The sequence below is a fragment of the Apteryx rowi genome, unplaced genomic scaffold (assembly GCF_003343035.1).
Source record: "Apteryx rowi isolate R43461 unplaced genomic scaffold, aptRow1 scaffold_43, whole genome shotgun sequence".
In the NCBI taxonomy this organism is placed as follows: domain Eukaryota; kingdom Metazoa; phylum Chordata; class Aves; order Apterygiformes; family Apterygidae; genus Apteryx; species Apteryx rowi.
Genome location: NW_020450683.1, coordinates 2,052,435 through 2,196,613, shown reverse-complemented (window position 1 = coordinate 2,196,613; position 144,179 = coordinate 2,052,435).

Below are 144,179 nucleotides of genomic sequence, written 5' to 3'. Positions count from 1 at the left end.
GTTTGGATTGTTGGAAGAAAAGCAAGCTCTGAGGGACGAGGTTGAGAAGAGATCATTAGCCTGAAAGCTTGCTTTTCTCCAGCTGGTAAACCCGCACATCACCTCCCAGAGGCCAAATCAGGAGAAAGGGAGAGCCGAGCACCTCTCGGGTTTCTTTTCACCACCCCTTGTGCAATCCACGTAAAGGTGAATTGCCCGTACATGCCCTTCGGCGTACGCAGTCTAAGACGGCAGCAAGCACTGGGATGTGGCAGCAAAGCCAGGCACAGAGGGACGGCACGGAGAGGGGAAATCAGATATGCAGTGCCTGGGACAACGAGGGAAAACAGCAGCCAGAAACCAAGGAATTTATTGCCCCAGATTGCTTCCCCCAAGTCGGGAAGTAAACATCTATCACAGGCAAATTATATGGCATTAAAATGCCCAAGACCTCTGTGTCCCAGCAGGAATTCAGAGCTTGCTAGTAAGAACCAGCCTCTGCTGCTCGGCACAGTCTGAGCAGCATGAAGCGCCCAGGACGGACACAGAGAACCTGGTCCTACATGTCCATCTATATATTATGATATGGCTCGCCGTGTATCTGCTGTATGAGTGCTGCCATACCCCTGCAAGGCTTCATCCCTCCACTGCACGGAGCCAGGAGGGCAGGAGGGCTTGGGCCAGACTCTCATCACCAAGAAAAGCTCGAGATCGGAGGCAAGAAGCACACGTTGGGGCCACCATTTCTCAGGGCTGTCCCATCATGGCTGCAAGGCATCACCGCTGTACGAGAAGGTGCTGCGGGGCTTCTAGGTCCTGGCAAGCACCCACCTAGAGACCCGGGCAGCGTGGTTGGGCTCTGCCCACGGTGTCACCACCTCGGGCCATTGCTTCCCTTTGGAAGGACACTCTTCTCCTTACGCCACATGGGACCAAGCCACACGTGACCTCGGAGAGCAGTAAAATGTTAACACACACCAGATCATGGGGTGGTGTGACAGAAACCATCAGCAGTTCATTTCCCATCATCCCCCGGATTTGCAGCGGCATAAAGCTGATTACTCCATGATTCCCTTCTTAAAGCCCAGTTTTGACAAAGAGCCTAGATACCGGACAACCGTTTGGTGCGAAAAGATTGATCCCATTTTCCTTCTGCATGGATTTTACTTGGGTTAACTCTAGCACAAAGTGGGGATTGTGAAACCCCAGGAATACGCTGAGCTTGTTGGCAGCCAGTTTTGTTGGCCGGCTCATTCCTCCAGTTTTTCTTAAAAAGCTCAAAAGCAGAACAGCTGAAGCTCAGAAACGCAGCGATTCACCAGGTCCCATGAACTGCTACAAAAACACCCTGCATAGCTGTAAGACTTGACACCATTTTTTTCGCTCTGCTAAATGCCATAAGAACAGTCCTGTGACCTTAGATGCCGCAAGTGCTCGCCGAAGTGCCTTGGCTGACCTGTTGCTTATCCGAGTAGTTGTCTAATCTCAGGGATGCAGGATTTGCCAACGGACCTTTTAGTTCAGCCATCTCCCAGGGTTGCAGGTGCCAACGCTTCAAAGGCAGGTACAAATAGGGGCATAACAGGCACAAAAGGGGAAAAAAAATGCTTCCTCGCTAGCGAGGCAGTGGTTGACTTATGCGGACATGTGAGACTACTTCTCAAGTAGTCCTGTTTCTTTATACCTCTCGCAGAACAGATCTATGCATAATTTTATTATTAATAGATGTGTCTGTCTCTTCTTTAAATGTTATTAAGATGCTCAAAGATTTTCCTCGGCAATGAATTCCAGGGCTTCATTGTGCACTGTCTTAACAGGCTTAGTGTTTTTAAATGTAATAATCTCGTTAGAGGCCACTTGCTCTTGTGTTTTCAGAGCAGGTTAAATAGCATGACCCGAGTATCTTACTGTCTTTTTAGTATGCTTATTGTAATTGATTGAATTTATGTGAAAATGCAGCGTGTGTTGGAAATATGACTGCTATACCTACTTCAAAGTGAGCCACTCTTTCTAAACGTTGCGCTGACTTTATAGAAATCCTTCATGTCCATCTCGATTAATACAAACAAAACTGAAAACTTCTGTTCTTCCATACTCATCTCCGTAATGTTCCCTGCATACTTTGGGGAAAAATATGAGTTTATACACTGAGATGCTTCTCCTTAGCTGTCGTGCTATCACAACAAGCAGAGTACGAAATGCTAATGCTTCCAGATTACTACTGTACAAACTGTACCATCATATGAGGACTTCACATCCAGAACAGGCTGCAGACAAGTCTTCCTCTTGAAGTCACGCTGGGTTAATACCCAGGCGGTTGGTTTTATACTGGCCGTCCCCRTGGCACGACGACAGCAGTACACAGCGAGAGGTTTCACGTCGGCCTCTCCCATGCTATAACACCCCCTGTTCCTGCTAACTCCCCCAATACAACGTGAGGACTATAGGTAAGTGTCCACTTCTGAGATGTYCCTGCTACCCTTATGCTGGCAGAGAGCACCAATACACTGACAGTGCATATAACCCATATGAGTAACTGGTTTCATATACCCATTCTTTTCATGGTAACCAAAAGACTAAAACCAACTGGTTTCACACCAGATCTCATATTGATCAGGATTATACATGCACATAGGTTTCAGATTAGCTCTTCCAAATGCTACTCATGGACTTTATTTGTACCTAACAGCTCCACAGAAGCCTCCCGTTTTTAATATTCACATTCTGGATACTGTATTTTTTTTTTTCTGAACTATGCTCACATACAAGAATAAACAAGGAAAAAAAGGGGGGGGCATTTTGTTTATCCATGTCAACACGAAACTGAGCTGCTAAACATCACTCTTCAAACACAAATATCTTTCTGAGCTTTCAAGTYATTTCATCTTGCAGTCTTTAAATGCATAACTGCACTCACATGTGATTAAAGCAAATCCAAAACAATGTTAACTATCTCCTTGTTTGTGAGAACATATATTGCTTGCTTATGCTTATTTCTTAGGTCGTTTATATGGAAAAATTATTATAATTGCTTATATGACTGCAGAATAGAGCATATGTTTAAAATGTAACCTCAGATGACAATGCATGGTTGAGAAGTATCTTGTTAAAAGTAATGTAAGAGTCTTCAACGGCCAAGAGCTCCCACGTTACAAACGTCAACAGCAGAATATCAGTTTCTGCTCTTGGCTTTTGTCTGCATAATACCCTTGTTATCCTAACGCACRTATTTGAAGCATTGTAAGTAAGCAAGTGCATCAACCGTGCACTTCTCTTAACGGTAAAATTGTTCGCATTGAGTGAAGATGACCCATTACTCACAGATCATTCTAAAAGCCGTGGTGTTTCATTTCATCAAGAGGCTTAAATATTGAAATGCATTAAAAATGTGTGTGCCAGACCTGGGCCTTCGCTAGGCCAAAATGTCCTAGTCCCCCAATCTCAATTCTCTTTGAGAGCCTTTATGTTACCCTTACATTATGTATACGTAGGGATAGCTTTCCTCCCGAGTCCCACAGTGCACAGACATTCCTCTACATATTTTTAGTTATCCCATCTCTAAAATTTTCAAAGAATAATGGGGCCATAGAGCAAGCACAAATATAAAAGCTGTGTATAGATGGAGAATTGTCTTGTTAAAATGCACATGGAAACATTTTGCAGAACRTCTTTAGAAAAAATCCAACAAAGTAACCATATATCACTAAATACATTGTCTTCATAAGCATACAGCTATGAGTAAAGTGCAACTGTTGTCCTGTTGTTATTTTTTCAAATACATGAGAGTGTTTTATGGCCGAAAGACAATAAAGTATGAAGAACGGCATTTGAAAAAGAACCTCACCTTTCTGTATTTTCACGGTTTGTGGCTCCTTGGAATAGGGCTGCTTTTGTTCTTTTTGAATATTTATCTTATAGAGCATAACAAAATATTCCTAAAAAATAAGCATTTCAACCTGAATTTTCTAAACACCTTCTATTTGAAAACTGGAACCTATAAATACCCCAGTGTTAGTCTAGTGAAATTTGAGGCACTTTAAGAAGATCAAGATATGGTAAAAGACTCACTATAAAAATCACACAGAAGTGTGTAACTGGACATGTAGATTTGTCCTCTTCTGTGATCAATCATCTTCCCAGGAAAATATATAGCTGATCTTCGCTAGATGAGACTCAGAGGCTTTTTACTGGCTGAAGGCCAGATATACTGCGATTAAAAATGCTAAAATAGACTTTGGGATTACGCTGTTTCTCTCTTAAAATGAATTGCCATTATAATATTAATAGTGTAGCACTGTGGTCAGGATCTGGCCAAATAAAAGAAAAACCTTCCTGCCCCCTGACCAGTTCGAGTTCCTAAGCGCGGGACTTAGAGATTTCACAGATACCCAACACGTAACCTGAGCAGCACGCGCAGCCAGCAAGATCTCAGACAGAATCAGATAAATTCAGGAGAATGTAATCCTTTGGAATGCTTTCTGAATTAATATACATTTTAACCTGAAAACCCCTGGGACAACTCTGTGCACCAACTTCCCAAGCAACTCAGTGTACTCTAGAAGGACATCTTGGAAAGGTGCTAAAAATAGGCCCTCCAGTTACCACAGCAAAGTACCCAAATATGCACGGAGATATTTTAGTGCTGGCAGAATCTGGATTTCACTTTTTCTCTACCCCATTTCCCAAGTCCGTGTCCTGCCACTGAATGGCACAGATCCGTGTAATTAAAAAATTTACATCTTTTCTCTACACTGAGCTCCATCCTGCTCTTCCTATCCACCTTCGAACCTCATCTGCTCACAGCTCTCCGGTGCTTCAGTTCAGTCAAACAGGCCTTTTCATAATCCTGAATGTACATGTGTCACCAACTTTCTAATTTTGGATCCATGATCAGACCTCTGAGCCTAGGCTGTGCCCAGAAGACCAAGACAAGTGACRGTAATAGCTGCACCCTGCTTCTTACAGACCTAAGCGCTGGGATCTCAGGCTTTACAAACACTAAATAAGCGTCTAGATTTCCCCAGCCAGTATTATTCTATTATCAGAACAAGATTAGTTGCCAGCGAGTGACTTCTGAAGGGTGGCAGAAGAACGATGTGTGGCTGGACCAGGCTTTGAAATCCCAAATACCGGCAAGAGAATTTCAGCATYGGTGCTCACTGTAAAGCTATCACTGGTATCCCAACAACAAAAGGCATGCAAGCTTTTTAAAGATTTGCACTTTTCCAAGGATGAACAGTGCCTTCTCTGAAGGACAGCTCTCAGCCATACTGGAGAGCTGCAGCTTTTGCACCTTGACCAAGACTTCGCAGTACTGGCGAATAAGCAGCAGTAATGACCCAAACGCCATAAGCCGTGGCACGAWAGCACACATGCTTGTTTTGGAGAGGCTATCGTCTTCAGCACGTAGAAGTAAAAGCCACTGAAATCAAGATGATTCCAGATGACCAGGGAATTAGCTCTTGCAGCTCCTTGAGCTAACAGGATAATCGGCAAGGCTGAAGATAGGAGGCACAGCCGCCTTCAGGCAGAGCCCATTTAGAGGTGCAAATCAGAGCTACAAATGCTCGCCTGATTGAGATCCCCGATATCACTACCCACCTCACTGCTGCAAGATGCTATTTACTCACCTACTTATTTTTGCTTCTGCAGTACACTAACACTTACCCTGTAAGAACTGAAGTATGATCACTAATGCTAATGTCTTACAGACTCAAAGCGGTGGGAGCTGCCAACCTCCTCTTAAAACTGTGTGCTCTGGGCAGAACCGTGTTGAAAGGTGCACGGAGCGAGGAATTTCACCAGGATTAATCTCAAAACAACACTCCAAAAGCTACAAAATTTAACCCCAGCAACTGCTGCAGCAGAAATTTCAGTGCTTACTTACTTAGCCTTCATACCAAATTAAAGGCAGTCCAGTAAAAACACAGCCTTATCCTGGTAAGAAATCATCCACACGTTTTAATGTGCCACCTGCATATACTGCTCAAATCTACAAGGCCCTAAATATAAACAGACAGCCCTTTCCTGGCTGTTAAAATGAACACTACCTCAGCTTGTTCTCAGAGCAAGCCAAAATTATAGCTGTTTGGAGATCAGAAACATTTTAGGGCGGGACTTTTTTTTTTTCCCCCTTCTCTTCTTTTTACAGTGTTTGTAGTTTTATGAATAAGGCATTCATTGTGCCCAAACCCCAAAGATATCCACCTTGGAGGGAGAGCTAAAATTAGCCTTAAGTACATTCTTGAAACTGTCGGAAGAAAAGACGGCTCGCGTGGGATGTTATAGATTTGGTAGGCAAAACAACATCACTGAAACGGCTGGGTCATTTGCTGCACCTCTTGTTAGAGAGCTGATGGTTTTGCATAAACACCACAGACCCAGTTGTTTACCTGTCTGCAGAATTATTATCCCTGCAAAGTTCGGCACTGTCAAGTTGTGCCAGCACATACGTGCCTGACCACACAGCTTCTGGGAGCTAAGAAAGTTTCAAGATGCAACTGTGTGAACAACAACTGTCTTGCATTTGTGTTCCAGAAGACCCCCAAATCATTTTACAGACAGTAAATATGGAGCTCACATGCCTTACTATGAAATAATAGGCATGCGTGGATGGAGCACAACACATTTAACAGCACCAGATCAGGGGAAAGCCAAGAGAAAGCTCTTCTTTGCTTCCAGATGCCATTAGGGACCACAAGACACAAGGTGCTCTCCTTACAATCCGCTACAGGAGAGCAAGATAGGCCCGTCAGCTTCCACGTACAAATCTAGAGCAGTTAGATGAGGAAAGCAGAGCCCCAATCCTTGGAGCCAGGAGAAGCAGGATGGAGCCTGGAGATAACAATGTCCCATGCATGCAAAGGGCAGCACAAGGGGAAGAAAGGCCTCAAGACCAGCAGGACTGGGCTGAAGTGTGATGCTCAAGGAGAGCCATCCTGGTCATCCTGGCTGGAGTGAAACTCTCCGGAGCAGGGCTGCCCACCTGCATGGACTGCGGCAGTGCAGTCCGTGCCCAGCCACGACAGCAGCAGGGCTGGCAGGCAGCTGTCGCACAAACCCCTCCTTTCCCTTCCCAACCTTTGCTTACATTTCATCTAGTCTACTCTGATTCCAAGGTTTAATAAAATTTAATCCCAGCATGTCTTGAATTAATTAATTAGATCTCATTCCAAGCTACTGTGCCAATTTCTGCAATTACACTGTTACTCACAGTAGAGTTCAGACACTGGCTGCATCCATCCCCCAAGCTGGAGCAGCTACAGACAGGGTTTTGTAAGGTGAGTCACTACACAGAAAATGGGTTGATTTTAAAGCATGCCAATTTTTTTCCTCCTTAATTTCCCCGGTCCACTTCCACTAGAAAAACTTCTGCAGATATAAATGGTTGGGCACTGTGTGTATCACGAGGTCAACCTCACTGTGAAGTCTGCTTCATTCCTCTAAGTCCCAGGAGCACAGCCCTCAGCAAAGGAGCAGAAGTCCTGTACTTGCACATTTAGTCTTTCTGCTTCAAAATTAGCAAGTCCGGACTAATGGGTTATCTGGTAGCATCTGATCACAAGGCTTCAACTACAGCTTCTTTGTCCCCCCCCTCCATGCTTCTGAGGTTGCTCTACTCTTTGAATCCTCCTCAATAAAGGTTCTTTTTATTCCAGGATATATAAAAAAAAAACAACCCACAAAGCTATTTTTTTCACCAGCAACAAGCTGTGGAAATTTGGGGGAAACGGGGATTTTTTGACAAGACAGCAAGATTATTCTCTGTTTTGATCTTCCCTGACACATGATTTCCAACAAGCGTGTCATCCCACTGGACGCTCAGGCAGTGGGACAACCATCAAAGCACAACAGTCGACACAGTCCTCCCAGTGCTGTCCTTGCTCATCTTCTTCAGTGCCACAGCTAAGAGAAGAGCAATCTAAGGTGCTCAGTGGCCACAGCGACGAGCACAGTACAACATGAACGGACGCAGACAGACAACACTTCTGCAAAACAGGAGATATTTCCCACTACATCGCTGTCTGCTTTACACCATTTTGTGCAGCGTAATTAATTCTGATGTCAGAAGAGTCCCATCAGTTTTGTCTGCTGCCAGCGTGCTGGACAGGGACTCTGATGAAGTGCAGTTGTTTACAAACACGTTAAAGCATATTTAAAACCTATTGTTTCTCTCTCCAGCTGCCAAGGACTTCCTACTCAGCTCCTGGACCAGTACCAAAAGTAAAAATGACAGATTGCCAAAAAGGACGGAGATGGAGGGGTGGATGGATGGCGGGAGGGATGCACGGCTGAGAAGTGGCTAGACAGAACAAACGAGTATATTATCCTGGCACCTCGGGGAAAGGAGTACGCAACCCCGACCAGGCTGAAGAAACGCATCCGTCGCAGCCACTCGTGAAATCAAAGGTCAGGGAGATAACGCGCGATGAGCTGCAGCGGCACAAGGACTGTTTGCTGCTGGAGCCTGCGCTGAGCTTTCACTGGAGCGCGGGTACCTGCTGCTCCCAGGGTGCAAAATCTGTCCCCTTCAATTAACGCTCGCTGACGAGACAAAAGGCCGGATTACGCCTCCGCCACGGCAGCAGCACAGCGGGAGGCTGCTGCTCTGCTCTGGAAAGCAGCGCTCTCGTTCCGACCGCTGTCACGTTACTTCCAGGCCAACAGCTTCTCTCCAGGAAAGGCTGTGGGCGGCCGTTTCCCCCCTACCCGTCTCAGCCTCCCGAGTGGCTTTCCTGCTTATTTGCTCAAGCGGGAAATGCTACTTTGCCGCCCATCCCGTGCCACCTCATTTTAACTCCGAAAATAATCTACGGCTGAGGATCTGCAAAATACCCCCGGCACCGTGAACCTGCCGCCTGGCTGTGAAGACACCAGCAAGTGGCCAAGGGACGTGCGTCTCTACAGATAAAGCCCGACGCRCTAAAGCGGCGAGCAGTCAAAAGCGTTTCTCGCGTGAGGACTGTGCAAATCGGTCGCGCGTCAGACAAGTGACCCGCAGTCATTAAAATCCTTCCCAACGCAACCGCCGGGCCCCAGGTTGTGCCACCACAACCATGCTGGTGGCCAGCGTTCATGCTTGGCAGCAGAGCACCTGGAGGGTTCGGTAAGAGCCCTGTGGATGCTATTTTATTTCCACCATCTTCCACAAAGTTAGGCCAGCAGCAGCCCTAAGGAGAGTAAAACCGAGACGTCGGTAAGCAAAGTGACTTACTGAAGGTTGCAAGGAGAAAAGCAGCAGCTGTGAGGTCCCAGCACGCTCTGCCACCTTGCCTTTATGCAAGGAGCTGCCAAGTTCTCTGGGTAAAATTCAGAGCTCGTCGTCTCACTGCCATCGTACATAATAATCAGGCTCTTGGCCGAAGAAGGGAATTCAGAGCGCTTACAGCCCTCGCGCAGCTCACGCTGAGCACACCTCCAGAGGACGGTGTCACTCCGACGCGTTGAGCCAGGAGACGCCCAGCCCCAGGCTGTAGGAAATGCAGATGGCGAGGGTCTATTTGAACTCCCGGCCTTCGCAGGAGTGTAGACGTTTAACCTAGGGGTGACCACAGTGAAGCACCACCTTAACCTAGGGGTGACCACAGTGAAGCACCACCTTAACTTTAGGAGTGACCACAGTGAAGCACCACCTCTCTTCTGAGCACGGGGCTCCTCAAATTGTCACCATAAGCTGGTGCCTGGTAGCTGAGCGGCGTCAGCGCTCATCTGAAAGCGAGGGACCTTGGAGGATGGACTCTGCCTGGGGAAAAGCCCTGATCGCCGGACCGCAGCATGGACCTCTGGCCACCCGCTGGCACTGGGAGCCGTGCGGCCAGCGCTGCAAGGCTCAAAAGAGAGCAGGCAAGGGCAGGCAGCGTTCAGCTGCCTGCTGGTCCCGTCGCTCAGCTGCAAGAGGAAAGACCTAACAGCAACCTCTGTTTCCAAGAGTTTTGTGTATTTTATGTTAGACAGCTACTGGATAAAGAGCAAGGGAAAAAAAAAGAGAAAATCGTGGCAGCAGGGAGCAGGAGAGGCCACAATCCATCCTAACGCGGCAATTTTCATCTACCACATTCAGAAAATTGCACTGAGCACCTGTAGGGAAGCAAAGTCTGGCTAGGTATCTACAAACAAAAATAGTGGCACACTGTAAAAAATTAAAAAAAACAACCCAAAACACAAGACTGGAAGCCAGGTCCAATCACCGCCACTCGAAACATCTTTTTAAATGACCAGTCACCTCACCTCTCCTCTCACCACCGCAAACCTCCACGACCTCATCGCTTCGGTGGAGGCAGAGCTATAGCAAACAGCAGCGGATGCCCAGAGCCTCCCGTCAAGACGCTTGGCAGCAGGGACGCACGGGTGACCTCGAGCGCGGGCCCAAACCCCTGCGCCCCGCGTGCAAGAGCCCTGCGGTGTCAGCCCCCACCCGAAGGCCTTGCAGTCCCCGCGCGTCTTCGAGGTCACCAGAGCAGGCACCAAAATGATGGCTGAGCCTCTTACCTGTAGGTAGGTGGCTACTGATTCATCTCTCTGAAGCTTCAAGGAGACTCAGGTGTTCATATGGTGGCCTAGGAAAGGGAGCCTGGAGAGAAGAACAAGACAGCTAAATGTAACGAGGCTGGATCAGAAAGTAATCTAAGTTTTCTACTCGTTCCCATCAAGGAATTAGGGCTTTTCCTACTTGCCCTTCTACTCCTTGTCCAGAATCCCTTCTGCCCCCACTGTTTTTGTTCTAATTCCTTTTCCCCCCCTAATTTGTTGCAGGATTTTTCTCTGTGCTGTCCCCTGCGCCCTCCCCAGGCAGGTCCTGAACACGAGAACATTTCGGGGAGAGCCAGATTTCAGATCCTGCCTCGCTCCCAGGAGCGCCAAATTCCACCAAGCAAGTCCACCAGCTCCGCGCTTGTTCATCGTCGCCCTTCATGTTCTGCTATCGTAGGGTTGCAGTTTGCACAGTTGGCTTCATAAATATTTGATTCGAAATAATTTTTAAAGAGTACTGTTGCAGAGATCCAGGGTTTGCATTTAAATGTGCCATGACTCATTTCCATTGGAAAAAGGGAAGGAGCAGGAGGGCTGGCTGGTTGCCGGCTTTCTGGCTCACCTAAAGCGGAAGGTCTCGGAGGAGGACGAGACACTGTCCCGACTACTTCAGGGACGGAAACCAAGTGTGAACAGTCCCCCGTGGAGACACCTAACGCACCCGACTTTCACCGTGTCGCAGCCCACAGCAGGACTGTGAGTTGCTCTCGGCATATTCATGAACTTCCAACCAAGCAAACACTTAGGACTATTGGGGCTAAGCCTTAATAGAAAACTAAAAATTGCAACTGGTTATGGAAAGGTACCCAGGAAGACGGTTTTCAAAAAGCTGCTGAGAAATTGGCTTAAAATGGAGCTAAACCACAAAATTAGCCGTAACGCACACGGTCCCGGCTCGGGCTGTGCTGCTGTGGCAGGTCGACCCTGCCGGGCAGCAGGACGCCGTCGGGTTCACGCACCGCCGCAGCCGCCCGGGCGCTCGAACCAGGCTCTGGCATCTCCGGGATGACCCGGAGCATCCTGACAGCAGCCGGGAGCACGAGCCGCGCGAGGCTGAAAAAAATAAATAAATAAAAGCCGCAGCCCAGCTTTGCCCTGGAATGACTCCCTTTAACCGGAGATTTCCAAGCACTTTACAGCCGCCCATTAATTCTCACAAGCTCAGACAAGCAAGCGCGTGATTATCCCTATTTTACTGATGTGAAAACTGAGGCATGGAGCGCTGCAGCTTCTCAGCTGGGATCAGACAAGACCACGCCGGGGCCAGCACAGTCCCTGTACGGTTCCCGCGCTTCTTCCTAGGTCCCCACAGAAATACACGTCCACGTTCACTCTTATGATCTGTTTAAATCCATTTTTCTCATTGCACAGGAGGAAAAAAATGCAGGAAGTTCTTACGCTGAGGATTTAATGACGCTAACGCTATTAGGGCATCCAGCAATCCCTCGTAACGTTTTTCCCCCTCATCCATTCTACTGCCAAAAATTAGTTGGAAATCTTTATCCTTATCAGTGGCTTCTCCCGAAAATGTGTTGCGCACACACGCAGACGCAGAGCTATTACGAAGTTACAGAAAACTCCGTACAATGTTATTGCAAAAGCGCACAACAGACACACGACTGCAACGGCATTACAGGGCTGGATGTGAACACGGAGAAAACTTTAAACCATTGTGAACAAAAAGCTACAGCACCGGTGAAGAAAAAAATACTACTCAAAATAATGCTGAACAAAGGGGGAAAAAAACATTGCTATATTAATCTTGCAACCGTCTTGCAAGAAAAAGCTGTTTGAATTTAGCAAGGGCGAAAGACCAAAAAGCGCTACAAAGCCAGTTAAACAACCCATAGAACTCATGAATAAAAGTTGCTTTTTTAACTTTATAGACACTTAACTTTAGACACACAACTTTTTTTCACAGTACCACGGACACGACTCCATTAAATCCCGTGCCGTGTCCTCTAAACAAACATCAGATTTTCTTCTAAGTTCTGCTTAGGGGCTTTGTTGTCCCTTTCACTACCACCAATTCACCTAACGTTTGGTAGAGATCTACAAAGTCCCAAATCAGATCTCTGCGGTGTTTCACACCTGCCAACACTCTGTTCTTAGAGAACCAGCAGCGTTCATAAAGCACCAGAAAATACTCATTGCTCTCTCGTTGGACGTATGTACGGCTCCACGCTAGTAAATACAAAGACCAGTGATACGGACGCAGTCCCGTATATCTGTCAGAAGAGGAACAAGGAAACACGATGCCCATCTGCCCCCGCTGCCACCCAGCACCGCTGCCTTGCATGTGCCGGCGAAAATCAGCCAAGCTCCTACTCCGTCACGGCCTGAAAATATCCAATGCTGCATTACTTCTCCGCGTCCCTTTGGGCACCGGGGAAGGGGATTCGGGCGGGCTGCCCTCCATCTCTTGTCCCCCTCGGCTGGTGTCACCCCAGAAAAGTGTGGGAGTTACGTGGTGGAGCTGCCAAATTTGTGGAGTTAGGGAGGATCTGGAGCTCCCAGCGGGAGAGAGGGAGAGGCTGGGGGTGTCCCGGGAAAGGGGGGGCCCCTCCTGCAGCGTGTCTTCACCTGGGAGGTGAAACCCTGCAGGGACGAGGTGCTGCTAGGGAGTGGGATTCGCTGGATGAAGGTGCTGGAGACCAGCCAAGCAGCAGCAAGGGTGACACTCAAAGTCCTACGCAACCTTCCCTGGCCCCAAAGGCTTTCTGATATCGCCGTATGCAGCGATACCGTGATATTTCCTTGACGCCAGCATCATGAAACAGAAGTTAACCCACTATAGGGCTCAGCAATCTGGGCAGAGATGCACCAGTTAGCTCCGTATCCGCTCGCTCCCGAATCGAAAGCAGCGGGGCCGCGTTAATGCGGCACTATCAAGGCAAATCTGCCGTACTCGGAAGCAGGACTGTGTAGACCGGGCAAAGGAACAGGCTAATATCGCTCTAATTGCTTCCAGTACTCTAACGAGCCAGTTCAGCTATTGCTCCACGTCACTGTGCTGCACCACGTCCTTTGCGTGACGGTTTTGCAGCCTGCGCAACCGAGATAACGATCCCGACTCTTCCCCCTCCGAAGGTGATCCGAGATCTCGGGGCTGAAAGTGCTGCAGTTGGTGCTACGCGTTATTCTCCTCCACCACTTCCTTCTCCCTCTTGGCTTGCTTTTTCCCTCGTCCTATTTTTGGTGACCGAGCTGTTGGCTTGCGCATCGGCGTGGCTTCATTCAGGGGGCAGAAGCCTGCCGCAGCGTAAAAAAAAAGGCTTTTCTCCCAAGTTTGCCCATGGGCCACTTCCCAACGGGGCTAAGCCACATTGCTGCGGGGAGCCCTCCGCCTGGGCACCGTGCTGAGGCAGAACGTCTGTACTGAGAGTTTGCAGTTTTAGCACTTTCCATTTACAGGTAAAAAAAAAAATCTCAAGGTAGGCAAAAGCTGTGTCGCTACCTTGGGTTAATTTTTTTTCCGTGTTTTTCATTTATCAGGTGCCTCCGTTTATTTTTCTGTCTCGCGCTCCCTCTTTCTTCCAGGGATTTTCAGCGGCTGGAATTGCTGCCTCTCTTCCCGTCTCTCCTCTGCTTCATACTCACCCAGCACAATCCTCCCGGCTCGCTCAGCGGCACCGCTCCTCCTGCGGACCCGGGGCTCGCCGAATGGCCGACCGCGGGCTGGCAGAGGAGCCCGCTGCGACCCTGCCTGCGGCGGCAGCATGAAGGCAGAGCGCGGCGCGGCGTAACCGGCCCCCGGCCAGGCAGCAGCTGAGCCGAGACTCCAGCCGAGGACATCCCTGTCTCCCTGCACCATCCTTCCGGTAACCGATGCATTTAATTATGTGTCGGTGAGCGCGCATGCAAGCTTCTGCAGGCACTGTTTAGGGAACGCATGGAAAATCTGGCTCCAAGTACAGTGTTGTTCTATTTTACCTTCTTTACTGCTGGAAAAACATTTGGCCGTGACTGAAGAGAGCCAGGCTAGACGCATACATTACAGCGTGCTCCCGAAATAGCGCATGCTGGCTTGCACAATTTTGCAGCTAAAAAGCTTCCTTTTGAGCTCAGCAGCCTGCTCCTCGCTGTGGAGCAGTTCTGCAGAAGGCAAACCGTGGCTCCGGAGCCTGTGGCTCAGGGTGAATCATTTCGGGAAGATTTCATGACTTTGAACGCAGGTGAACAAAGCGTGAGTGGGTTTGATTTCCTCTCCCCGGCTGCCAGCTTCTGTGTATCGTATGCAAAGTGTTTAACGAGCTAATTTGTACATTGGAGAATAGCTTGCACGTCACCATAAAGCCGAGCTCAGAAAGCTAAGGTATATGAATTTAATGCCAGTCCGGGCAAACTGAGCTTGCTAGCTGCCAACCGGGACAAACTTCCCGTAACGGCTGCCGCGGCAGTATATCACACAGCCTGTCTTGAAGGTAGCTCGGTCTGCAAAGCCAGCTCAGTTCAAGGCTCTTCCTTGGAATCCACCACTTGGGGCAAAATATGATGGTTTCTGATGATACGGGCCTTGCACCATCCACAAGGTAGGAATAATTTACAATTTCAGTTGCATTCAAACTGGTATTCTCTGGATAAAAAGCTTTTTTATTTTCTCAGTTAGGTTCTGAGGTCTCCTGTCAGCCATGAGAGGTAAATGGTACACGTTTGAATAAAGCCAACTTTTGGAACAAGGTATGTTTACATCAAATTCTGACCTTTTTGGAACCTCCTCGCTGAATACAGGGAAAAGACCCCTCACAGCTGTTCAGACACTGTTCAGTAAATGGTGTAATTAAATATTCCATCTCAAGTGCTAACAGGAGACCACCACCATGTACAAAAAACCACCAGTGGAATGACCACTACCATCCCAGTCCACTTCTGCAGGCAACATAAACCTACCATAAGCACTAACATCATTTAAGAGCCCTCACGCAAATTTAAAAGCGTGTCCTACCAGAGGAGGTATAAACAAAATCAAAAGAAATACAAATTGTGCTAAAATAAGGCTAATGCTGCAAGACAACGGTGTCCAATGTTCAGCACTCTGATTTCTAACTAACGGATTTCTGCTTTCTTCCTAAAGGAGTCAGGTCAGGAATGTTAGAATTAAGGTTGCTTGTGCAATTTTAACCCAGCCTCTTGGTTTGAACAGGACACAAACAGGTGCATTTATGCCCCATGCAAGAAATGCAACATAACGCCATAGGTGTGTTTGTCTCACAGCACTGCCACAAGGGATCCAGCACCATCCGGACACATCCAGCTTACCCCATGCTCTCAGATTGCAATTGAGATTGAAGCTCAATACTGCCCATACATCTATTTGCCTGGGATTTCTAGACCCTCAGCAATCCAGCTGCAACATTTTTCCTCTTTCCCTCAACACAGTTTCTGTGTGGGGAAAAAAAGTCGACGGAAACCTAGACATTGATGTTTGCACTAGGGTAATCACAGAATCACAAAGTATCTTCTTCCCTTATATAATGGGCTTGAACTTGGAATATGAAGATCCAACGCAAACTTTGTCGTGTAAATCTATGCATGGGGCACGGTGTCACTTTTAGGCGTGACAGGACACACATTTTACCAGCAAGGTTCAAAACTATTGATGAAACAGCACGGAATGACTCATTTCTGAATGCCGATGATCCTAGGCAGCTCCAAGGACCCAACATGGACTAGCGGATGGTTGCACAGAGGCTGAGCTGTGATCAAGATGACACCAAAAGGTGTCATATTAGGTCCTGGGCTCTATTCTGAGCTCTGCCCCAAATGACTGTCTACAACCTCTACATTATCTTATTCATGGTAAAACGGAGAGGAGTGACACCCATCGCCTGCCTGGCAGGATGCGGCCCCAGCAGCAGGCTGGGTCATGAACTGCGCCGGAAGACCAAGCACTGCCTGCAAGGGGAAAGCAGAACGCCCTCCTCGCGTCAGGGCTCGTTTTTACAGGCAAGGCTCGCTTTCAAGTGCGTTCAAGACCAAGACCAGCACACAAGGACTATCGAACACGTGCATATCCTGCAAAACATATGCCGTCTGGAAGACGTGCCTCTCTTGCTTTCACTGCTCCCTGCAAGAAAAACCTTTCCTTGGAAGACAGCAATGCCACCGTCCCTCAGACAAAAGGCAGAAGATACAGGTTATTGGTGTCCAACCTCCTACAGCAGACACGTGTTGCTGACTAGCTACCATAGGTACCTTAACCAAGGCCTGCAGCTGTAGGCAAGGGCTTCCTACTGCTAAGATGGGGATCTTTGTGGTTCACATCCACCTGCTTTCACCAGCAGCAGATCGTTGTCTTGCAGGCTACAGCATTCGATCTTTAAGTGCCCCGTTTTCCTAAGGGAGCTTGGATCACTTTGGGTTAGAGGCCGCAGGTCAAAATCTTCACCTGTGATTAGCAATTTACTCCAGCTCGGTGATACTAGTGACTTCACTGGCGGTGTCATTTAATTATGGGGTTCTGGAGGCCGAGATGGGGACAACAAAGCAGCGTTTCTATTTCAGCCTTTACTGTCGTGCCGTGCCAGAAATGGCTGGATCATTTCAAACGCCAAAACAACAGACAGCCCTACGGGCTTCTCTTTTCCTAGCAAGGAATTAAAGATTCTTCTCACCCAGACATTTCGCCTAGAATACTTCATTTAGAGCTTTTTTGAAAAAAGAAAAAGAAAAAAGAGCAAAAGGGAAAGGGAAAGGGAAAAGGAAAGGGAAAGGGAAAAGGAAAAGGAAAGGGAAGGGGAAAGGGAAAGGGAAAGGGAAAGGGAAAAGGAAAGAGAAAGAGAAAGGGAAAGGGAAAGGGAAAGGAAAAGGAAAAGGAAAAGGAAAAGATTGAAAGCAGCTGTCTGCAACCTGGACTGCAGCAAAACTTAGGTGCTTTGCAACCCGGAAAACCGAGTCCAACATTTTTTAAAAAGTACTAGGTGGTTGTTATAGCAACACACGCCATCTATATGTGCGTGCCTGCATGTGTGTGTGTGTGCGGAATAGACTCAGACCCAGGTTGTCACGGGCAACAGGAGTCAGCTTCGAAGCCGAACAAAACTTGCCGCCTTGCCTGGTGTCATCCGAACGCGGCAGCCAGCGCCAACGGGGATGGGAGCCCAGGAAATATCCTGATATCTCCCTGCTGGTGCCAGTTGCTGGCTGAGAGCTCAGCGTAGTCTCGCGGCTGATTCAGCTCCTTAAGAAGAGAGTAATTTTCTTTATCCTGTTTGCTTCCTCCTCCCTTGCAGGCTGCCACAGCACCTTAACCCAGCTGGGTAAGACAAGCTCATGGCTCCCTCCCAAACAGATGGCTGCATGGAAGGTCCAAAAATAATCTAACCCATTTGCCTGTGAGTTTTGAGTCTGTTTTGCTGATTGGCAGACCCTCCAGAGACTACCAGAAGAAGCAGATGGTCAAGACATGAGATCAGAGCTGGGGACGGAGATGTCAATCAATAGGTTGGAGTGCCAGGCTCAGGGACTTGGTGTGGTGGAAGCGGCTCTGCCAGTGCTAATCAGGCAAGAGCGTACTGTCCCAGGAGGACAGGTATGTGAGTAATGAGGCTGACCGCATAGTCTGCTTTTCACTTTTCTTTTCTTTTCTTTTTTTTTAAAAAAAGCATTTCACAGCCTTGTCATGTTACAAGGCTCAGCCCTTTCCTTGTTCCACCCCTGGAAGGTGGCTGATGTGCTGGGCCTCTGTTGATCCCCCCATCAAACCCCCAAGCAGAAGCAGGGAAAAGAAAAGAAAAGAAAAGAAAAGAAAAGAAAAGAAAAGAAAAGAAAAGAAAAGAAAAGAAAAGAAAAGAAAAGAGAAAAAAGAAAAGAAAGAAAAGAAAAGAGAAAAGAAAAAGAAGTGAAAGAACAATTGTACAGCCATTGCAAATATAACAGAGGGGCAAGATCACCGGAAATCACAGTAATTACAATGCCTCTGCTGGTAGGTTCTGTAATGAAATTTCTGGATGAAACAGAGTTCACTAGATCTTTCTGGCTCTCAGGGTAACACTAGGCTACCCTGGTACCCAAGGATCAGGACATCAAAACCGAGGGAGCAGCAAAATTATCTCCTTCGTCCCTTTACACAGGCTTTCGGCTAAATCTCTCAGGGTGATGCTGTTCCACACCATCCCCTGCACAGGGCTGTAGCATGGAATCTCCAGTCTGGTCCAGCACCCCATCTGGGATGAGGGATGCACGCTGAAAAATACGGTCTAACTACAGGGCGTTCAGGAATCAGCAACCCAGTGACTGGAGTCGGGAAGCACTGATCCCCTCGGAGAGGTAGAAGAACCCAAATCTATGTGTTTGGGTAAGTCAAAAAAAAAAAAAAAGGAGGGAATAAAGGTCTGCAAATAATTCATGGGTGTAAACACCAGATTGTAAAGAAGTTATCTAGGGAGTGTATTTGACTAATGGATAAATTACAGAACGGAGAATTTCGGCTGAGTACTACAAAAACATCCTACAAGAGAGAAGAGAGTGGTGGTAGATCCACTAACACATTTAACACTAAATTGGGCAAAACCCTCAAAAATACCCGGTAAGGCTCCGCCGAGCACTGGCTCCTGGGATGAGGAGTAAATTGGATCCAACACGCCTCTTCTCTCTCTAATTTCTGGAACTCGAGCAGCGCCTTTCCACAACGTACGCCTTTCCACCAGGCTGATTTTTTTCCTCCTTGTTTGCGTCTGCAGCGGGTCTTTCCAAACCTCGTTTACTCGGATGCGTCAGCATCCCAGCGACAGCAGCAGCTCCCGGCTGCGCACGTGCGAGCGGCAGTATCCGGCTGCTTTGCATCTCGAGACAGCTTGCTCAACGCTAGCGGCACCCAAGTCATGGTTTGCTCTAGAGAGCACCTAACCTGCAGCATCCAAGATAGAGCAAAGCAAACCCGAAGGCAGTATGGTTCATATCCCTTATCTCAATTTTTCAGGTTTGTCTCCCCTTTTTCTAACGGAATCAGGGACACAGCTCACATCTGTTACCACCCATGAACTTTGCTGCTATACCATAAGGTCAGAGACTTTCCTACCGTAGACAGCTGTAGTCAACCAAAGGCAACAGAGCGAAGTATTTTAATTCCCTTTTGTGCCTTCCTCGATGCATTTACTGTTGATGAAAAATGCTGTGTTAACGAACTTGGAAACAGAAAACCTCGTTTTACTGTAAAACTCCTCTTTATGTAAAGCAAAAGGATCAGAAAAATCCCCTGCACCACCTAGATCCTCTTACCAAATGCTCAGCACAAAACAGTATTTCAGCATTATTTAAAAGGTAGGTGGGCTTTGCACGGACCTCTTTGCAAGACAAGACGGAGGTCCGCGTCCATAAGGAAGGTACGGGCATCGCGCTGGGCTCCGATTCCGATCTGGAGCATTTACAGAAGGGTTTGAAAAGCTGTCTGAAAAGACTTCCGCACATGTACGGTGACTGCTCGCTGCTTCGGGGCAGTCCACGCGGCCTGACAGCTGCTCCAGATGTTGCTTCACCGACGAGCTGCTCTTTGCCGCTCGGAGGTGGGGGAGCTGGTGGTTGGGAGGGATTAGCAGAGGGTAAATGAGGGACTAGGACTCTACACATCTGTCAACACCCGTTTACAGGTGGTAATTTGTGGCACACAGCTGGGCTGTTTAGCTCTTTGCTTTTCCTCCGGCTGATGTAATGGTCAAGAGGCAGGAAACGGTGCCAGGTCAGGGAGGGCAGCAGCAGCAGCCCGGCTTAACGTTAGATTTACAACATGGTTTAGGCCCGGCTATTTTGGGATGCACCGTGGGTGACAGGAGAAGCAAAACAACGGCGGCTTTTATTTTTGTCCGGCACTTACTGCTTTAAAGGCTTACGCTCGCCCTCCCATAAAAACAAAACGGACAAATACGACACGCATCGGGCAGCCCCCGGAGAAGTTTGGCCCCTACCTCCTATAAAACAGCCTCCCAACACACGCTTTTCATTAGGAGCCAGACTGCTATTGCACACAGCTGACCGCGTAATTTTAGCTACCTGAAGAGCGCCAGAAGATGACAGCATCTCTGAAGGACTGTTTGGAGAGACGTCTGCACAAATGCATGGAGGGTGCCAGGTGCCACCCTTGTAACCGGACAGCGCGGGCGTTGCAATGGCATCGCCGTGCACCCCTAAACCACGATTCCTCCAGCCACGTGGAGTACTTGGAAAGACTCTTTACAAATAAAACTGTCGTGAATGCAGACATTTGCTGCCCCGCAGCTTTGTTTTTTAACCCACGGTGCAAAGCTGCTGTAAGAAACTGAATACTTGAGCATTGAGTATGTGTTACAGTGTTGCCTTATACAGCAGCAAAGCGATTAATTAAAATTTACAWGAGTAATCCAAATGCCTAAACATGTTTCTTGGCGGCAGCTCCTGTAACCAATGCCAATAACATCTTAAACTAACGACAACCTCAAAGATAACCTTTGGGAGCCATGAAGAGTGTCTCTCAACCAAGCCATTCGGTAACTAGAGAAGAATGAAGAGACATGCAGTTCTTCAGGAAAATCAAAGCACGTGAATACAGTAACGTCTGGGATGTTTGGCTCGCACTGGGAATAGCCCTCTCCTAAGTCACAAATACTGGCCAAAGGCCAGTTTTGTTAACTATTATGCTGCGGTATGGAAAACGCTGCAGAGAGGAGCGAAACAGCCAAGTTCACATCCAAATACGTGATCCACGAGACGTCGAGCACTTCCAGCTAACACTGAGCCGTGCCAAACTCTTTGCAAAATTAGAGGCTAAATTACTCCTTGGGAATATTTCTTCATGAAACTCCGGAGGACACAGATATTGATCATGCTTCTCTCCCTCCAAATCCGTTTGCAGAATATAATCCAATAACCTGATACTTTGGTCGACGTTTGAAAACCTAACATGGAAATTTCCCCGGGGGCAATACTCAGGACTAAATTAGAGCCAAGGGGGAAAAACTGGAATTAAAGCTGTTGATTTAAATAAAAAAAGACTCGGGAAAATTTCACAGTCGAGTATGGCAGCTTTACAGAGGTGTAACCCATCAGAGTCTGGCCGTTCACTGGAAACTGGTTGCAGAAATCAAACAAATTAGAGGGGAGAGAGTCTTTAAAGGCTGATCTTGCTGTGCAATTCTCTTAACAACAGGTTCTTTTTGCAGTTTGTAAATAAATTCAAAAGTCTTAGTGTGAAGAATTAATCTATACCAGCTATTAGAGCGACTCCTTATATTTAATTATCATCACTAAACGATTTCAGTGTTTTCAAAGTACCCTAGTTGCTTACTGGTAACGATTTCACTGCCATGAACTAAACCTTGCAACTATGAATGGGAATCTTACTCATGGAAACACAGCTCATTTATTACTTTATTTTAGGCACTTAAATTAGTAAGGATCAACTAAGTCCTACTGGAATAATAATTTTAGCAGCAGTGTCAAAAAGCAAATGAAAAATAAAATGCCTTACCCCAAGTAAAAGTAACTGTGCTGTCCAACCACTTCTCTAAAGAGCACTCTCAGTTCTCCACCCTGGAACTGGAAATTTGTCATGGCAGAAATCCTGGATTTGGGCAGGAGACCTTTACAGCTCCCATGAAAATTCACTTCATTTCGCCAAGTTACACACACCTGAAAATCGTCGTCTGCTCTTACTTTGGGCTAAAATCTCCAGCCCTTCCTTTTCTCTGGCATTTCACCGCAAGGAATCTCTTGCTGGACCCCACTTACCCTCCCACCGGGGAGGCGCAGGACTATGTCCTGGTTACAAAAAAAAGCAGCAGCTCTTTAAGGAAGGCACGCTGGACTATATGAGCGCACTATTTCATGTGCTCCAGTCTCAGCTCTTCTAGCGACCCACGATAATGCTATGATTTTCATTGGCTATAATATTGAGCAACGTTTCATATTGATCTTAAGAGGCACACAAATATAATTCAAAACTTGCACAAATAAGATAGCAGAGGAGTTGCGTAAGATCAGTTCTGGCACAGCTGGGAACAGAATCCAGGACTCTAATTTAAGCTGGCAGATCGCATCCAGTTAGAGCCATCCCGCTTATCACGATAAACATATTTGGTTGCGCCGTCTCACACAGCTACACCACCTCCCCATAAGGAGTTCTGGTTTTTACCATTGCTGTGCTGCCTAGTAAATCACTGTTTAAGCTAATTAGCAGACTTGAGTTGCATTCCCCCAGGAACTCCTCCCAGAAAGACTGGCGCACACAGCGGGTAAAAAAACTCCCTGGTGCAACCAGCTACACACGCAGTAGCAGTGACGAAGTGAGCAGAGAGGGGTATGTTCCTGGTCCCGCAGCCAAGAGAATGCTGCTCTGTTTGCTTTTTTTTTTAAATCATCGGAAGTGAGAGACAAGCTTTAATTAAAGAATGTTTATTTGCAAAGTTAAGAAACGCCAAAATTACAGCCGGCTCCACAACCTTAATTTGTTCCGTTGTGTGGATGCGCTGCATTTTATTTACACGAAGAGCTACCTTTTTTTCTTGTTATATAGGTTTTTTTAGGACCTCTGCCTAGTTCAGTTCCTGGATGGCCAACGAGCAGGGCGGAGCGAGCCAAGAAACAAAAGCTCGTACACAACTGCTATGTGATAGCAGACAAGACTGACATATTATCTAGGATATCTTAATGTTCTTTTAATGCTGTTTTTATGCAATTGCACTTAAATCGACAGCTAATCTAATTCAAATGGGAATATTTCTCCTCCTAAGCAACAGTTCATTGTCCTTAAAAGCACCAAACACGGGGTCTGCTCCGCGGAGCGGAATGCCGATGATTGACAGCAGGGCTGCTAAATGGTCCTCAGGCAAACACAGGCTTCTTCCCCAGGGCTTTTAACTCTTTAATTGCTCAGCATGGACTGACCCTTGTATTAAAAACTAGTATTCTTACTAATTTAGCAGAGTCATCAACCGCCCGGAGTTCCGATTTTGTCCCTAGCCTCCATATATCTCCAAGCAGCCTGCCTACACGAGGACAGGCGCTGCTGCGTTACTAAGTGCACTGCATCAACCAAACCACTTGGGTGTAAACATTTCCAAAATTTCTCTGTCTATAGCTTCTAAGTCATCTGTGATGATACTCAGCATCTGTATGTCTAGACTTATTGTGGTTTTCGGTGTGTTTTTGCAGGAAAAACCAGTTCCCTTCAGTTTCTCTGCAGGGAGGAAAAGGGGGATGAGAACAAAAAAAAGGAAACAAAAGCCAGTGTGTTAATATTAGTCTTTAAAAAGTGGAGGCTAAGTAGGTTGGGAGCACGAGGAAGCACGTTGCCTAAGCTCACAGGTAGGCAGAGGCAGGAGCGAGCAGAGGCTGTGATGCCAAGGAGCTGGGTTCGGGTATTTCTTGTTTTGCCCTGATCTTGTGATACGAGTGATTTAGATATCCTCTTGCAAAGTTCACCTTTTTCATTTGCCTCAGTTTTATCACCAGAGGCCTAAACAAGAAACCCAAGCATCCAAGCGAATGGATCTCCAGGAACGACATACTTTAATTTCTGGGATGGCCTTTGGGTGGTCGGTCCTGCTCTTGCAGCCTGAACCCACAGGAGCCAAGGTGAATTCAGCGACCAGTTTTTTCCCACTCTTTACCCAGCGAGGGAGCTCAGAGGCAAAGTCAGACTTGGGGAGAGCTTAATTACAACATGAATTGTAATAATTTCAACTGTTCAGATGCAGTAGCCTGGTGGGTACTTGGGAGAAGAAAGCCTGATGATGGCAAAGAACCGCAGGAGCTCAAAAAGCCAGTTGCATTAATCTCTGACCAGTTTAATAAGCAGTATTTATCCCATGCTAATATTGAGGGATGCCAACGAGGTTAATAAATGCTCACTTATAAAACTGACTTTCTCCCTGAGGATCCTGGAGTGTTTTACATGCTTATACTAAGGCACCCTCCATCCATCGGGCCCTATGTTGAATCCGATCTTCCTGTGCTCATTTACTGGCCTTTTAGCACCACGTTCTCAACACGCCCCTTCTAGCTTGCCACTTCGGTATTTAGAATAAGATCGGTCTTCCCACATCCTTCAGAAGCCTCAATTTCCTTCCCGTTGCCCCTCAACTCCCACTGAAAGACATCTCTCCTCTGAACTGAGCACACCAAGGTTGTTCCAGGTGGGAATTAAAACTGGTCCCTCCATCAGGGCAGCTGCTGGATTTCGCCTGCCCCCTCCTGACTGCACTTACAGGTAGGAGGGGTATTGATGGTATTTATCACTCTGTTACTGTTACAAGGGCATCGTGTCAGGAGACCCATTTAAGCTCTATTATAACTCCTTTTGACTGACAGGCAGAGAGTAATGAGTGTCATTGCCTGAGGAAGGCCAGACGCAAAGGAAGCTCTAAATAGACCTGTCAGAAAGATGCTAAAGAGACTAATACATCAACCAAATCAGTGCCCCATACATAAAAATCTTTTAATCTACCAGTCTTTCAACTTTAAATGTTTACCAAGGCCCAGCATCTATAATGCTGCAGAGGTAATATGCTTTTTCTTTATAAATAATTACAACGACCCTTCTAAGTATACGCCTGGATTTCTTTTCACGAAAAACAAGAAAAAGAGGAGGAGAAAAGAAGCGGCAGGCTGCCAGGGATCCGAATGCTTCAGTAGCTGACAAAAGACAAGAGAATTTGGGCTGATTCTCTTTTTTTTTTTTAAAAAAAGCAGCTTTGGAATGATGAATTCACAAGTTGTTATGGGAACTAGCAGCACAGATGATGCCCCAAAGGAGCACTGAAGAATGTCTATAGGATCTGGAGGGATAATAATGTAACACAGACGTCTGTAATATGCATGGATTTCACCAAAATTGTATGACAATTTGTAACCTAATACTCGCAGCGCGCGGTCTGTGTGCCAGCACGGACCTGTAGCCCCGTGCAACACATCAGACCGAAACTATGTGGCTGCGATCCCTGACGGGCGGCTCTGGCCCTCTCTCGCAGCCCTCCCAGGCCATCCACGGAGTATTCCTCCTTGTGTGTTCATTTACTTTGACAACGCATGAATTTTGCTTCCCGCTGCCTCACATTTTCCAGGCTCCCTGTGCTTGCAAACCACTGTATTCAAAGCACATCGGTATGCCAGGGGAGGGATGAGCAGGGAGGAGACGGGACATCTGCGCTAGATGCAGTTGGGGATTCTGGCAGTGGGGAAGATACGAGAGTCAGGTTTTATTTCTTTGGAAGGCAGCTGAGGCCTTCGGCTACGCAAAGGCAACGCGTGCAGCTCTCCTGCTCAGCCTCCCTTCGGATGCTAGTAGAGAAGGTTCAGTCTGGAGGAGAAGGATGAAGAGCCTCTGCTCCCAACCCCAGCAAACCCAAGAGCGATCGCTGCCCTGCTGTGTCCCACCCCCAGCATCTGCTGCGATGCCCGCGAGGGGCTCTCAGCTGGTGTTTCCAACTTTGTGATGGACAAGGCCTTGTGCAGCTCCTGTCCTAGGCTCTCAACACTGAGACAGCTAAAGGCCTCTGGGTTGTTTTTCTTTTTAAATCAGAAGACTTAATTTATGAACATCTTTGCGCATGTTTTTGTTTTGAAAGGACAGTTACAGAACAGGCAGTAAGGAAGAGCAGCTCCCATCTTGTACCAGATCAGTCATATCTAAACCTAGGGCCTATGTATAGGTAATAAATATTGGATCTGTGGGTCACAGATAAACATAGACATGACTTGAATTACAGCAACCGTACAGTGGTGTCAATCTCGGTGTATGTAGAACATATAGCAGCATATACTACTGACAAGATCAAGAATATTCTCCAGTGATCCATATTGTCCAAATGGCTTGGTCAAAGCACTACAGTGATGCAATGTGCTTGGGACAATCTGGTGCAGGAGCAGACCACAGACAGGCCACAGTAACTAGGGGCTTCCACTCCAAAAGTGACATAAGCATGGCTTAGAAAGAGCTCAGGGTGCAAAACATTGTCACGGAAGATGCAGGATCCCAGAGGCAGTGCTCTGATGTTACTGAGATCTGTGAAAATCACCCTAAGAAACACTACCAGTGCTTAGACCCACATGCCAACCTGGCCCCACAAAAGCTAATGATGTGAACAGGACTCTGGAGACCATGAACTCCTTGGACAGATGTCCTCTCCATCACTAAGATCTCTTTCTCTGCTTTTGCCATACAGTCGTCCCCATGCTTCATGACTAGCAGTGGCTAAAAGTTATTAAATATCCTGCAGCCGTGGGAAAATACTAGGATTTCAAAAGAAGAGTAGGGCAAAGTCCCACATTGCTGCAGCCTATGATTTCTTCAGTATTTGTGCCTACGAGCTGGCTAAAACTTGGAAACGCAGGCTGGAAAGGCCTGCCTTCTTCCTGATTTAATCTGTGGGGTACTTCCCTTGAGGAAGAGGGGAAGGAAATCACAAAAATGTGGAAATAACTGGGTGATCAATGGTTGTGCCCCTTCACAGAGCAAAATAAAGCAGAAACACAGATTTTTAACACAAGATGCCATCAGAAGGGAATCAGCTCAAGGACCGGGCTGAGTTTAGAGGCCTCTGTGGGGACTGTGGTCTGGAGATAAGAGCAAACCTTGCCATGACTCCTCCAAAGCTGCCACTCGTGTTTGGAAGGAGGTCCTTCAAAGGTACCTCTCAATCTGCCTTCCAAAACCTCCTTCAAAATCTACTTTTTGCTGCTACACAAATTCTTATGGCAGCTGGCTTGATGGCGCGTGAGTCCGCTGTCACCCACGCAAAATGGCATTCTCTTACCCCCTTGTACTTTCCCTGCACTCTTACGCAGGGGCAGCCCCGAGGCAAGCCGCAAGACCAACACAATTTCCATAATGCACACCTGCAAGTGCAGCCTCAGGTCTACCTAAAATATGCTCTCTAGATTTATACCTGGCGTATATTTATATACAGGCTATAAATAAAAAGTGCAGCTTGCCATTCAGTCCTACTTCAGCATTCATGACTTCCTTTCGTCTGCCCATTGGAGTCCAGAGCCCCCGTCGTTTTCCAGCTGTCCTTTCGGTCTGTACCAGGAGAGGGATCTTGGTCTCCTACTCTGTAACCTTCAGCATGCCAAAAGTTATACGGCTGCATCAAATGAGCACAAAAGGCAACATTCCCCGCAAGAAAAGCTTGCAGAAACCACATTAGGCAGCCCCTTCACTTGTGCAGAGGATAGGAGCAGAATCTCATTAGTGATTTTTTTTTTTTCTGTCCAAAAAGCCTTCCCTGGAGCTTGGGATAACCGGAGAAGTACTGAAGGTTTTTAATACAATACCTGCAGTTTGCATTTACCTAGTGATTTTCTGGAACCTCTTGCCAAGTCTCTGCCTGTGTACTCTTCCAGAAGGTAATAAAAAGCCTGCACCACGCTTTCTCTGCAGAAATACTTAATGGGGTTAGGAGGTTTGTTCTCAATTTCATATTAACTCCAAGTAAGAAGGATACATATTCCGAGTCTTTGCTGGTCTTTCCTTCCTTATCCAAGCCACCAAGCTCCACTCTGCCCTCCACCAGCAGACCCACTTCTCCCCTAGGGCCTCCGCTGTACCTTCTGCAGTCACATGCATTTTGTGCTTTCCTCCTCTCCAGCTCCCTCCTCCTTCCCTTCTGAAGCTGGGTCTTCCAGACAGCCAGCTCAGCCAAAATGCCCCAGCCTGACCTCTCCATCCCACTGACACAATTTGTACAGCTCATCACTCCACTGCCCTTCCCATACATGCTCTCTACTCCAGTCCCTAAAAATAAATAAATAAATAAATAAATAAATAAATAAATAAATAAAATCGCCCATTCCAGATGGGGTTCACAGATGTCATAAATTGTCCACATCCCTCCCACCTTTGCAAAAAGCTTGAGGAAACTTGGCAGAGCCCACATATCATCACCTATAAACTATGGTCTGTGGACTAAGAACAATCCCAGCATGGGAGACTTCCTCACGTCATGTAAAGTCATCATGTATACACTCATCCACCCAACCTGGAGTACTCCAGCGACAGTTCAGTGGGTCACACGCAGCCTCTCTGCTGGTGTGAACAGACCGGCCAGCTCTTCCCTGTTCACTGGTAGTTTTCTGACTTCTTGATACATGTGAGTCAGAAAAGAAGGAGTCACTGTGAAACAGGACAACCATCATTGCTCAGGTTAACACTGGATTAGAAACAGTAACAACAACTGCTTTGGAGACATTTCTCTGGGCCCACTCACCAAGCCAGGTTCCCAACAGACCTATTCTCCTCACGCAGGAAAACAAGCTCTTTCCATGATTTCCGCCTTTTACTCCGGGCTGAACTGCAGAGCTCCAGACAAGACTCGGCAACGATAAACATTATCTCCTGCTCTCTCTGCAGCCCGTCAGCATCACTTCCACAGCACCAAGGGGACATGCTCCCTGCACCAGCATTTCTCAGGACCTGCATCAACTCCACCCATAGACCTCAGACCTCTGAATCTCAAGGGAAAGGGCAAGCTGAAAAATAAATGCAATGCTTGCTGTTTCTTGGAAATCTGATGTTCGGGCATCCTCTTCATCAAAATTTGTTCTGTGTACGCATGGGATCCCCACACTAGTCTGTTATTGCAACGTTGCCTTTGGACATGTCAGATCTAAAAGGAAGCGAGGAAGATCTACCCCAAGAGAAGGGAGTGATGGAGGCCATTTCCACCCATACAGTCTCAGTGTTACCTAGACACTGCTTCATCTTCAGACGTGAGGCTTTACCCAAGCACATCAGTTCATTTTAAAAGTGCAGCTTACTGCTAGAGGTGGTCATTAATGAAAGTTTATTAAACTGTGTATAAAGGAAAAGACAACTGTCTTCTTTAGAAAGCAACCTAGCCCTTGAGAGTAAAGACACTAATACGGGATTTAAATGCTTCCCCTTGAACACAGTTCATGCTGCTATAAATAGGCACAGTAATGTGTCACTTTGGGCACTGACCCTCTCTTAATCATACCTGCTGCGTGATACAGGTAAGAAAGTTAAAGGGATGGAGACACAGCTAATTAATAAATTACTTTCCTTATTATCACAGGTACCACACATGAAAGGTACTGAGAGAAAATTAGAGACTTGAGCTCCTGTGTCCAATATATAATCTGCACTGATCAACACGCCGCTAAATCTGGAGTGAAACTTGGGCTTTCCCTTGGTAACACCCACCAAGCAGACATTGCCAGCACACGTTCCCTGCCCTCTGACTTATCCCAGTCTGAGTGAAGAGTCAAACAAGCCACTCGGTAATACAGCAGCGCCCCTTCTACGTGCAAATCAGGTTTATTTTTCTTCCAAAAAAATAAACACAAAGAAAGGCAGACAGGCTTCCATCTGACTTTTTGTCAAAGCTTGGATGAAGGAAGACTTTCAACATTGCCTTCCAAGCAGCCCTTTGTAAAGATGGGAGGATGGGTAAAAATAACTTGTAATTAGAGTCTAATGAATCAGCACCAGTTGTCTAGTCAACAGTGCATCAGCTCCCATGTGCTACTTAATCGCTTGATGTTTTCATCATGCAAGAGCAGCACACTGGAGAATTCATGCTCACTGCCCCCACAAATGTTTTTCCTTACACTTGCAGTGCAGGTTCAAACTCCATTTCACCCTCAAGAGAAACAGGACATGACTTTACCAGACAAGAAGCCCAAGAAACCAACAGACTTGCATAGCTTTCAGGGTTGATGCACCTGGAAGTACATTAAAGCAGCTGCAGCTCACCCTGTTTTACCCATTTGTGGAGTTTTGTTGCGGCCAAGAATCAAGCTTCCTCAGCAAGGCCAAGCATTTTCTGTGGCACAGTGGGAATAAATTCAAACCACCCCAAAATTCCTTGGCAACAAGCCCTTGTATTTCACATCAGTTTTAATTCAGCGCATTTCCATGAAATGCTTCTCATTCCCGCCCCTCCTTCAAATGTACACACAGAACTTAGTCCCATTGTGCTACGGGACGTTGTTCCGCAGTAAAGGAAAATGCCATGGCATGCTCCGCAGTGGTGGAAATAATGAAACACACGGGCTCCGCTTTTGAAGCTTCCATCAGCTCCGAATAGCATTTCAAGTTGGCAATGTGTCTGCTAGCTCCAGCGGCAAGGACTGTCACTGGTGTTCAGTAGGAGTGACGTGCAGATGAGTTGCTTCTTCTGATAGATAAAATAATGAGCGTTCCATGATAGGGGAATAAAATCCCTTTGCTGATGACTGCAGATCAAATTTGCGAAGTTTGCAAGGAAAAAGATTTTTTTTTTTTTGTTCTAACTGCATATTCCTCCTGAGATATGAAAATTAAACCGGATTTTTCTCTTCTTGCATCTTAATAAAATTCTTTTAAAGATGATTTCTAAATCTTTAGTTTAACGTGTGGTTTCAACTAGGCCAGAGGTAAAAACTGATTTTCAGCTTAGTGCACCAAAACAAAACAAAACAAAACAAAAAAAACAGGTTCAACTAAGAAAGAAAAAGAAGGGCTGTCAAAAACGTTCAACACCAAAGAAGACTTTTCTATTAAACCTTTTTATGGTCTTTTCAACTAAACTGTTATTAACAAAACACAAACGAAATGTATTGAGTTTTCAGCAAAGTGAGCAAAAGTTTTGTCTTTTTAATTTATTCATTTTCTTCTTTCTTGTCTTCTGCCTTTGTCCCCTCTTGACAGGGGAAAATAGGGCAAATAATTCCTGCAACGCCCCGTAACAATATGCAATATGAAAACCGCAAGCGCGTGCCTGCACGCTAATTTTTCAGATATAAAAGGCAGCCCTGCCAGGGCCACAGCCCAACCTTGCTGCTCCTGAGTCATGGTCTTACTTGATTTCAAACCCATCTTCTCAAGCTGGGCACAGGGAAGGACAACTCTGCCAGCAACATGCCTTTAGTTCAACCTGTGATAACGTGAACAAGCCCAGGGAGCCGAGATCCCCAGCGATCCTACGGAGGCTACTGAAAACCCCGGCACCAGCGATGCCTCCTGCTTCACGCCGTCACACGGGACAGAAGGCTGCGGCCACAGTGCCAGGGGCTCCCTGTGACCCCACTGGTGGTGGCAAAGGTCTGGGGCTTTGGTGGTTTTAATTTCCACTATCAGAGCTTGAACGAGAATCAGGCTAATGAATTTCCGTCATTGTGCTTACTACTCCTGAGCTCCAGCATCATTTTCTAAACACATTATCTACTATATCGGATAAACATCTGAGATAACAGCTGTCTACTACAGCATATTACTCAGTGCCCTTTGACTGGGCACACAACATCTACAGCAACTTTATGCTTGCTTGTTTTGGGGCTTTTTGGTTTAAGTACACAAAAAAGGACAGGTTTATATACTTATTAGCCATTAATTATACTGTCACAAAGCACCGGGTCAAAAGAAGGAATCCTCAAATAAGCATTCAGGTTGGCTTCCCATCTTCAGGCTTGTTAATTCTGGCTAAAATCGCCACCTCGTTTTTCTTCTCCCTTCTCTCTGTTTCGATCCTCCCTCATTCTGCAGCAAGAAGGCCAGGAGTTATTTCCACGGCGAAGAAAAAGAAAGTGGATTCCATATAGTGCTTCCTTTTATTCTGCAGACAACAGCCCTGATGGCAGGTAAGGGAAAAAGAAGTTTCAGGAGCTGCTGTAGAAAGCACAAGAGCAAAGCCAACTATTGTCATGGGAGACTGGACTCAGAGCTCTTCTGCAACACCCAGAGAGAGAGATGGCAAGCCCTAGCTTAAAGGAGCCAGACAAGACATGGAAGAAATTTCAAGTTTTGTTGGGTTTTAAGCCAAATTTAAAATATTCCACGCACTCCCTCCCAGTAAAACTTGACCTTTTGGCACAAGCAACATGTCTGATGGGCTCTGTTGTCTTTTAAATTGCATGTGCTTTGAAAACATAGCACCCAGGGTGCATCTGAGCACTTGCAATTTTGCAGAGCAGCACAGTCAGGGTCTAAGCCAATGTCAGATACGAACGTCTGCACGACTGATCAAGCCCTTGACTCTATCCGGGAGAGCAGCGGGCTAAAAGCCAGACTTGGGATTCCACGTACAGATCCTAACGCCAACTAAAAGCAGCTGCTGGGAAATCTCGAGAAAAACAGAAAATGTGAGCGTGCAGTGGTGAGGCCAGTTCAAGGCCAAGTTGTGACATCACGTCTCACAGGTTTCCTCATGGAATGAGTTGTTCCTTCACTGGACTCATAATGCGCCGTTGTAGCCCCAAACGGAGAAGTAATAATGCGGGAAAATACTTGCAAGGCCTTTTATGACCCTTACACATGGCATGCCCRTATCACCCCGTCCATGGGGGCTCTGAGCCTGCCTGAATGCACCCCTGTGTGTCAATGGACACAGTAACGGGGCTCTTACAGCACCAAACAGCAAAGGTAAATCAGCACAGAGAAGGCAGGCAGCATTCGGCCTCAAAAGGAGATAAGATAACAAGGGGTGGCTTGCTCTCAGGTTCTTCCCCAAACACAGGAGACATGGCAGGGCACCCATGCCAGCGAGAAGGAGGGTGATGGTTCAACCAAAGCAGCTGGGAGGCTGGGCAGAAACGCAAGAAAAGCAGGGCGACTTGATGGACATGGAGAGAAGGGGCYGGGATGATCGCAAGCCAAGCGAGGAGGATGGATGTGTTAACCTCTGTGTCGCCGGCGGTGCGTCCCAAGCGCTCTGCACCTTTGAGGGACGAGTTGGTCCGTCTTCATTTGAAAGCCACGTTCCCCAGTGTCTGTCCCAGGCTCCTGGCAGGGTCCAGCCCCGCTTGCATGTGCCAAATCCATCCCAGGCGGCCCCGGGAAGCTGTAACGCTGCTAGCAGTGTGCGAGCAGAGAGGCGGAGAAATGCCACCCTGTATGCCGTGAGAGTTTGGCAGCTGGCAGGGACCACCTGGAAAAGCCCAGGGAGAGTTTTCAGGTGCAGCTACACCAGTGATCATGAGAGGACTGGTGTGATTCGCTAATCCATCGCAAATTTTATCGTTTCCAGTGGTTCCCCACAAATCCAGGATCTTTCCTATGTTCACAGGCATGAGAGAGAGCAAAATGGGAGAGAAGTATATGACGATCGTAATAGTAGCAACTTTCTCTATGCATTTAATAAAGTAACCTAAGGCCAAGGTCCTGCTTCCTTCAAGAGTTTTGACAGTGCCTTACTCGCCATTAAGATATTGATGCAGCATTATTTTCTCTCTAAGTCCCCTAATTTGCTCTCAATTCATTGTTCATGGGATTAAACCCTTTTTTTTTTTTTTAATGAAAACACAAGAAAAGCTCAGTGACAGGAGGATGAAGGAAGTCTGTGCTATTCACCAGCCACCCAGCCACCCACATGCTATCTTAATTCATCAGCAGACAAAGCCAGCTCTTTGTCTTTGCAGCTCCCTCTATGCCATTCATTCACGGTGAGATATCGCTCCCAGTAATCAGAGCCTGCCTATACAGGGGGAAAAAAAAGAGACAAAACCCATCTAATCAGGCCTTAGACTTAGCCCCATTGTCACAAAGACAGCTCCTTTTTTAAAATAAAACAATGTATATATAGCAATAGATCTCTATTAAGCACCCTTTCCATACAAAGTTAGACGGGAGCCTATGTAACAGGAGGGTGACATGAATATTTTCTTCATTTACAAGATTTTTTTGCCACTAAGAGCAAATTATCCAAGCATTGGGAAGAATAACAGTAACTTCCTAAGAATCATGAAGARAGGATTCCCCAGAGTCGAAGGTTGCTTTAACCTTTGTATCTTCAAATGCTTTGCTCTTCTGCACTTAATGAACTACATATGTGATTTGCAACAGTTAAGGGGTTAATCTCTAACCATTGTTTTAATTGGATCAACAATTGGCCTTCCACCACTTCCTTTGGAAGATTATTCCGCGATCTAATAGAAATCAGTGCCAGAATGTATTTTCCTGAGACTACGTGCCAGAGGAAACACTATGGGAATAGATAACTACCCAAGTTTCACAAGAATCAAATATTATAATATTATTATCAACCAGAGTCACGACAGCTACGACTTCATGTGGTCACACTTCCAAAACTGCAATATTTTGGAAATAAGAAGTTAATGGAAAAATTTACTAAAAAAACCTGCAGACTGTACAACTGAGGAAAAAGGAAAAATAAAAAGCATTACTTAATTCTAAATTGTGCCATATTGCTTAGCGGAGGTACATGCAAAGGCAAAATCCAGATCCCAGCTGCTTATGTATTTTCTTAGCAAACAAGATTAAAAATGTCCGAGCRGCTGAAACATCCCTTTCGCCTTTCCTCCAAAAGTGGCCATTATAGTTCACATTACTCCCTGTGAATCAACCCAAACCAATACAAAAAGCATGTTTAATTTCCATGTTTGGCTTTTTGCTAGCGTTTTTTAAACAGAAAAAAAAAAATCCTATCGGAATAAAATATCTTGTGTGACTTTAACTGTAACAGAAATGTCACTCCTTTACATCAAGGAAACCAAGTTTTCATATGCCTGCAGGCATAGCCCCAGCACCACGCACTCRTGCAGCTTACCCGGTGCCTCCGTATGGCTGAACACGTGCTGCATTTCAGACAGCTCTCGTGTGCCGGTGGCAGTAACTTTTCTCAGAAAAAAATACATTCTTTTGCACTAAATTTTCTTGACCGTAAGTTTAGCCTTTTTTTTTTTTTTAGCCAAGTTTTGGGCGGAGGGAGAGGAGGGTGTCACAAGCTCTAATAGTTTTATGACACCTGTTAAATGTCGGATGACTCAAAATCTTCATCTTTGATGGGAGGAGAGAGCTTAAGCTTTGCTATCAGCCATGAAAATGCCTCTGCAACATTATATATTTTGCAGGAATTTTTTAAAACACATCATTTAAGGGACATTTGAGGGACATCATTATCTATATTCTGAGTGATAACTTATATAATGGTCTTCCAGTTGTCATCTTTGTAAACTGAACTTAGCAATGCACCGATACATGCATAAATAATATGATACACATATACAAGTGGACAGTTTCTGGCACTATGCACATGGCTTCATTAGATTTAATACTTGCCCTTTGAGGCAGTGAGAAAGGAGGAACCTTTTAAAACATCTTTATAAGACTGGTATCATTAACACACAACCTCCAAAAGAACTCAAGGAACTGAGGCCAACCAGTTTTAAGTTTTAAGATCACAGAAAGAGAAGTCAGGGAAACCACGACTTCCAAGGCAATTTCTGAGAAGGTCCCTTACGTGTGTTTTTGCCACAGCACAGAAACAGTGCTCTCCCTCCCCCTGCTCTAGCCTTCTTGCCGTGGACCTAGCAAGACCAAGGCCATGCTCAGGGCCCCTTGAGCAAGAGCACGGTGGGTCAGTACCACACATCTGAAGAAGGTAGCAAGAGGCTGAGCAAGAGGAACGGCCAAACCCTTATCCAGTGCTGAAGCTGATCCACAACAAGACATAAAAGGGATTCTTTCCTTGCATGACCCATTGGATAGCTTTTGACAAACACTATATCCCCATTCCCAGTAGCTCTTTGGGCAACTCTGGACACATCTTTCTCCCTCCCTCTAAGCCCTGGCTGACTGCCATCTGGCCTGTTTGCCTTGAGTTACTTCTACATCCCTCTCTAGCCAAGTGGTTTTGCACAAGTCTCAGACCCTTGGGTAATCCCCTGTGGAACTACAATCGTCTTCTGCAGATGGAAATTCAATCCAGGACTTTAGGGACAGGTCACTCACACAGGTTTCGAGCCAGAGAAACAGACTGATGAGACTAGGTCTGWTGAAGAATGCCCTTAATTAGCTCCTCAGACCTTGGTTTGTTTATCTTACCGCTTCACCAAGGGCTGAAACTCTCTGTTGGCACTTTTGAGACACTCTCATCTACAGTCAGAAGGGCTAATTATTAATTAAAGGATATCAGTGCTAAGTGATGCCTGTGTATTTCCTTCTGTCATACAGCTGCTCTTATTTTCTGTATCCTGTGTTTATAATTAATAACGTCCCAGCGCTCTGCTCCTCACGTTGGTAGAACAGAGGTGCCAGGGATGTAACTAAGCTCTCCACTTTATCAGTTATGTAATGGTACCTTTAGATCCCCTTCCCAGAAGGATCTGTTTGAAGCTCAGCAACAGCAGAAAGGCCTTCAGCCACCCCAGCAATGAAAAGATGACAAGCTTGAATACGCTTACATATGTTTGTCTCGGAGTATAACCAAATAGTGAAATTTTCTCTGCTAAGAGCAGCTGCCAGGATCCACATTACTGGATCATGGTATCCAGTGATAACAGTGTCTATCATGTGTGTCTGCCACCTTAAACTCAGTCCTCCCAGTGTGCTTTAAAATGTTCCTGACATGCCTCATCAGTTCCTGGTAAAGGAAACGTCCCTGTGCCCATTTTACAGGCAGGAAAATGGAAATACAAAGCAGATGAGTGGCTTCTTTAAGACCAAACTACATCAGGATGGATATAACCAAACCCCAAACCTGGTCTGTTTTTTAACTAATAGAAAAAAAAATGCATAACTATCTCTCTTTATTTTCCAGTCCCTGTGAAATACTGAAGGTACCAGACACATGAATTATATTTCTAGCTAGCATGGTCAGTGCTCACACGTTTAGCTGTGGAGGTCTTGGGTTCCTTTCCTGGGGACCACTGCATAATTATTCAGTGACTGCTGCTATCCAGAGTGGTTGACATCTCCTTCTCATGTGCAGTTTCTTCAAAAGGCCAATGACAAAACCAGCTCTGATGGTAGCAAAAGAGTCTTTGCAGCAGACCAGAAGAATTGGGAAGAGTTGGGTCCAGTTTTTTTCTCCAGCATGGTGCTGCTAATCACCAGAAAGTGCTGTGTGGATTCAAAGCACCTCTAACATTTCTGTAAGGGGAGAAAACATCTTTGTGGGAAAAAATCAGGCAGATCATCCTGAAAATCAGTAGGAACAAGTCCAGAAGAGACTTTATGCTGGTAGGAGGGGCTGGAGTAACAGAAGTGGGGCTGGAAACGGCTTGGGGGTGGCCGGGAGAAGAGGAGAGCCTCTGTAACTCCGTTATTTCAGAAGGACGATGGGGAGAGGAATAGAGGGACCATTGGACTATGAAAAAAAGAGGGTTGTCAAACTGGGGACAAGACCTATACTGTATATTAATGCCGGTGGGACTGTAAAGGAAATAGCTCCCTGGCTTTTCCAGCTGGTGGAAAGCTCTTGCTACAGCAGCTATAATACTTGCAAAGGCACAGTGGAAAACTCGCTGCACCTGGGCAGCTCTCGGTGTCTGAGCCTCCCTCTGCTGCCGCGTAGCCAGGAGACCGAGAGCTTCGTCGCGACGCAGAGCTGCTGCCAAAAACTAACTGCGCTGAGAAGTGGAGGTAGAGCTGCCAGACAGAGTGGGTTAAAAGCAGAGGGAGAAAAGAAAGGCAAAGAGGAACTGAGCGAAGGTGGTGAGCAACATGTCACAACAGCAGGGAGACGCAGGCGTCGGAGTTTGCACAGCTACAAACCACAGAGGCCTTCTTTCTGGAAAGAGCAGGATGGTCAGTGCCTTCCGCAAACTGCAGGAACAAAGGCCTCTTTAAAACTCATTTTGGGGCAGCTGCGTGGTCAAGGTATGCAAAGCCTTTCAGCTCTGAGTTGCTAGCTCCCAGCATCAGGTTCAGCTGAGAAGCAATGCACTCGTGGTGGCATGGCAGATGGAGGACTGCTTTACTACTGTGTTCCTGTGAAATATTTTGTTCTCACCGATTGCAAAGAGACTTCCACTAGTGACCATGGATTTGCTAGAACAATTTCCAAGTAACTGTCTGGTTATGTTGCATTTCAGATTGACTCTCACAAATGGCGGGTACTGTACTGGTAACGTGGCTTTCTCCTTGTTTCTCTCCAGGATCTTGGTCCTATTGGTCATTCACACTGCCTGGCTGCAAGTTTGCTCCCCAGCTCTCTTCTGGAGCCAGCTAACCAGTCCCTTCCAAGAGGAAACCCCAGGCAGAGCTGACAGCATCCTCTGATCCAGGCTCTGCTTCAGACAGACAGTAGAGATCCACCATGACATATTTGGGTGCCTTCACCTATCTCAGCAGGTCCTGCACCCTCTAATGCCCTTACATGGTCTCATGCCATGTCACAGATTCACACACAGAAATAGTCTATAAAAAAGCACTTTGCGAGCATTGCAACACTCTCACAGAATCACAGAATCACAGAATCACTGAGGTTGGAAGGGACCTCTGGAGATCATCTAGTCCAACCCCCCTGCTCAAGCAGGGTCACCTAGAGCACATTGCACAGGATTGCATCCAGGCGCGTTTTCAATATCTCCAGAGAAGGAGACTCCACAACCTCTCTGGGCAACCTGTTCCAGTGCTCTCCTCTCATTTGAGCCAACCCCCCCACCACCACCACCAGCAATAAACAATAATAATGTCTCATGGCCACARGAGTGTCATCAAGGCCCGGGAAAGGTGAAAATTTTTCCAGACTGGATGCAGCCAGCCCACCCTGAGCAGTACAGACACAGGCCAATCTGCACTGAAGGCTGGGATGACCAAGGTTCCTTCTCCAGTGCAGTCCACAAAGATGGACCAAAGTCAGAGGTCTGAGTTACTCTCCTTTGAAGTTATGCTGCCCTGATATCCAGTAAAGCCTCACTAGCTTGGGGCCCATATGCATACATACATATTTAATTAGATTTATTCACTGAATGAGAAAATCACAGCATAGCAGAAAGTAAAAGAAGGGAAAATTTACACAGCTCACTTGCGCATTTATGGGTAGTTAGTATGTAATCAGTCAGTTCTTCCCCAAAATAAGATTTCAAAAATGGCAAATCCAAATGTGGGGATCTGAAAGTCACAGTAGGCTACAGCGAAAGCTCTCAGCATCTCCTAATCAACCCAGCTTTCCTTAAAGTCTGCATGTATCCCTCCATATACCCTGTACCTATCCCCTCTGCGCGACCTGAAAGGAATCAGGTAGCATGGACCCAGGTGAGGCAGCCAAGAGAGAACTGCAACTCGGTCTTCCCGAACTGACTCAAAGTCTAACGGCAATGGCTAACACCCCGTCCATAAGCAGAAGAAGACAGGAAGGCTTGTTTCCTACAGGTTTGAATCTTATGCTCCCTCCCTCCTTTCTCAGTTCTTCCAAATACTTTTCTTGCTTTGCTGACGAAGCAGTAGCACAGGAGTGTGCTACTCCTGCACAGCTTCACGTGTGCTGGCTGGGCTACCACGACCTTGTGGCCACAAAGCCATTGCCTGCTGGAGTGATGAAGAAGCTGAGCTACAACTGTCCTTTCATCAGTGGCAGCATTCGTTTGGGTCCCTCTGCTCTATCCTGGTGCCAATTTCGACAGAACTTGCAAGAACTGCTTATCTTCGAGATTATCTCTCTGCCAAAAAGAAGCTGAAACTGGCCAATAGATGCAAAAGATATTAGGGGAAGACTGACAGACGGTGCGACTGCCAAAGCCTCCTTAGGAAACGAAGCTAAAACGTGTAAAAATGTCTCTCTGGTGCTTAGGTGGATGTGTGAGAGGTTGGGTAGGCACAAGAAACAGGTTTGTTGCATAAGCGAGGAACATTTTAATATAGTCAATTCACCAAGTAGAACTGCACTTTAGAATACATTTCCCAAATTTTCTCCAATCTGCTATTCAAATTACTTCCCTAAGGAGCCTCTTCAGCACTAACAGGACTCACAGTCAGGGCTCAAGTCTGACAGCTGGACTGAAATGCACCTTCCTCTGAGTCTTGCTATTTGTTGCTCCCCAGTCGATTCCTTTCCTTCATTCCTCCCACCACCAAGACGGAGCGAAAATGGAAATGATCCACCGGGTAAGTATGTCCCCCAGCCTGGCCCYGGAGCTTCAAACGACGGCAGCGTCTCGCAGACCCCAGCCCGCACGCTGATGTTGTGCGTTCCGCGCATTTCTGAACGCGGATCCCTTTCGGGGATTGCATCACTGAACACTGGCATCCGGGAGAGGGGAGGAGAAGGAAAGGGGGAGAAGCCGGAGATAAGGGAAATATTTTACAATTTGAAAAAAATGAAACCACTGTTGCACAAGGAGGGCTGGTTTACTGCTACATTGGAGAAAACTTTTATAAACCTGAAACGGAGGAGAATTTTCAGCCGAGGACACCTAATGCACTGGGCCAAATCTACGGCCATGGTGCAAATGCATAACTTAAATGGAACTACRGCTGGGATCAGGCGTATTATTAATTCATATTCCATTTAGATTACTTTATTGTTTAAAAATATTGTCTTAGCGCAAGCATTACTAGATGCTGTTCATTTGTTTCTCTCTGAGAGCCACAAGAATAAAGAGATTAGGTAATTGCAATGCAAGCATGAAATACAATCAGTGATTTTATGAAATCTAGCCTGTCCCAAGCCACAGTTTTGATATTGTTCATAAACACCATCTGCAGACTTGCTTTATAAACAAACATTATGTTTATATTTTGTAAAAATACAGTTTCCTAATGAAAAAGATTTTCTTTTGTTTCAAAAGCTGACAAAACCAGAGACGTTCTGATTCTCCCACTCTGCAGTGCATGGGTTCTGCRTAAAATTATTGAGGGACAAATTTAATCAAGTACTTATGGGGCAAGAGAAGCCACTAGTGGGAGACATTTCAAACTGAGAGGTTCACAAAATCATAGACATTACATAAATTATATATAAAATATTATAAATATATGCAAAATGTAAACAATATATAAAATAAAAATATGTAAAATATGTTTAAAATAATATGTAAAAGTATATTACAAAATCAGAGCTATTACGTAAATACTTAATACTAAATACTTAATTCCCTTAAAAATGTAAAAGTATATTACAAAATCAGAGCTATTACATAAATACTTGGAGAAGGGTATATAAAAAGTGGCTGTCCCTGATAATAGCGAGAAAAGGTTTCTTCAAAGGATGTAATGACCCATTCTCTACTATTACGCTTGGAGGAAGATACTTTCAAGCATTTGGTGTTTAGGTTATCTTCATAAGCATAAATGTCAATACTCCCACAGCATTTTAATATTAACTAACATTTAGCTAATCTTAGCTAAAGTATTATGAACACAGTCCACTAAAATCTCATGCCTGTGTCGCTGAGCAGATGTTCAGCAAAATAGCGTTCTGCTAGTTACTGGCTTTAAAATTCTCTTTTCAATCTCAAAGGCTGCGTCTTTGTTCTTGTTTTGCAAAAAGACCTCAATAGGAACTTTGGTTGCCTTTTCCCTTACCGCTTGTTACTTAATATATCTTACCAAATAATCTTTGCTGTTTCCCCTTTTGCTAAAATACTTTTAATCTTTCTTCAGAAGTAAATCTGTCTCTTTTACATCTTAGCCCTCCCATCTCCCATTGGCAGAGACACTTTGAGATGGTGTTCACGACAGTAAGCCCAAGGAGGACATAGGTAAACTTCTCAAATACTGAAATAATACCCATTATTATTTTCTATCCTATTTTTTGTGCACTCATTACTTTGCTTGTTTTCTTCAGGGATGTGCAGAACTTTCTACCGAGTTGTCCAAATGATGCTCAAGTCTCCCACCAAAGGTTTGAGCCAGCACGAACCCTACCAACATGCAGCAGTAATTAAATTTGCACCACATGTCTTATACTTTCCCAAAGAGAATTTCAGCTACTGCTATGTCATTTAATTGTAGGCCTTTAGAAATCATTTGTGTCCATAACTAAATTTCACTAAGAGCTACATTCTGAGAGTCCTCATAAAAGATTTTTTGGAAGCTAATATAAATTCTAGCCTGCTGGCTCGCCGTCTGTACAGTATATTGATTCCCTTAAAAAATTAAAAAAGGCAGAAAAACAGCATGAGTCCTGCAGTGAAAAACCTTTGGTCTTTTTGTAGCTTTTTCATCCAATTTGCTGGATGTTACTCTTGTGCTGCTCTCTAATGCTGTATCATCACCTTGAAAGTCTGGCAGAGAGTTACCACGTGGGCCACCTTCCACTTCTCTGGGGGGAGAGGTAGATTTTAATAGGTTCGTATGTTTTTGTTAGCAGCCTAGCACCCACTTTCCTTGCCTGCAGGATTCTTGAATGATTATCGCTCCGTCCCGCTGACTAATTTCGACTGAAGTTATTTTGCTTAAACACTTCCTCTTCTGATAGTTCGCTGACTAAGAGTGCCTCCTCTTTACTATTGACAAAGAGAAACCTGGAGGAGTAAGCATGCCTCTGCAGGGAAGAATAAAGCTTAGTGTTGGCAAAATTCAGAGGGGCTTTCCTGCAAATCTTGTGATTCAGTGCACGYTCATTTTGACCTATGGCATTTCATATCAATGTTTGGCTTCGGTGATTCATTAAACAGCAGAAGATCGAATATAAGATTATAGATGAAGAATTTTATGGTGAGTTTGTTCCCTCATAAGGCTTCAAAAGAGCAATACTGTTGATATACCTCAGTGCCAGATATACAATAAGGAATAATTCCTCTATCATTATCACTAAAAATTACTGGTATATCTGCAGCAAGCTTAGCTCCCAGCAATGAACTCTTTTATTTACAGAGTGCTGCGATCATTACAATACATACACGGGACAGATCACTGCTTCCTTCACTAATACACACCCTGGGCATTTCAGTGGTGGAACCTGAAAGTAGTTTATGAGACAAAGCTGATTCAGACACCAGCAGAGGAAGGCCTGGATGACTTCATCTTGGATCAGTTGTAGCGTGCCTCACAAAACACGGGACCGCTCTAAGTCGCGCGCTGCACCCCCTCACCAGCACGGCTTCGTGGTGCTGAGTAGAAGACTTCCCAACAYTAAGCACTCACAAGACACGCATCAACAACTAGTGACTGCAAATGCCAGAGTCAAGGGGCTAATTTCGCGGTAGGGCTGCCTCCCAAAGAAGCAGACTTTTCGCACCTCTGTAGGAGAGCAGTAGCACTGTACAGTGTCATAATCACGCAGTCCACGCACATTTTCTGCAAATGAGGTCATTTCCATCGCAGAAAGGCACATGAGACAGTTGTTCCCAGAAAATATATCACGCTACACTAGGGACAAAGAAAGAGAAAAGATCATTCTAACTCCGACTTTATGACATCAGATTTGGAGGGGGCGAGAGAAATCTCACAATCCTTTCTGCAARAGAGTATCCCTTGTTTTCAGACAGAAAACATGAATAACCGTTACRCTGAATAATCTTGCTAGCCTACCTCTAGTTGACAGGAGAGGCTTTCAACTACAAAGCCTAGAAAGCAAAACTGTAAAGCACAGTAATACTTATTTCTCTGGATTTACAGAGCCCACCCAAATGTTACCATAAGAAAGGGGAAGGTATCCATATTTTTGCATCCATATCCACATACGTGATTGCATTAAAACTGTCGAATTACASACCAAGCCAGTCATGAGTCTGTTATCAACAGCTATACCCACAAGAACACTTCACATCCATCCTCCTACTCATTCCGGAGAAAACGGGTGACTCTGCCCTAAAGCACAGGCTCCATCAACCAAGGAACAAGCTGAAGCCCCTGCCTGTGTTTCCTGGAAGGAGAATTGGGCTTCTGCTGTGGCTACGATGCTCTTCCAAGACATTAAACCGCTTCAAGGAATTCAGCTSCTTCCTTCCTTCCTTCCCTGCCTTCTCCAATAGCCCTTGCTGCAAACACTTTCTGCAAGTGCCAGTACTCCAAAACAGCCCCCTTTGGGGACCTCAGGACAGCAGCTCCAGGATGCTTCAGCAATTGCATCTCAGAAGCTGCTCTCCACCTGGCTCCAGCCTTTAAAGATCTGCCTGTTTCCATGGAATCACATTCCCAAAACGGCAGGGAAGCAGCACCCAAAATAATGTTACAAGGAGGACTGTCAGGTCAGGACTTGACAACAAACAGTGACTGGTTTTAGGCTTTTTTTTTGTTATTGTTATTATTATCATCCCAGGGAATCAAAATAATTCCACGTACTTCCTGAAACACTTTGAGAAGAACGCATCCATAGCGAGTGAGAAGCATAAAGAAACAATATTCATTTCTAAAACATACATCTGATCCATTATTGTACTAACAGAGAAAGGTGGCTCAACCACCTATGCTATGAGGAAGAATACACAGTGTAATGCTAGTTCTGGCTTCTTCTGTGCTAAACCACCTTGTTAACTGGCTTTTCCCATGACCAACCTCAGGAGCGATTTGCTCAGCACTTCCACAGTCACCTCTCCACTGGTCCTTATGTCCACATACTGACTGACTTAGTTTATAGTGAAGGATTGAGGAGAAGACTTAGGCACACAAAGAAACACTAYTGGATAACTGCCTTTCTAATCCTCTTCCAGCTGGCACTGAAACCATGGGGCAGATCTCTGCTCTCTCKTGCATGCCCTGCTGTGTATCCTCAGGGGGCTGAACTCCAAACAACCTCACCAGGCCGTATTTTTTGGAGTTTTTCCCACCAGTAATGCCTCTTGTGAATCACCTTCCCCACATGGTAGTAAAGTGATGTAAAAAAATAAATAAATAAAAAAATCACAGGATTGTGACTTCACAACACTTCTTGGTGGAAGAGGAGAACATGGATGAGTGAAGAATTCTATCCTGAGAAGGCCAGAGCCGTAAAAGAGAACTTCAGAAACTATCCCAAGACCTGACCAATGTCCCCCTGCCTGTCACTCAGCAGGGGCTCCATTACATCACCCCTTTTCCAGTAAAAAAAAGTTGCCACCAAAAGGCTCCTGTAATTTCAGACTCACTCCCAATGGCCACACTCTGCTTGTAGAGAACATCTCTGTCCTTGCTACCACCCTTCCTTCCTCCTTTCCTCATGGTAAATGACACTTGTAACCTCCAGTCTCTGCTCTCTACTGACAACACTGGGCAGATAATTAGAATAAAAGGCTGAGCTGCAATAAAAAGCATTTTAAACGCTTAAAAAAAAGCAGCTAAAGGTTCTGTGAGCGATATATCACCACTCATCTGCAATATCAGTATGTCAGCGTCTGTCTGCCACAAACATTAGTCCATAAAAACAAAGGAATAAATCAATGGACCTGTACACCCGGGCATATTATCTCAGAGAACACTGCAGGGATACGAAGCACCCTCTTTATTTGCTCAGCCAGAACCATTCACTCTGCTTACAAGGCAATGCTACAGGATGAATTATCTTGCAAGTGCCTCAGTATATCACCAAATAATCTTGTACACGCTATGACAGCCGTTATCAAATAACTTGGCATCTGAGCAGTTTGCTGCCCTGGTTATAGGCAATTTTCACATTCATTTGTTTTAAAATGCCCAGTCTTTCTTACTTTTGCACCCCAAAACCCTAGCAGCTTTCCCCAGCATATCTGCATACCTCCCACTGCGGTGTCCACTTTGGCTTCTGTCAAGGGCATCATGACACTGCAGCTTTTCAAGCCATAACAGTTAAGAGGTCACTGACTCATGTTCACATACTGCTCGAGTGCACGCATGTTGGGTGGGATGGTAGGAGCAGACCTTCCACCAAAACTGTCTTCTTTAGCGCTCCCTGCAGTCAAAACTTCTGTCTTAGGGCACCAAGTAAACAACAAGCCTGACCCTACACATCCGATTTTGCTAAGGTCTTCGGCAGGAAAAAAAAAACAGGCTCCCATACCATATAGAATGGATAAAGCCTTGCTGTGTGCCTCACCGTAACCTCATTCCCCTCCACGTCAGAAGTCAAACAAGCTTCGGGTGCTCCTTCAGGACACAGGGAAAATGCATTAGGATCCTTATTTGACACACTCTCTCAGCTCCTTCTTTAAAAAAAAAAACAAAAAACTGTGAGTGGGTGAACTACAATTGTCGTGTATTTAAAACAGAGAATTAAATGTGAGATTAAAGTTTAGTGATTAACCTTCAGTTTCTCACAGTGCTATTTATCTTCTTTATATTCTTGACCTCAAGTCTACAGAAGTCAAATTGCCTGTATTTAACCAATTTCTAAAGAGCTTACTCAAAATATTACAGAAAATAACTTCAGCGTTCACCTTTCCCACTCTGGAGTTGCCCAAGACAAAACAAAACAAAGACTCTTTGTGATCTGATTTACACTGGTGCAGTTCCTATCAGGCAACATGGAGCTTTGTCCAGAATTTCGACACTTATTTCTAATCTATGTACAAACATCCACTAAGGGCCTATTTCAGGAAAGACAACCGAGAAGAATGAGTTTTACATAATGACGTGTGAGGGGAGAAAAAAGGAAGCTGGCCCTGCTAAAATTAGAAAGTGCTTACGCCCCCAAAGGCGGCTGCTTCAGCCCACGCATTTCATCACGAGTAGGTGCTCGGCTATATTTACCTTCTGTAAGAAATGTTTAACTTGAGATGGGACACAGAAAACCCCACCAGGATGTGGTAAGAGAGAAGGGAAGTTCACAAGATGTGATCTCTAACTGACATCATTTGAGGCACATCTGAAACTCAGATGCTTTTTGGGTTTTTTATGTGCAAGTTCCTCAAAAAAAAAAAAAAAGCACGAGAAAAAAAAGAAAGAGAGAAAAGAAAGCCATTCTTAAAAATAAAAAAAAWTAAAAAAAAGATCTGCATCAATAGAGCAACGGTAACTTTGGGGCAGCTCTGATGTTTATTTAGCTACCAAGCTCTTCAGGACCAAACCCCACACGTTGCGCTGCTGTCTCAGTGTGCAGGATCTCCCGGCAGGGTGAAGGGAGCTACACCCATGCCCCCACCACAAAGAGGTGCTGCTGGAAGACCAACTGTGACGGAAACCTCAGCGTTGAAGATGGCCTGTCTCACATGAGCTGCCCAGGTCCACCCATCAACCTGCACAGCAGAGCTAGCACGACCCAAGAGTCACTAATCTGTGCACTCTGCACCTCATCAACGGTGGCTACAGTCAGATTGGGAAATACCATCTGAGTTCCTCAAGATACTGGCGCAACCAGCAATATCGGGAGAGCTCCCAGTACAGACAACTCCCATTAAAAAGCTCTGGGGGCAACAGGACCAGTGGTCTGGATGGGAAAAGGGACATATCTCACACCATCTTTTTCTCCTACTTTTCTCTCTCTCCTCCTTCCCTCATTAATCCTCTGCTTTCCGGCTAATTTCCTTATTTTGTGAAATCAGCGGTACCAAGGACCAACCTCCTGCTCAGAGCAAAGTGGTATCACAAAACCTGCATGGCAGCCACGTGCCTCTGAACCCACACAGACACGGCTGCCCGGGCTAGTTCCTCTGCTCATTTTATCAGAAAACATGAACCTAGAGTGGTCCTGAGTAGGAGCTGAGCCCGAGTAACAATTTTCAGAGGTCTTTCCATTTAGAGAAAAAAGGCTCACATGGGATCCCATAGCCATTTGAGTGATACATAAACTACCTAAAAATGACATAAGAAGGAGCAAAGAGTCCCAGGAGCTGCGGAATGGGGAGGCCACTGGCCAATTTCCAATTTTCAGAATTCTTCAGCATATGGACCAGTGACTCCAGAGGGAAGAGCAATGTGCTTTTCACCCTTTAATGGCTGAAGTAGGGATTAACAAGTGAGGTGGGTCCAAAAGCTGGGCAGGGRAAGTACTAATAAAAAGAAAGTACTTGTTCATATTAGTAACTTCTGGAATAAATTTAAAACACTTTCTAGTACAACCTTCTCTATTTTCTGGATGAGAATGGAGCCAACAGGGCTGTGAAGCTATTGGCCTTCAGCCACCCAGCCTGGCCGCAGCAGAACCAGGCAGAGTACCCACAAGTTCCCTGACACACCCCAAAAACTAGCTGAGCTGATTCGAGCACAGTCATCACAAGGACATATGATGCACCACAGAGCTTCCCCTTCACCAGAACAGGCCTTGCAACCATCTCCTGCTGCTTTCAGTGAAAATGCAAAAGCCCATCCATGCCATGTGATAGAGGGCAATGTGACTTCCATAGCACCAGCACTGATGCTACATTCTGCCAAGGAGAGACCATCTCATCCAGAAYGAGCTTGGAGGTCTCTATCTTGGATCTGTGCCGTGCAGTGTTGAGTTGCTCTGCTTGTGCATGGGTGACAACCATTCTATTTGAGCTTTAAAGTCTAGGTATCCGGTTCTGAGCCAGTAACCCAGGGTCCCATTTATACTCAGTACTTAGTTTAGGARGAGCTAAAGCTTCTCTAGATGCCTATTTTTCCCAGCTTTCTATTGAGAGAGCCTAAAATGACTAGCTCAGATTTAAACATTTAACTTTCAGATATTTACAATTTGGTGACAAATCCCACCTCAACTGTTTGTGCCTGTGTACACCTAGAAAGTACAATTTAACATGAAAGACCTACAGCTAATCTACCACAACCAACAGACCTTAACTGTAATTTCAGACACACAGAAACTAACAAAAATGAATAAAAAGCCACAGCCTAGAAGTTACAGTGCCTTACCTTCATTCATAATTTGATTAAAACAAACGAGATGATAGTTCTGCACACATATCTCTCAAGGTACCAGGGAGGAAGGCAGGTCATAGACACAATAAGTCTCTCCAACCTGGATACTAAAAATCTCTCCTTATAGCATCGCCAGTCCTCCCTACCTCACACACTCGTCATGTGCTTTCATGTCCCCACTCTGTTTAATCTCCATAAATACCACCACAGCCCAATCTGAGACCTATAATGTTCACATCAACATTGACTCACAGATTTCTTTAAGTCCCTATATTCAACTACAGCTAAATCTTGTTCATTTTCTCCGCTTAACTCACCTAAGATGCAGCCTCTCCTACACATTCACACAGTGAAAAGTCTCATCAACTTGATTCTCACAGTCACAGTATGTTCTTGCCCTTGAGAAATGCAATCTTGTCATCCAATATTCTGCTGCTGGCCCGTCACTTTGAGCAGCTCACCTTCCACTAGCTCTCTCYTCTCTACAACATCAAACACAAACTGCTTGTCTTCATTTTCAAGGTCCTTCATAGCATCTCCCAGCCCAACCTGTCACCCCCTTGCTGTTGCAAGGTTAAGTTCTGTTTCATGGATTGATCTGAGGAAATCTGAGGAAATCTCCATTGCTACTTATTCACTCTACAAGGAAAAAAAAAAAATCCTTCTGCTTCTTCCAATCTGCTCCTTCAAAGGGAAGACAATCTGTGTGACATGACTTAAAAACACAAGTTAAAAAAGCCTTTAAGAGCAGGCAGGCAACCTTGTTAGTTAATAATATCACTCTGGTGTAGCTAGCCTTCAACAGCTAAATGTTATCTCTTGATCAAGATCCTATATAAAAAATATCTACCACCTTTCTGGAGAGATTTAGGGGTGGAGGCTATGGAGCGCAACATAAGACTTACAATGGAAAGTTCTATGCTTCAAACTACAAAGAATCATGAGCCTCTTTATTGCCTTTTTAGAGAGGAAACCAAAGGCTCAGCCACAGATTGGTTCAAGAGATCTTTCTTTAAATTTCACTCATAGCTAAAAAAAATACATTCTGCTATTTGCCAGAGCTATGGGTTTTACCCATGATGTCCCAATGAAAGACAGAGCCTCACAAATATTTCCACAGCTGCTCAGGATGTTTGCTGGATTATAAGGTCACATACAGGACACGTTCACTTCATTCTTAGCATAGAGTCTATATGCTAAAAACTAAGAGATCCTGCTGAAAATGTTTTTGGCATCTAGGGTCCTCAGTTTCACTGATATCCCTCGAACAGCACCAACGTCCAGGGTTATTTAACTTTTCTCAGCCCCCTTTTTAATGGTGTGAATTCTCCTTCCAGAAGTGGAGCACTCTCTCTCCATCCCATCCTCACTATGAGCAGTACCAGAACTTTGTCTGAACTGACTAGAGCTTTGTCCTGGGATCATTTCGACATGGATCATTTAAGCACCCAAGAAAACCAAAGCAAACCAAAAACAAAACAACCCTCTCTCCAAAAAAATAATAATAATAAAAAAGCCCTCAAAAAATGCTAGGTTCTGCTGACGAAGTCACGTTCTCCTTTCTGTCCCCTGGCACAGATCTGCATGACTGGATCAGTGAGCACACTCTGCATAGCTAGGGCTATCCACCAGCCCAGCAATGGGAAACCTCCAGAACTCCTTACATTCCAAACCAAAACAAAGAAGAGCCAACAATGCTTGGGGCTCAGGCAGGTCTCCAGCTAGAAAACATCACAAGGCTCACCAAAGGTAGATTTCATCTCCRGACCCCAAAAGTTCCCCCTCTGGAGCAGGAACTGTCCCAGATCCATTGACTTGGCAGTGAACACAGGTTTTGTAAAGTGAAGGTGCCTCCAGGACAGCTGGATTCACCTCGTTTAAGTGTGGAGCAGGACGCCAAAGAGGTCACGGGAGCAGTGGGCCAGGCAGACCAGCCCAGAGCCATGCGGGGAAATGTTCCTGCTAGTGAAGCCTCTCTCCATGGCAAATGGCTGCATCATCAACCAGATCAGCTACCCTGTGCTCAAAGGTTCAAATCAGGTATACGACTTGGGGAGTACCAAAAAATGGATTATTCTTTATTAGCCACTTCCCCTCATTTCAGGGTTTGGTTTGGGATTTTTGTGCTTTGTTTTTCCAACTGAGATACTTTCAGCCTTTAGGAATCTGCCATGCCATATTTGGCCACTCTTCGCAAAGATGGGGGAATACATGAGCTTCCTTCCTCCCATTCCAAGCTCACCACCATTCTGCTTTGCTTGGAGGAAACGTTGCACTAGGCTAAATAATTCAATACCAAAAATTTGAGGCCAAGCCAGATGCCAGTCAGTGATAGGTAGTTTGTATGAAGTCATCTGGGGGTTTTACTATTTATCTGGATGTGGCCAGGACCATCACGTTTTAATTATTACCACTTTATAAGCTTCACCTCAAGYTACCTGAAAAACAAGTAATAGAGATGCACAAACATTTGCTGATGAGCAGCGATGAATGCAGGGAGGGGCAGAAATACAGATAAATCAAAGTATGTTCACAAAGTTTAGGCTGACAGTGCTATCTCCTTGCTACATAGATTTAATTTTTGGCATGCGTCAAAAGTCTACAGTCACGGAGCCAAAAATGCTCTGAGGCTATATTGCTTTTGTCACACCAAAGAAATCAGCACACARGTGGAAAGAAGTATTTCAAGACTCTCATTAGAGTATCTATTTCATAGATAAGCATCAAGTCTTGCCTAATCCTAACTCCTTTCCAATTTCCTGTAGTACAAAATGTTGTCAGGCAAGACAAAGTCTTTGCCCATTCAAACATCAATTTTCTCCTTTAAAATTACCAAGGACGACCCTTCCCATTTAGAAAGTAAGAAACTGAAATTGAGCATCTCATTTAAAGATTTTGATATTTTTATGCCCGTGAAGAATATGATCAATTGATCAGACTTTTGCAAGATAAAGGATTCCCTGCAATAGTTCACGGACAAAGAAACCCAGAAACTTCAGCTTCCAGCTCCCTGAAGGAAGATTATACAGTCACAGTTCCAAGAAAGAATGTATTGTGAAGGCTTAAAATGCTCTGCCTCCTAAAAAAAAAAAAAAAAGGGGACATTTTGTTTTATTTACTCTTATTTTATGCTAAATGCAATACTACAAAAGTATACTGCTTGTCAGTGGGATAGTGAATTCACCATTATTTAATACAACCTGGTTAATGCAATAGGGAAAGCTAGTATCAGAGGCATGTCCCAAACATCTAACCATGCTGCCACTCTAGAATGCGAAGATCTTTAAAAATCCAGAAGTCAGAATATCTGGAAATTTAACATAAAGAATGGATTTCTCAAACAAATAACTGATTCACACTTAATGGCATCAGTAACCTCAATTCTTTCCATCTGTAACTGAAAACATTATTTTCTCAGAATTTTTACTTAGTGCAAAAGTTACAGCTACATGATAGATTTTAAATGAAAGATTCCTTTAAAAATAATGCCTTAGTTTTGCTGAGTTAGCAACACGCTCTGGTTAGAGCTTGGAATGGGTTACGTAAGAATTCTTAATTTTTCTGCTTCAATTCTTAATGGTCCAGCACCTCTTCTCTGATGCAATATAAGGATGGAAAGCTATTTTAGGATAGTCTAGGAAAAGTTAAATTGCACCAGAATGTACTGCAGTATAAGCTTATTACGCACCTACTCCCCCGCCTCCCCCCATCTACAGCCACATTGCCATCGATCATTTGCACTTGTTGAGGACCACTTTGCACTACGGTATGGATCTGAGAGAGACCAGCAAACCAGCAAAACAGGGCCATTTTGCAGGGTCAGCAGAGAAAGTGGTTTTGGACAGGAAAGAAATCAAGGAAGCCTCATCCCCTTTACTGCAAGTCTTAAGAGATTTACAAGCAAAGAGATCCTTGGTGAACTTCAAGGAAGATATATCCCCTCTTCACAGTTCTTTTTTCTTTTCTTTTTTTTTTTTTAGCCTTTTGGTGTTAAACCATCTATTTTCCACCAAAAATCTTCTTCAAGAATTGAGATTCCTCTCCGTGGGGTAAGAACTGGAGGCTTATGGTAAAAATCTGAGCAAAAACAAATCAATGGAAAAACTCCTAGAAGTCTCAGTATGGCTCAATTATACTTTCTTTTTTTTTTTCTTTAAATGAAAGCTTAGTCCTTCAATACTAGCTTGCGAATTCTCTAGAATCCATGTTACATAGCAAAATCAAGTGCAGAAAAGTTAATAACCTTCTGATGTCCAGGCCACTTACAAAAAGCTGGTATGGGAAGGCAGGCAGGAGGTGAGGGAGCAGCTTGGGGAGGGATGATCTGTTACTGTTCCCAGTCAGCAGGAAAGCTGCACAAACTAGTCCAGCCATCACACGCAGCTCACTCTCCTCTTGGACCAGAAATGGCAAGTGGGCTGCAGCCAAGAAATACAGCAAGTCAGCATGCATCCGCTTCCCAATTCCCCAACCAAGAGGGAGAAGCAAAGCAGGAAAGGAGGAGGACAGCTAAACTCACAGATGCACACTGCTTTTCTGTGCACCTGCACATCACAGGATGAACTAGCAGGAACACATCATTATAGATGGCACACATTCATGCTTAGTTTGAGATGCTGTGATTTAATCTGTGGCTGTATCTTATCTTTAAAGGTCTTTGACGCTTCACAAAACAGACAATATATCATTCAAAGTGAATGTGTATGAATCAGATTTTCTTTCTTTTCCACTTTTTGGTATTAATAGGAACATTTGTACGAGATAAGAATCCTCTGGTCTGCCTCCATCAGAAACTTGAATCCTCTCTTTGAGGCATCAAATTCGGTAACTGCAGAAATGAATGTGACATCATGGAAAATGTTGTGTCCCAGGTAACGCGAATATGCAAGTGCAGCTCTACATTGAGAAGTTACTTACAACAGCTCTGAACATGGAGGATCTCAGCAAGCCCAGATCACATTTAATCCCCATGTCAGTAAAAGAGAGAAGCGTTATTCTTTCCTGTCACTCCACCACAAACAATGAAGCTAGACCAGATTCCTCGTAACAGTGGCATAAAGAATCTGTGAGCCAAAATCTGCCCTTCTGCAACCCAACAGTATTCAGAAAGATTGTGAGCATGCCACTGAGGACAAAAACTGTCCAGCAATAAGGACACTTATTTCAGAGGTCAATGAGCATGCTGCTTCCTTTGATTTTACCAAGACTTGAAGGTGCTTGGCAGCTCTGAATAGTAGGAACAATGGTGCTGATGAACCACAACCCAGTATTTCATCTCCTGGGGCCTTAGTGGTTCCACGGTGCTGGTGGGAGTGAAAAATCAATAAAACTTATTTTAGGTGCTGAAGCCAGCAAATCAGATACTATTGGATGGTTCCAGGATCTGATGAGTATAAATGCACCCTTGTCATAAAGTCACCTTTTAAAGCAGATGCACCTGTTAAATAGACAGGATCTAACTCCTTTCTAAGCATATCTATCATGCATAGGAGGATGACATGGAGGAAAAAATCAGAGGATGGGTGAAAATGCAGAACTGTTTCTGAACATAATTGTTGTCATCGTCTCCTAGACATTAGACAATCTCTGAGCTCATATAAAATACTTCATACTATAAATAAAGTAACTGCAACAGTACCAGCATAGACAAAGACAGATTTGAAAGTCAATGCAGGTAGAACACAATTCACACATCACTGGCAACATCTACACAAAATACATCACGTAAAAACGCACAGTACTCTGGTGGCAGAAGAGTGTGCACAAAAAGCAACTAAAATTTGCTTCAGTTTGCCTGTTGCCTGCTTAAACGGAACAGTAGAATATTGCTAAAAGACACTTGGGTGTTCTGCAAGTCAACAGTCACCTATGAAACTGTAAGCATCCATTTAGGCTTCTTCAGCTTTAGAATTTTGGTACAATTTTGGCCCGGCTTTAAAGTAAAGGCTTTCAACCTGTGGTTCAGAGAGCTCTGAGGGACCATGGATTATTTTAAGGGCTCTGAGCAAGAAAAGCAAATTTATGCCATGGGCCTTACATACACTTTAGAAACTCCACACCTCCACTGGAAGATTCATCAGGGGTCTTCAAACCAAAAATGATCAAAAAACAGTGCTTTAAAGAAAGAAGTCAGCAGGAACACTCTCTTGGAGTTCAGCTAGGAGGAGAAACGCCATGAAAAGGTTTGTGCTATAATTTGCCAAACTCTCTATTAAGTAAGATGCAATGAAAAATCCATACATAGATCAAGTACAACACTGAATTAAAATTCTAGTTAAAAACAGACTGACATGACTTGGAAGGGCCTTATTAAGCTGTGGCTACTTACTAGCCAGGCCCAGCCCAACATCCATGTTGACCTGGGGTATCAAATTATTTCATCGATAATCCTCCTGAAGAAGCTAGGCCTCTCACACAGAAAGGCATCAGCTGACGTACACGAGCCTTCATACCATCTGGAGACCTCTGCGTGAATATTTTTCGTCTGACTCTCTTCCCGGGTCTTTGCGCTCTCAGCGAGTCCCAGCAAATTGAAGCGTAAACCCCAGGCACGGATTCCCTCCCTCGTTCAGACTCAAAGCGCCCCAGATCCATGCCAGCGAGCCTGCTGGTCCCTGCCCGCTACAGTGAAAAGCAACAACAAGGACAGAAGCGCGTATTACAGTGGCCTTTTCATCTCCCAAGTTTACCGTGGCTGCTGCTACCTGTAGGGAGGCTTGGCTTACTTGCTGTTAATACGACCGTGAACTGGCCCGACGTAGGCAGTTTGCCACTCTGCGTGAAGAATACTCAACAAAGATGCCCTTGTGTCAATACAGGGTATTTACTTATCCCCATTCTATTTATAATATTTGCTATGAATGAAAGAGCCAGTTTGCATCCTCCAGGGGATGCTTTGGTGGTTATACAAGATATTTTGGGATGAGAATTTAGACTTGCAGGGATAGCACAGCCCCTCAGGGCTTTGTTTCAGCTAACTTTTGCCCTTCAGGAGTTAGGGGCCTCGTCCAGCCTAAGCATCTCGGCTCTCTTGACAGTTAATGGAGAGAAGCAGCACCCCAAGGAACGTTTCGTGTCTAGGAGAACCATTTAAGCTGAATAAATTGTCCTCCAGAGGTGCCACCCTCCCACCAGTGGCAATGAGGGGGGTCAGGGTGATCAGCTGAGACAGCAGCTTTACCTTATGCCTTAATTTAGGGGAATGAACCAAAGCATCCAAAGATGCTGTTCCTTTCACTTCTCAGACAAGAAGTTTCCCAGAGATGCAGATGACATTCGTTTAAAAAAAAAAAAAAGCCTAAAATTTCCCCTCTGCCATGCTCAGAGCCATCATCAGTTCCAGATCCCATTTACATCAGTGGTATAGAGCTGTGCCCCAAATGAAAAGCCATCACATTTTGTTTTATTTTAATCAAGGCACAAAGTACCTTCATCTGTCCTGTCTGGCGCTGCACTGTTATATCTTCTCATTCTCTCTGAATCATAATTTTGGCTTTGAAACTCAGGACAAAACAGAGGCTGTTGCTTCACCAAGTTGGTGRGTTAATGCCATTGACGCTGAGCGTTCCCAGCGACGGCCAGCGAAAGTCACGGCTGCTGGTCTGTAACCAGCACAGCGTCCTTAGGGTTCACGTGGCTGCCAAGAGGCTTATTTTTAGCACAGGAAAGTTTCTCTTACCTGTTGATATAAGTTTGAAGTGCTAAGTGCTGCAGTCTCTCAAACAGCGCTGTTATGCTCATCATATCTGAGCAACCATTTTCTCTCACCCATGTATCTCTTGACTAAAACAGATTAGCACGAAGGAGCTAAGAGTTAGATCCGATAAAGGAATTAAGATGAGATCCAAAATAGTACACAATTACCTAAAGTGCAGCGTAGGAGGGTTTTAGGGCTAAATTCAGGAAAACAATACAAAATCCACCTCATTTATATGCTTTAGACAAAATAGTTCTATGAGTTTTCCAGCAAAAATATCCGTAGGCACCCGAAGTCACAGCGCTGGCTCCATTAAGGCAGTGGGTAAGGCCAATGCAGAGCTGTCAGTCACCAAAACCCACTACGTGAGACCCAGGGGGGGCATTCAAAACGAGGAAGAGATTGGTTTGAGATAGAGAAAGGACATATTTCGTCACACAGCAGGGACTGAGCTTGCAGAGCCGGCTGCCGCAGGAGCCCGGGGAGGCAGGCGACACCAGCAGGTCCAAAGTGAGATTAGAGAAATCCACGGACAACAGACAGGGATGTCCCCTGCCGCTCCCACACCTCCCTAACACAGCGACCACGAGCGCTGGAGAAGTAGGAGAGGAACGGACCGCAGACAGCAGTCAGGCCGCCGCGTTCTCCCTAAATAGCATCTCCTATGGAGCCATTCATTTTCTCCTACGCGCCAGGCCTACTCATTGATTTTCCTCCAAAGACCGCTTTCAGTAAAATAATGGGCCAATGAGAAAAATAAATACTAATTAATTTGCCCATGGATGTCCAACGCTTCAGCAGTACTTCACCGGCTTTGCGCCTGATCTTGCTCCTGCTGAAATAAAGAGTAGCATTTTGATGGATTTCTACAGGAACAGGACCGGAATCGATTCTGGAAGTAGCTGCTGAGTGAATCAGAGGGTGAATCCGCTCCTCCAGAAGGACACGTCTAGGACGTGTCTGGGTTCACAGTGTTACCAATGACATATCAGTGGCCAGTGACAACGGTGCAGACCAGGAATGCAACTTTTAGCTTGCAGACCCTACGTCTGCTGATCAGGCATCACCTTCAATAATATATTATCACAGTGCCATTTTTAAATAAAAATTGAAAAAGCTTTTCGTGTCATCAGGAAACATGGGATACACGTACGCTGGGCTGAGTGACACGGATGACACACGATTGCAGGACGGATGCGTGCATCCCAGCTCTTGYGGTGGAAAGACCTCCTTGTCCTCCATCTAGGGCTATAAAACAGAGAAGCAGCAGCAAAACTACCCAGCCGCACACGTCGGTGCTGAGCTACGGCTTTGCTCTCCGGCTCCGAGAGCCCACGCGGAGGACACAGAGGGAGGATCACAGATCCTCCGACCAGCCGAGCCTGGCATATGGGCTCCCAGAGCCGCAGAGAGGCAGCGGCTCTGCGCTGCCAACGCGCGAGGTGCCAGTGCCATGCAGGGAGCGTGAGACAGGCACAAAAAAAGCAGGAGTCTCCCAAGCGCCGCGTGAGGCTTGACAGATCTGGATCCTCGCCTGAGGCTCCAAGGCGCCACTGTGCTACAGCTAAATAACAACAGCAGCGCACGCAGTAAAGAGCAAGTAGGTTAGGCCAAATCAGAAAAACACCACAATGGACATTTTTAGGGATTTTCAAGTCTTAAAAACTAAAAAACAAAAACATCAAAAATATTCCAAGAATTCCAAGATGTTACAGCAAGGCTGTAACTCAGAGCCTATTTTCAAGCCTACAGATTTATAAACCTCCAGAAAAACCTCTTGAAAACAAACTCCCTGGTCAGAGGATCCCAGTCTTTCCCTGAAAATCTGTCATGTCTTGTTCCCCAAAACAGGATCAGGATGAACAAACCAGTGACCATAATCACTCTGATCATGTCTTTAACTTAGTGTTTCCAAATGCAGGAGAAGCCATAGCATTACGGAGGCTTGAACAAACCCTGTTCTTGAGAATCTCTCTTCGAAGCAAAGTTAGACTGCTTTGCAACCAGCAATAAATTTTGTGAATAGATCTTCAGAGGAAAAAAAAAATATATATATATATACGTATATCCTACAGAGGACTTGAAAAAAATAATCTCTCTGTTTGCAAGAAAATTCCTGTTTCTGAGAAAGATTTCAGCTGTGTTTATCACTACAGAAAGGTGCCTGTTCTCCAAGTATTACACTGAAGAAATTAATTAGTTGCCTGCAGAAAGAACATATATATAGAAAAATTATCTCCTGAGTTCGAGAAACAGCTTCGCTGCCCAAACAACTCAGTAAAATGCAGCCAGAGCAAATGACGGACTCAGCTCTGTCCCGTCCAGTGTGGCACGATCTTTTGAAATTATTACATTAATTCTTATCAGAAAGATAATAATTAGAAATAATCACGTCTAGAAGCAGCACTTACGTGAATTTTTAAATCAACTTAAATACTGTCAAGCACGCCCCACTTTTTCTTCAAATCCCCTATCAAAATCTATTTTCCCCACAAAGTGTTACAGGAGTAATCCAACACTAATAAATGAAATACGTATGATCCACGTGTCCTGCACCGCCCTTAAAACAGTGTGTTGCAGCTCACAGTCTGCAGATCCATGAGATCCATTGAATGACTGCTGGGATGTCCCCGAAAGGCAGCAAAGAGAAGTGAGCCCGTCTACTGTCAGTGGATTGCAATTTGTTGGACAGGGATTTGTACCTCCATGGAGGTATTTCAGCAGTTTGCAGATGGAAAAGTATTGAAAACTATTGCCTTGGGGAATTACTTGACTTATGCCCCTGCTAGCATTCTCCCTCTCCCATGCCACGAACGCTTTTGGCCTCTGCCCTCCTAAAGAAGAGGGACGGGGTTGAAGGTAATCCGGACTGATTTCCCAAGCATTTATCTCCACGGACCGCATCAGAGCCAGCGCAGCGACGACATTTAAAATTAGGAAAGAAGAATTACCAAAACCACACAAAGGCCACGAGCTTCACGTGGTCGCTGCCTTACCCAGCTGTCTGGGATCAGCCCAGGGCTCAAGGGAAAAGGCAGGTGATAAATATGGACTTTATCCAGCCTTGCCTCACACAAATCAAAATTCCTGGCTCTGCAGAGATGTCCACAGACCACTGTATCGGACGTTCTTTATTTGAAGGGAAGGATTTGGGGAAAAATCTCACACTGAAAGAGCTACTGATCCATGAAAAACAAATAAAAGCTTGAATTCCACCCTACCACAACTCAAAAAAGCCTTCCATATCCAGCTCCGTTGGCCCTAAAATAAGGCGTAATGGTATCTCTTAGAAGCACATCATGGAGATCTGAAACGTGTTGTCCTCGAAGGTCACGACTTCAGACAGACCAGCCTTTTGCTTGTGGAAACACACAGAATAAAGGAAGCACAAACTGGGGCTGCAACCACACTCAGTTTACTTATAGTTTGCAAATCCTGCTGCTCATGAATGTTTTGAAAGGAACTTTCCGGAACAGATGGACTCTTCCAAGAAAAGCAAGAAAAAGCCCTTTAATATGTATCGATTTTTTTTCACCGTTAACTCCTTCACATAAGGCTACATTTCCCTAGGAATTTAACTAACGATCAGAGACCCGGGGATCTTTCAGCTTGGTGAACGTCCATCAAAGGTGACTACTTCAGAAATTCAAGCACGAAGTTCAGCGGTCACATCCCCAAACCTCCCGCAGCATTTTGAGCCATTGAGCAAGACAGTACAATTAACTTTTTCTGTCTTTTTTTCACACATGCAAAATTGCTGTGATACTAATTCCGAGAGCTGGATGAATTAAAACACCCCTCCCGCTTCAGTGCACATTATGCAACCATCTTCTGTGTACATTTGGTCACCAAACAGGAGTTTATTTTATTTATCCCCACTCATAATTCTTTTCTGAGGAACGGTGCCAATTTTTTGTTCTGTGGCCAGTATAGCAGCAGCTGACTGTGAGAATCCAATATTTGAAATGCAAACTCTTTGGATTACACCTACAGGCCACAAGTTACATTGCTTTTCATCATTGCCTGAATGTCATTTTTGGAAGAATGTTTTGAACRAGAGCTGCAGCTTGCTCTTGGTAAACTTTCTTAAATATCTTCTGGAAGGCTTCATCCTGTAGCTGGTCTCTCAGTAACCTCTTCTGCTGCAAGCCTTGCAAAAGGCAAGCACAGAAGGATGTGAACAAGTGCTAAGATAAACTCACTTAAAAATGCAAACAATTCCTCAGTCCAAAATGCCTGCAGAATTCACCTGGCACTGTAACCACCTCTTCATAGCTGCTTTTTGAATTCATTAACATAAAAAAAAGTTTGGTTATCCTGAAAGAGGCTAAACGAGGGCAAAATATTATTACGAGCAGTATAACCTCTCGCCCAAAGCCACCCCCCTCCTCCTTCCCCACACCGGGTGCAGCATTATTCAAAATTTGGTTCAACTAAAATAATATCAGAGGACGCCTGCCTGTTGCAAAACCAAAGGAGGGGAAACCACAGGTTGGCTCCCAAACATCAAAAAGATCTCAGCACTTGCAACAAAAGTGGTTTATGTTATCCCTCCTCACTAGTCGTCCAGGCTCGCTGCACCCTCTATATTATAATCTGTGGGCAGACGCAGCAAGCAGCAAAAGGCCAGAAATGCTCGCCCAGAGCAAAACCCGCGCGCTTCGAGTCGCAAGTAGAATAAAAGCAGGAACTTTGCAATAGCACCAGCTGCCGTGCGCAGCTTCTAACTAGTTGCATCTCCAGCTGCCAAAACCAGCAAACCTCGCTGTTTAGGTTAAAGGCAACGTTCGTGGTAATTTACTTTGCAACAATTATGCTTTGCCCTGGAGCTCTCCGGGACATCCACGTCGGGCTGTCCCGAGGGCACGTTCAAACCCGTCCTTTGCACACCCCAAGGCTGCAAGCACGGCATGCTCCAGCTCAGCCGGGGCCACCAGCTGAGCCCAAAGGCTCCCTGCTTGCAAGCCACCCCAAGGAGCAGAAGAGCAGCATCCGGCCGGGAAGCGGGACAGGGCAGGGGCTGCTCTCTCGGTGCTGGAAGGACACGACAGCTCGGGAGCGTGCAGGAGCTGTCGCCCTTTTTCCGTATCTGAAGTGGCGCATCTCAGGGACAAAATAGCTCTTCTTTGTCGGCCGCGATTTATAGACTCGTGATTGTTCTTCGCTGCGTGCGCGTAGCGGCTGCAAAGGCTGCAAGTGTGGGATGGGTTACATTCCTGGCATAGGAACCAAATTCTGTGCATGAATTTGRTCAAGTCGCTTGAATTTGCAGCATCCGGGGCTGCCTTGCATCTGGACCACACGGGAACACCGTTAGTTCAAGCTTAGAAATGCCTAAACGCCCCAGCAAGAAAGGGGCAACAACTGAGAATGGAGGCAAAACTTCAGGGTAAAACGGGGTAAATAAGGGGTAAAATAGTTATCCCTCCCCATTTTAGTAACACGCTTAATACACAAATCACATCTATTCACATTCAGAYGGCCCGTCACCAGGTTGGTCTGATTTATTAAGAACCATGGTTGTTTCATCGCGATGCCAAAGCTCGTTTCACCGGCATCACTGTCCCGTCAAGCTTGCACTGTACGGATGGAGAAACAACCATAATAAAACTCGCTTTACTCCAGACTCCAAGATGAACATGAAAAAGTAGCCTAAGAACACAAATCAAACATCCCAAGCAACAACGGCACCTAAGCCGCCTGGCACCTGTCCTAGCTAATCCGACTACTCTTTAAATTAAATCAAAGTTTCTCACTCCACATTCTTGCCTCTGCGGTAACTAAAATAAACAAAGAAATACATCAAAACATAACGTTTATTTTAACTTAGCAGTTCGGCCGAGGTGGAAAAGAAGAAGGAAGCTGCATTTCAGTAGTGTCACTGGAAATAAATCAAACCAAATCTTAAAAGCTGGATCCAAAGAAAACCTGGACTTTAAGCCATACCAAATTCTCCAAACAAATGGACGATATTCTGAATGGAATGCAGCTGCCTGTTTGCCTGCTGTTTTAAGAGAAGTTTAAAAAAAAAMCAAAAAACCTTCTGCTTCTCATATGCGCCAAGACTAAGTGTCTGGGAAGATCATCTACTCTTCTCTTACACTTCTCACTGAATAAGCACTGAGGTTGGTATCTCCAGCATTATTAGGGAGATGCCCAATGAAAATCCACAGCTCTGAGTGCCATTAAAACTCATTAAACAAACAGGGACATACATTAATGCTTTTTTTCCTGTAAAAGTGAGGGGAAAAACCACCCATTTGCAATTTCAGCCAGGGCTTTCTTTAATGCCCTTTGAATCTTCTGTTTCATTTTCTTTGCTTTCTATTAAGCTTCTAATTAGAAGTCTCTGAATTTGGCTAGAGGTTTTTTGKTTTTTTTTTCCTTGCCTATCCCCTTTGCACTACTGTGTGTTATCTTCTCACCATCACCGTCTGGATGCACAGGGCTGGATTCCCAACAGGTCTCCTGGAACAGGTAGKGTAAGTCTGGTTTGGGGAGGAGGCTCTTCTATTTTTTCTTTGGAGGGGCGGGGAGGGAATGCCCCTTTTAAATTATTGGATTTAAAATCATTTTTAACCCCTATTTTTTTTTCCCCTAACTTGGCTTGAAAATTTATGCACTATGCACAGCAACCTGATTAATGAGTATCTGGATGCTTTGGGTTGAACATCACGGACAGAGGGAGCGAGGAAGCAGGGAACATCCACATCAGCTTGTACGTGAGGTTAGCCCTAGATGGTGAGACATGACATTTTCTCTGCACAGGGACACCCTTTTCCTGTAGCCAATCTTATCCCATAATAAAGAAGGACTGTGTGCTAGTTACATGCAGAAGTTCACGCACAGCAGCTGACAGACGAAATGTTCTCCATCAGCAGTTGACCTTACCACATTTACCTTGTGTCCTTCTCACCAAGTGCTTGCTCCTACTAAGACCATTAAACGAACCTAGGCAATGAATGCACAAAAAGCTTTGCTCTGAAGCAACCGGTTGTTGCATTCAAAGCATTCCTTACATACATCCACAGGAGGAAGGAAAAGGTATGTCAGGTATCCTGCTGCTTCATTACTTCCAAGCACATATCACACTATTTCCAGAGCTTTCATCAGCCAGCAGACCACAAGCAACCATCTAACCTCTGCTAATCTGTCCACCTCCTCTTCAGCCACTTCTCTGCCACCTCTTTCCCAGACATCTCCATCCCATCACACTGATGAGTGCGTCCAAACAAGTGTCTTATTAGCTTGCTTAACTTTTGTTTGCCTTACTTTTGTGACCCTGCACAGGCAGCTATCACAAAGTCAGTGTGCTAAGACACAACAAAATTAAACTACCAATTTACCTAAGATACTATCTCTTGGCTAAAAAAAAAAACTTTGTGAACGTGCCACTGATAACTGAAGGTCTTCCAATCTAGGACGGTACATGATGCACATCCCCTCAGAAAACAGAAATCTCCTCTTCCCAATGGTAGTAATGCATCTTCCTATCCCTGCAAGGATGCAGAGGAACAAAACTTGGGACCTAAGTGGATATTATTTAACACAAAGTCAGTTTTATTTAACACGACACAAAGCTATCGGAAGCCATCAGAGTCTTGTCTATCCTAAAGCACAAACGGAGGTCTCTTGGAAGATGGAGAAAAACATTTCTTTGGTAAATCCACCTTTAAAAATGAGAGGCTGTCAGGAAACATCAGAATCAGTCCCGGGGAGGTGGATTAGTTGAGGCGTTCAGACACAAATGAGTAACCACATCCAGAAACAGGGTTAGTTTCAACTTTAGCTGTGACAATCCACCCCCCCAATCAACAGGAACAACTAAAATATCCTTAATTTTTAAAATATGGATTTCTATTGAGCTACTTCTAACATCAAAACACTGTCATCCACTAGCTCTATTTATTTTAATTCATTATGATTTTAACTCTTTAAAACCAAATTTATTCCCACAAAAAAATTCTGCACATTCAGAAAGCCACAAAACTCATCCTTAGCAAGTAAATAATTACACAAAGATCAGCTGAACTATTCACATGACTAAAAGGTAGAACCCCAGGCCTTTCCATCTCTACCATTTAGCAAACAGAGATTTTATTTCTTTACTTTAAAATTCAAATCATAATTTCAAAATGAGGAAAGCAACATATTTACCCAAAAAACACAGAGGTCACAAGTCTCTTGAAACAATTTTTCTTATTCAGAAGGAGCAGCCAAAGAGAACCGAGGTCTGAATATCAAATCAAGCATAACACAAACAAAGGAAGAAGGAAAAGAAAAAAGAAAAACACAGTGCTGGCCCAGGGCACTCCGGCTTATGTTACACACAAGACCAACATAAGAGAATACACACCAGGCGTCAAAATTCAGATTAAATCATAACGACCTACCAGGTACGGTCTTCTGGCTTTCTCCACTCAGACACACAGAGATTTCAGACTCCAAAGAAGCCTCTGAGCAGCCCCATGGGCAACGGGAAATAAAAAACATCCAGAAAGACAGCTGGGAAACATGGCAAGAGAAAGAACCAGTCCATTTTGGGAGGACTCATTTCCATAACATAAACAGGGAATATCAAAGGATGCATCAGAGGACCTTGTTCCTCCACCCAAGGGATCCAAAGGCTCACAAAAGGCAGAATAAATGTTTATCAGACACCGCTTGTGGTAATCCAGTCGGGGAGCAACAAAGCTTGTACCAATACTCCATAAAGACCAGGAAGGCGTAAAGTCAACACTGCAAAACATTTTGGAAAGGATATTCCTTTTGCTCGACTGCATGCAGCCGAGCTCCTCAGAAATCTGTGAGCGCCCCTGTTACTGGTGGTGGTCCCAGCTGCAGGAACAGGGCTCTTGGGAAGGTCTTGAGGCAGATCAGGAGGAGCAGCTCCCACATCAGGCTTATGTCAGCCTTAAAGAAGCTGGAGGGCCAGGGTGGGTTTTGTTTTCTTCTGGCAGCAATCAGGTAGCAATGTTAGAAAAGGGCAGACAAAGGGCTACATGGTCCTCTCCAAAGGGAACCTCCCCATGGTTTGACTTTCGGTTTCGCTGTGTGGAATGGAGCACATGGGCAGCAACAACACCCAATAGGCATTGGAAAATYTGCACCAAGGAGGAGACCATCCGTGCCCAGCCTTCCCACAACACACCTCCAAGTCCTTTCAAGCTGCACTGAGATACTGTGAAGCGTGTAGGGAAAAAAAGAGATGCAAGACACAGGGTCCAGTGAAAATTCCTGTTTGAAGAAACACTGCTCAGATGAGCAGTAAACCCACACGACCCTTGCAGATGGAGAAGAAGCTAAGGGGAGCACAGAACAGAGCACTCTCTCTGGCTATTACTGAGACTGGATTGGAACAGCCAGGCAAAAAGCTAATGAAGGTGTTCGTAGGAGTAATTAACACTTATGTTATCAAAGCACCACAGATTCCAAGCAGGATAGCTCCCATGACRACGTGCTGCCAAGAAAACAGAAGTTTGCAGGCTAAGAACACACATGGTGGGAAGAGACAGATGTGACCCAATGTATATACACAAGCTAGAGACACCCTGAGATTGCGATCATCAGAGCTCTGATGGTACAATAAAGGTAGAGCAAACCAGGCCCATTGATACCATGACAGCGAACTCCCCTCCTGCACAAACCTAYGTTATCTGAAGATCTGTCTGAGTTTACAGAGAGTCTGAAGCAATATCACTAATTATGGTATTCAGTGCATTTGTTTTATATGTCCCATGAGATATTTCTGCTGCGGAATTTGCTGAAGTCTGATTCTCAACAAATCTGCTTCTGTTTATTGCTGCTTGAAGGACTTGCCCAGAACCACCTCTCGCTCTGCTGTTCTTCTTACAGGGGTTTGAGGAAGAGAGGGCTCATCTCATTATAACTGTTCCAGGAAGACTSAAACCTATTCTTCAAGAGCATGTGCACACCAGATTAGCCCAAAGAGTTGGAGATATGTTGCTGAACCTAACAAGAAGCTCTTTCGTTTCTGTGGCGCACAAAGTAAAGAAGGTCAGTGGAGTTATTGTATATCTGATGATTAGGAGGTATTTCTGCACCCCCTACACAGATTAAAGTCAAAAACTCCTGAATAGAATCACTTACTTAACAACAAATATTTTCATCTATGACTCAGCAACGTGTGTGGTTTTGGAAAATGGGTGAAGAGTARGAGCTTTCTTGGTGGTAGATGAAATTAATCTTGGGGTAGAATTTGGTCTATTCATTCTAATCCTTTGGTTAGAGATGCAGTAAATTAAGTGTTCCTTAAAAAACATTCAGGCCCTACTTGCACAAAAAATGAGAACTATCTGGCAGGGAACCTTGAAGTACCAACAGACAGGAAAAATATATGGTCACACCTAATTTAGTTAGTGAATAGTCTACTGGAGTTTACATCTCCTGTCTTCCCACAGAACTATATATTAAATGTAATGAACTTCATGATACATGGTCTCTCACGGAGTTGTGAAAACAACCATATAAATTTGGATGTACCAGCAAAACACTCAAAACATGAATGTGGAGTTTTAATGAGAAATGAATAAGCAGAATTTTAGGGATGGGAACTTCCCATCCTGAGTTCTCATGGAATTTAGCCCATTATTCTTTTGGGCTGTTTCCTATTTACRCCAATTATTGTACCTTGAACAAAAGTTGAGAGCTAAGAAACAAAAATATCATTTCAGTTTAATATCTTCCTAGCAATAAAATAATGAGAGGAGAAAAATCTAAGAAATTGAGACTGAAGAAAAAGAATTTTAAGCAGAACAGTCATTCAGATTTGAGTTCTCCATCAGCTCTTTAAAAGCCCAATCCAGCCCTGTGACAATGATAAGAAAGGTTATCATTAACTTCAAGGGAAGCAAGAACCGAGTCCCGAATTGAATATGTCCCCATATATTCTTCTTAAGACATCCTGTGAATGTGTGGCTGTTTCTGAATACAGACCTCTGAGAGGCCAAACACTAAAGGAGAATTGAGAGCTTTCTAGAAATAGTCCTTTCAACGGGAACAGAGAAACCGCAACAGAAAAAGGGCTGTCTTGACAGCAGAGAAGCTGTACTTCAAGTGGTGGATGTCCTATTTGGAGAACTGCTTGATGCTATCATGGTATGTAGTGGTTCTCCTCCATGGATTAAATGTCCGCATCCATTCACAGCCTCAGAAACATACAACCAACCAAACTGGGCTATAGAYGTTAGAACTGCACATCTGTGTAGCCCGCATTGGATGCATTCCTCTGTTCTGGCACGAAGCTTTCTTTTCCTCTCTGCCCTCATGTAAYGTGCATGTGACACTGTGACAGATGCAAAAAATGGTTTGCAAAGGCACCAGAGACTACCAGGATGCAAACTCAGGTCAGGGTCAGCCACATGTAGCACCACCTGAGCAAGAAGAAAGTGATGCTGAGAGCTTGGCATTAAAGAATCGACRGGTAGCAGTGTCCATGTCCCACACTGTATGTAGGAAGAGACATTATTTTTCATTCTGCTCCCTCAAGAAGCTTGCATGTAATACACAAAAACATCTTCAATGAAGTAGAAAACAAAACAACAACTTAACTTCAGTGCAGAATCGATTCCATTTTAACAGCTCTGTAAAGATATGTCCTGCATGTACAGCGTAGGTATTCAGGAAGTTGTCACGGTATAATAAAAACAACAGGAGAATCCATGTTTTTTCTGGTCTTCTAGTCTTCTGCTCTGCAGTCTCCACTTAGTAACACAAGTAAGATATTTATTTACTCAGGAAGAAAAATAAGCCGAAAGCAAAAGACAGGCATTTTTCTGACAAAACTATAACACCCCCCCCCCTGCTTTTCTCTGCAGACACAAGTCAACCTTAGCATCTCTCTCCAAAAGGGCAAAATTTCAAAGAGTTTCTGTAATCAAAGAGAAGGGCTTGAATTTCAGAAGTCTTGACAGGCAGGATGGTAGTGCTGCTAGAAACCAACGAATTAAACAGTTGAGGAGAGTAGCAGGATGTTAGCCAAGCATCCCGCAGTCTGGCATGAACTGCACAAATCCACACATTCRCTTCTGGTAGTTAAGACAGAAGACAGGAAAATCGTCAATATTTGAAATGGAAATCTAGACCTTCCAGTGGCCCAAGTCCACAACACAAGCTCGTGGCTTTCTAGCCCTGGTTTGTCAAACATCTGGAAGGGCTTCTTGTCCCGCACGTTTTGTCAGATCCACGGGCAGTCTACCAGTGCCTAAACTACACTTGAGTTATTCTCTTGAGCTGCTTTGCTCCAAATGGGGTGCAGCATTATTGCCCTTATAGCAAGGCAATAAGACATCAGAGATTCCACTAGAGCAAACCCTGTCCGGGGGAGAGTGACAAAATTTCAGTCAAGCAACTTTGAGGAGCTGTGACAGAAGTACAACGAGAAAACCATTACAATGTGTTCACTGTAGTCCAGCTTAAAAATATGAGTTTTATATATATATGTAAAAGCTAGGACAAAAAAAGCTCAGCATCTAACACAAACGGCAATGACAAAGAGTATCAATTAGTCTGGTCTGGCCCCACGTGGCTTTTAACACGCTATACCTAGGTTCCTGCTGCTAGCCCATGCCTGGGACTCCAGTTTTGCAAAGTTTGCCCAAACTGCGATGCAGAAATAATAAGACACGTTGTCATCTTGGTAGCCCACCTAAAGACAGGAAGTGTGGGGGGTCTGCAACACACCGCAGGTACAAAATGCAGACACCCACTGGTTTTGCAATAAACAGGAAACTCTGTAACCAGTACCAAAAACAGAACAAGCAGAAAAAAAACACAAAAACTAGAAAAACCCAGTGGCTCAGATTTTTCTGATTGTTTCCCAAGAGCACTTCACATGGCTTTTTTTTTCTTCTTCTTCATTGTTAAAACTTGTTTTCTTGTCTGAGAAGGATCACGGCTATTTCCTTTTCTCACCAAGAAGAAAAATCATGTTATTCGTATGGCAAAGCTGGCGTTCATTAATATCTGGGAATTTTTCCCTTGCTCAATACCATTAGGACATCTAATTCTGTTTGCTGCAGCAATTTGGAGAAGGGTAGACGGTGTTTTCATTTCGGAGTAGATTTGCCTGTATTCAGCTCTCTCAAAAGCAAAGGGCACAGCTAGTTGTCTATATTCCCTGTAGCCAGTAGAGAAACACGGAGGGATCATTCCCATCGGAGAGGTGTCTGAGACAGATGGGCTGACTCGCCCTCCGGCAGTTCCTGCTTCTCTCCACTGACTCTAGTGGGAGTTTTGAATAGGTGCCCAACTTCTAGCCCATTAAATTAGGTGAAATGAATTCCTCTTGCAAATTAAAAATTATATCAACTATTGTGTCAAAATTGCCAAGCTGCAAGTGGGGTTTTAAGACCTGGGGCTGCAGAAAACCTCTCCAGGGCGCTCCCCTGTTTTGCAGCACCGTGTCCTAAATCTTTTAGAAATAGAGAAGGCAAGATGACTCTCCTCCCATGGCCAGGGGGGCAAAGGAGAGAGCTTCATGTTCCTCATTTCCAAAACCCAGGCTGCTTTGGGGACACCGCAGTCCCTAACAAAACTGCAAACAGACTCGCTCTCCTCTTGCTTGCTCTTTCGTCTGCTTTTTGCGGGAGCAGCAACAGTGGAGGAGGAAACCTTGAGCCTGTTCGGGTCATCTCTCGCACCCCACTCTGTGCCGATAAATAAAAGACCACCTATAAACCACTTTTCTAAGATTTGCCTAAGGAAAAAACACAAACAAAAAGACCTTGTTCCACATGTCAGGACATCCAACCTTGCAACAGATGCACTTCACATCTGCCCTGAAGATACCCCTGCAGCCCAAGAGCTGCACAGTCCCTGACCCCTCACTGAGAAGCTGTCTGCAAAGCCCTCAGCAATGTCTGGGTGGAGGACATCACAAGCCAAAACAGCAACTCACGACAACTAACACCCAGCATCTTCCACTGCCCCTTAAAGCCTGAAATGGATTTGCTCTACTTCTGCTTCTTCTCCTACAGACCGAAGAAGTTTTCATAGAGACCTACCAACCCACCTAGGTGCCTCTGAAAGCGCTCTTCCTCCTACACGTCCTAATGCTGCCACCAGGAGCTTTTCCTGGAGGTAGCTATGCTGAAACGTTACCACACAGTGTCACACAAGCAACACCACACTTATTTTGTTCTCTGCTGGCTTTTCTTGCTTTCAGGTTTCACACTCACTTGAACGTTTGGTCCACTAAATAGGAAGGAAGGACTGAAATCATGCCCAGACACAAACCCACTAGGGAGGGGGAAAAACAAACAGTCGCTATTCCTCATCTGGAAAATTTTCTTTCTGTGCTGGATAGTTTTTCATGTTTAGTACGAGTCTGAGCTACAGAGTAATTCTGCAATTTCAGTGTGTATATTAAACAAGAAATAGCTTGCTCTCTGAGACCCTGCTTTATTCAAATGAACCAAGGATCTGATAAACACCACCTTCTTGAAAAGCAACACATTGTGCAGAGCAGCAAAATAAAAGTCTGAGGTTGCTGAACAGTGCTGAATCTAGACCATCTCATCAATGCTTGGAATAGTTTAGACTGCAAATATTTTTTTTTTCCCCAGTTGCTGGATAACGTTTCTAAACAGGAATTCTCAGATCACTAGTTAGAAGGAATCTTGAAAACCAGCCATGCTCTGCAATCTCATATATCGTTGCCATCATAAAAGTGTGCTCACAGAACAAACATAAAGTCTCTGCTCCAAAGAACTTGCAGTCTAAAAAGCAGATTCACCAGCCTGCTCTGGCCACTCCATGCTATCCCAGAGACACAGTGGAGCTATAAAGGCAGCCAGGCTTATAATTGCTTTGCATCCAGACCACACTGGTGAATCTGGCTGTAATGCAGTGGGAGCAAAAGCAATAAAAGTGTAGAGCACATGCGGGTTAAAGTATTAGGAAAAGATGGTTATTCTGTGATGTTCTCTGTGCATCAGGGTGGTTTGACAAATTTATTATTCCAGATTCTTTCAATTTGCTTTTTCTACACAACACCAGAGAAGCGTGGTTTCAGAGGGCTCTTAGTGAACAGTGTGAAATTGAGGATAGGCCCCAAAGAACAAGGAGAAGCATACTAAAAAGTCATGATTTATGAGGAGAGAAGGAGAAAGAAGAGGGTATCGAAATCAGTCTTTGGCAGACAAGAGAAGGAAGCACAGATACATCCTGTCATCTGTTTTTTTAATTTACAGATTAAGAGTAAACTACACCGTCCTTCTAAATGTCATCAACTCCAGGTGCCAGGAGCCACGAAGAGCCTGTAAGTCAGTCAGCCACTGCAATCAAATTCTAAAGTCCAGCATCACAAGGGGTGGAAAGTTACATTTTTCTCTTTAAAATCCTACTCGGAATCTCAGTAGCAAAATATGGACTTTTATTGGACTTCTGTAGCACTATAGAGTCCATATTTCAGAAATCCATAAACATCATGTTGATGCCTCCTGCACCGAGGAGTGCTAGTGAACCAGGAAAAGATGTTCTGGTCCTCCAAGTGATCCTATGATGGAGGAGAGATTCTGGATGGACCACGAACCCCGAATTCCTGGCAGCCTAGATCTTCTCTGCTTTCTAATTTGATCTTTCAGCGAGAGCACAATTGGCCTCGCGCTTCACTTTGTTTGGGACAGGTTACGTTTGGGAGTTTAATTAGGTCCTTTCTCACCAGAGGAGTGGGAGATGTGCCCAAGGCTCCTCCCTTCACCCTGCACGTTCTGGGCAAGAGAATCCTTTCGTTGGGCTTAACGCAGCTCGGTGACCGGCAATTTGGTCACTTAATCAGATGCAGAGTGATTCTGTGGCTGTGGAAAGGTTTCTATTCCAAGCAGGCAGACAGTAATTAAACGGCATGACCCACACACCCTCAATTACAGCAAATCTACACAAGGGTCTGTTTACCAGGCCAGTTAACCAGCAATTATGGAACCTCTCGCTGAGGCCTCAAACCAGCAAACTTCTTCAAAAATATTTTATTTTCTTGGGAAAATAAAACGAGCACGTTCTGTTACTATCTCAGTTTGTTTATTAAAGGCCTGTTGCCAAGTTGAGGGCAACTTTCTCAATATTTTGACCAAGCCCTATTACACTACCTGCTGTTACTTCATTTTAACCTTCCCAGCACTTTACTCCTATCGCATTGGGCTGTAATCCTGGCCAAGCTCACATCAAGTTGAGAAACTCCCAGGATAACCTAAGGAGCAGGTTCAAGGAGCAGTCAAAGAGCTAGAGCCCCAGTGCTGGAGGCACGGTCCAAGCTAGTTTTCCAAAGCTATATGTGGCTTGAGGTTGAATACTGTCCCTTCTCTATCACCATGGCCACTGACATGAACTAGAGAGCTCAAACCAGCTGGGGTAGGGAGTGTAGAAATATTTTTGGCTCAAATGTGCTTGCCCCACTGTTCTTCCAGAAAGAGGGTGCGAGAGGCACGAAGCACTTTTCAGCCACTTGGCTAACAGCTGCCAGCTCAGAGGAATGCTATTCCGGAGGGGCCGATGATTAAAAGTCACACGTACGCCCCAAGATGGGTTTAGAAGGTGCATTTCTGTGAACCCAAGCGCATAAACATCCGATTGCACTGCTTCGCAAATGGTCTGCACCGTTCAGACATTCGCTGATGCAGTGCCATCCACAGACAGTATGGACAGAAGGTTTTCAGTAGTATCTTAGATTGGCAAACAGGGTGCACTGACATTGCAGGCAATAAATCCCCAAATCTAGGGAGACCAGGAAACTCACTCCAAGCACTTCTGTCTTTGACACCAATGCAGAAGTATTTGTAAATACGCGTGAAGTGGTTAGCGGTCACAAGGCTTGTGCACCGGGCGGTTAATAGGAATGAATGAATGAACGCAGGCACTGAGCGTTTAATGTGCATTTCTCCAYGCCGAGTTGAAACAGAACATGTTGACTTTTTTGAGAAGTGAAATTGTCACAAAAATTGCTGATAACATTAAAACGAGAAACGATACAGCATTCGCCAGCCAAATGCATTATTTTTGCTAAAAAAAGTAAGTGTCAAAATTAAGCCCATTTAGCCGTCAGCTGCAAAGCTTCCATTAAGCCTCAATATTTCCCCACCATGGCAGGCAGAGAGCCAGAAAGATCAACAGATATTAGTTAGGCAGGCAGACACATGAATATCTTGATGTCATGTAACGTGCCTGCAAAGTAGCAGATGTGGGGACTGGAAGTCCTTAAGGACGTAGCAGTCAGATTGCAGTAGTATCTCAAAGGCCATGCGAAACAGGCACAGGCAAGCCCGAAAAACAGGAAGGGATGGTGAAAGGGTCCTCCCCTCCGTTCTCTGAAACAACTTTTTTTTCCCAAAAAAAAATATTTTAGCATATTATATTGAGCACTGCCCTCCTAGCAACTTGTTGCAGAAGGCAAGTCCATAGGGGACTGTCACAGAGCTCTACCCAGAGAGAAGCTAAACGGCAGCATGGGATTTAGTACAACACTTGAGCCCACAGCCTGGGGAACTCTCAGAGATGGTAATTCTAGCTAAATGTAATCTCCGTGACCTTTTTTGACTATTAATAGCTTTTTGCTGCACGGTCAGGGTAGGGCAGCTCACGCAGCATCCAGGAACCGGCTGTCGCTCGTCCCCACGGAGTCATGTAAGGCAAATCATTCCCCCCCTCTCCGGGTCTCTGCTCCTTCATCAAGGAAGAGAGATGACAATATTCACCCATCACTTGTGATCCACTTTGAGATCAATAAAAGTGAAAAGTGTAATTAGCATTATTACTTTTATTGCAGGAGGGTGATGGGACGAAAGGCTGTAATTATACAACATTCCAGAACAAAACTCTAAAACAATGCAGCTTTCAGCATTGTGAGAGGGTTTAACACCATTAGCATAGAACAGCATAGCAGAATTTTATCTTTCTTATATCTGTGCACATAAACGTGTCCTGTCAGATGTGCATGGTATAACTGAAGACACCCGAGAGTGAAAATACAAAGAGACAGAAATTTGACTGAAGTTGTGAGAGGACACGAAAGAAAAAGATGGATAGAGCAGAATGCAATGGTTTCTAAATAAATCTATTCTGCTAGTGGGCTGCTAGTGCCTTTTTGCTACACACACACCCCCTCACGCACAAATGCATTCACAAATGCACTGCCACAAAACTAACTGTACAATGACTCAATGCCAGAGAAAAAAGAAAAGCGCCCTTTATTCATGGCATCTCACATCAATGGCCACTTTATATTAAAATCAAGGCACATGCTTTCCAAACTTAAAAGCTGCAGTGGAAAAAGAAGAAGAARAAAAAAAGTCTTCCTCCTCTACCATTAACACTTTCTTTTATGACCACTTATTTGAGTTGGCCAAAGGTCTGTGCTGAAACYGCCTACAAGAGCGCGGCAGGCGAGGGAGGACTCAACTGCGCAAACCAATCTGCCTGCGAAAGACCATATTTTGATAGTTTGTTAATTGGTTAACCTTGCACATTATCAGGTCAAAGTCCTTTGGCTACACAGTCATCCCAAAAATGGGAGGGAAGGAATTCATATCGCATCTTCAATGACAAGTGCCGTCGTTAAGACCCAAGATTCGACTTTTCTATGACTGTTGTAACAATAATGTTGTGAATGGCCCCAAATTCTAATGGTCACATTTTTAGAAGAGCATCCGATGATCTGACAGCTAAAAATGCACATCAAGTCTGGACATAGACTCAACCTTGTACAAGAGTTTTAAACACCTGAAAACCTCATTTACTGCATAAAGCAGCTTGAGTGCCTGTAATTTATAGTAGAGTGCTCATTTTCTCTTGGCGTAACTTTATAATCTGATGTTTTCTTTTACCATTTTTGCAATGCAAATAAATACGCCCTTCCTTGTAGGATGGGGATATAGCTACAGCCTGCATTAGGCACCTTTTATTGCTTCGAGCTATTTTGATGGCTGGAGAGCTCAGGAGCTTTTAAAGGATTCCCTGCGCTGCTCAGGGGGGTACGCCGGCACCTGGGTACGATCAGCAGACGAACTGGAAACCCAACATCCTGACAGTCTGTGGTCATGATTCCTCAGCACCGCTCAGAAAAGTATGGGCTATATGTCATTGTAGCTTTTATTTTATTTTATTTTTTTTAGGTCCCAAATCTACGGATACAGTAGGTGGGGAAAACAAACAAACAAAACAGTGGGAATATATGAAAAAAGGTCCCTTATGCTAGCACTTGCTGGAGACAAACAAGCAAGGACTACAGGTGTAAGCGTCGCAGGCCAGGCCAAGCGGGCAGGATTCTGCCTGCTGCAGGAGCGGATAGCAATGGCGTGCGGGCAAAACGGAGCAAAATTTTAGACCACAGCCTAAAAATAAATAAATAAATAAATAAATAAAATTGGTGCCACGCTCAAAAGTTCTGCATTTGACCCATTAACGCTGAGGAAAGGCGGGAGTTTCAGCAGTGAGTTGCATTACTGGCTTGCAAAGAATCCCTCCTGCTAATACATACGGCAACTTGTAACCTGACTTCCTAACCTCAGGATTTAGGCTACTTCTGTCGTCTACCATCTCCCTATTAGTCGTCTGCAAGGTTTGAACGCAGCATTTCTTTCCTTAGCGGCTTTGCTCTTTTCGCCCTGGCAGACTGTGCACATCAGTTTTTCACCCATGCAGCTCCCCCGCTCCCCCAGTTTTGCTCCGTTTTAATGTCAAATCATTCAGAAGGACAAATCTCCCTGATGAGGGAAACCAATATCAGTCCTGGTTTGCCCCATACGTCTATCCCAACCCTAGAACACAGCACGAGGGACAACGCACCGTGGCTTTGCTTTTGCCTTCAGGGCATTGAGCATCACTGCAGAAGTTGCTCGTGATGCCAGGGTACTTCTGGGACTGTGGTTTTAATTAATTTGGGCTGGCGAGTAATTCCACGCCGGCAGAACACTTACAGCTTAGGTGCCCACCCAARGAGCTCCAAACTCTGTGGACCAACTTAAGAGTAGGGAGATAGACTTTAAAATTCAGCTGATTTGTAAATAAGTAACCTATCTTTATATCCTTGATGTTTCAWGATTTGTTTACTTATTAACATTTAGGCGGAAGCTTCCACCCCACTTAATGTGCGATTAGGAGAGCTGAGGATTCAACTTGAAGCCAGTCCATGGGACCAGAAAACAATTTAATTGCACAGTTTATACGTGTGTGTGTGTGTGTATATATATATATATATATATATATAGCAATATATAGATATATATATTTTAAGGTGCTGAATAAACATCATTTTTTGAATCTCCAGCTTTTACCAAACAACACATTTCTAGACAGCTCCTGCTAATTGTCACACTGAAAGCCCAGACACGAAAAACCCAGCAAACAGATACTAAGTCTTCTTCACTAAACTGTGGCAGCGAGGCATAGCCTAAAGCAAAGTAACACACTAAAATACTGAACTTTGAAGTTTTTGCTGAATCATCCAAAAAGCTCTGCTCTTTTTTTTGYGGGACATGAATCATGTCAACTATATTATTAAGAGAAAAATCAGATGAGAGATTTAGTGATAAAGTGTTGATAGCAGCTCAGCATCTTCGCAACATATCAAGGAAACCACTTGGGKTGAAAGCAATTTTTGTTCAATACCGGCCAGCCCAGTGGCAAAGGGGCGATTCTGGGAGGAAAAGTATATTCAGCTCTGAGCCGTTAGGGTCTTGATATTTAGGTTGAGAGCTTCGAAKATGCTGGAGAGAAAAAACAACTATAATTAGAGACCAGAGAGGAGGAGGGATAGCTCACACCCTCTGTACCAGCATCAGGGAGTTAAAGAACACCACTCTTCTTTTTCTTGCTATTCAATCTGTATGTGGCACCAAAAATGTACACGGAATTTATGCACGGAACAGGGGACTATTCCTTTTCCCCCAGGATTATAATCACGATGTTTATCACACCAAAATCCCTATTGACAGATGGCAACATTCCCGCAATTCAGTGGAAGAAGGAAATGATCGCAGTGTGAAATCATTAGCGACATTCTCCTGGTCCCAAATTTAAAAGGTGATTGCAGCAAAAAGCAACCACGGATCAGTCAGCGCTAAGAGCAGGCACAGGCAGTTGCAGCGGGAAAGACGGAAAGGAGAGAGAATTCCCCTCGCCTTCCCAGGAAGATTCACAGGGATTAGAAGTGAAATGCCACACTGGTAATTTCCACAATTCATACGAATTAATTCATCCTTGAGCTGATCAGCCTGGCACTCACTGCGGTCAAGTAACCCAGGAATTTTGAGAAAACAAGCATACGGTTAAAAGCCACATGATGCAAATATAACTCCAAAAAAGTGCCCACAACTAAGTATAACTGCTCTGTTTACAGAGGATGCACTGAAACACAGCAGGATTTTAATGAACAGGAAGAAAACTTGGAGAGATGACCTGCCTGCCCCACAGCACACACCGGTATACATAGGTCCATGAAACTGGTGGAGAGGAAACGGCATTCAGGTAAGGAAGATGCAACACACAAATGAGATCAGACATTGCATCTCCAATGAATAAGACTTAATTTTTAACTACTAATGTAAGAAATTAAGAATCTCACACAGCAATACTGGCTGGAAGGCCAGCTCTCTGACTTGGGCTGAGAACCTGATTCATCCACTAATGAAGATTTATTACCTGATCTAGAATCCAAAGACCTGCACCTTCGGAATATAATTTATTTGAAAGCATCTTTTTGCAATAAACACCCTGTATTTTTTTCCAGCTCTCTCCAATGTCCAAGCTATGCTTCTCTTAATAAAATACGTGTGAAGGAGAGGAAGAACATTGCATGCGACTTGCTAGCAGATGGAGTGTAATGTTTATCATGCAGAAATAATTGGGGACTCTCTCATCACGCTCAAGCGTGGAAGTCAAGCAACAGGCTAGATGAGAGGGACACCAAGGCCAAATGCAGAAACAGCGCTGACCCTTTCACTAGGGCCCAGCAGAAAAAGTTGCAACCCCCAGCCGGACACAAGCCATGGACGGATACCAGCATAGGAGAATGATGAAGACGTATTAAATCATGCTCTATTCTTCCCTGGGAGAGAGAGCTCCCATCCCATAATCTTTCCATACCCCCCAAGCTCTAAAACAGTCTCCTAAGGGAAAGGTTGCTTTGACTCACTCAGTAGGGTCTCCTTCCAGAGGAAGAGATAGATGTTGAGGTTGTTTTTAAAGAACAAAGTTTCCTCTTCAATTTCCAATTGGACTTTCAGCACAGCATTAAAATAAGCAATTTAATTAGTGAAATGGCACCCAGATGATCCTCAGAACTCATCCCCATCCACCAGGATCACCGTCAGGTCATAACCATGAAGGTCACAGCTATTCTGGGTGTCTTCTTACACACAGTAAAACTCACATTAATCTCTTCCTTCTGGTACTCACTCTCACCTAGGCTTAAATCTCAAATCTACTTCTTTCACTTTTTTAAAATAAATCTTATACTGGATGAATTCTATTTGGAAGTGGCAGAAGTGAAGGTTTACTTCATTGCTTGTCCCCCATGCTCTGGCTTTGGGGTGGCCTGTAAGGTCTCCACGGCAGAGACTGGAAAGCATCCAGGAGATGTTTAAGGTCTGAAAAAAATTATAAATCAAAATCAGTGCCCTCACTACCACTCTGGTCTCTCTCTGTGACTCCCTAGACAGGTACATCTTTCAACTGACAGATGGTCTATTCAGAAAGCATTTAAAGATCTCTGCTGAACTTTTAATGAAGATATTTCCAGCATTAGGATCAACACTGTTTTGTTTTTTCTGCCTGCCTCACCTGGTGCTGCAATGCCCTTGTGGTACGTATGCAGCAAACAGAACTGAAAATAACTCAATCAAAACATAGGCACTCGGAAAACAGCCTCAAAATAATTGTCACAAACCCAGAGAAATTAGAAATGGAATCTGAAAAATCTGCTAAGCCCGGTTTTTGTCCTTGACACAGCTTAAAGCACTTGTCTGAAGAGCAGGAACCACGCACTGCATCTCCCTAAAAGATGTTCCCGTCCGACATTCACGGGAACTTTTAAGAAAGAGAAAAAAGGGAGAAAACGGGCAAAAAAGAACAACAGTTTCACTGCTTGGGTGACACAGCTGGTGATCTCCACAGCCTCGATTTGCAAGCCAAGCTCCACGAGGAATGTCAGCCTTCCCGTAACGGCTGTGGAATTCCTCCCTAACCTGAGGGAACTCGCTCTGATTTTCCGCCTCACCCACATCACACTCCGCTCTGCGCGGGGAACAGCACGGCTTTGTCTTCCGAGAAAGCACAGACAGATTTTGGCTGACGGTATTTCTACTACGGGAAAGTTTCAGTGAAATTAGCTTTTTTTTTCCCCCACACTTCTTGACGCTCTGGCAATTAGTTTCCTTTGAATAGACAAGAAAACCCRGCAGGAGGTTTCTGCTCGGTTGCCACACAGCAAAATGTGTTCAGGCCCCGGCAGGCGCTCTGATCCCAGTAACGCATGGTGCGATAGCCAGTGACGGGCATTTCTCCGCACTGGCCACGGCTGCTCCCGTGTCGGGGTGCGTTTGAGTCTTGCAGAGATGGGAAATTTGGGAACGCCTCTTGTTGGTGAGAAGCTCCCATCTCCCCCAGCCTTGCCCCGGGCTCCTCTCCTGCCCTGTCTCCTCGGAGCTCCCCGTGCAAACCCGGAGCCTCCAGATCCTCCTCGTGGATCCGTGCTAGCACYGCCAGGCACCTCCGACAGCCCCTCCTGCGGCGCTTTGAGGAGCACCGGAGGTTTTTGCAGCGCCTGGTCTAGCCACGAGCAGCTCAGGATGTGACAAGTCCCTGCGTTGCAGGCAGCACTGGGACAAAACGGAAACAACTGGAAAGTGGGCGTCCAGGGCAACCTTATTTTTTCCAAAGCAGATGCGATGGCTCATTTTTTTGTGCACTCCTCTGAGCCTTGAAAGCTCAGGAYGGCTTTGCTTAAGGACAGCATTTACGACTCGTCTTCCAGATGCCAACAAGCATTTACTCCAGCTTGTAATTAAATGGCTAATAATCCCAAGCCAGTGCTGAGACAGGCAAGTGTCCTAACCACAGAGCAGAGCATCCCACTAAAAACGCAGCTGCGTGATGGAAACTCCCTCGCCTCTCCAGGCCCCTCCAGCCTGATATGGATAATTTGCTAGGAGCAAGGAAAACTGGTACCAAGAGGTGTGAAATGAGCAGATGCTGTCAAACAAATCCTTGTTGTGAATTTTCGAGTAATTTCAGAAGCGCCACGGTAATTCCTTTGGCTGAAGCTCTATGGCCGCTCCTTTTAAACTGGAGTAGCTGCATGACGGATTAATTGTGCAGATCTGCCTGGAAACCCAAACCTCCATGTTGCAGGTTGCTTAAAGACAACAGTCTTCACCAGTTCCTTTCTAAATGTCTTGGGGGATTGTCTCCACTGGGCAGCTTGACTACTGTAGGAGGAGGCATGGTGCTAAGCACCGTCGGTATGCCTGGATAACACCCCTGGGGATGTCTCATGCTGACATGCCCACTATCAGCTTAGCTTGGGTCATTTCAGAGAGCGTCTAAAATAAACCAAAACAAAAGGCATCTTATTCGTGTATATGTTTGTGCCATTCTTTTACTGGAATAAAACTATCCCAAAAGGAACTCAGACACTCTAATTATGGTGACATAACTATCCCGGTACAATTATACCAGAATAACTTGGAGAACTTTCTCACGTAGATAAGAGTCTACTCTGAAATTTCCTGACATTTCTCAAGGGCAGGATTCATTAGACAGCTTCTTCCATCCTGCTCATCTTCATAATCGTTTCCGCTCCCCCAAGAACCTGAAATTTATTTCTCAAATTGCCTCTGTGAATCTGTCCAGCTCTTCCAGTGGCTCATAGCTCTAATGTCAATAAAATAAGTGGGACCAGCATGTCAGRGCTCTTCACATGACCCTATTCTTATAAGTCACTTAGTAGTCAGACTTACCTACATAATTGCATGGAAACAACTGCCATTACACATTTTGAAATGTTTTAGTACAGAAATGAAAAAAAAAAAAAGAAAAGTATTGCTCTATAAAGTATTAAGGCTTTCAATCTATCTTATTCTTTCAGCCTTAAAGAAAGAGTTTTATTAGAAAGCCTCTGATATTCTTTCAGACAGAATTACAATTATTAGTAATCTTGTCTTAGGGAACAGAGGGGAGAAAGAAAAAGTGCTGGAATGGAGTAGAGCTGATTTCATAGCTACTGCTGCTGAACCCCCGTTTTTCTTCCTCGTCAAAAAGAGGAGATGAAAGAAGTAGTAAAACAGAAAGTGTAACTTCTGTTTCTGATACCAACCCTTCTTCTCYGTCTCACTGCTGAAGGAACGCAGACAAGGCGCCGGGTCTTACTGYTCTCTCCAAGATGCAGCCAATTTCCATGTGTATCAGGCCACCTGAGGCTGTTTTAAGCTGCCATGCTCTTTGTGGTTCCCCCACGATTCAGTCTCAGCTGCTTAAGCAATATGCTTACGAAAGACAGTGCAAAGGGCCTAGAGGTGAGGGAAGAAATATGGTGGCAAAAGAAAAGCCAATATACGAATATTGTGCCAGCAAGAGTCCAAAGACACGGTCCATTGGTTGTTCACCATTTACCTGACATGTTCTTTACCTTCGACGCCTGGAGCACAGGCCTTGTCCATGCCACCCAAAATGACCTACAAACCCTCCTTGAGAAAATCAATGGCTAAACTGAACAGACCAACTCAGCCCAATGCAGGAGCTCAAACAAGCAGTGGACGTAGCAGGGAGGTGGACTCTTACTGCATTCCTAAGAGCAAACGCAAGGACTGCAAGAAGCAGGAAAAGAACAGAAATATAGTAAAGCTTTCTCCATAAATGTAGATTGTAAGATGGCAAAAGTATTGAACTCCCAATTGGGAAAAAAAAAAAAAAACTCCTAAATTCCTTAAATTCTTCAGAGCCAGCAAGGCCAGAGGAGTATTTCCCTACATGCTAGTGCATCCCAGGGGCATGTACTGGGCGACAGTAATTTGTTTTGTCTTTTGGAGGAGATAATGCACTAAAGCTTTGATTTGGGGTATGTTCCAGACAGGTTGGGGTATGTAAGAGGCATTTGCAAACCCCAGCTTAATGTAGCTACACTGACTCATACCAGCTAAATACCTACACCCAGATTTTATCTGTATTTTTGTTATATCTTTCATAATGAGACCAATTCATGCCTTTAACTAGAAAGAACAGATTTATATATATAATACATATCTGAAGATAATCTCCTTCCCTGCTACTTCTGCCCATCGATACATATTGCCTAAACTTTATTTTCCAATGATTTAACAACAAGCCATAGGGCAAGTATCACCTTTTGGGGGAAAACATTTGATTATTTTAAAATTTGATTCTTTTATAGCAACCAATGAGAAAAGGACAGCTTTATTTTGTCTCCTCATTCCTACTTACATCAGCTCAGATAATCTTGAAGCAACACTTTTTCTCCCCTGCATACATATGATTTAAATAACTGTAGACAATTACAACAACCCTTACCAGTCATTTACAAAAGCTAACAAAATTTTGCATGCTGAACTTTTATTGTTTTTATTTAATTGTTTTACTCTCCTTCTAAGCTGAGGTCGGATTTATTGCCCGTTGCGCCTTGATCTCTTTGGTGTTGCTGCCTTTCAAGTCCTTCTTTCCTTTTTAATGAATATGTTTGGATTATTTTTTTCTTTCAGTTACATTATCTTTAATTTTTCCAGCTTCAGACGCATCTTCCTGTTTGTTACCCATATTGTTAGGTCTCTGTGTTTCATTATTTATTTTTTTTTGCCATTAATGTTGTGTATAACACTTCCTAGCTTTGTGTCATTTGGAATTTCAATTAATGTGTGTCAGCTGACAATGTGCCATTTATCCTCTCTTTCAGATCATTAATAATGTTGCTAAATAATTTACTAATTAAATTATTTATGTAAAGTCAAATTTGAATGCTAAGTGCAATATGAAGTTCTTAATATAACCAAATTCAAATCCTGCCCTGTTGCACACACAATTGCTTTTAGCAAAGCATTTAATATTTCTTTCCCTTCCTGCATATAAACTCTGAAATGTAACAAATGAAAGAAAAATAAACAGGTAACAAGACAAAATTAGGATGGCAGAACTCTAGTTTTGTTTAATTTTCTTTGGTCTTTAATAAAACACAGCATACTGAGAAGCATCTCAGATGACGCTATTCTGGTACACGCTGTGTGGATAACGCTCGCATGTTGCTGTATCAATAGTGGGGACAGTTGGGGGAAAAGGTAGTTATTTAAGGAAAAAGAGTGTTTAAGAGGTTAAAGATTTCTTCCTAATTTTATCAGATCCTGTTCAAAGGCAGCCTGTGTCCTGAGTCCAGCTCAATCTCCCCTGTAAACTGAGCAGTGACTAGGGAATGCATGTTATGAGATGGCCTTAGAGAGGTTGGTTTATGGTTCCCCTCTTCCACACGACCGGGCACAGACATCGCTGCCATCACAAGCAAACACACTTATGAGCTCGGGGACTCCAATTACACCATTTAGGGGAATTCTGAACAGCGAAAAAGGCTGCTGGAGCTGTGAGTGCTTTGCAGCATGAGTCAGGGTATACTGTACCGACAGTCACACTGTGTGGTCGTCTTTTAATAGAGCTGGTGCAACAGAGTATAGTAAATCCTATTAGTTTGCATGCAGCGCTCTTTAATATAGGTGAGCACTACACGCACAGAGCTACAAACACCTTCCATGAATTACATCCAGAGGAGAAAAAAATATATATATTTCTCTCTTCTCCCTCCCTCCAACTTGCTTTGATTACTGTCTCCCAAACTCAACGCGGAGCATACGAAATTTTGTCCAATCGGGAACTTTCATTTCCACCGGCGTCCCAGTGCCAACGTGGGATTGTAGGATTCACCCTTCTTGGCAGCAGGTGAAAACCAGTCAAACCCACATCCTGGTGCTTTCTCTCTGGCTCGAGGTGCTCCACAGCCTTCCCGCCCAGCGAGACGAGCTCACCAGGACTGAGCTCGGGAGAAAAACAGAATCGGGCTTTTTAAGCTAGCTCCATGGATACCGTGGTCATTTACTGCTCCCAGAGTTGGATTCAAAAATGGGCAGATTGACATATCGCTCCTCACCCTAAACAGGTCCTTGCAAGGTGAGACTTATAAAGCACTTGAAAAGCTACATACATCCATTGAAATCCATAGACAAGAGGAGTAGGAGGAGAGGTGGGAGTGCAAAATAAGACCTGAATAAGTCTTAACATCAAACACAAATCAGGTTGTACGATTTTTTTTTACACACGGGAAAAAGAGGCAAACAATAACAACTAAAGCAAAAACCACCAAAAGAACATTTTTCCAAGTCACTTAGCCAGCATGCGACAAACCCGTACATTTGCTGGCTCCGCACAACAGAGAGATTAAGAACTCAGCAAAAATTTTTTAAGTATTATGCACGTGTATGGTTTGGGTTTTTTTGTTTTGTTTTGTTTTTAAGTTCACAAAAGTAAGCTTTTGGGATACAACTACCAGGGCTCAGCCACGGGAATGCCGGCCAGTTTGGTGTCGACCTGCTTCCAGCCTGTTTGCTGCAGGGAGGCAACCTGCAGTGCTGGAGCGGGACACAGACATCACCGCAGTCTGGTAGAGTATTATTGTTCCTATGGTTCATGACATGGAGGGAGCAGATCAGCTTCCTCCATGCAACACAGCAGATAGGGGAGTTCGGGTGGTTTTTTGGGGGTTGTTTATTTGTTTTTATTTTTTTAATTGGCACACCCATTTCCAAAGGCACTGAGCAGAGAGGACTTCTCTGCGAGGCATGAGGTACGGCCCTCCAAGCTTCAGGAGAGCCTCCTCTGCCACCACCTCCGACCAGCCCAACTTCCACGTGCCTCTACCCCGCGTCCAAAAGGCATCTTCCCTCCACGGTTGGTTTTATCCCAGTAACAAGAGCAGTGCGGTTTATTTTATCCAGCTTTCAAAGCAATACCAAATCTTGTCCGAAAATCCCACTCAACTTGTCTCAGGGAAACAAAGGTCCTACATTTATTCAGCTTTTATAGCTGAACGGATGCACCCTCAGAAATAACCTAAATAAGCCAGACTGATGGACCTGCAGCGCTTTTGTAAAACACAAGGCAACCGTGCTGCCTGGCTGATGAACTGGAAGGAGAGGTAGTAAGTCCTGAAACCCTCAAAAACCACTGCTGGATTAGGACAGGCATGCCCGCCCCTGGAGCAAGCCTGTTCCTGAAATTCAGGAGCACAATCACAGAGAAGACAACAGTAGGTCCTCTGAGCTGAGAGAGGCAGTTGTCCATGGAAGAGGCAACCAGAGATCTGAAAACTGCTCTTCTAGCCCGTGCAACTCCATCCAAGACAGGTTTTCAAGCGTCTGCTTGATTAGGTGTTATCTGCTGCAGTCCCATGTGGGCGCCCTGTCCCCAAAACGCCCTGCCCTCGGCATGACAAACCCTGCGCGAGACGAACGCGCCAAGCTATTCGCCTGCCTCTAAGCGTCAGCAGAATTAGCAAGAAACAGCATCAAACACACCACCCCCAGGGAAGGGAATAACGACGGACAGCCAATTTATAAATAACTCCATTTCTAATTATTTCCTAATAATTACGAACTGCAGTAAAACATTGTAATCATCTTTTTCGCACGCAGTAATTGAAGGTCTCCAAAGGAAATAACCCAACGGCACAATGGAAAACTGTTAAAAACATAACATTGAGGTCTGTGCTCGGTCCCACGGGTCAAGGCCCGGCTGAAGCACGTGGGACATCGTCCGCTGCTGAGCACGGCCCTAAGTGAGGACCAGCCAAAGCAAGCAAACCATGGCCACGCTCAAGCAACGGTACGCGACGACCACAGCGCTGAACCTGGCTCTGCCCGGAAGGATGCAAGGGATGATGTTTGGAGGATAGCACTTCATTGCCATCTACCACGCAGAGAAAGACGGAACGAGCAGAAAGGGAATAAAACAAAACAAAACAAAGCAAAAAAAATTCACTCTGCGGTGACAGGCGAAGAGGTGTCACCACCTCCTTGCAGGAAACATCTACCGGTGCACGGCACGACAGATAATCATGTATTATTTTCATACAGGTTTATCTGCAGACACTGAATGGTGCTTTTTTTTTTTTTTTAATCATTTGGATTTATAACTGTTGGTGAAGAAACCTTCTATGAATTCAGAATTATCTATACAGACTGTCAAGCAGCCCGCGATAAATTATTCATGAAAGGGTTGATTTCACAGGTATGATATATATAACCTAACAATTTAACATATATATCTTGTAGCAGTTGCTGTATAAATATAGTGAAATGCTTACAACACAAGACGCTTCAGAAATATGAAATAAAGCAATTCCACTGTAAATGAGGAAGAAAAAGAAAACCCCAACAACCTTGCCATACAAATCATGTTCGTAGTCTCCAGAAATTTCAGCAACAAAGTACTTCTGACGTTTCCACTTTATCCACATGAATTCTGGGCAGACTTCAGCCTTCCCCTTCAGTTATTCTTACTCCCTTTTATGATCCCTGAAACCATACAGGTTTTATGATGATTCCTTTCTGCACCCAAGAGTACGGAAGCAAAAAAAATTATTTCATTTTAACATGCTAATCGAAACAGCATTGCTAACATAAAATAAATGTGCAAAACACCCTAACCAGTTGCTCATAAATAGTATCTTCATACGAGTGAATTTTACTGTTTAAAAAGCACCATACACAGTTGTTTCCAGCAGCCCAGTTAAACAGTAAAGCCTCATGAGACATTATTTTATCAGGGTAAACACAGTTCTTAAGCGCAAAGGGTAAAGACGCAAAGAGCAGTGTGCAACCATCTAAGGAAGCAGCAGTCTCCAAGAAAAACGCTCAGGAGCGCAGAGTTCTACTACTACGTTCAGACTTTACGATTTTTATAGAAAACTGGTCTAAACCGAATTTTCATCCTAATAAAAGCGGTGCCAGAGTGACAGCCTTGGAAAACAAAATTTCCATCTTGGGGACTCTTAATCCCCTCTCCGTAGCAAAGACTGGAAACTCTCTTCCAAGTCAAAGAAAGCTTTCACTCTGAAAAGTAACCATAAAAACGCATTGTAGAAGCTGCTTGCATTTCTTTACCTTTGGATCAAACAGATTCAAGCCAAGTTTACAAGGATAAAGGGTTTTTTTCCTCTTCCTGTCCCTCCATGAGCTGAGGGTTAGGCTGGGTTCTCTTCGTCTCACACATCATCACTGCTGATGAACCAGATCTACAAATCTGTTCGTGCTCTCTTCAATACCAGTGCAACCAAACTGCCTATAAATGATAAAACCTTCACAAACAGCTCTGCTGATAATGTTGCGCAGCAGCTCTGGCCCCCATAGACGCGGTTATGGTGCCACTGCAGAGGCAAAGTGCTTAACAGCGCTGAACATCCATTTTTGCTAGTGAAGGCAATATGAAAAACTTTATAGCCACCAAAGAGGTAGCGTTTATGTGAAAAGCACATTACCAGCATAAATTCAACTACAGTTTGAACAGGAAGAAGCCTGTTTATACAACTTCTTTCACAGCAGCTTTTCACCAGACTCCTAAAGCTTGTAACAGAATCAGGCCATGAAACTTTCAATGAAAGGAAGGCTCCGATTTGGCAATTTTTCATCAAATTGACTAGTATTTAATCAAGTCGTCCTATATGAGGTCTTATTGAGGACTCTGGACCAGTGTCCGTCAGGATAAGCAGCACTGCAGCCAATGCCATTTAAATACCACTGGAGAGACCAGGATCCAACAAAACGGTGATGCTGGCAGGAGTAGCAGCAGAAATACAGGGTGGTCAAAATGTAGCCCTCAGGATGGAGTTTCATACCACAGAGATTAGGAAGAGTTATACTTGTCTGAAGAGTTCCTGCTGCCTCTGCCTGAAAACTACCCCCACCACAACTACTCCAAAAAGCCATCCCCTGACAACTATCACTGGGCATGCAGTGAAATGGAAAAATGAACTGATCCACGATAAAAAAAGATCTCTGCTTGAGATCCTCCTCCTCCTTCAGCCCATACTGCTGGAAAAGCCCTTACGGCTGCTCAGGTGGACACAGTCTCTTAGGTGGACTTTCAGCTACTCATAGAACAGGACAGCAGATCTGGCTTTAGGGCCCAGGTACCACACCAAAACCGCCACTTAACGGACAGCCCGCATTTCAAAGTTGCTCAAAACTTTGGATAATTTCGTACTAGTGACCCACACAGCAATTCTCTTCTTGTCCATCCCCTCTCTATCAGCATGAAGCCAGATCACCAACTGTAGACTGTGCACCACTCATGTGCCCTGGCTAATGTGCCCACATCTCACCCACATCCCAGCTGGCCTGCGTGCTTGTGTACAGATCCACTGTTAATTACTACAGAACCACTGGTTTCTTTCCTTTAGTTCATGCATTTCTTACAACCAACTACAGATCACGGTTTTGGTCCTTGATTCATTGCTCTGCCCAAAACCTGTTCAGGCATCCTCATCTAGCTCTGGATCTGGTCTCCTATTGTGAAGATCTATACCCTGTCTTGCAGACGGTGACCGCTGGACCTGTAGCATCTTAGCACAGCAAATGCACCTCCACGCGCATTTAATGTGTCCTGGTGCCACACTGCAAGTGCAGACCTTTGCTGCTGCGAGCCAGGCCAGAAAAAGGTCAGAGGCTCTCCATCCACATCGTCTTCAGTGGGAGCTTGAAATACACCACAACTCCAAGAGTCACAATCTGTTAATGCCTCCATTAGATGGATGCAGACAAGCAGATTAAATTAGGTAGACAAACAGAAAGGCTGCAGGAGACTTATCACTAAATGCAATTACCTCTACTTGAAAAACAAACCACTGCCAAGTCTGCAGTTGCTAGTACAGAAATCTGACTTGAATACAAAAATAAAGACCCATAATGATTCGGATAATTAACATCTAGCAGTACATTTCTCAGAGCCTTCATCAGCAACTGACTTTTGCAGTTCCCTGTGATAGCACAGCGTTCAGCCTCCCCACTCTGAACACGATGAAAGATGCTGCTGCAATCCTCTTTTTTCTTAAATACCTTGGAGCTGTCATTATTAAAGGATGCTCCAAAGGAAGTGCAAGACAAGAGAGTGTCTAATTCCACACAGGAGCCAAGACAGGGACAGACAGAGGACCCTGTGAAAAATTAGGATACAGAAAGATGTAGTAAGAAGCATTTAAGTGAAGAAAGATGCAGTGAAGTGCAGCAAACCTAATCATTAGCAGCACGCTACAGTTTTTCCTTTAATATTGAAACAATTTTGTTGTCAATATTTTGTTTTGGCTTTTGATTATATTAAATGTTGCAATAATAAGCTATGCTTCCAGTAAGTGAGGAAATTAATGAGTCAGACTCTGGACAAGAGCAGAAAAATATGAGGCCAATTGCCACTTCTGCTAAGGATTTGGTTCACAGTCTGTCTGGGACTGATCCAGTCAGGCACTGAGCACCTTCAGTTCACAGATTTTGGTAGGCCAGGCAGGTACGCAGCAGCACCCCAGGTCAGGACATCCTCTGATTACAGCCCAGCACCTCTGCAGTGCCAAGAGGTATTAATTAACAACCAGGCCTCGTTATGCCCTGTAGAGGCATCTGGTGCTTCAAGGACTCGTGATCCAGTCGAGGGAAGAAACTGGGTGTAGCTTGGGAACTGGAAACCAGGCAAGCGACTGCACCTCCAATGCGGCTCTCGGCACAACAGCTGCCCAGCCACCACCCTTCCGAAAGAGTCCTCTTTAGCACACAGACCCGGATCATCTCAAATTGTTTTTAAACAACTTGAAATGCCTTTTTGAGGGACTGCCTGGCTAAAGCTCTCCCGATCCCTCTCCTTACCCCATTGCACGTCTGTCCCTACCAGAGATGGCATGTCGCTCTCTCCCTGCCATGCCCTGGACACGCTGGTACAGACAGGAAGCTCTGGACAGGCTTAAATCCCAGGGCTGGAGACCACATCTGCTTTGAAGAAGATTGCAGGGTTTGCTACGCAGCACATGCACTGACACAGCCGATCACACGCCAAACGCCGGAGCCGCATGGGACACGAAGGACCGCGGCGGGAGAGCGGCTGCAGCGCTGCCAGGTATGGGTGGTCCAACCATGTGTGGGTCTCGCGCTCAACATGCGACCCTGGACAGGTCCTCAGAGGCCCGAATAACGCCCTGAAGCTATCCGGATAAAATCAAAAGGCCCAAAACACAGCACTTTCTGGCCACTTCTAGCCATTTTCTGGCTCTCAGACAGCTAAACATCCATAGAGCGAAAAATAAAGAAAAGGGCAATTTACTGCCTGGGCTGAGTGCAAGCGCTCACGCTTGATCCCAGATAACTGCTACTCTAAAGCAAGTGGGTTTGGGGCTGGAAAAGGCTAGCTGGAAATCTCGCACTGAGAGGAAAATAAACCCCCCCATGCCCAAAGAAATAAAGAGCCCTGAACAGCAAATGTAACAACAACTTCTCATTAATTAGAAACAGCTCAGCTTCTACAGAAATTACAGACAGATGGATAAACAAAAGCAATAAAAGGAGGACGGTAGTAATAATTGTCAACCACTCCGAGGGAAAAGGAGGCAACAGATACCTGATTTGCAGAAGACGGGAGAGACTTGAGGAGCCAGGCTTGGGAAGGGGAGCAAGATGTCGCACCACGAGGATTGCCTCGGCAAAATCTGCCTCCTGCCAAGCTCGGGCACGATGACAGGACTCACAGGCACCAGGTGGTTTGGAAACCCTGTCAGGCTCCAGGCAGAGACTTTGGCTGTAACAGGGGCCATTCCTGTCCTAAGATTTACGAATTAATACAGCTGACTTAAAGCAAATCTATCGTTTCCATTGGTAGCTTATGCAAGCAGTGCAGCACAGGTGGAAAACGTGCACAGGCTGCAAGCAGCAAACTCCCCCTCCAAAAAATCCAGTGTAAAAGCAACGACAGCGAAAAGCCGGCCAACGGCCTGCTGTTGCACGGAATAGGAAACGAAAAATGAAGGTCTCCTGATGTTCCCCCGAATGCCCAGCAGGCCACCGATATGGGCTGGGACTGTGGGACACAAAGAAGAGTTTGGTTTTCCGGGGTCTCGCTCAGTCCACGACGTCTTGGCCACAAGGCTCAATGCTGGAGGCCAGTTCCAGCTGGAAGGGGACGGTGACCACAGACACGTTTCACACCGGCTGTCCATCAGCCACCAGAAGGTAACGGCTTGCAGTCGCTAGTGGAAGCCAGGGCTGTAAACCCCGGAGCATGGGCAAGAGATGGCTTCCCTTCCGCTCTGGGCTGAAAGGCAACGTCCGAGCATTCCTCAGTCTGTTTTGCAGCTTGGTGATGTTTTGTTCTCTTGGAGAAACCTCAGTAGGAAACAAATCTTTAAACAGCCTCTAAATCTTTCACCCTCCGCAGCGGCAGCCGCGGACGGCTCCAACTTCTGAATCGTTCCAGCTGACGAGCCACATCCCACCGCACGGCCGCCCGGGACAGCGCCGCGGACGGGCGGCGAGTCGCTCGGGGGTGACAATCGGGAAGCTCAAAGCGACAGAAAGCAAACAGGACACCACGCTACGTCCAGAGAGACCTAGACCAGATCTCCTAGCGGGAAGAAATCCACGCAGATCTGGTTTTTGCACGCTAGGGAGCCGAGAGCCAGGCTGCGCTGGGCCAGTTTTAACAATATGAGATGATGAACAGAAGACTGGGAAAACTGAATATGAGCTTAGGTCCGCAGCCAGGATAAACTGGAAAATGAGGAACAACTTTCTTCAGACGTCGGACAGACAAAACCCTGTCTAGAGGCATTAGTTTTAAACGCTGAACCCCCACAGTCCTAATTCACTCTTTCCTGCCCGTTATTGTACTCTATTTGCATGTGCATGGCGGAGGAGAAAACCCGAATCTTCCTGGAGCCCAGATTTGTCAGAGCCTTTGGAGCTCAGGATTCAATTTACTGTCACCAGGAAAGGAAAAGAGAAAAAAAAAAAGAAGAAAAAAAAAGTGAAAGAAACAAGACAAACCAGAATAACCACAGAGAAATGCAGGGGAAAGATGGTAGCATAACAACTAAGTAACCACAGTCAACAAATCTGGAACAGATTCCCTGGATCAACCTCCGCCCCGCAGGCTCCGAGCGGCTGCCAGGGCTCTCCAGCCAGCTCTCCCCCAGGGCGCAACCCCGGAGCAGGCTGGGGACCAGATGGTCCCTGCCGGCAGCCAGAGCAGCCTGCTCCTGGCTATCTCCTTCAAGGGCATCCCAGACGCTTTCGATAACGCAGCTCCGCAGGCGGCCTCGCGTCCGCGCCGTTGCAGGCGTGCGCGTCCTACGGTGCAAACGCGGGAAGCCCGGCACGTGACGGCGAAGGGGCTGGCGCGCACGGCTCCTCGCAGCAACCACGCTAAAGCCAGGCACTCGTGCAAAGCTGCTTTTTTTTTTTTGTGCTCTTCTCCAACGCTTCGCCTCGCTCCCGGGGCAGAGCCGCCTTAGCCACCCCCTGCCAAAAACCCAGTGCTAAGTCGTGGGGTTCGGCTTCCAGCCCAAAGGGCAAGGGACCCGGGGCAAGACCCGTGGGAGAGAGCGATCATCTGAAGATCTGCTTCTCTCAAACGCCGAGTTAAGTCAGTGCCGCCACCGACGCGGAAACCGAGGCACGGACATAGCTGGCACGCTCAGCGTCGCTACCAAGACAAGACGCCAGAAGTCGTATCTCCCTAGTTTTTCCATAAAACGTTACCGGTCAGTAAGCACACCAGCTAGCGGCTGGTCTTCAGCGAGAAGCATGGGCCAGACTCCCTGCAGATGGGCTGTCCTGAGCCTCAGATGGACAGGGAGGAGGATGCAACGTGCCAGCCTTCCTTCAGGGCTCCCCACAGCTTTGAGTCGTAGGGGTCTGGCGTGCCCCTCCGGCATATGCTGCTCAAATATGCTCTGCCCCGGCAAAGGTCCGCTCATCGTCACGTTTCGGAGGCGGCGCTCATCCCCAAACCCTTCCCACAATGAGTGCTCCTTCTCCAGCACACCAGGATGCACTTCTTTGATTAGAGCTGGTCCTTAAAAAAATAAAAATAAATAAATAAAATAGAGAGAGAGAGGGGAAAAAATAAAAAGGAGGGTTTCTACTGTCGGGGCTTTGAGAACAAGTTGCTAATTCTTCCTGATAATGCCTGGCGCTCTCAGCAGGCTCCCTGACCTTATGTCCCAGACTGGCAACTCTTATGAAAGACAGCAGCATTTTGGCACATAAGGTCGCTAACTGCATCAGACACTCAAAAACCCTAGAGTGAATTAATAAATGGTTAACTTACAACTGCAAACGTTTTACGGATACATTAATCAAACTTTTTAACAACAGAAACTACGAAACAAAACACTTGTCTTTGCAGCACCTTCAGCGTTTTCCCGCAGTCTCGTTCGGGTAATTTTATGATAAAATATATTAAAAAAGCAGGAAGGAGGACATTTTCTGCTTGTGACAGAAGAAGCAGTCATCCGTGCCTATTAACAACACTTTGGGATACTAATCTCTCACTTCAGGTTTTCTCCAGTTCGGGGCACATCTGATACTTTGAGCGTGTCTCAAATGCTTTTTTTCATCGCTTAAGGTTTCCAGCGCATAGGGCAGGACTCCTTAGGGTCATTGGTTTTAAAACATGGCAACCCCCTGAAGATATGTAGAACTTCAAGAAATTTCACAGAAGTTGATTATTTCAGTGAAGTCAGGAGACAAACAACCGAAATTTTTGCTAACCGATACTTCTGAGTGCTTTCATTAAATGCTGAGGCCATTTCACTACAGTGTCTAAGGTGGACTGTCTAACTTTCTACTGGCTCTGAAATAGTGCTCTTGCCTCCACGTGCACACAACTTGAGTGACACCGCAAGCTTTTGACAATACACAAAAACTCTGTCAGGCTTTTCTTAGCCTACTGCCTGTTTTAATGGAACGTGCAGTTCTCTTTGGCTTTGCTCCAGTTCCCCCAGAGCCAGCCCAGTTCTCCAGCCTTTCACTGCAATCCTGATGGGATCACAACCACCAGCCTTTTGATTCCTCCCTTCCCAGCAGCCTGGACCTCCTGTTTCCACTAACATTCACCCAAAGAGGGGGAAACGAGGAAAGTTTCTCCTTCTCTTATTAGCCAAGAGTCTATTAGAAAAGCTAAGGGAGGTAAATACCCCACTATCATCTTCCCTTGCCCACATTTAAAAAAAAAAGAGCGCGGGAGAGTGTGCATGCAGAGCTCTGCACTCCTCTGCAAGCTCTCTCACCCAGCACCACCCGCTGCACTGTGGTTTTTCTGCTGAGGGATGTTTCCGACATTCACCCAACTCCGCACAATATTTGGTTTCCTCCTGTGGTCCCTACAGCAAAAAAAGCACAAAGTGGACTTTCCACTTTGCATCTCTCCCAGCCTAGAACAGACTTCTTGTGCCTCAGTGTTTTCAGAGCTTGACAGGCCGTTTAAAAATCTCAGCTGAAAGGCTCCTTCCGCTGCTCAGTTTTACTTAGATTTCTGATTTTTCACTTGGTCTCTTAAAGCTCACATGTAGGGTTTATGGGACCATACCGTTGCTGTGCATGTATGTGTTTTTCTGCCTGTGTATCCCCCTTAACTTCTGAACCACTGAGGCCAACTCCAAATCTGATAAGGAGACAGTGGTCTAAAGAATATTAAGTTCCTACAAGCTTCACGGAAACAGAACAGGCAGAAGAGAGTGACCCTACCTAGGTCTCCATTAAATAAAGAATGAAGCATGAATTTATTAGACAGACAATTCAAGAACAGAACAGTATTCTGCATGCCCTAGCCTGCGGAAAAACTTTAATCGCAACTATTAGACACCAGAGAATACACTCCTCAGTGAAGCATCCGCTCCCCTGTGGATTCTCTGATGTCTAGTAGGCGTGGAATGCCAGTTGCAGCTTGTCCGGCAAAGTTGGGGTATTCATAATAGCTCTGTCCTATGTGGAGTCTGATGCCTAATAAGGAGCGGAGCTCGCTCCGAAGCCTTTTTTTTAATTTAGTTAGAAAGTCAGTCAACCACAAGACACAAATCTATTGGAAATCAGACTGCATTCATTCCAGGGGTCAGCAGATGTCTTGCTTGCTTTCCCTCTCCATTGTTCACTACAGCAAAGCCGTGTAATTGAGTCCAGTATTTGCAATGAAGTTTATGAAAGTCATCAAACAGGCCAACTATTTGCTACATATTTGACCAGGGAACACCTGACAGAGTTAGAAGAGGGAAATACTTCTGTAGGTCATAAATGCCTTTGCCGTACCTGAACAAAACTGGTACTTTTGAATCATGTCTCAATGGCGAAAGCTGAAAAGCGACATCAGGAGTAAAGGCAATTCCAGATTAAGTACCACTAACCTGATGGCAAAATAACTTTGTTCCACCAACATAAAGGTGACTCCAGAGCACAGCACCTGAAGCAGAACAGTCCTTCTCAGAGATGAAGAGATGCAGCTCTACTATTAAGATCACTATCACTTCTGTTCTCTCATGATACTGAAACAAGAAGCACGRGAGCGTGAGCGATTCCTTTTCTACAAGCAGCGAGCACAAATGTGCTTATTTGCCAAACGCAGACTCTGTCCAGCACTTAGATTTCAAGCTCGGGGGTTGTGAACGCAGTTTCTAAAAGTCCCATTGCTCTCTTCACCCTACCGAAGCCACCATCCTTCTCCGTACAGCTACATTTCCATCTAGGGAATGAACGTGAACACACTTCCCGCCCCAAAAGCTTTACTTGGAAACCAGCATCATAACCATTAAAATTCCAGTGCTTCTCACTGCGGCGTTACTAGCAAACTCAAAGGACACACTTCACATAAATATGTGCAAGCCAAGGGGGCAAAGATGGGCATCAGAAGAGTAAAGCACGTGGCAGGCTTCAATGGAAAAAATTAGAGAAAAAGCATTTACACCACTGCCGTTTGGGCTGAATTTAGTTTGACATATCCAAGAGCGGTGTGAATAAAAGAAAGTGCCTTAAAGCACAGAGTCCTTATGCTTTAAACATTTGTACATAACTTTTTGTTTGCAACGTTCTTAATCACCAAAAGAACTTTTCCAAATAGCCAAAATAAGAAACCTTCCCATACAGACTTCCTTCCTTCTACAAGCCCAGGCCTCCTCCAGCCCATGGAGGGTTTGAGGCAACAGCTCCTGCACCTCCAGTATCCTTCGCAGGAAGGACAGGCCATGGCCACATCCTCAGAGGAGCGAGACCCTTGGTTACCAGTATCTGATAGCACAGAGGACCATCAAACTCATTATAGGCCACCTAGCCTCAGCACTAGAGAGGGGTGGGAGAGGACGGCTGTTTCTCAAAGACCTTCGCAAGACTTGCTCTCAGCGACAATTAAGTGCGTCAACCTCTACAGAGCTAAAAACATGCTGGGAGCACATCAGCCCTGGTGTTTTCACAAACCAGGTCCCTCCTGGGAGCTGTAGATGCCAAAGCGGGTTTTCCAAACCCTGCGAACACAACACAGCGCTTGTGCAAGAGCGTTAAGCGAACGCGCTTGCTGTGCTGCGTTGCGGGATTGCAGGGCATATCAAAGTGAAAGGCTACTCTTTTTTTTTTTTTAATCAAAGTCGTTGCACTCCTGCAATGGTGGGACCCTGGAAGGAAAGCGGGGTGAGGTGACTTCCAAGACTTTTCTGCGTCTCTCAGTTAAACTCGCTCTTTTGCTGCGTGGAGTACGAACAAGCCCCAGCGGTGCCCGACGAGAGGGACTGCATTCAAATCCCTCTTTCGCAGCATATGCGCCTCTCCAGAAAATCGCGTGCGTGTACCCCGTAACACTTCCGTAAAGCGATAATTAGTGACAGACTTGTTATGAATATTCCAAATAACAGTCCTCTTAAAATCAGCCTATGTCGGCAAAGGGCAACATTTTGAAAGGCTAGGAATAATTGTGAGGCATTTACAAGAGGAAGGCACAGAAACCTGAATTAATGACAGTGGAAATGTTAAACTTTGTCGCATACACTAGCATAAATTCTTTAGAAATGCCCAGAAAGGCAGGAGTCAAAGTCCATCCAGCCAGCAGGGCTGGTACCATGGTCAGCTTGACTCAAATGTGGCCACAACGGCACAATATCCACCCCTAGAGAAGCAGGGAGGTCCACTTATTAAATGCGATTTGACCAAGCGGCACACTCATCCCTCTCCTCTGCGGTGGCTTCTTGATTCCCAAGCTGATTCCCAAGTGTTATTTGGGCAGGTGATTTTTAATGATGGCAGTGTCATCCAGGGTTGAAGGCTGCTTCTCCCAGACACCGCTCAGATCACGGTGCTGATCCAAAAGGTCCACGCGGGAAGTCTAACTCTGATCTATCACGATTGCTTTCCAGAGTTTAAATTTTTATTTCAACTCCCCCCAGTTTAAACAGGCACAACTGAAAGGTAAATAAAGAAATGTAAAGCAAAGGGAAAAAAAAAAAGGATTTTTTTGTACTGACAGAAGCTTGGGTTGCAGGAGGGGGGAAAAAAAATACGGGACTAGATTGAGAAGCGCAGGCGAAGCAACTGACCTTACGCTCGGTGTTTTGGAGGAAAAAAGGCATTAATGTGAAACGCAAAGTGCCTCTGAACCCAAGCTTCCAAAATCTCAAGTGTGCTTTAAAATCTGAAAGGACTCCACCGAGCTTAGCGTGACACCAGCATTGTCCTTCCTCACCCTATCCTTCCCTGCCTGAAATTGTGTTTTTTTCTCTCATTCTTACAGAGTAATTGAAAGGAGGTTGAGGCTTTGGCTGTAACCACAGCAGAGAAATGATGCATTCTGAAATCAGAAGAAAAAAAAAAATAAAAAAAAAGAGCAGGCTCCGATTTTCTCACTATTCATGTCAGGTGAGATGAGTCACTTATGCCATGAGATGTTAGAGAGAGAGTCTTTTAAGGATTCATAAAAACACAAAGCGGGCATTAAAGGCCGTTAAAAGGAGAGGTTTGCAATTAACAATGTTGCTGTATCGCTAATATGCGACTATGCTGAAACCACTGGGGATTTGAAGTCATATTCACAAATATAATATTCTATTTTAAGGACAGAATTGAGCTCCTGAAGGGTAACCGAGAAAACTGCCTGGGAAGGCATAAAACCTTCAGATTCCTGAGCCAGATGGAGCCACTTTGCCCCTGATCAATCACTGTCTGCTATTATCCTTAAATGACCCCAAAAATAAAATACATAGTGGAAAATAAACACGAATTGTGTGATAACCACTCAGCTTTCAGTTTTAACATCCTTCCCCCAGAATCAGTGTTTTTAGAAGGAACAGTGAACGTTACCAATAGCAACTGAAAAATGTCCCATCAGATTCAGATGCTGATTGTTCTATACAGAATTGATATGACATAATGATAATGCTTCCAGAAATTAAAATCGCTTTATTTCTGCAGTTGCTGCACGCTACTCACTCCTTTAAATCACTGTTCCTCACGGGGAGGAACTGACCCCGTGGTGCACCATCTGGATAAGAGCGGGGTCCGGCTAACATCCTTCTTTTTGCACTGTAACGCTGGTCTTTGTTTGCTTGTTTTAAGGCCAAGATGAGGTTTGGTTTCATCCCTTCTGCTATGAGTTGGGTGCCATTCAGGACAGGGTTTTTTGTGGGGTTTTTTGTGGCCACAACCTTGAATCCTTGCCCTTACCATAATGCATCTAATCCAAAAACAAAGAACCCAGAGGCTGTGCAAAGACACAGCTGTAAATAGGATTTAGGTATCTAGCGAGACAGAGACATTCAAAATAAACACGCACTGTCTGTAACCATGGATCTCACCACCATCTCTGGTTTTCTCTTCACAGTCAGGGTCTCACCCCAGGAGTCCATATATATATGTACATAGACGCCCATGCGTCTATTAGCGTATATGCCATCTACTGCATGACCTGCAAACTTGAGGTTCATTTTGCAATTTCTGAATTGGACTTCTCAACTGTAATGCTCTTCATCACTCTTTTTGGCCATGATATAGATCCCTTTCTTCCTTTAAATTAGCATTACAGATGAAACTGGATGGCTCAAGGCTTTGTAATGTTAGCCTGAAACCAGCCCAGCCAGATCTAGGAAGGTTTAAAAGCTGTTCTCCTTCCTTGGATGTTAAATGACCTTACTGCAGAGTTTTGTATTCACACACCACCATGCTTTGAGGACACTCATGAGAGACCTAGAAATGCATAAGCCCATGGACTGAACCACCCCTCACTCATATAGCCAAAGCTTCTTCCTACCTAGGCACAGGCCTCAGGGCTAGAAAAAACTTCGGAGGAGATAAGAGTTTATTCCCATCAACAGTTTCCTACAGAAATATTGCTGGCATGATGCGGTGTTGGAGGGAGGTCAGGGAAGAAGGCTGGAAGCAAATGTTACAGGTGTAATTTTCATGGGAAAGCAAAACACGTTATAGAACATCATCTCCTATATTTCCTGGGCCTTAACAAACATAAACCAAATCCTCTCCAAAGTCCCAGGTCTTCCCAAAGTCAGAGAAAGAAAATTACTATAGATTTTCCAGTTCACAGTGCTGTTGATTTATAAGGGATATAAATATTTTTTCCCCGAGGTTGCCATCTAAGCATTCAACCAGTGGTCCTTTGAAAATCTATTCCAATTATCTCCTCTTTTCTTTTCTTTTCTTTTCTTTTCTTTTCTTTTCTTTTCTTTTCTTTTCTTTTCTTTTTTCCTCATGTAAAACCTTATTCTAGTGATTCCTGTTTCCACGTGCTGCCAGAACTGCTACATTCAAGTTCTCAGCGAGACCTTTGCTCACAGAAGCCCCTAATGCTTGCATGAAAAAAGGACCAGCAGGTCATGCAGCCACTTGCACGCCACTTCATTACACAACCCATGATATGTTTTAGGTGAACTGATGTTGTTTTGGCTAAATCAGCGTGCTTTGAGAAAAGGATTTAATCCTTTCTCTTTTACGAGAGGAGACAACCGCTCCTCCATGAAGCAGAGCTCTGTTTTCAAGTCACTAAACAAGCATTAATGTTAATCCCCAGGCTTCCCCTGATGTTGTTCTGGGTTATCACCAGTACAAAAGTGAGAAATGGGGCTTAGAGGGATGAAGTGGTTTGCAGGAAGGCAGCGTTTCTCCTTTTCAAGGGTTTCAAGTAGGGTAGTTACCACAAATCAGTTCTCAAAATACCCAGGATTAAAAGACATTCAGTCTCATTCTGGTGGGTGGGTGAGCAACAGTATCTGCATTATACGAACGGATTAAGCACAGCAAAGAGATTAAGGCTTATATTTTCACAAACGGCTTCTGATTTTGGATGGCTTCATTTTTTTTTTTTTTTTAATTACACAAGTTTACCTCAGCTGGGGGGAAAAAAAAAAAATCAAGCATTCTCATGTCTAATTTCAGGCAAGAACAAGAATTGCAATACTCAAAATTAAAAGCCATTTTTCAGCTATTAGTCTTACCCATTACGTGCCTTATTTTGCTGCATGAACTAGGCCAGTCTAAATTTTGGCGCTGCGCTTCAAAGCCGGGCTGCGACGCCTCTTTCAGAAACGCTTAAACAGCGCTAGGCAAACTCGCGGCGTTATTAATTCCGCTTGCTGGCGCGGCGGGAACGGAGCCTGCCATCCGCGGCTTTCAGCTCTCCGCTCGCGCTACCAGATCACGCGGTTGAAGAAACACTTCGAGCAAAGCGTGGTTCCTGGCCTGGAGACAGGTACCGACCAAGATTTACCCTCGATGCAAATTTTGCAAAAAGCTGCCTCGGAGCCACGCTTTTCCCCCCGCACGGCGTGCAACAGCGGAGCGCGGAGGCAGCGGCGCGTCAGACTGGCACGCGCTTGCTAAAGCGCGCGCGCACGGCAGCGGGCAGGACTTAAAACCGCCCTAAGGCTCGCGTGGTGGACGCCGGCTGCCGTTAACCTTCGCGGTCTTGCGAGCCGCCGTGACCCCAGTCAGCGGGACGTAGCCACCATCTTCAGCCCCTCCGGGGTAAATGGCAGCCGAAGCACGTGGCCGAGACGCTTTTCGGCCGCGTCGGTCCTAAGGGGGTCACGGCAATTCCCACGTGAGCAGCCGCCTCCTTCTACTTCATCTGCAGGTTGAGCGCTTTTCTTCCTCCCCCCCAAAAAAAATCTACCAAATTCCCCTTTTCGGATTCAGGGAAATCTAAGAAAGACAGTTTGGGGTTTTTTCTTTTCGTTTTGGGGGTTTTTTTTTGGTTTACTAGTGAAGTCCGCCCCCACCGTCTAACACCGCAGCCAAGCTCGCCTGGCCAACACAAGCCGAGGCAGCGCTACGACACTAATTGCTCGGCTCCGGCCCCCTCTTGACACTCGAGCGCAGCAGGCTGCTTTTCAGCCCTGGGAATTTGAATGAAACGGGGCGATTCAGCCGAGCCCACGTGTGCAGTTCACGGCAAGTTCAGCTTAATTCAGCCCAACGGCTTTAGCCGCCGCTTGAACCGAGCCCAGCCCAACCGCGGCGGCCCGCTTGGCTTCGTGGCCCCGTCGACGCGAGGACACGGCAGGGTCCTCGGGATGCCGTGGGTGGGCTTCCCGGCGGGCAACCCGATGGCCCCGCAAGGACGGCACCCAGCCCTTTATGGCCGGGATGGGTTTTTCCCGTGCAGCAATGGAGGAGAAGACATTCCTCTTCCCCGTAGCATGCTCTGGGTGAGACACGGGGAAGCTGCCGTAGCGATGCATCACGTTCCCGCTCCAGAACGGGAGCTTCCGCCTATTCAACCCAAGGAGGATCCAGCCGGGTGCAGGGGGAGGCGCTGCCCTCCCCGGCGGTCTTGCTGCAAGGGGACTTTCACCCCGTCGCGGGCTGCAGGCACGGTGGGAGACGGCAGCGCATCCGGACGCGCGCCCGTCTCAGCCGATGGGCTCTGCGAGCCGAGCGGGGGCCCTATCAGCTTTGCAACGAGGAGGTCGGAGCTCTCTCCTCCCACGGAAGCAGCTTTCCCTGACGGACAACCGAGCTCATGGCGACTCTCCAACCGGACGGCGACGTTTGGCACTGCCCTGCCCGTGTGTTACTATTTACATCCATGCAAAGACAGCAAAAATGCTACCAGACTGGAAAACTGTGCTTTATATCAGCATATATCCACAGCATCCGTCACCACAAAGACTCAGATAAATATGTACGTCTGCACATTTCCATAGCTCCTCACCGTCACAGAGGCTTCCCTGCCAGGTGTTCAAAGCAAGCTTTTGCAATGTATAATTCTGCCCCACCAAGCTGACGCTCGGCCCGTTCCCTTCAGCAGGGGTAAAACCCTGAAGGCTCTCACGAACCGGGATGCACGGAAAAGCGATACTACAGAGGGAGATCAGGTTGCGACACCGTCACTCAGACGTCTAAACTGCTTCGCTTGAGGTTTATCTGAACGGCGCTAACTCAGCGTTTTACCAAGAATATCCTGACATTATTTCCCTTAAAGGCCCAGTTCCCAGCGCCCAGCCTTTCTGCGAGGGTTTCAGTTTTCTTTAACAGGGACAGGCAGAAGAAAACTTGCAATCTAAGTCCTCCATGCTCAAAAATCGTGAGCTAAATCTAAAACAAACAAAGAAAATCACTACATCTCAAAATGTATTGCACTTAAAATGTCATGGTTTTCAAGCTATTTTCAGGAGTGATGCAGCTGTGATTGATGGTTATTCTCACTCCGTGCCAGAGACCGGAGATGCTGCTCGACACCTAGCTGTTTGGAAACAATTGTAAGAGATGCTGGAAAAGGGGGACACTGGGAGAAGAGAAACCCCGGTAACACAATCTGAAATGAGAAGAACCGATTCATAAACCTGAGCAGCGTGACGCGAATACGATGATGCCTAACTAGTGCAATTTACTCTCTAATATCCTCCCGATACCAAAAGGGCTTCAATGAACTGCAGAAATCCAGGGCTGCGCAGCCACAACAATGCTGGGGCCCAGGGGGCAAATTTTCGGAGAGGAAATTAATAGAACTAAATGCAAATAATAATCTCATGAAAGAGCCAAAACGACCTCCAACAGGAACGCTTGTCTCAGCAGGCTCCGATTTCCATTTCGGGACAGCGAGAAGGCTGGGAATTTCCCTCCTGACTGATGCAAATGGTGATGGGTTCAGAGCTCAGGTATCTCCCCAAGCAAAGTACCATTCTGGGTGACACATTGCTTGAAAAGCTTTTTATTTAGCCAATACACTTGCAGGCCTCATCTCAGCTGTATTTTCCCAGGGCTGTGCTCTCCAGGCCTTCTCCATAGTCTCTCTCTCTTGGGATCCTGGCTGCTCTTGGTGCATCTCTTCCTTCCTCGCTGTTTTGTGGCGGTGGGGCTCCTCTCCAATTCCTTCCCGTCTCCAGCACATCTGCCCACTCTTGCCTTCAGCGATGCCTCTCCGACAAAGTTTTCCTCCTGCTTTCGGGCCAGGCAGGCCAGCACCCTCCTCCCTCGCTGCGAGCACAACCAAACAGCACGGCAGAGCCAAGGCGCAAGGGCCAACGTGGGGGAAGAAAGGCTGCTACTTGCAGGGATAAAGCCTGAAGGGGTTTCTATCGAGGCAGATGAGGAAGGAGGAAGCTGCCCCATCAGCCAGCAGTCTTGCTAGCACTTTTTAGCAAGACACGGTGCTGTATCTTGAAACTGGCCCTGTTTGGTGGTGCCTTTTCGCTCAATGTGCCATTTGGCCCATCAGCAGGCAAAGCCATGAGCACTTCTGGCTCTTCCTAGGCTTCGAAACACCCCCTGAGTGAGCACTGGTGGCCTCTTCCCCTCCCACTGGCTTGCCAAAAGACTTGGGAGAATGCTCTCCATCCTCCTCAGGAGGACCTGAACCGCAAAGGATGGAGCACTCAACCAAGGAGTCACCAGAGACTCCCTCACTGACTGATAAAACCACAGCTGGAGAGGTAGGAGGTCATTTCTTGACTAGCTAACTCAGATGGGTGCAATCTTCACCAGATCTCGAGCTGGCTGCAACCTTTTGGACTGAAACTTCTCTCCCCTCACGTTCAAACCCATTATCTTTTCAACAACGATCAACATCAGCAGTGACACTTTTACCTAAAACACAGAAAATTAAAGGCGGCCAGAAAAATGGCCACGTGCTCAGCAGCATCTACGCCTGAAATGATCAAAAGAGAGATCCAAAAACAAATACTAGTTGTGCTCTTATGCCCATTAGGCTCTTTTTTATTAATACATAAATCAGAAAGAACTGTGTTTTTTCTGGCTTTTTGTCTACTGATAAATGATGCTACAATTTTCAGATGCACTAGATTGTTTCAATAGTTAAAAAACAAAACAAAATGAAAAAGCTAAGCTGCTGGGTGGGATACGCAACATCCCCCACTCCCATTACCTGTGAGGGCAAATCGAAGACCTCCGAGACTCCCCTATCAGACCCTTTCTACTGAATGCAAGAAAAATCATCCACACAGGTCTAAAGAAAGGAGAACTGCTCGAGGTAGAATAACAGGAGCAGAAACAAACATGATCATCGCCAATTAAATATTGCATCAAGCCTGTCTGTCCCTTAGGATGCTTAGCACCTGAGTACCCACAGACTGATCTCCAGTTTTACAAAATGCAAATAAAATAAGAAAACGAGATGCGTATCAAGTAGGTAGTAAGAGGTCCTATGTGACTGGCCTCCAGAGAGATGTGGCAGAAACTCCATAAGTTGGCTAATTTGAAATGGGACAACACACTTGAATTTGTACAGGAGGAACATCAGTCCCTGAAGGGAGTATTATGACCTAGTTGTTCTTTTTCTTAACTCTGTTATTTTCATTTTCTACTGCTTTATAAACATTATTCCTATTTTTTTTTATTTTTATTTTTTTTAAACACTTCAAGCACCATCAGTATCCCTGCCGAGGAAAACCTAGGGGGAAAAAAAACACCTTCTCATGTTATATCGGATCAATAAAGATCCAGTTTCACAAGATTCCCCCCCCTCTTTTAACTTGAAGCAGCCCTTCCAGTAGGTTTCCTGAAGCTGGTGCAGGAGATGGAAACCTATAATGATGGCTTTGTCAGACTTGGCACCAGCCGGCAGCAGACAGGAGTCTTGCCCTCCAGACAGCAATTACAAGCACAGCACACGTGTGGCTGTGTACACGCCTGAAAGCAACATTTAGAGTCACAACACAGAAGCGATTGCAAATTTAGCTTTTCAGCCTATTATTTTTCACATTTATAGCTGCCTGGTCAATACAGTTTCTGAAATCTATAAATACCACCCTGGGAATTTTCTTTGATGCCAGCTGCCCCAAACGCTGCCAGTCGGTGTGTGGTTTCCACGCTGCCAGACAACCCGCTTCGGTGAGGCACAGCCCTTCAGCAAACTCTTTGCCCGTGTTTCGCTAAAGTTGGGCTTATTTCCACTCTTCTCCTGATTCCAGAAGTCTCCTGCCTTCCTACTGAAGAGCCAACCGCTCTCAAAATTTTACAGATTCCATAAGGTACTTACACTTTCTGAAGAAGCAAACTTGTCCAAATGACCGCAGTACTGACTCACAAAATAAGATATTCTCTTTAACGGATTGTCACAGTTACCAACAAAATATCATTTATATTTCTTTTAAATGCTACCTCGAACCACTGACATCAGGATGGTCTCAGAGCAGACAACGCAGAGTTTGAGATTCAGCTTTTTGCCCAGTTCAGGATTTTCACCTGGCCAGGACAGGTTAAAACAACTTTAATGGACTGTTTTCTACCTGCTAAACATCCCTAGTTATGCAAATAATATGAACAGAGACTGGCTGAATATGATTAGAAAACTGAGGGTTTGCACACCCGTGAGAATTGCCATGTAACTGCAGCACATCGCTTTGGGTAACAGAGTTTTCTATCACAGAGGTTCAAATAGTTAAAAAAATTGTCTTTTGCCCCTACTGGGTTCTACAAGGTTTTTGACTCCTAACCTGAAAACAAGTTATTTTAATATGGGTAGTTTAGCATTATGGCATGCAAGCGTGTCACCTCCTCTTCACTGCACTTTGGCCCTGCACCCACAACGTTTGATGCTTTTCAAAAAACCAAACCTAAGATGCAGTGATAAGCTGCAAAAATGTGCATTTTGGAGAGGAACCAGCATTACGAGATGAAACAATCTGGCAAAAGGATCAGGCAGAGGCCTGATGCATTTCTGACGGCCACCTGGCAGGTCTGGCATCACCTTGGAGCCCACGATAATCTGTCACCGCAGAGGGGACAGAGAAGGAGCAGGTCCTGAAGAGCTTGTCTTCTCCCCAGGTTGCCAGTCCCTACGAGCTGAGGCTGAACGACATGGATGGAGCTTGCAGCGGGATGCACTTGCTCTGCACCTCCTTTGCACGCAGGGCTCTCGAGCTAACAAGCACCACAAAAATATCCTTGAATCCGGCATCAACAGTCACTGGAAATGACCCTGAAAGGCAGCACTTCTGCCAAAGAGAAAGTAACAGGGAAAGCTTTCTACCATCCCAAGTCAACCGCTGAGGTCTCAGATAAATACCATCTGGAGCTCTCTTGCAGATCTGCTGCCTCTTCCTTCAGATGTAGGATCTACCTACCATACCACGCAGCAGCTGCAAATCTGGGCAGACTTCCTGTGAACCGTGAAGCTCATCATCTTCACCTGCAGAAAATATTGGCGGTATACAACATGCCGCAAGCGGGAGGAAGTATGTACAAATTAATTACTTGCCTGAGGCAACTCGATATTTTTCTTAACTAGGTCAAATAAACTGTAGTAAACCACACTGTCTCCCGCTCCCCTTAAAAAATACCAAGTTGCAGGTTTAATGAACTGAGCTTCCTTCCAAAAATAGTTTCACAGGTTCAGACTGCAGCTTCCCCTATCATACAAGATGCACACAAAAGAGAGAAAAAGAGGCCAGCGTCAAGTGTGTTGAGGTTCAACGGGCGCAGCACCAGCCTTCAGTGTTTCTAACCACAAGGAACAGACAGTTCTGATGCATTAGTAGCAAGACCTTAGGATTTTCACCTCCAAACTGTAGGTCCAGTGCACGAACCAACTCTAATGTTCCTGTTCTCTAGTCATAAGGTCTCAGCTGGAAGAACTTGAAGGCATGATTTCATCCACCTTGATCATGTGTAATCACTTACAGTGGTGTTAACTGGGAATAGTGTGCTACTATATCACAGAGGAATCCTTTGCCTTCCTTTTGCACAGAAGTACAGCAGCCGACCATCTCGGGCACTCAGGGCATCAACATCCATGTCATACATGGTACGAGGCAGGTGATAGTCTTGCTGGTATTCTCAGTGCAGGCGATGACACCTCTCCCATTGCTTATGATAGCTGCACATGCTAGTGAGGGGGACTAATATTAGCAAAATAAACTGCCGTTTGGGTTGCTTTTGTCTAGGGGCAAATGTGGGACAGGCAGGAAGGCATTTGTCTGCAATTGGTCATGCTGCACCTAAATGTAGAAGCAATAATTTAAAAAGGAATATGTCCAACCCACAATAACCTAAGAGGAAGACGAGCGGTTGAGCTTTTCTTCAGCAGCCCAGGCTGCAGAGGGAATCCGTGCTAGCAAATAAAGCCTATTCCTGGAGCGAGACCAGGTGAGGCTGGCACGGCCCCGGTGGAAGTGTACAATGTGGAACAACATGCCCTGGATAAGGCATGAGATACGGAAGTGCTTCATGCACACCTGCAGGATCCTGAAACACTGCCAGGTTGCACCAGACATCGCACTTGGGCTAAGCGCACTCAATACAAGAGAAGACCTTTGAAAACGTCTCTGACCTGGAACCCTTCCTTTTCCCTTGTGTGCTGGAAAACCAATTTAAAAAACTCCTGCAGGGTTATAAACAGCCCCACATTCTCCACGAAAGGATAGGGAAAGAAAGTCCACTTGGGGAGACGGAGGACCATCTAGGATTATATATTTATTAAGATGGAAAACCTGAGTCAAAGGCAAAAGCAGGCTTAAGAAATTTATTCACCAGTGAGAGTCACACCAAAAGCCTGACATGGCAAGGGCATCTCATCTGAGGTCCAACTCATTTATTCTGGATCCAGGCTACAACACCATGCTGTGGTGCTCACAAATTTCCCCCCAGAAATCCTGGATCATTTAAACAACTCACTTGCAATTATTCCAAAATCTTCCTCCTTAAAATTGTCACTGCCAGATTCTATCCAAAAACATAAAGCATCCTATAGACACAGCATGGTTAGAGCCAAACACTGCTTAAACACACCCAAGTTATGTATTATTGCTTTTAAAGAGGAAGGTATGTATTGTAAGTCCTATCCCAGTCATCAAAGATCTTCCTCAGAGTCGTCAGACCAGCCAGTAAAAATGGAGCAGTGTGATTGTTAGCGTCTTGTTTCTGATGCTACCGTAAAACGGTGAAGTATTTTCTTGTGCCTATTCTGCACAAGAAATTGGGTTCCCTACCTGAAGAACCTAAATCCACCCTGGACTTCTTTGGAGACCAGGGACCTCAGCACAGATCATGGTTCTTAAATGAGACACGCTCCATCCAGGTGGGCTTATTGCAAAAAATATACAGGTAATAGATGTTGTGAGGGACTTCTAGGAAGTACCTTGATATTTTGTGCACATTACCTGGTGACCCTACATTAGCTTGTAAAGACACATGCTTTTATCCCCAATTCTCCCACTYGGCTCCCAGAAACCATGAAACAGAGCACCAACAAGTATGAAATTGCAGATTCCCAGTGATTTTTTTCACTCTTTTTCTCCAGTTATAGAGCTTGTTTTAACTTTCATCCCAGCATGGGTGTTGCTAAGATTCCTAAAGCAAATTTGGGGAGTGACAGTGAGSGAAAAGGGATGGCAAGGAAGAAAAGACCAGATGACCATCAACAGCAAGGCAACCGATTTACCAGAAACAGTGATGCCGTTTTAAATCAAAACAGTGAGCAGTTACTGTTTTGGCAAGCTAGTTAACAAATCAAAAAATCAACAACTGTTTGTAATACCACTGGTGGCCTATAAAAATCCTCTCCAAAAAACTTATTGGTTGTCTTCCATCAGTCAAGATGACTGTAAGAGGACAACTTATGCCATTTTGAGTCGTGCTGGGATAATAGTCTGGCTTCAACCACAGGATTTTGTCCTCTTGAAGAGCCAGCCCCAATATTTACAACAGTGTACTACTTTCTCACAGCTATTTCCTATTTACTCACAGATCCTCAAGACAACTTTTGTACTACTGCTGCGGCTTTAAGCTTTTTGAAGACTTCATATCGAGTCACAGCTGTACRCATGAAATGAACACTTTTTCAGATAAGCAAAAAAGCACCTGAACCTAAAAATAGCTTAAGTGAATAAAATAAATCTCCTCTCCCCATTCCAAAAGACCGTAACTCAACTCGCTTTGCTAATAGTCTCCTAACTATGATCACCTTCAGCTGTAATCAAAAAGATTGGTTGGAAAATTAAATGTGTAAGAAAATAGGACCTTAGGAAGAATTTCTTCTCGCACTGAGCTGCAGGTCTCAACGCTGGCAAACGCTGCATTTCACAAAGAAGTAAAAAGTGTCCTTTGAATAAGCAGCTGCACTTCAGATCTATGCTTAATTGAAGAACAGCTGGGATGAAAAGTGACTGCTTATCAATAGCTGATAACTGCATTTCCTACCCATCTGCACAGAGCGCTCACTCTGTGGCACAATCATATATATACACATATATACATTTTTTTTATTTTTTTATATATATACACACACACACACACACACACATATATATATATATGGCATGCAGTGGTTTTGCAAAATGGCATATCCCAAGGAGGACACTGTTCCTGCGAAGGGCTGTCAGTCGGGCATCTAAACAGGTCTTTAAGTAAATGGCATTATAAGAAAATCCATCCATCTCATAGCAACATCCAACTTGTGAAGGCTGCCGGATCGCACTGGAACGCCAGGCACAGACGGACTGAGGGGAGCGTAAAACCTCCCCACCTGCCCCAGCTTTTCAAAGGTGCTTTGGCATCATCTCACTGCAATACAAAGCCGGATGGGCAGTAAACCCCATACTAGAGGGAGAGGCGAAGAGGCGAGATAACAGGCAAAACCCCATCTCGGAGGACAGGGGGAATTCCTCGGGTATCCAGCATTTTGGATTGCCGCCCAAGCGCGCGACTGAGGGGTTTCAGAGCTCCGTCCCCGCATCTTGACGCTGCTCAGCGTAGCGTAACGGAGCCACCGAGGGTTTCCTCCCTAACCTCGTTATTACCTTACGTTTCTCCGCGCTTAACAGCTTAAGCCTCTTATCTGCCACGTGCTCCGAGTCTATGCAAATAGCACTAATAAAAGCAAGGGATTCTCCTTATAGCACAAATCTCTTCTCAGCACAGGGCAGTGGCCTTTTTTCTCTCTAAGCACCAGGAAACAGCCTGAGAAGACAAAGGCACGTAGCCTCAGAGGACAAAAAAATGCAAAGCCCAGCTAAGATATAGCAAGCAGAGCCTTTTATCCGCCTCCTCCAAGGCCAGCAGCTCCATCCCTAGGAGTTCAAGTTCATGCCCAGAGGAATTCCCAGAAAATCAGCTGAACTCGCTGCACGCTTTTGAGCCAGTGGGTCCCCGCTCCCACAATTTAACCTTCAGGTCTGAACAAAAATCAAGCCAAAAGCAGACTGTACTGCCTTGGTTTCCTTAGGCTCCAGGACAAGCAGCGAAGGAATCCAGTTCTCCCCCTGTAGCTGCTGCTACCAGCTGCGCATTGCAGCTACGACATTTGTTAGCCAACATGATGTTATTTTCAACACTTCAACATCACATCTGCTTTACGCAGGTCTTATCATGGCCTTTAGCCTGTATATTATCTCTCCAGCTTTGATCAAGCATCAGGCTAGGTTTAAGGCCACTTTATGTGGTCTTCTACCAGTGCTAGCAGATGGAGAATTAAGAAACATCAACCAGGGGATAAGGGACTGCATTGGGCATCGTAACTTCCGAATTCTCTTCCCAGTTCTCCCGCTGAGCCAGTGCATGAGACGCGTCTTTTCTCAGCATGCCCTTTTCCATACAGGTTTATATGCCTGTATAATTACAATACCATTGGCCATATATATATGGGAGAGAGCATGTCTTAAAGTGCACTGAGCGCTCCAGAAAATAATGTCATGCAAAGCCAGAATGTTTCTCTTTTTCCTCTTTTCTTACTGGTTTCTGCTACAAAAAAATATTGTTTGTCAAGCTTTTGACTTGCTTACRTTCTCCCAGCATTTTTACAAGTTTTGCCCTTAACTTTTCCACCCTGAAAGAGCAGTAATTTAACTGCATCCCTGCTAACTTCAAACTACACCAGTTAGGAAGAGAGGCTTGCTTTCTTTTCATTCAGCAGGCAGCACAAGGCAGGGGAAAAAAACAAACAGGGGGAGCAAGTATAAAGAAATAAAATAAGCAAGCAGCCTGCAAGTATCCAGTTTTACCCCGAAAGCTGTTTCAGCAACAGAAATACATACTCATCTKCTAATACAGCCTAGAAGACATTGCCTTTTGCACCAGGTTTTCAATACACCACGCTCTGCAGCCGCTTCAGGGTCAGATATGCACCGTGTTCCCTGCCCATCAATCAGTATTGTGATAATCAGATAATGATAGACTACAAATAACTATCTAATCTGGTTTCCAGGAAAGTTTTGCACAGATTAAAAAGGACAGAGCATCTCCTTGTCAATTAAAGAGGCCAGCATGGATTTGCGAGCTGTGCACTGAGCCCTCCTCCTTCGCCACGGCAGCCCGAAGTCCAGCCTGAAGTCRGGAAAACGGGGCAGGACCCATTGCATCTCGCTCCGGAGCTACGGCGAGATCCCAGCACATCGCGGCGCCGGCTGGATCCGCCGCATTTTAGCGCCGCCGAGATCAGCTGCGGGCAGGCACCGCTCCTTCTCCGCCAACCTGGGAAGCCCTGGGCAGCCTCAGTTAAAGCCTGCACACGCACGCAGGGCACTTCAGCAATGTTTGCAGGCAGACAGATAGTTTTGGCGAGCCATAATGCAAAGTATTTCCTAATCCTTTGCTCCTTTGCAGCAGCCCAGGAGCAATTTCAAAAGAAACTTCCTGACAATCACGACATAGGCCCCGATCCTGCAAATTCCCTGTCCGCACGGAGCCAGCCGAATCAGTGAGCCTGTGCAGAGAGCTGTCAGATCAGTGTGTGAGAGTCCATCAGATAATTAAATTTGATTATAAAACAACTTTGCATCTCATTGAAAACAGCAACACGCAGGCCAGAGTCCTAGGAAGGATGATAGCCGCAAAGGCAATTATATCAAAAAGGAAAGTCATCATCGTATTTTATAGGGATTCTTTTCCCCTTCTTCCGTCCCCTCCCCGTGATGTCAGGACTGTCAGGTGTCACTTCTTTTACATATAACCCTTCAGAGAAACCTGACTCAGCTGTTTGGCACCAGACCTAAGACTCCTACCTCAGAAGCAAACAGCACGAGCATTCAGATATATTCTTGTTCACACCAACCAGATCAATATAGATCACACAGATATTTCAAAGTGCATCTGCATGCATATTCATCTTTATCTGGATAACGCGGAACACCAGCAAAGCAAAGCTCATGTCTACTCAGAAATGCTCTGTTAGAAGGTAGCAAGCTGCCCTTCGCAGCACACCAGCCAGCATTTGCTCTCTTTCTTTTTTTACCTCTTTTTTCTTTTTTTAAATACTGTGACTCTTCAAAGAGAATTTTCCACACTTGGGACACATGCTGTGTTTAAAGGCTTGGGAACCCTTTTTAATTTGAAAGAGGCACCACCGAAAACAGAAACACTTGAAAGGAAAAGCACTCAGGAGATATTAATATGAAAGAGGTGGGATCCATGTGTTTTCCTTTGAAAAGCTCTAATATTTGAAAGCTCAAACATACCTCGACAGACAACAGCAGGTCAGCCAGGATATATGACGTGACATTTTTGTTGGCCACAGGTTCTTTATTCTTTCTTTCAAATAACCACGCAATGGTTTAAACTACTCACAATCCATACTTAATAAGACGGTCATGTTTAAACCACCAATTATGTGGACTACAAATATTCAAGGATTTAATTATCTAAAATTGCACACTGAGTTGCATATTTTAGCATATAGCTGGATAGGAGGCTTTTTTTGGAAAGCTCTAAAGTCAGTTTACAGTTTAACAGGAGATGGGACCAATCTGTGCTCTAAAACGACCAGTCCCCTGGAGTGCAGAGAGGCAAGTTTTTATAAAAAGAAACTTCATGGAAGTGTTAGATTATTTAGAGACTTAAGTTTTTGAAGCTAAGTCAAAAGTGCCCACCTCAAAGCAACGGACAGAGCCATTTGGGCTCTTCTGAAATACTTTCGAGGTAAAAATGCAAAATACGGTGGCAACCTAGAATTAGGGTAAGCGGAGCACACCCAGACTAGACAGTGGTCAGACCACTAGGACTCACAACCCAGATTTTGCATAAAGTTTAACTGGAAGCTTCATTGACTAGAAATAGCTAGGTCTTCCCCTTCGCCCATCATCCAAAACTTGGCACCTTCGCTAGCAACGCCAGTGCAGAGCGCTTCCCGCAGAGCCTCAGGGCTAGGGATTTTCCTGGATGYCTCCTGTCCAAGCACCAGACCAAACCTAATACTGCTTGGCCTAAGAAAGCTGACAAAATTATATATCACATGTATATCACATGGCAATTGCTTCACCATAAGCGTGCTGACCTGCTCTGAGGAACAGCTGGGGCAGAAGGAAGAGAGGAAAAACTGAACTCTCAGTTATTCACCATTCCCTTCTGGATTCAAAGTGCTATTCCAGTGAACGGCAGGTCTCACAGGACTTTCAAGGCTAAAATGCTTCTGTAGCTCAAGTATCTCTCTACGGCCTTCCTCATGCATTTACGCCCTGAAATGCTATTCCCAACATGTCAACAGTCAACATGCCGAAACCACAAATTTATATCTGCTATTTTCCAGAATTTCTCCAGCGTCCTTCTAGACTAATCCAAAACACCTCCCGCCTGGTGAGTCTTGGTAAGAGGAACAACGAAGGATTCCTCATCAGCACGCTGCAAAGCATAAACTCCACTTCTCACACTGTCACAAAAAGCTGCAATCATTCACACTGTCGTCAGGAAAGACGGCGTGCCTTCAGCTTCCGAAATCATGCAGTGGGCTTTGCATTGGATCCTATTAGCTCCGAGATAATAAATAACGGCAATGCACAGCACTGACATAACACCTCTATCCTTGGAGTACCAAGCACTTCATAAATGCACACAAACATTATTAATGCAATTTTACCAGTGGGGGAAACCGCACGAATCGTTTGGGTTATTTTTTCCTGAAGTCCTACAGAGAGTGAAGTGCTAGGAAATTGGTCCTTTAACCCAGTCCAGTGGTCTATTTAGACCCAGAAAAGCTAACAGTGGTCGGGGGAGCCAACCTCGCAGTCAAAGCTGGCTGGCTGGGTAGAAGTCGTGAAAGATCCTCTCTCTCTCTCGCTCATGTATTTCATTTGCCACTTCAGATCCAGCCAAAGCTGGCAGCGGATGCTGTTTGAAAGCTCCCRTGCGGATGCTCAGCGGTTCTCGGCGCGGTTGTCCAAATCGCGGGTATCCARATAAAACAAACCAACCCAGCTGAGYTGCAGGRGTTGCACTTCCTCCTCGCGAGCCCCGACAACGCTCCCTCCGTGGGACGCGTTGACAAGGAAAGGTGTGCGGATAACATTCTGCCAGGGTCCATACCCTGCTGGCTCCGCGAGCAAAGACTAAGCCCTTCRCCTCCCAGGGCTAAGGGCTGAGCAGCGATCCCAAGCAACAATTCAGCACGCAGCTAAAAAAAGTTACAGGCTTCAGCGTAGTAAATACGGTTGAAACGTGAGAAATGCAGCTGGGTGACAAAAGCGATGTACCAAAACGAAGACGTCTCCTCCTCAGCGCTTTGGACTCGGTCTTTCTCCAGTCAAGTTCCTCCATCTCTTTGCAGAAGGATGGAGAGCAACACCAGACCAAGCAAACTAAACAATACACGTGGCCAAAGAGGACATGCTACTCCCAAAACAAGTGGCGAGCTGTGATTTCTGCCAGACAGCAATATGGATAGACAGTATTTTGTTCCCTCTCCATTAGGGAAAAAAATCTAGATGCAGGTTGACCTTCAGAAAAATCAGAAGAGCTCACTGCTCCCAGGGCTGCCCGTGGAATTACCAGATACATCACATGCTGAACGTTCATTAACTTTTTTGTTAATTCATGAAGAAAGAATACATAATACATGTCCATACATAATACATGTCTATACATCAACAGGAAACAGTAATGCAATGAGCTGGTCTGAAATCTCCATGGCAATTTAAGCAAATATAGAAAACGCCAGGATGGCAGAGGAAATAACAACTAAAAAAAATCACAGCCAAAAAATATGGGGGGGGGGGGTAGGTATAAAGTGAGATCTGTATGGCAAACCTCCCCAGATTCAGCACTGTTTGAATTCAACAATACAGAATTTAAGACGGGCTCTCCGGCAGTTAAGCAAGCAGCCTGGTTAATGGCTTAAATAGTAGAGGCTGCACACTTTATTTTCAGGCCAATAAGGAAAAAACAAATCTGTCATCCCAATAAGCCAGGACACATTTATACGCTTGCGGCAGCAGCTCAAGCTGACAAAATTGGAGCGAAATATTAGGCGCACCAGCCACGCAACCAGCGGACACCCCCCCCGTTTCCCGTCGTTTTGCCTCGCTGTCTCGGCTGCTGAGCTGCCGGGACGTGGAGACATCGTGCAAGTGGCACCTCCGAGCCCTCGCCCAGGGCAGAGCCCGCGGCGGGTGGCGTGACGAGGACCGTACAGTGCATGATCACGCTGGTTACTTTTTTCCCCGCTATTAAATGCTCCGCGATAAAGAAATGAAGAGTTTATCCTAGCCAAAGGGCCTGCGATTCTAGCCAAAGCGTAACAGCTCCGTTTATTAACGCCAAGGCGCATGCGTCCTCCACGTACTGCTTGTATTCAGCCAGCTATTGTAATTCCGACTATTTTACATTTTTGCAAGAGTTTAATTAACCAGCTTGGTGGAGTACGGAATAAAAAGCCAAACTGCAAAAAGAAAACTCTGGGACAGGCTACAAAAATCACCGATAGAGCCATTGAGCTGGCAAGCAGCATCTGGCATCAAGACTTTTTAAATAGAACTTTTAAAGGAGTGAAGCTTCAGCCAGAAAAGTTTCCTTCAAAAAGATGGAAAGAAGTAGATTAAGGGAAATCTCAGAAAGAGAAGAATTGCTTGTTTTAAAAAAAAAAAAAAATTTTTTTGCAGGAATGGAAAATAACTGTTAAATGCCTGCTGTATCCTCAGCCCTTATTTCCAGTGATTTAGTGGAAAGAACATTTTCTAGCTTTGAGATGTTTTTATTATCTCCCAAGACTAATTTTTGCTCTGTACAAAATGACAGAAATCTCTCAAATGTTAATGAAACTGCATTAAAGCTTCCCTCGCCACTTAGCAAAGAACAAGGATCAAAAAAAGTGCACTTCTTCCACTTCTAGATTGAAAAAAAAATAACACCACCACCACAAAATGTGCTTTATGGGCTTTTTTACTAAACTTCCAAATGACGTAAAGACTACCTCCATGGATTCATTTCTTCTTCAGACAATTTGGGATGTACGCATGTGGATATTCCCTGATAAAGAAACAATATGGAAATCTTCCTGTTTACTCAGGGTGTGGTGGAGCCTGTAGGCATCATACATGGACATTTTTCAGGGAAGGACATCAGCACAGCACGCCAGATAGGGCACTTCATGGAGGTGTTATTCTTCCTCTCTTCTTATGCGTTTCCATTATTGCAAAGAATTATTTCACTAAACGGACAATTTTTCATCTCATCTTAAGCATGGGCAAACTAGACAGAGTTAATTCAGCCTGTAAGTTTATTTGGTTGGTTGTTTGGGGGGGGTCATCTCCAGCCTCTCTGATTTACACTGCCCCTTGGTGCTTTGGCTGCTTTAAAAAAAATAAAATAAAATAATAAAATAAAATAATCATAAACAGAGATTCAGTTACCACTGTAGCTGGAATAAGGTTGGATGGTGGCTTTTGAGATCCATACTAAGACCTTGATTTTGCAGTGGAGCCAGGGAAAGAAACAGCATTATGGAGTGACGATCTCCTTGCAGGCTAAGCGGCTGGAGACCTGCAAGGTCTCCTTTGCATCAGCTGGAGCTTTTGCCTTGTCTTGCTTTTGCTTTCAGATAGGGAAAAATCTAAATAATCCAGCTTTCAGGTGGAAAAATGCAAGGACTTCTGTCTTTCCCTGTCTATATGGAAGGACCTACCCAATTCTAATTAACCTACATCTTGAATAGGGCTTTTTACCACCTACCCTACTGAGAAATGCAGGTCAGCGATATGCCAGAGACACTGCTGGGGATTCCTGCTATGCTTGCGAACAGAAGGCGCATGAATTCAGCAAAGGGCAAGTTCTTCAAAATTATTTCATCTTTCCAACCAACTTCATTTCAAGCTCCACCTGCTGGAACTTGAGCCAGCAGTTCTGCAAACTGGGCTTTCTGCTGACTCTAGCTTTTTCAGAGGAGTGAGTTTGGGATAAAAGGCACACAAATAACTGCTCTCAGACGACTAGTGACAGAAGAGTTCATGGCTTCTCATTTTCAGGCCATCTGCTAGAAGAGGGGGGGAAAGGGAGGGAGTTTGGAATAAGAACAGCAATTATTCGCTGCCACTCTCTCAAGTCCCATTGGAAAGGGGGACCAGACCCGACACAGTCTGCTGCCATCTACTTCTACTTGGTGACAGGGATTGTATGGCAGCCCCAGAGGACTGAATATTGTCAAAGGCTTGGGCAGTACCATCAGAGAAGAACTGACTCCTAGTGCTACAGCTTTTCTGCAGGTTGGTCAGAAAGCAAGGTGGGAGGCATCTGCAGTGCTGATAGATGGCATCTGCCAATGGCTGTGGTCACCTCCTGCACCTTAAATTCAATTTGGAAGTGTAAGACAGGAGATGGAATACCATCATGGACATCTGCAGGATTGACTGTTAGATATTTTTTTCTTTTTTAAATAAGCAAATGGGAAAACTATTACATTTTCATTTGACGGGTAACTGTTCTTATTGCCTATCAAGACACATAAAAGTTCTCCCTACAGCTTGCAGAGAAAACCCAAACCAGATCTTTTGAACTCTCATAGAAAGGTTTCTGTTAGAGCAACCATACTACAGGATGAAGCACACATGCAAAGACTATAACTCTTAAATTCAGAAACTTGCACTGAACAAGACAAGAAAACCGATTATAGAGTCACCGTAACATCAAGCCCTACTGTATCAGAATACAGCAGTTTTCATATAACTGAAAGATGGGTGTTGCACTGTAACTGGATGTTTTAAAGGAGAGAAAGTATTTCACATTGCTCATGAGCTCCCCGAAAGTCAATTCTATGTAGTCATTGTGCTTGTCAGTGTAGGCTTTAGTTAGCACCATTTCATTAACACATTTTAATTACACAAGCTATAATTTATATACAGGATGTTGTTCTGGAACTTCAGACAATACAGCTGCAAAAAAATTCAGCTATACTCATGATTGCTACATCAGTAAATTCACCTGTGTTGCACCTATCTCATACATACAACCTTCAAGCTAGTCTGAACTAACCACAACACCTCTCTGTGCAAGTCGGTGAAGTTAAAGCCCTGCTGTAGAATGGGAGCAACTTCCCTGGGATCTTCTCRTCCTCTGACCCCAACCTGTGACGTGCTCCAGTGAAATGCTGAGCATTCAGCTCCTGGTTAAGGTTAGTCCACCCTGTGCAAGAGCTGCATAAAGCATGAAACAATCTTGCCCAAATTTTTTGATCTTTCAGTAGGACCCTTGTATTGTGAGCAAGTGCATAAGATGGGGAAGCGGAAGGAAAAGAAAGCTGTTCTGGCAATTCTGAATTTACCAGTTCCTAAATGTAGAGGGGTTGACTTTGCAACCAAGTTAGCATCCCTCCAATTTGGTTTATTTGTATGCAACAGTGAATATTTATTCACTGTTCAGGCTGATAACTGAAAACACTCAGCAGAGAAAAGGAAATACTCAGCGGTTTTAACAGAGAACGTAGTATAGTACCTGGAACAACTGCCCCAGTTCCAGCTTGCATTAAAATGGCAAAGGATTTAGCCTGACTGACACTTCATTTACACTTTTTCCTCCAAATATACTACACGTTTTCATGGAGCAAAGCTACTACACAGTGAAAGAAATCCCTTTAAAAGGGCCAGATTAACCTGAGTAATCAGCTCATCCGTAGAATCTCCAGCAGTGCCTCTGCTTTTACTTTTAAAGGTATGCAACTTCTCGGGAGATACTAAAAATAAACCTGGAGTAGAAAAAAAATAAAAATAAATCACTAATGTCTAAGTCAGCTTTTAGAAGATGAAAAGAGCAGTGACTCAACTCCCGTAATACCCAGAGACCCGAGGACATTCACAGACTATGCCGAGATCCCAGAGCAACGCCAAGGCGTGGAATCATGAATTACACAACAGGCAGTGGTATCCTCATAAAAATCACGCTGTATCATGCAAATTGAGACACCTCAGGTAACACTTATCTCTCTCTCTCTTCCCACTTCTTTATGCAAAATCCAAAAGCTTAGCTGGAGCTTGTTGTGACAATCCACTTCTCCAAAAAAGTCAATACATAAATTCAAGGTATTTACCGCATTTGTTCTTTAAATGGTGTACTTTGATCTCCACCCTGATAACAAGCAAGTAATTGAGGCTAGCCTAAAGCACAGTGGCAGCGTGTTATTCTCCAGCGCAGCATAGAAAGCTAGTTGTTTGGTATACTTGGCATTCCTACATCTCTAGCTGTTGAACAGAGAGCCTGACTCATTTATGAGTTGTGGGCGTCCTGAAGTTAGAGGACTCCAACTCCACACCCTTGGCACCAGCATGCAGCTCTCCCAAACTCTGGAAGTCCTGCGCCTTTTCTTGTTCTTCTGGAAAAAATAAAACAGTTCGCACTCAATATAATTATTTTTAAAAATGCATCTCATTAAGATGTAGAGAAGGAGAGCTCAGCTTTTGCCTTTAACAGCTCTCACAGAATTAACGCAACAAGGAAGGCAGAGAAGGAGAAGGACCCTGGTAAAGATCCCAGGATCAGCCTGGACGTGGGCATCACCACATCTCGCTAGCTGAATAATGTGCTTTTGGCCTGTGCTGCAGGCAGATGCGGGTGTCAAAAGCATCAGCCTTTACAGATTAGGAGGTGGAAGGGAACTCAGTCTCGTTCCTAAGAAAATAGGCACTAAATTACGGGTCTAAGCCATCAAACTTGTAAGCTTGCCTCTTCCACTGAGCCTCAGGTGGCTGTGCCCAGGAAGACTTCCATCATTCATGGGCTTTGTAAAGATTTTTAGGGGTAAGCGAGGAACAAAACGCAGCTCCCTGAAACATCAGTCCCAGCTCCCAGCCACCTGGCCAGGAGGAACATTTCAAATTCAGGGCCTTCATACCTTACAATAAGAAAAAGCAGCCACACATCATCATTTAGCAGTTCACGTTTGGCAGTTCATGAATTAGGACCAGAATTGTTAGACACAACTTATTTTTGCAGCCGGGGTAAGGAAGCAAAATCCAAGAACCCTGACACACAGCTCTCGTCTGAAGCTGGGAGACAAATGTGTTTTCTCCCAATTGAAAGATTGTGGCTATGGGGAGCTGCTTGTTTAGGAGCAAGGTGTGGCAGACAAAAAGTCTGTCTGAGACTGAGCTCTGCTGAGTCAAGCTCCAAAAAATCATCAGAACTTGATTAAATACATCTTTCTGGAAAAGCAGGCAACTCTCAAAATAGTGTAATAGCACTTGCGGGGACTGTGTGTGTCAAGACTGTTCCACAGTAGTCACTGGTCTGCATTCTGATTAGCTCTAAAGTTATTATTATTCCTATTTAATGCATGTTTGATTGTATAAACGATGAATTTGGCAAATCCCAAATTCAGCTCCGTCATTACAAATCGACTACTATGCTTTATACTAGACTATGAACTCTTTAAGACAAGACRATGTAGATATACCCTTAATCTCTTCTTGGTAAGGAAATAGCTCTGTTCTGATCATCGTAATAGCTGGTCTTCACATTAGTCTTAATTTGAATTCATCTTCCTGACCATGAGGAACCAGAACTTTGTACAAAAACAGTCAAGATCTTCCAGTGCTTCCTCTCAAGTGTTGCAATTCTCCCTTCTACCCATGATGCCATCTAACATGTGCTGTCCACATATTTCCTCAGTGTATTCCTAATACTTATCCCTGTATCATCAGTATAACAGAAAATTGCCCAAGACTAATACTTGGGGGATTCCTTTAGTAACCTCCCCCTACCTTGCTAATTGCCCTTAAGCTAATCTGCATCTTCAGTGTATAATTTGCTATGCAACACTGTCTCCAACGTTTACAGAAATCTGGAGAGTTGACACCAAAAGTACTTCCCTTGTGCGCAATAATCAGTTCTCTCATTAAGTAATTGGGATAATCTGGTTTTATATCTCAATTAGGTAATAAAATTAGATAATCTTCTGATAGATATCACTTAGTCTTTCACCTTAGCAGCGAGTATCACAGCAAGGTGATGTAGTTTGGTTGACTCTGACAAAGGTCTTGAGAGTGGATTAATTATATGATTCAAGTGAAAAACTGAAACATAWTCCAATAGTTTCTTGTCTGCACCCTTTGATGGCCAAATTCAAATTTTTGGGAAGAGAAGGGAGATGAAGAGGAGGAGACTGCAAGAAATAGGGCAGGGGAGGGGGCAAGCGACAGTGGGATTTCTCACATCCCATATTAAAACTGTACAGGAAATACAGGAAAGGTAGTATCCTGTATGTTTTCAATACAAGTCACAGGATTTGAGTCTGAAATACAGGAAATCTCATGTTACACGGATGTCTAGCAACCCTACCTCATGGAACACCGTGGGAGTTGGACCAGAGCCTGAATTCCTCCTTTGCTTCCAGCTGATATTACACACATTGAGAGCATATTGGTCAGGTCTCACAGGGTATGGATGCTCAAGACTTAGCTTGAAAAGGCTGGATAAGATCTACTGCGGTACTGCATCCACTCAATCGCATCTAATACTGTATCAAGGTTTCAGGAAGGAGGAGGCTCCCAGGCTCATGTAACACGTGGGGAAGCTCTTTATGAGCCTAGCAACTGAGGAGAGAGGAAAATGTGGCAACAAACGCCAGGCAGGACCATGCCAAGTACCTCCTCAGAGCCCCAAGCAGGTAGTTCACAATAACAGGAATCAGCATGTTGAGAAAGGACAGGGAATGTCACGCTGCCCAAGCAGTAAATCTCTTCCAGTTGGCTGCATAAATCACCCTGGTCGAGTCCTTTGTGCCGTGTGCTAATGCTCACGGCCAGTTCAGCAGCCTCGTTCACTTGCATTTAACAAATTAGCATCTGTGCTGCGTAGTGCAGACATCAGATCCAGGTGACGCATCTGTCCACAGTTACAGGTGAGGTTACTGGAGTCCCTTTTGAGAGGTTCATTCATTTGGGATAACAGAGCTGGCTGGGGCCAGAAGAACATAGCTTGATCTTTACTACAGATCTTTCTGTGTTTTCTTAGGATTTCTGCTATTAGCGAGAGCAGTACAGACATGCTTTTATAAGGCAGGGAAAGGATGTGATAAAAATTAAGTCTCTGATCCTCTTTGATCAGAACATTTGGCATTGCTTGTTTTTGTGAAACATTCAGCATAGGATGAGGTCCCTAACAATCCATATAGCTGCTCAAGAACACGTTAGTAAGCTGGTCTGCTAGGACTCTACAGATCTGGGAGATTAGGAGATGTTAATATGACTTGGAAACAAATACAGCTGTTCCAGATGTGGACAGCTTCATGAGGAAGGGGAACAGCGCTGCTCTCAGGGTRAAGTATTGCACTTGCAGTGTCTTTCAAGACTCCGACTCCCAGTCACCTAATATGTTAAGCACTTTCACTAAACACCATCTGGGCATCTTGCGTGATGCCGAAAGGATGATGGAGGTGACTTTTCCTGCTGGCTGCAAGTCTCCACCAAGAAACCAAAAGGCTCAGAATTGGTTGCTATTGGGATAAAGAGCTACATCAAGACGAATGCTGCTCCCTTGGCTTTCTGTATTAGCACCTAAAGGACAGGGTCCAGGGCTCCCTGTCTGAGAGAAATAAAGTAAATGGATAGAGGATATTTAAAATACAGCTACTTCCCTTTCGGGGGGGTTCTTTCAGTAAATGAGATCCATACTGAACTTCAAAAACATGAGTCTCCTCAAAGGTAAACAGAAGGTACCTTGAGTGCCCATCATGCAGCCAGGCAGTGATACTCCAGGAGGACAAGCTTTGAGGACAGCCTAGGGGCTAAAACCTTTTATCGTGCAAGTCCTTCACTCTAACTGATTGAATTTCCTGCTGACCAGTGGGCATAAAAAGGAAAAAACAACACTGCTGAAGGTCCTGTCTCACAGCTGCAGCTATAAAGAAGAGCATGGGTGGGCTCACCCTATGCTTCGCAGCCCCAGACACGAGGAGAGCAGGCCTATAAGGATGCACAGGCGCAGTCCCAGCAGACACTGCCGCCAGAAGGAAGTCGGTCCCACGTGCGGAGGAATAAATCCTCATCGCTGAAATGGAAGATCCATGCAATCACTCAGGGGCAAGCCCCCACTTCTTAGCTGATTGCACAGCACATTAAAACCAGTAATTGCAAGCAGAGCTTGCTTCTAGCTGTGCCAGTGCCAGTTAAGGGTCAGTCTACGGCAGTCAGTTTAGTTTCCTGGGAGTTACCCCAACATAACAGAGAGCAGAATTCATGCCATGCCCCGCCACACACCCACAATTAGGGTGTGAAAAGGAGCCACCGAGCAAAGGCCACTGCACGCCAGTCCGGCAGGACCACTCATACAGTACCTGCGCAGTCAAGGACGGCTGCTGCCAACTGAAAATGAAAGAAAGGGATAGAAGGGGAAAAACAGCAGCAAGTTGCTGCAATCAAGCAGCCGTTCTGGGGAACGGACACCTGAACCCAGCAAGCCCCAAGGGGAATTCTTGTCTGCATGGGGAGGCATGCCCCAGTACCGGACTCTCACRCGCTCACGAGCCAAGAAAGGCATTTGCTGTGAAAACAGATGACGTGACAGTCGCGCCCACGCGTCCCCTTTGCACAACGGATCTCACCCTGCGCCAGTCTCCTCCAGGGCGTCCTGCCAGCAGGGATGAGCAGAGATGAGGTTGGACAAGGGTAGTATCACGGCATAMCCAGCTCAGCTCTCCTCCCTGGTGTTCCCAAAGACTTGAGGTCAGGCAGAAGATTGCCTTCTGGGAGTTACCGGCCTCTGGAAAACCTCAAGCCTCAGTGCTCTTGGGTTTGCTCAGCAGACCCATGATGCTGAGGGGTTGCTTTCACCCTCACCCGCTGTCTCACCGATACCCTGGGGCCACAGGGCTCCTGCACCCCCACACACCCCCTTGCTCTCTTTCCCTGTTCATACYGCTCCTCTCCCATCTGCAACACTTCCACCTGACTTCACCCATCCTTGAAGAAACTTTGTTTCCTGTTCCTCAAAGATCACCCTTATCCCCATGCAAATTTATCTTCCCCCCATACCAACCATCTCATCATTTGATGACCAAAAGCTGTTTCAACTAGCATCAAAACTGAGGCCACCTCCAACCATCTCCTCAAAACTTCCAGGTAGGTCTTGTCAGCTTTATCAACTTCCTTCCTAAAACGCTGGTAGCAACTCCTATGGGCGATACAAAAGACAGCAAAGCTTCCGCAAGGACCCAGCCACTCATTTTTCAGGTGCTAAATCCGAGTGTCCTTGTGTCGCTCCCCGTGTCTGCCTTCRTGTTGTGCAAGCTGGAGCGCCCGCTGCACCGGGCAGCACGAGCAGCAGCAAATCCCCCCCTCAGCCACCTCCACAGTAAAGCACCGCTGGGCGACCACAGAGCTGAGGTGGCAGYTGATGCTTGGAGATCTTTGCCGATAAGGCTTGCAGAACTGCAACGCTCTACACGTGCACAGTCGTCACCCCCCCCGGGCATTAAAGGCTGCGTCGGTCCAGCAGTTTCATAAAGGAGTYGCTTTTCCTCCTGTTTTGTGTTTGGGCTTTTTTTGCCCTTGAAAGAAACCTTATTAATTTTTGCAGCCATCAGATGAATCGAGACTGAAACTCCAATATGAGGCACGTTTCAAGGTCTCCATGTACCAGACACGCTCAGACTCTGGGCTGGGGAAACCAAAAGCAAGGAAATTTCTGACCCATTAAGCTATATCCATAACTCTTTCATATTAGGGCTTTCAGACATAACAGCAAAGTTGGAGGGGGGAAAGAGAGAGCCAAACACAGCAAGGAAGCCCCATCTTCACAAGGTGGGAGAGCAGACCACCACCCACTGGTACCCAACAGCGAGCCGGAGCCAAGAGAGCCCAAAGCGATGCTACTGCTCATCGCGGCGCTGCTGGCAGGCGCAGAGCCAGCCGAGGAGCTTCTGAGAAGCAGCAAAGAGAAGGGGGAATGAGAAAGGAGAGAGAGAGCGAGGGGAAAAAAAAAAGTGAGAAAAAAGCAAAAAAAAAAAAGCAAAAAAACCCCCCGCCCCCCCAACACTGCTGCGCTGAAACTTAGTAAGAGTTTGCGTGTGCACCTCCGATAGAAACCCCTCCTCATTACCACTGGGCAAGTGTATTTTTATCCTGCGGCTTTCTGTTTTTGCAGACACATTCCAGCGCAAAGCCCGAGACAGCGCGCACCGCCGAGCGGCGGCGTTTATTTTAAGGGGATGTAACATTTTCCTAAGAGGATGCTCTATTTGCATCTGCTGCCGGAAGCAGTAAAATGGCAGGTGCGTTTCCGTGAAGCCCAGCGACACGAAACAAAATGCACAATGCAAAGCAAATTCTTTTGTCTTGCAAATTTCTGCTCGGTGCACTCAAAGGAGGAAAAAAAAATAGTGAGAGAGAGAGAGAGGCAGAGGGGTTTTCCCCGCCGCAGCYTGTTTTCTAGCTTATTAGTCCTGCAGATGCTCGAGACCTAGTTTGCCAGGAAGGAGATTCGTGCCCACCGGCACGAGAAGGCAACAGTCGCAGTCTGCAAGGCCCTAACCGCTGTGCCACATTTGCATGCATGTAAAATTGCTAATTGCTACTGTAACATGCTGTACCTTGCAGGAAGTGCGTGCTGCTTCCACGAGCAGCCTTCAGCAACGTGCTTTTGCAGAGGCCTGGTTCAGGAGTGCACCGTCTCGGTAATTTGGAGGACAGATCGAGTAATTGCATTTAAAAATATATATATATATTTATATATATATCTCCCCAAATGACTTGAATGCAACTTATTTAACCCACGACGACTTCGCGAGCACACGGCGACAATTTGACTTTCCCTTTGCAACGTTCCCTCTGCAGTTGTTCCCTCTGAACAACCAGCACCTCCAGCACAAAAATACAGCGAACTTTCTGGATGTTAGAGAAAGCAATAAATGCTTTAGCTCTGCTCTCTTCCGACCTCACGCAATTATTTACACTTTGTGAAGAAACAGTGTAAAGAATATATATATATACCTCATTCTGCTTTGGCAGGTTATTACTGCATGTTTCAAAGGTGTAAATGAGAAAAAGAGCAGTATGATGGAAAATAAGACTCATTAGGTATTTAAAAGGAAAAACTTTTTTCCAAAATGTGCAGTTATTCCACTGCCAATGAGTATCACAAGAATAGAAGCCAACAGCTTAATAAGATACTACAAACCCTACAGCACTTGTGAAAATAAACAGCAATATTTAGCAAAATTACACAGGATAATGTGTCACGAGGGTGGAAAAAGCAAGCATTAGTGGCATGTGGGATTAGGAGAAGACTTTCCTGTGTCCAGAAAATATCCCCCCTGGAAGTTTAAATGGGAAATAACAGTTTTCTACAAAACATTAGCATTTTTTAAAAATAATCCGAATTAAAAGTATAATAGGCAGAACTTATTTATCAAAAAAGACAAACTCACTCGTTATTACATCAAACCTTCGACGCACGAGATAACTTTTTCAGGAAATGGCACTATTTTTGAAACCTGAAACTTCTCTATAAAGTTTTCTGGGAAGCCCCACGAGCCTTTGCCGTCGGCGTTTTCGCTTTTCCTTCCTGCAAACAATATTCCTCGACGGGCTCCAGCCTGCTGGAGCGGCCGTTTTCCGTAAGGGCCCAGCTCAGTTTTCTCGGCAGCGGGGTTAAACTTCCGAGAGGCGCCACCGTTGCGGCGCGCGGACCGAGCTCACCCGGCTTGGGATAATGATGCCTTTACGTTCGTAAGAATAACATCCCTATTTCGGTGCTGCGGGAYGGTTCAGTTAGTGTTTTTCTATGCTGTTCCCTCACTTATCGCTCGAAAACCCGGCAATTCTGAACGCTTAAAGAGAGCGTCCGTCCTCCTGCGCGTGTTACCTTGCAACCCTTATCTTTTCCTGTTTGTTTTTCTCCTCCGCCTGTYACGCCCCGTGTTTTAAGCCCCGAGTTACGGGAGCGAGGAGTTATCCCTGACCATATGCCTGGATGGCCTGGAAAACTGAGTCTGATCCGGCCCCCAGGCGTTACCGCCCTGTAAGTCCTAAGAAAACAGCAATGTCTGTGCGTAATTCACAGTCACGTAACGTCGATCCAACTCCAGACGCTTAAAAGTAGATACCATGCTTTCCACGCGGCTCTACACACATGYTCCGAAGATGGGCAAACCATCGGCACCCAAGGGCTTAGAAAACATCTCCAAAAAAATCACTTTCCGCTGCCGGAGCCCTGCAGGTGGTATTCACAAAAGCAAAATCCCGCTGAACTCACTCAGCTCTGCAGCTACAAAGCATCCCCCAAAGTGCCCCATCATGAACTATATACGTCCTACAGCAGTTTAGCTCGCTAAAATGCAGTATGGACACGTGCTTCAGCCTGGGACTAACCACAAGGTGCCTCCGCCTAATTAACAGGGATCGCGAGGCTCAAACATATAATATTCAGGGCTCAGTTCCCACGCAGACGAAAAGGCTCCTCAACCGCATAATCGGGGATGGTCTCTGAACGCACCTCCAATTTCCACAAAGCACGCTGGACACGGGGGGAAAAAATGCAAGCTACATGAAACCTTTTTCAGCCAGCATTGCAGCAGAGATAACGTAGCCGAGCGTCCCCGACATAAATTCTCCTTGCGAGGGAGGCCGGCGAAGAGGGAAGTCGCCCAGCGGAGGCGAGCGCTTCGCGCTAAACCTCGTTTAATTACTGGCGCAATCACGAAGGCCCAAGCGGCGCGCACACGTACAGAAGGCTGCAAAGAAAAGGGCTGGTTTGAACACAACACCGCGCCTGATTCAATTTGCTTATTGGAAAATTAGAGGGAGAGAGGAGCGCAGTTCCTCCGGTATTGTATTACTGACAAATAATGTCACACTGCCCTGCGTTACGTGGTCAATAATTAAAGGATTTTGAGTCCGTTCCTAAGGAAAGCGTGCAACGGCAGAAGCTGGGGGAAGGCAAGCTATTTCTATCACACCGAGAGAGACGTGTAATTTTATTTGTTGTAGGAGGAAGTTACTTCTACAATACAGTTTTTTATTGCAGAACAGCCCAGACAGTATTAAGTTCCCACTACAGGAGCTAATAGCAAAAAAAAAAATAAATAAAAAATAAAAGAGACTATAYCCAAGCTTTGAGATCAGCCTTGTACTGGCCAATTTGTGTCCTGTCTCCATGGAAAGGTTAAGGGGGATTTTTGGGTTAGGAAACTTGGCTGGAAACCCGGAGTGCAAGTTCAATTCCTTGCTCAGCAGCCTCCCTGCTGCATTTCACCTCTCCGTGCCTCAGCTCGCCGGCTGTAAAATGGACATAATCCCTCACTTGCCACATTCCCACTAGAAACGGTGGGGAATTTCTACAGGGCTTCATGCATAACTAGGGAAGGGGACACAGAAAAACCTGCAAAAGTTGGAGGGGGGGAAAAAAAAAATATATATATATATATATATATATATCACTTCCCAAGTGACCACCCACACTGGCACCTCCATTGAGGTTGGGAGGAACAAAGGGGGATGCTGTGAGGTGTCACGTTTCACAAAACAGGTTGGACCCAAGCCCGACACCTTATTTTACTAGCAAATAATATGCCCATAGCTGGTTCTTCCCCTTTCCCTCCCCTCTCATTCTCTTTTTTCTTTTCCTTTTTGAGAAACACCGAAACCCAGAAGTTTTCCTAAGCTGCAGCTGAGCAGCGGGTGACTCCCTGAGGATTTCCRCCGTCACGTTGGTGGCACCGATAGRCTTCCTAAGAGCCAGCGGGGCTTTTATAAACGTTGTCACGAGTTTGGCCTCACGCTGGTGCTCGGAAATAAATCCCGGTGGCCGGCTGCTTGCGCGAGCCTGCACCCAGCTCCCGAGACACGTGCTCGGGGCTTTGCTTCCCGCAGGGTCATACTTCTCATTTCATCCTGCACTCAAGTCCCAGCTCTTGCACGCCRGGCAGCGATATTTGACAGCGCCGCTGAAGAGGAACCGGTTAAAGACATTCTTGCAAGCCAAGGTCAGGGCTGCAAAGATGATTCGAGATATTCAAGGCATGGGGGTGATTTAAGACTCTTCAAACTCTTAACTAGGGCAGTTTGCAACCGCGGCTTCTTGCACCGGGCRCTCCGCTGCAGCTGCACATGCCTGGCGGAGATGCCCACCCGGCTTGCCTAATCCTCTTCATGGAAGGACTGAGGCTAGCAACATCTGCTGCCGCTTGCTTGTGTCCCTCCTCGCGCTGCCTGCGGCTTCCAGGGCCTTTTTTGGCACCCGTCCTGCCGGGATGCTACGTGGGGTTGCTCGTCCTGGCGCTCGCTGGCCTCCTGCAGGTCACGTCATTCCCCCCTTGGCCAAAACGCTCGGTTCACCTAAATCCTCCCTGGCCCTGAGCCCGCGGAGCAAAGTCGGCTCCTGAATGCAGAGCGCCCGAATCATTGTGTAGCTGCCTGCTACCGTGGCAACGGAGGGACCACGCTGACAGCAAACGAAGCTTAACGAGCGGAGCCGGGCGCGCTCGGAGCCCTCTGCGTGGTGCCGCGGTCCAGGCCACCCGTCCAGCAACAGGGACGCTCAGGTCCAAGCGAGAGCAGCAGCAGTGGCATCCTGAGCCCTTTCGCCGGCAAAGGATGACACGCATGGGATGGCCCCGATCCCGCAGGGCATCGCCGTGCAACCGAGGTCACGGYGGCACCATGTGGGTCCCTGCTTCCACAGATGGGTTTTAGCATGCAATTTGTTGCTTTGGGTTCATGCACGCTCTCCCCGCTACTGCTGAAGGAGCTGAGCGCCTCCCGCACCTGCTTTCAACCCAAACAAGAGCACGACAGAAATTGGAAGAAAACCACCAAGGCCAACTCTCAYGTGCCACCCTAGTTACATCCCTTCCGTCTGCAAGGAGGGAAGCGGAAGGTCAGGTGAGCGGAGGGATACGGTGCAGATCCACCAGCTTGGTTCCTCCTGGAGGCAACACCAAAGAGCAGAGGAAGGTGAAACACGGCATGCCCGACCAGCATTCGCCTCCATACACCGTTTGGGATTAAATTCCCTCCCCGGTGTTTGCAGCGACTCATTGAACCTCTAAAACACAGGGGTTGCCAAGTCTCAGCTTTGCACCCTGGACTGCATCGCGGGGCAGATGACCAGATGAGGCCTAAGCCCAGCCGGAACRGTTGCCCGGCCCCACTGGAGGTGCATCTCCTGTCTCATCTCTCTTCCTCCTGCAATGAATCCTGTGCGTTGGCAGCGTGCTGTCTGAGGTATTTCCTTTCACTGCCTCTAAATGTGCTGCCCATTAGTGACATCGGGTGACCTCTTTGTCCCAGTATTATGAAACAGCACAAAGAGGCGATCCAAGCAGTTTCCCCTCAAGACTTCAAATCCTCACACGCTCCCCAAGCCCGCTCCCTTCCARATTAAACGTGCAGGTAATGTTCTTTCCCCTGACGCCTAATGCAAATGGAGTGATTTTGCTCTTTGAAGTTATCAGCTGTAATCTTCACGTTTGTCCTTAATGTCCAAACACTTTTAAAAATAATTTATATTAATTGTTCCCACTGCAATTTGGTTCACACACCGACCTCTCTGCATAAAACACTCCACCTAAATTCCTGACATGCCCAAACCTTCCATTAATTTGTGCCCACTCGTTCTCAGGTTCCTCTCTGGCCCAGTAACTTTGGGAATTCGCTAGCTCTGCTAATCCCCCGCAGCCAAGCACCAGTGAGGGTAGTCGCTTCTGACACAGTGTCTTAGACGACCCTTCTGGCACRCTGACCCAACATTTTGGGCCTCCTGAAACATGGTCACCCATAAAATACACCGTTCTCCTTCCTATAGAAAGGATGACGCAATGCAATACAACCCTCCCCAACCCCACGGAAGACACCAGGCCACCTGGTCCTGCATCTCACAAGCTTTTCAGCCTTGTCGCAGCATTAATGAGTCCACCTAGTTTCCAAAAGGGGGTCAACAACAGGCCTCCCAGCGAAACAGCGAGGGGTGGTGACTCGTACTGGGACCTAGAGACGCATCAGGGGGTAATTATCAGTCCCCAAGACCAACAAGGGCATCAGCTGCCATGCTGTGCTGCTTAGGAGATGGCACCATCCCATGCTTGGAGGTACTTTTCTGAGCGTACGAGGCACAGCTCTATTACAGCATTAGCACTTTTCACATAAAGCTGCATTTGGGCTGCAAACAACCTTAAGGAAAGCTGTCAGCGGGACCAGGAAAGGGAAGGAAGGCAAGTGTATTGCCAGGATGCCCRTGGCTGGGGCTCGGACACACAGATGTTCGTAGCGTTGGCCCCCGGCAGCTCCCTCAGGACACCCTGCTGCTGTTCCTGGTACAGAGCGCACAAAACCCCCCAGCTTTTAATATGGGGAAAAGTGAGGTTAAGCTAATCCTGGAAGCCTTCTGCCTTTACCTTTCACTCCCACGCACAGATTTTTGCGGTAARTCGAGGTAAGCGCTAGAGCTCAGCTCTGCATTTCACGCCTTTATTTTGAACGCACGTCTTCTCCGTGCATCTGTGCTTATGCGCACACAACTCTTCAGCGCTTTCTAAGAACTGACACACCGAGCTGCTGACTAAGTCTCCAAAGGAGCAAAGCTAAAGAGTTCCAGCRAGTCACCGAGAGCTGAAAAGGCTCGTTAATCCCCACCCAAATCTACTGACATGACAAATCCTTGGCTGCTATGAATGCTTTATGTTTTAATCACTCAGCAACTCACCGTATTCACCAGTTCAGCCGCTTAAGTAACACGGATGATCTTCTGTTCTTCACCAGTCAGCTTCTAGCTTCCTTCCCCTCTACGCTKCTATGCAAACAACATTGCTCACTTCCTAAACTACAACAACTCACGTAACTCCTGTCCACACTACATGGGACTACAGATGCACCATCCGCCACCAGCAGCCCTTTGCACCGTGGCACGCGCTGCAGGATGCCAACGCTGGCCTCGAATCAGAAAAGCCTTGAGGAACATGATTAAGCACAGCGTTATTCAGGACTGCAATTAAGCACACGCTTGCAGGCAAGCACATGCTTAAATGCCGTCCTGGATGGAGATGCTTTCCGAAAGCAGGGCCTCTTCCAAAGAAGATGCAGTTGCTGGGTGGATTAACACCGATTTGTTTGTCCCGCTGCAGCTTGCGTGTGTGAACAAACTTATTTCTGGTTTGGACASGTCCAACGCCGGGACGTCGGGGTATCCTGCAGGCCTCCCTACGCAGCTCCGTCCCTCTGCCCCCCAGTTTCCCGATACACCTTGCACAACAGGGCTCTTTGCAACTGGGGTAGCAGGGGATGCACAGCGCGTCAGTCACCTAGTAGCTAGGAGAAGAGACTAGAACCATCCCAGAAGGGAGAAAAAGCTCCTTCACATGTTTTTCCTGTTAGAACCAGCTTTGGAAAAGTGTTTCTCTTGTTGCATTTCTGTGGACAGCACAGAATATGGGACTTTTTGAGGGTAAGAGGTTGCTATAGAGGGTGCCCGGAGGCATGCAGAGCTGAGATCTAAGGGAGAAAAAATAAAATAATAAATTAAATAAATTAAATTGGGTAAGCTGGGTAAAGAAGCCATTGCACCAAGCTGCCACCAGCAAGGAAGCAGGTGCTCCGTGGGTTTCCACGGCAGGCAACAAACGCTCAGCGCCGCACGCCGTGCTCGTTCCTGCCCAACTCCGCAGCGAGAAAAGCGGAGCCGGCCGCAACCAGCCCGCCGCAGCTCAGCGGCGCAGGCGAGCGCACGGAGATCGTAGATGCAAAGACCCGCTGCTTGGCAGCACACATGCAATCAAAACCAGTGCCGGTCGCCAGATTATAGATGGGGGAAGCCAGTCAGAAGAGAAAAGGGGAAAAGAAAAAAAGAAAAAAAATAAAATAAAACAATTTAAAAGGCTGCTCTGCTCTCTGCCCTGATTCAGCTGCGGTTTACCCAGCTGCAACGTGTTCACATTACTAGCAAACTTAATCCCGAACTCCTTGGGCCAGGTATCCTAAGAAAGGCAAGGCGCTATATTTATTAGGTACTCGAGAGCTGCATCCACGGCAAGCTGCTCAAGAAGCCAGGTTTGGACCGAAATCCCCGGCATTGTGTAACCCCGAGGAATTTCTGGAAGTACTTATTTTATGCTGGTTTTTGTTAGTTTACTTTAAGAAAAAAATAAAATAGGTGTTTTGTAAAATCCCAGATTTTTCCATCAGATATTTTCGCAGATACTAAGTAGCATTCCAGCTTCCTGCTCTAAGCAGGAATGATACTATCTGCAAGAGAAATCAGAGCTTGGCAGACTGAAAGAAAGAAAGAAAAAAAGACTATTCACCTTCAAGCAAGCACTCACCCACTATTTCTCCAAATAATAAATACATTACTTTATTAAGCGAATAAAATGCAGGAGCCCAGAACTTACTAGCAGCTGCACTGTGAACAACCTGAATTAGCAACCTAACATTTGGGCCTGAAAAAAAAAAAAGAAAGAAAAAAAAAGARCCGTACTTCTATCTAAAAATGAAACCGAAACTTGGTTTTCTAAAGTTTCTTGCACGTTAAAACGGTGAGCGTCACCGAAAGTCCTAAACTACTTTCTTCTCTTCGYGTCAGGGATCTGCGTGCGTCCGCGTTAACGACACGCAGCGCAGACTGAAAAGCAGACACCGCACGCGGCAGAGCTCGCGAGGACGACGAACGGAGGCGCCAGGTTTGCTCGCYGTTTAGTCCCCGCCGTGAACTGTCGCATTTTCGTTTCCAGTTCATTTGGTTCTCTTCCAATATCACCGTTATATACCCCAATCGGGAACGGAGCRCAAGGTTAATGCTCGTTTGCATGCGCTGTCAAGGAAAAACACGTTTTAATATAAACCGCCTTTGCCACGGTGCTCACGATAAAGCTAAATCCCGCTCGGAACGGCCAAAGCGACAGCGGCGCGAAGGGGGTTTGAGTGCCGCCATCACCCAAATTGCCGAAATGCCGGTTCCCTGCCCAGCAGGCTGCAGCTCGGATGGGGAGAGAGCGGAAAGGGTCCAGTGTGCCGACTGCACCCTGCATCCGTGACTTCGGCACCGGAGAGGCTCGAGTGGGAAATTAGACCGAGCCTAACTAAGGCCGTAGCCTTACGCCTGGCCTATCTGCTGCGGGAAGAATTCCTGGGGATGCTGCAACTTCAGTTTTTGAGAGGAGCGGAAAGACTTCAGTGCTGCGGAGCTCTAAGGGAAGGCGAACRCAGGCAGGCTGAGCCTTTCGGGACTGGCTGGCACGGACGTAAACTGCATCCGATTTAAATTAAGGAAAAGAAAAACAGAAGCCCCCAACTCTCTGAACTGACTCACGATTTTTCCTGGCAAAATGAAGGAGGAATTAGACCCCACGTTATCACCAGGAGGATGCTGTAGGGAGAAGCAGCTAATAATTAGAAAATGTCCAAGTTCACAGAAGTCACAGTCTGGACTCATTCCTCCATTTATATCTATAATTTCTTTTTAAAGAGGCTTAATTAAGCCACCACATCTGAAGATGGGATTTTCAAAGTTATATGAGCAAGTTGTAAGAATCTAAACTGCAAAGTGCACTTTGAGGTTTTTCCAAAAAAAAATAATAATGAGGGTCTGATCATGATGTAACAGAATTTATTTTTTCTCTGAAAATTAGATAGATGCTTAGCCAAAATAACCCGGGGCCATGTACAGAAGTTACAGATGATCACAAACACAAGCACAAAGAGGGCAGAGTTAAGGTTATGGATTCTGATTTTACTTCCACGTTSACTTATCCATGCTTCCAATATCCCAGATGTAAAAATCAGAATATGCAAAAAAACAGGGCATCTTCTGATCAGAACTGGTTGGGTAGAGTCACCCACCAGTGACCACTCTACCTGTGAAATCAAACAAAAAAAAACAAATTTGAAATTAGCCCAGTTCTTTTACTAAAGCTTTAGATCTCTTTAAGTTATTTAAGATAAATTTATTTTAAGATTTAAGATTTAAGTCCTTATATTGGCACAAGCTGTTTAAAATGATCTAAGACTTTAGACTGGTTTAAGCTGCTTATGCAGCTTTAAGGTTTTAAAAGGGTTTAGACTGCTAAAAAAAAAAAAAAAATTCCCCAAAAAGCAAGTCGGGTCATTTACCGGGTGCTCGAGATGGTCATACCATTTTATGGGTTTTAATATGGCGCAAATGCAGAAATACGTACATGAGAATAAAACATTTTCTTTGCAACATGAGAAGTCAGAGTCCATCGTTGCTAAAGCTACAAACGCTCAGTTCACAGGTGATTCCTGTTGGCATAACTTGGTGTTTCACRAGTGGTGAGTCCTGGCTAAACAACTAACGACTCATCTCTTACTTCTTAAAGGAAGGAAAAAGCCAGAGGAAATTACACGTAAAGCAATTTAATGCAGCCATGCCTCCCTGCTAAGCAGTCAACAGTAAAGAACACGATAGCTACGTAAAACCTCTAAATTCAGCCCTTCTCTCTCCCTTTCCAATACTCTTATTTCCAGATTTGTACAATCAGCATATAGTATCCCTTGTCACACTCTTCTTAGGATTATACCCATTTTCAAGCCAACAGGTTTCTTTGGTTACAGGAAATCGAAGGTACCCGTGACAGGGGGTGACGGGAAAGCCAAACAACAAGATGCCACCAGCCATACAGGCGCTTACCTTCAGGAACACCTTGGTATTGAAGGCAAGGTTCGAATGCTAGTGCACAATGTCCAGCGTAGGTCCSAGGCTGGATCTTTTCTGCCTGAAACTATCCCTGCTTAAATAGGTTTCAGTAAGGAGCATGTCCAAGCCCCATCCTGCTGGGGTGCGGAGCTCCTAGCTGCAAGGCGCGCTCGTCTCAGCTCATCACCTGCAGGTGCAGCCAAGCTTCAGCACAAAGCTTCCTCCTCCGTGATGGTCCTGCTCCACCTCTACACCAGCCGCCCACCACCGCTGGGGGTACAACGGCCCCGACCCCTTTGCTCCTGCCCCGCTCAGGTCTCACCCAGCCTCCGAGAAGAAGGAGCCCCGAGCGAAGTGCAGCCGCAGCTCCTGGAGACCAGCGCTCAACTGCGAGGATGGAGTCACCACCCATCCCTTGGGCAGCTTGAATTTCCTTCCCGAAACGCCGTCTGGAAAATCAGGGTAACCCTCCTGCTTGAGGGCACACCTTTTATAAACAGTCACAAAAACAGATCTGATCTCATTTAGCCAGTTGGACAAATAATTATAATTTTCGGTTTCCCCTTTAGCCCTCTGGAGGGGACAGTCCCATCCCTCTGTGCCATCTAGATGCAGAAAATGCAGTTATTTGGACAAAGAGCTTTTCTTTTTCTTTTTTTTTTTTAGCCACTTGAACGCAGGCACTGTGATACCCAGCCACCCTCTGCTCTCATTTACACAAACATAAAGGCAGAGCATCTGGCCATGTGTCAAAAGTCTTTAATTACACGATCAAGCTTATCTTAAACATCTATTTATTGGAAGTTGTAAATAACGCAAGATTGCATTCGATCTGATAAACACCGCGCAGACAAAGGGAAGTTAAGATTACAAATTCAGCCTAAACACTTCCACGCTCCATCTTTCGATTGCTTAACTTTGCAACCTTAACGCGACATTTACGTAGGCTTCCTCTCTCTCCCCTTCCACCTTTGTATTTCATTGCTGAGCACCAGGTTGATTTTTAGGGTTGTTGAGTCATGGAAAAACCAAACAAGGGTTCTGGTACCCGAGATTTTCATCCCAATATGCATTTTTGACTTGGGACTATGCTTCTTCACCAACAGCTTCAGTCCCCGAGCAGCTTTCACGACAGCAAACGCTGAGCAAAATCCAAACGACTGAGAAGAAATGCATAAACACTGATGGAAATAGCAACAGAAGCAACAGAAACCCATTAGGTAACAGTTAGCCGAGAAAACTGGCATCTTGATTTTTCAGTGCACCCAACCTTTTCTCTGGGAGGAAGGGGAGAGCACTGACCGCGCGGGTCTTCGTGCCTCAAAAGCATATGGGGCATCCCGAAACAAAGTACAAAATGCCAGGGGATGCAGCCTAATTGCAGCTTCCTTAGACAGATTCCTCCGTTAGCTGAGGATTATTTCTCAAAACCTTCGTAGGAGAGGTGACATCGCCCCAGGAGACAGAGCTGTGAAGTGGCGTGCCTCTTCTCCAGCAAGCCAGTGTCAGAGAGGTGGCAGAACCGATGAGCTGGTTTCACCGCTAGGGACCATGCCCTGGGCCACCAGGAGAGCCCGAAGAGCGAGCTTCTTGTAGCACCCCAATACTTCAGATGGCAAAAGGACTGTAGGTCCTGCCAGCTGCAGGCACACTCATCACAGAGCTTTCATGCGGCCTTATCATAAGTTGTTTCATTCCTGCATTAATAAGCCAAACTCCAGCTAAATTCTGGGACTTGAGCTACCTTCCTGGTGTTCTCTACATAAGTTCGTTTTCCAGAACACTTTCAAGCATTATTTACAATATTTGCATTTACTCTAATAATCACCTCACAGGACCGTTGATTCCTGCCAGTTCATGCAGGAGCGTTTAAAAAAAAAAAGGAGCATGGAAATACAAATGCTAAAAATAAGAGGTGAAGCAAGCATGGCGCTCTTCCACGCAGCACCCCCACCTACACAACCCTTCCTTCTGCTCCGTGTCCCGCTTCAAAATAAAGCCCCTTTCAACCAGCTGCGCTGCCAGCTCTGGGCTGCGAAAGCAAACCCTCTTTGCCCAACTCACTGAAGGGCATCTCCTTCCTATTTTTATAACTCACTCCGTATTACAGAGCACCTTGAAATCTCCACCACGGTCAGGGTCCCACGATGCCAGACCCTGCACATAAACAAGAAGAGATACAACCCCTTTTCTAAGCGATGGTAAAGTTAATTCTGAGAGAGAAGTTGTCCCACTTACTGATGCATGACGGAGGTACAGAAAGTAAGTGTCAAGCCGAAGGTCATGCCAGGGGTCTTGTGCCAGAACATCTAACCAAACTCGGCCTTTTACACTATTTACCTTTACATTTTCCAAGTATCCAGCCCAAAATAGTAATACCCTTACGTAGGTGAGCAAGGTCTCCTGGGCAGGATCATGCACTTTCCTTCTCAACAAAGCAGCAGCTACATCTGCATCGCACAAATACTCACAGTACTGACTTCTGCCGAGGTGCCAATGAGGACTTAAGCCAAGAAACAAAATTTGTGCCTTACAGGGCGATACATTTCTGCAAAAACAGAAACAAGGAATCTTTCTTGTATGAAACTGCCTGTAATGCAGTGAATCCACAGGAGAGCTTGGGAAACATCAACCCAACCATCGCCGTGCTCCGGAGGTGCTCGGCAGCGGCCGGCCCGTTTGGAGAGCACATACGTCTGCCTCTGGGCAAACACATGAGTATGGAGAAGAGGGAGAACGAGGAATAATTTTACGCTGTGGCTACATGCCTTAGGAGCTCAACGTTCAACGGGACTTGTGCTTCCAAGTCACTTCTCTGTCGTGGCCTCATGATGGAAAAACAAATTCCGTTGGTTGTTAATCCACCAAGTAACTGAGGAGTAAAAGAATATCTTCTCTACGCGTACTGAAAAGCATGTCCTTCACTCTCATGTAAGCCAAACCAAGCAAGTATATTTTCAGCACTCCAAAAAGCAACTCACTTGCCTATATAATCTTTTCCATTTGTTACCTTATATATTAAAAAAAATAATAAAATAAAATCTGCAGTTAAGGCTCTGATGACTGTGCCTTCACACAGCTTACAGACCAGGCACTGCATGCAGACTAGCACACCTTCTTATCACTTTTGAAGCTGGCCCAAGATCATCAGTTTTTACGTGGGTGGTCTGACCCACACAGCCTCCTTACTTGCCTGCTTGGCATGACAGCCCATCTTATTTGGAGACAGGGAGCCACTCTAAATATTTTCCTTCAATTTGCCGTGAGTGCACAGTACAGGTCCTTCACTTTGCCCGGTATCCAACATTTTTTCCACTGCATAAAATTACAGCCCAATGAATTAATCAAAGTCATAATCCAATGCAACTATCAGTAACATAGAAGCTGCCTACGCTTTCCGGAGGCGTTCCTGCTGTGCAGGTATGTGACTTCCTTGGACTATTCATTTCTAGCACTTGATTCACTACCGTAAATAGGTTTCAAAAGGCATTAAGAAAACCGGCCACACTTTTTGAGCAGCCATTAGCAACGTGGAGCCACTGCAAAACAACCTGTTCGCTCAGAAATGCTCACTGTGCCATAAAACTTGCTATGACAGCAGGACCAAAAAACATCAGTGTGAAAATCTGTCAAAGGCAACTGAAAACAGGGTGTCAGAATGGGATGATTCATGCAATTACTACTGTAATAGGCAACAGAATCAGGTAGAGGCCATAGAGAGATGAGGGCTGAAGAATTTGTTTCCGTGGACTAAAACACACAGGTGAGCTGGAAAGGGCTTGTGGGGATTTGAAACTCTCCTTTGAAACACAAATTACGCAGGACGGAAGCAGGTAAGAGGGACTGGGCTTGAGGTAGGAATAGTGTTTGCACAGCTGGGACCGTCTCTGGAACATGTTCTTCTGCACACAAACATTTATTTAGAAGTTCGTATGAGCTCAGATCACACTTCTTTATCAATTTTCCTCTTGGTTATTTCAAACTTGCTAGACGTTTTGATTTCAGATTCACCATTTGGCAGTAACACCCACCGGGATACATAACACAGGCTAAAATTCTAATGGCAACTATAAAAGGGGGTTAAAAGTTTTGTTTGTAACAGAGGAGTATTTTGAAGGACTCGATGTTCTCTGAGATCATCTCAGACAACATCATCATGAGTGGAGTTTGCCTTTGTCACTAGCACTTTAAGAGAATAATAAATCCTGCGGTGACTTATTTTCAGCAAATTACTCGTTACATCAGGATTTACTCATTTCTTTTTGCTGGCAGCCCCCAAACCAGGGCTGTGAGTCAGCAGCAGCCCTGAGCCCTTTCTCCAGAGACGCAGAAAGCTGCCCAGGCACCCGCGGCTCTCTCTCTTCGACCAGATTTTATTGACCAAGCTCCTTTAAAAGATCCCCCAGGCATCCCGGGATTTCACATCAACAACGGCCAGAGCTGCCAGGGAGTGACGGGAACGCACATGGGAGGGAAGCAACCAGGAGCCAGCATCTCCATTATGGTTTTGTCCAAGCTGTGAAACAGTTGGGACACTTGAGGCCAGCAGAAGCATAACCCATGTGAAGGTCGAGCCACACGGGATTCACAAGCGGGAGTCCCCAACCAGCAACAAGCAAGCAGGGCTATGGGACCATCCTCTCCCCAGCTGCAGGAAGAGGCACGTCAGCAAGGACCATGAGGGTCATTAGACTGTCCTGGGTCGCAACCACATGTCCAGCCCAGCTCCACACTGCGGCCAGCGGCTGGACTCCTGGGGACTTTCCCCCAGCGACTAGTTCGGGGCTACCCACCCTCCACGCTCCAGGGGACACGGAGCGTCCCATGGCCCTTCCCGGCGAGGGTTTTCAACCACAGCTCCCCAAGACCACAAGTTGACCACGCTGGTATGTGCAATTCAACCAGTTAAGTTATTCCAGCCATGGGTAATAGCAACCGGTTCCGGCGTTCACCTCCAGACAGTCTGGACCTCACAGGGCTGCTCTGCAACTAATCAGGAGCCGGGATTACTCATACTTCCAACAATAACAGTTATCTATACAATAAAACACATTTTCCAATGGCACTGGTGTCTGCCCAGCAAATACTCAGTCATCTTAAAAAAAAAAAAAAAAGAGAGAGAGAAAGAAAAAAAGCGAGCGCTGCTGTCTGCAGTTGGAGCTTAAAGTCAAAACTTATTACTTCTATTTTCAATCTGCCAGGGACTCACACTGAGATCTTGGCCAAATGACCCCCCCTGCTTTCCCTCCTCCCCGTTTCCCACGTAGAAGAAAAAGAAAGAAGCACGGAGGTTAGACGGGAACAAAAGAGGCCACGCTACTTTCTTCCCCCCACCTCAGTTAACCACCGAGATCAGAGTTGAGCAAATACATGACTTACATAGCTGGTACGTTTCCATTCCTGGCATAAAAGTTTCCGAGCTTTTTAAAGAACTAAATGAAGAGATTTGGGCTATGAATTCTGACATCCCTTTTACAGTAAGGTCAGGAGTATGGTTAAATATGGGTAAGCGACAAACAGCCTTCGGCCAATCCCTCTTCATGTAACTATGTGCACCTATAAACCATCGGATAAATAAGTGTGCTGGGATGTGCTATTCCATGGTGCATCCACACTAACCAAGGTTACACGTCTGCCTCGGCTGAGCCAGCTGCAGATATTTAGCTGTTACATGGAAAAAGGAGGTATTTTTTAGCCACAAACAAGACTAGAGTGGTTTTCACTTCTACCAGCACAAGGGAAGAGAGACTTGCTCCCAGCTGGTCCAATTAAAAATGATGGTTTTAGGTCAATATTGTATTACTGTTCTCCTGGCACTGGTCCCTTCCTCACCAGCTTCACATCATGAATAAAGATAGCTGAGATTTCTGGTAATTGCTGGACCAAGCCAGAGCCAGGTGGAAAACCAGAACTATGCTAATGCATACACGATGAGGAGAAGGCCTTTAAAGCACTCTAAACCCGGGCTTCTTGAGGGGTCCATTAAAGCCTCTTGGCCCATCTACAACTGTCTCGGTTTTCCCAGACAATATCTCCATTTACATAACTCCATTGATCAGGAGGGCTACAAGCTTTTTTCAGAAACGAGAAAAGATGCTTGAGAACCATTTGAGAGCCATGGACTTGCGTGTCATGTGAATTTATGGGAGTTTTACAACTGTTTCAAGCAAAATAATTAACAGCTTCCTTTGAGAGCACGATACCGTTCAGTGACCAGGGTCCCGGTGCCTCCGAGAGTCATAGTCTTGCGCTTGTTTTTCACTTCCCTTTCTCAGAAGTTGATGAAAGAATAAAAGTCAGATTTACGCAGGGCCACTAACTCCCACTGGTCCCAAAGTATTGTAAGAGACTTCATAAAAGGGTAACTACACACATTACTCAAGTGCAACCACTTCTGCAGTGGAACAAGCTAGCTGCTTCGCAGCACCGCCGCGTACACGTGTAGCAAACCACGGAATTCATCGAGTCCTGCTAAAACCACCAGGAGGGGGGATTTGGACCAGGCTCTCGTGAGCCCAGGCACAGCGGAGCTGGAGCCCGTGCCCCGTTACTGTGATAGGGCAACGTTTCCGAGATGATTCAGAAGGAAAAATGCCACCGTCCTGTCCTCCCCCCTCCGCTCCTCCTTCCCGCCTTCATCACCCGCCTGGGCTTTCTCTGGAGGTTTCTCATCCAAGCTGTTTCTCACCAGCACGGACAACCGCTGCCAAGCTGAGCGGAGCGAAACCTCAGGACTGGGAACAAAACAGCCATCTCCCACATGGTAGCGCTTCCCATCAAACGAGCGGAACGAGTAGGCCAGCCAAAATAAATAAATAAATAATGGTTCCCCCCCCACTCCCCCCCATTTTATTGCAGCCGGGAGGATTGGCGTCCCCTTGAACAGAAACAAATCTCTCTGTCTCAAAAATAAATAAATAAAATAAAATAAATCAAGTAGCAGCGTTGGGCACGCTGGTTCACGGACCCGGTAGTAAAACCAGGGAGAAAGTCTCGTCCTCGCAGGACCGCGCTGCCCCGGCACGACCCAAGCCCGGCATCACCAGCAGGATGATTTGAGGGAAATACCCATTTTCTCCTGGCTGAAAAGGCCTGGGCTGGAAGGTCCTGAGTTCACGTCCGCCTTCGTATTTGCTATTTCTGGAAGAGCAGGACGAAAGGGAAAGGGAGGCAGGGTGTCCGTGCGCGAACTCACGTGCCCTGCAAAGCCCCCCGCGTGGGGGCAAGGTAAAGACCCAGCGATGGGGACCGTCCTGACAGCTAGCACATCCACAAAAAAAAAAGAAAAAAAAAAAAGAAAAAAAAAGGCTTCGAGGAGTATTCCCGTATCCACGCAGCCGCTGGGTCAACAGCGCGTTTT